Source organism: Oncorhynchus clarkii, chromosome 27 (genome assembly GCF_045791955.1).
Source record: "Oncorhynchus clarkii lewisi isolate Uvic-CL-2024 chromosome 27, UVic_Ocla_1.0, whole genome shotgun sequence".
NCBI lineage: Eukaryota > Metazoa > Chordata > Actinopteri > Salmoniformes > Salmonidae > Oncorhynchus > Oncorhynchus clarkii.
The window spans coordinates 30,445,992-30,590,170 of NC_092173.1; the positions used below are offsets into that span (position 1 = coordinate 30,445,992).

General features: G+C 44.1%; 3 protein-coding genes and 1 pseudogene across 5 annotated transcripts; 2 read left to right on the forward strand and 2 right to left on the reverse strand.

Moving 5' to 3' along the window:
- The first annotated feature begins 6,969 nt into the window (after nucleotides 1–6,969).
- On the forward strand, nucleotides 6,970–86,779 carry LOC139385608 (phosphatidylinositol 4,5-bisphosphate 3-kinase catalytic subunit beta isoform-like). Of its 3 annotated transcripts, XR_011628975.1 has the most exons (26): nucleotides 6,970–7,141; nucleotides 7,250–7,292; nucleotides 28,826–28,905; nucleotides 52,022–52,208; nucleotides 55,097–55,325; nucleotides 56,828–57,066; nucleotides 64,506–64,688; nucleotides 70,198–70,365; nucleotides 73,851–73,940; nucleotides 74,089–74,340; nucleotides 74,753–74,849; nucleotides 76,297–76,427; nucleotides 76,521–76,571; nucleotides 78,776–78,964; nucleotides 79,298–79,419; nucleotides 79,540–79,683; nucleotides 79,860–79,959; nucleotides 80,403–80,599; nucleotides 80,757–80,866; nucleotides 81,065–81,143; nucleotides 81,704–81,871; nucleotides 83,461–83,584; nucleotides 83,688–83,833; nucleotides 83,968–84,100; nucleotides 84,298–86,104; nucleotides 86,149–86,779. XR_011628975.1 is itself a non-coding variant. In XM_071130815.1 (25 exons), exons 4-25 carry the CDS (start codon nucleotides 52,056–52,058, stop codon nucleotides 84,433–84,435), a joined length of 3,243 nt encoding a protein of 1,080 aa, XP_070986916.1. In that variant the 5' UTR covers nucleotides 6,970–7,141; nucleotides 7,250–7,292; nucleotides 28,826–28,905; nucleotides 52,022–52,055; the 3' UTR covers nucleotides 84,436–86,779. The 3 variants fall into 3 exon arrangements, 2 of the variants coding, with proteins under 2 accessions (XP_070986916.1, XP_070986917.1); XM_071130815.1 differs by having other exon boundaries at nucleotides 84,298–86,779; XM_071130816.1 differs by lacking the exons at nucleotides 6,970–7,141; nucleotides 7,250–7,292 and adding an exon at nucleotides 26,517–26,671 and having other exon boundaries at nucleotides 84,298–86,779.
- A 28,099-nt stretch (nucleotides 86,780–114,878) lies between these two features.
- Nucleotides 114,879–123,453, forward strand: LOC139385760 (period circadian protein homolog 2-like; annotated as a pseudogene).
- Nucleotides 123,454–127,054: 3,601 nt separating this feature from the next.
- On the reverse strand, nucleotides 127,055–128,804 carry LOC139385884 (transcription cofactor HES-6-like). The gene is made up of 4 exons (XM_071131169.1): nucleotides 128,519–128,804; nucleotides 128,315–128,401; nucleotides 128,094–128,169; nucleotides 127,055–127,947 (listed from the first exon to the last, which is right to left on the reverse strand). The coding sequence occupies exons 1-4, from the start codon at nucleotides 128,600–128,602 to the stop codon at nucleotides 127,484–127,486; spliced, it is 711 nt and encodes a 236-aa protein (XP_070987270.1). The 5' UTR covers nucleotides 128,603–128,804; the 3' UTR covers nucleotides 127,055–127,483.
- A 3,168-nt stretch (nucleotides 128,805–131,972) lies between these two features.
- On the reverse strand, nucleotides 131,973–133,751 carry LOC139386227 (transcription cofactor HES-6-like). Its single transcript, XM_071131708.1, has 4 exons — nucleotides 133,624–133,751; nucleotides 133,389–133,484; nucleotides 133,194–133,272; nucleotides 131,973–132,666 (listed from the first exon to the last, which is right to left on the reverse strand). The coding sequence occupies exons 1-4, from the start codon at nucleotides 133,684–133,686 to the stop codon at nucleotides 132,284–132,286; spliced, it is 621 nt and encodes a 206-aa protein (XP_070987809.1). The 5' UTR covers nucleotides 133,687–133,751; the 3' UTR covers nucleotides 131,973–132,283.
- Nucleotides 133,752–144,179: the final 10,428 nt, after the last annotated feature.

A 144,179-nucleotide genomic window follows, 5' to 3' on the forward strand; every position in this document is an offset into this window, starting at 1 on the left:
GTCAATCAGTGTTATAGGTCAGATCAGTTTAGTAATGTTATAGGTCAGATCAGTTTAGTAATGTTATAGTCAATCAGTGTTATAGGTCAGATCAGTTTAGTAATGTTATAGTAAATCAGTGTTATAGGATAGACAAGTTTAGTAATGTCATAGTCACAATCAGTGTTATAGGTCAGATCAGTTTAGTAATGTTATAGTCACAGTGTTATAGGTCAGATCAGTTTAGTAATGTTATAGGTCAGATCAGTTTAGTAATGTTATAGTCAGTAAGTGTTATAGGTCAGATGTGGTTAGTAATGTTATAATCAATCAGTGTTATAGGTCAGATCAGTTTAGCAATGTTATGGTCACAATCAGTGTTATAGGTCAGATCAGTTTAGCAATGTTATGGTCACAATCAGTATTATAGATCAGATCAGTTTAGTAATGTTATAGTCAATCAGTGTTATAGATCAGATCAGTTTAGTAATGTTATAGTCACAATCAGTGTTTCAGGTCAGATCAGTTTAGTAATGTTATAGGTCAGATCAGTTTAATAATGTTATATTCAATCAGTGCTATAGGTTAGATCAGTTTAGTTATGTTATAGGTCAGATCAGTTTAGTAATGTTATAGTCAATCCGTGTTATAGGTCAGATCAGTTTAGTAATGTCATAGTCACAATCAGTGTTATAGGTTAGATCAGTTTAGTAATGTCATAGTCACAATCAGTGTTATAGGTCAGATGTGGTTAGTAATGTTATAGTCAATCAGTGTTATAGGTCAGATCAATTTAGTAATGTTATAGTCAATCAGTGTTATAGGTCAGATCAGTTTAGGTCAGATGTGGTTAGTAATGTTATAGTCAAAATCAGTGTTATAGGTCAGATCAGTTTAGTAATGTCATAGTCACAATCAGTGTTATAGGTCAGATGAGTTTAGTAATGTTATAGGCAATCAGTTTTATAGGTCAGATGAGTTTAGTAATGTTATAGGCAATCAGTGTTATAGGTCAGGTGTGGTTAGAAATGTTATAATCAATCAGTGTTATAGGTCAGATCAGTTTAGTAATGTTATCGTCAATCAGTGTTATAGGTCAGATCAGTTTAATGATGTTATAGTCAATCAGTGTTATAGGTCAGATCAGTTTAATGATGTTATAGTCAATCAGTGTTATAGGTCAGATCAGTTTAGTAATGTTATAGGTCAGATCAGTTTAGTAATGTTATCGTCAATCAGTGTTATAGGTCAGATGAGTTTAGTAATGTTATAGTCAATCAGTGTTAGTAATGTTATAGTCAAAATCAGTGTTATAGGTCAGATCAGTTTAGTAATGTAATAGTCAATCAGTATTATAGGTCAGATCAGTTAAGTAATGTTATAGTCAATCAGTGTTATAGGTCAGATCAGTTTAGTAATGTCATAGTCACAATCAGTGTTATAGGTCAGATCAGTTTAGTAATGTCAAAGTCACAATCGGTGTTATAGGTCAGAACAGTTTAGTAATGTTATAGGTCAGATCAGTTTAGTAATGTTATAATCACAATCAGTGTTATAGATCAGATCAGTTTCGTAATGTCACAGTCACAATCAGTGTTTTAGGTCAGATCAGTTTAGTAATGTCATAGTCAATCAGTGTTATAGGTCAGATCAGTTTAGTAATGTTATAGTATCTCAGTGTTATAGGTCAGATCAGTTTAGTAATGTTATAGTCAATCAGTGTTATCAGTGTTAGTAATGTTATAGTCAATCAGTGCTATAGGTCAGATCAGTTTAGTAATGTTATAGTCAATCAGTGTTATAGGTCAGATCAGTTTAATGATGTTATAGTCAATCAGTGTTATAGGTCAGATCAGTTTAATTATGTTATAGTCAATCAGTGTTATAGGTCAGATCAGTTTAGTAATGTTATAGGTCAGATCAGTTTAGTAATGTTATCGTCAATCAGTGTTATAGGTCAGATGAGTTTAGTAATGTTATAGTCAATCAGTGTTAGTAATGTTATAGTCAAAATCAGTGTCATAGGTCAGATCAGTTTAGTAATGTTACAATCACAATCAGTGTTATAGGTCAGATCAGTTTAGTAATGTAATAGTCAATCAGTATTATAGGTCAGATCAGTTAAGTAATGTTATAGTCAATCAGTGTTATAGGTCAGATCAGTTTAGTAATGTCATAGTCACAATCAGTGTTATAGGTCAGATGTGGTTAGTAATGTTATAGTCAATCAGTGTTAGGTTAGATCAGTTTAGTAATGTCATAGTCACAATCAGTGTTATTGGTCAAATCAGTTTAGTAATGTCATAGTCACAATCGGTGTTATAGGTCAGAACAGTTTAGTAATGTTATAGGTCAGATCAGTTTAGTAATGTTATAATCACAATCAGTGTTATAGATCAGATCAGTTTTGTAATGTCATAGTCACAATCAGTGTTTTAGGTCAGATCAGTTTAGTAATGTCATAGTCAATCAGTGTTATAGGTCAGATCAGTTTAGTAATGTTATAGTATATCAGTGTTATAGGTCAGATCAGTTTAGTAATGTTATAGTCAATCAGTGTTATCAGTGTTAGTAATGTTATAGTCAATCAGTGCTATAGGTCAGATCAGTTTAGTAATGTTATAGTCAATCAGTGTTATAGGTCAGATCAGTTTAGTAATGTCATAGTCACAATCAGTGTTATAGGTCAGATGTGGTTAGTAATGTTATAGTCAATCAGTGTTATAGGTCAGATCAGTTTAGTAATGTTATAGTCAATCAGTGTTATAGGTCAGATACGTTTAGTAATGTTATCGTCAATCAGTGTTATAGGTCAGATGTGGTTAGTAATGTTATAGTCAATCAGTGCTATAAGTCAGATCAGTTTAGTAATGTTATTGTCAATCAGTGTTATAGGTCAGATGAGTTTAGTAATGTTATAGTCAATCAGTGTTATCAGTGTTAGTAATGTTATAGTCAATCAGTGCTATAGGTCAGATCAGTTTAGTAATGTAATAGTCAATCAGTGTTATAGGTCAGATGAGTTTAGTAATGTTATAGTCAATCAGTGTTATCAGTGTTAGTAATGTCATAGTCACAATCAGTGTTATAGGTCAGATATGGTTAGTAATGTTATAGGCAATCAGTGTTATAGGTCAGATGAGTTTAGTAATGTTATAGGCAATCAGTGTTATCAGTGTTAGTAATGTCATAGTCACAATCAGTGTTATAGGTCAGATATGGTTAGTAATGTTATAGGCAATCAGTGTTATAGGTCAGGTGTGGTTAGAAATGTTATAATCAATCAGTGTTATAGGTCAGATCAGTTTAGTAATGTTATAGTCACAATCAGTGTTATAGGTCAGATCAGTTTAATGATGTTATAGTCAATCAGTGTTATAGGTCAGATCAGTTTAGTAATGTTATAGGTCAGATCAGTTTAGTAATGTTATCGTCAATCAGTGTTATAGGTCAGATGAGTTTAGTAATGTTATAGTCAATCAGTGTTAGTAATGTTATAGTCAAAATCAGTGTTATAGGTCAGATCAGTTTAGTAATGTTATAATCACAATCAGTGTTATAGGTCAGATCAGTTTAGTAATGTTATAGTCAATCAGTGTTATAGGTCAGATCAGTTTAGTAATGTCATAGTCACAATCAGTGTTTTAGGTCAGATCAGTTTCGTAATGTTATGGTGCTTCTACACCTGCATTGCTTGCTGTTTGGGGTTTTAGGCTGGGTTTCTGTACAGCACTTTGAGATATCAGCTGATGTACGAAGGGCTATATAAATAAATTTGATTTGATTTGATTTGATGGTCAATCAGTGTTATAGGTCAGATCCGTTTAGTAATGTTATAGTCAATCAGTGTTAAAGATGAGATAAGTTTAGTAATGTCATAGTCACAATCAGTGTTTCAGGTCAGATGTGGTTAGTAATGTTATAGTCAATCAGTGCTATAGGTCAGATCAGTTTAGTAATGTTATAGGTCAGATGAGTTTAATAATGTTATAGTCAGTCAGTGCTATAGGTTAGATAAGTTTAGTAATGTTATAGGTCAGATCAGTTTAGTAATGTTATAGTCAATCCGTGTTATAGGTCAGATCAGTTTAGTAATGTCATAGTCACAATCAGTGTTATAGGTTAGATCAGTTTAGTAATGTCATAGTCACAATCAGTGTTATAGGTCAGATGTGGTTAGTAATGTTATAGTCAATCAGTGTTATAGGTCAGATCAGTTTAGTAATGTCATAGTCACAATCAGTGTTATAGGTCAGATGTGGTTAGTAATGTTATAGTCAATCAGTGTTAGGTTAGATCAGTTTAGTAATGTTATAGGTCAGATCAGTTTAGTAATGTTATAATCACAATCAGTGTTATAGATCAGATCAGTTTCGTAATGTCATAGTCACAATCAGTGTTTTAGGTCAGATCAGTTTCGTAATGTTATGGTGCTTCTACACCTGCATTGCTTGCTGTTTGGGGTTTTAGGCTGGGTTTCTGTACAGCACTTTGAGATATCAGCTGATGTACGAAGGGCTATATAAATACATTTGATTTGATTTGATTTGATGGTCAATCAGTGTTATAGGTCAGACCCGTTTAGTAATGTTATAGTCAATCAGTGTTAAAGATGAGATAAGTTTAGTAATGTCATAGTCACAATCAGTGTTTCAGGTCAGATGTGGTTAGTAATGTTATAGTCAATTAGTGCTATAGGTCAGATCAGTTTAGTAATGTTATAGGTCAGATCAGTTTAATAATGTTATAGTCAATCAGTGTTATAGGTTAGATCAGTTTAGTAATGTTATAGTCAATCAGTGTTATAGGTTAGATCAGTTTAGTAATGTCATAGTCACAATCAGTGTTATAGGTCAGATGTGGTTAGTAATGTTATAGTCAATCCGTGTTATAGGTCAGATCAGTTTAGTAATGTTATAGTCAATCAGTGTTATAGGTTAGATCAGTTTAGTAATGTCATAGTCACAATCAGTGTTATAGGTCAGATGTGGTTAGTAATGTTATAGTCAATCAGTGTTATAGGTCAGATCAGTTTAGTAATGTCATAGTCACAATCAGTGTTATAGGTTAGATCAGTTTAGTAATGTCATAGTCACAATCAGTGTTTTAGGTCAGATGAGTTTAGTAATGTTATAGTCAATCAGTGTTATAGGTCAGATCAGTTTAGTAATGTCATAGTCAATCAGTGTTATAGGTCAGATCAGTTTAGTAATGTTATAGGTCAGATCAGTTTAGTAATGTTATAGTCAATCAGTGTTATAGGTCAGATCAGTTTAGTAATGTTATAGTAAATCAGTGTTATAGGATAGACCAGTTTAGTAATGTCATAGTCACAATCAGTGTTATAGGTCAGATCAGTTTAGTAATGTTATAGTCACAGTGTTATAGGTCAGATCAGTTTAGTAATGTTATAGGTCAGATCAGTTTAGTAATGTTATAGTCAGTAAGTGTTATAGGTCAGATGTGGTTAGTAATGTTATAATCAATCAGTGTTATAGGTCAGATCAGGTTAGCAATGTTATGGTCACAATCAGTGTTATAGGTCAGATCAGTTTAGCAATGTTATGGTCACAATCAGTGTTATAGGTCAGATCAGTTTAGTAATGTTATAGTCACAGTGTTATAGGTCTGATCAGTTTAGTAATGTCATAGGTCAGATCAGTTTAGTAATGTTATAGTCAATCAGTGTTATAGATCAGATCAGTTTAGTAATGTTATAGTCAATCAGTGTTATAGATCAGATCAGTTTAGTAATGTTATAGTCAATCAGTGTTATAGGTCAGATCAGTTTAGTAATGTTATAGTCAATCAGTGCCATAGGTCAGATGTGGTTAGTAATGTTGTCATCACCCACACATTTCACCCTATACCCCATACAGTGCACTGGTTTTGGTCATCTCTGGCACACTATTGGTCAGTTCTGAGACAGCCAGTCCATCACCTCCTCCCTGGTTAACCAGAAGTTTCCTAAACTCACTCATGGGGTGTGTTCAGTATGACTGTGTGCAACATTGAAATCAACGAAAAGGAAACTGAACGACCAGTTGAAAATCATTGTGAGGTTGGTGGCCCAGAGGGCGATTACTGTCTGGTGTTTGGTGGTGAGTTTTGCTATTTAAGATGGTCACACCAATATTAAATGAGGCGATACCTCGAAGCAAACGTACCTCAAAGGCTGTTGAAGAACGGTGCATACTTTTTTGGGAAACGTGTTGTTCAGTACAAACTGTCACATAACGTAGCAAACGTTAATTCCAACTGAACTCACAACCGTTCTCTGTCAATGATGTAACATGTCCTCATTTATATAATCAGGTCACCAGGAGGCGACACAGCTCTTTCATTAATGGTTACATTTCTCCCTGCAGAAACAGTGGACTGCTGTATCAGACCAAATACATACTTTTTTGTGCGTTTTGTCACTGTGCTTTTCAAAATGATAAATCAGAGACAACACCACCACTTGACAACAGGTCAACTTGCTGCCCTTTCAATTGATGAGGCAACTGACTTGTGTTGCATGGTGCAGGCATTATAAAATTATTAATAACTAAAATACCTCTGGTTTACTCTATGAGACGGTTTAGATCAAAACCATGATGAACAATGTAGCCTAGTTTAATGTGAACCATTAGCCTCACAGTGGGCTTAGCTATAGATGAATGCACTGCCTTTACTGTTATTGACATACAACATAAGGCATAGTGTACCTATTTGTTTTTAACACCGCCTCACAACCAGGCAGGCACTGACTGTCAGAGAAAACCCAGTTTAATGACCCCCTCACCAAAATAATGCATCGGGGATAATCGACGCGCCTTTGGCAACGTTGGAATGAATGTTTCAACTGGCAAATTCAACTCGCGTTTCTTTCCTTTCATCTCAATTAGTTGGAGAGGTTTCAGAAATGTGTGTTTCCGGGTGAAATCTCGGCCCCGGAGTTTCATGCTGAAGATATGAAGATAGGGGAAGCAAAGCCGGCTGAGTACTAGGCGACTGCAAGAACAGTGTAGGCTACGCAGGGAGGGGGAGAGACCGAACGGGAGGGATAGAAGAAAAAAGCGAACAGCATCCGAACTGTGCGTGGTTCACCTTCTGAAAAACAGGAAGACAACGCCGATCAGCCCACCTGGCCTCATTGTCCTGCGAGGAGAAGACAGAGGTTTCTCACGGCTCATCTTGTCACGCATATTTTAAAGCCTAAATATCGTTATTGTGGATTCAATCGAGAGAAAAAAAATACTTTTAACTATACCTATTTCCTCACTAGGACGGTCGATATTCTCCTATTCCCAACAGGAGTGTAACTCAAGGTAAGTCCCTGGCACACTTCCGTCGCTATCTCGAATTAGTAGGCTAACCTACATGGAGTCAGTGAGTACGTCGACCGAGGTGGACTTGAACTGCTACGTTGTATCTACACCTCACCCAGATGGTTGTTTGAATTTATCGTCTACATTTCCACTTTTGTCGTGTTTTGAAAATATTCGTTTCTTAATTTTGTCAAACAATAGGCAATGTTTCGAAACGAGTTTCATGATTGGTTTGCTCTCAGAGCACCCAAGGGTACATTCTGCCTTATCCCTAAGGGTTATCATCCGTAAGTATCGTCCACAACTATGACCATGTGAACGACAAACCCTCCGAGTTATGTAGACTATGCCAAATATCCTCAGATTGTAGTCGTTTTTAAACATGGGCCTTTGAAAGCAGCGATATGTTTTGGTCTCACAACTATGATGCAATGTATTTAAGATGCGGTTGGGTGTTGTTTTTAGAATTTTATTTGGTGACTTGTCATTTAATAAAATCTCGGGCTTGACGCACTCGTTTACCCCTCTGCACCCGGTGTAGCTTACTCCTAGTGTATTCCGCTGCTGCAGTTCCCCTCATTTTTATCTCAGGCTATACAAAACTCTAGGCTACGGATGACACGATTGGGACATGTTTAAGCTACACTTGGTACCATTGCTATTCTTTGCTGTTGGTTATGTCAGGATTTATTTGGTGTGTTCTCTATGCCAAACTGAAGAGGATGTTGCAGGAACATTGACAGAGTGGTAAAATAGGGCACGTCACATCGACGTTTGCCCCACTGTAGTTTATATTTAAACTCAGACGTGACGTTGTGTAGAACCGGGAAGTTTTTGGAGAGGACGGGTAGAATTGAGTGGTTAACTCGTTTCAGGAAAATTAATGAATAGCACACTGTTTGTCATTTTCGCCAGGCCTATGCTTTTTGCTCCACTTTGTCTGCTTGTAGGCCTGCCTACACTTGAATAGGCTAACTCCGAGCACACTTGGTGACAAACAACATATACCTAGGACAATGATTCCAAAGGGGCTATGTCTTTGAGACGTTGATATAGTTATTGCCAAGCCAATGTGATGGCACACCTTACCTGTCCTTAGATATATTAGTGAATTAAGTGACACAATTTTAGATGTACTTTAAATTATATTTGATACATGCTCAAACTTGCATGAGCATTAGAATGTATCTCTCAGATTCTCTCAAAGCTGCAATATAACTTTTGGGGCAAAGACCAAACTCACAGAATTATAAGTTATAGATCTGTTATTCTCATTGAAAGTAAGTCTAAGAAGTGGTAACTTTGTTATGTGCGCTATGCTTCCCGGTCTTAACTGTAATTTCTGCACTTTCTTTCTTTGGGTTTTGTACAGCTGAAAATACATTATTTTTGGTTATGGAGAATATATTTCAGAGGTTTAGAAGGTACAATGATTCTCTAAGATAAGACCATGGAAATTACACCTGTTAGAACTCAGACATGTTTCTCTCTCTACCATCTCACCCCAACACACACACAATCCCTATTCCTCTATTATTGTCTAAATTATCATTTGATTCAGACGTGTGTGTTTACAGCAGCCTGGCGACACCAAGTCAGTAAGCTTCCCAGCGGGACGAGACGAGGGAGGCATGATGTCAGGGGACCGTCAGAGACACAAACAGGAGTGTGCGTCTAATACAGTATCTGTGGCTATGAGAGCCAATTACACACACAGCCCCCCCGGAGCAATAACACACGGGTCTGGGGGAGAGGTGGTGGTGACTGGAGCCATGAATGGAGCAATTCTCTCAATCATGTGAGAGAGAGCTCTGTGCTTCCGAGGGGACAATTTGTTTGCATAAACACTTAATACACATATTTGACTTATTTACGATACAGTACGCAAACACACGTGGACACGCGCACACACTCATTGACCTCAGCACACTTCCACCACATGAATTCCTAAATGGCAATCATGCATGGTTTATCTATTGCCCTGTCACACAGACAGCTATAGTAGCCATTTGGCGCGTGCGCGAACACACACACTATATTAAGAGTGTGCCCAGACGGTGGCCATGACTGCGGAACTAATTATCGGTCAGAGTATTAATGCACTTCCTGCAAAGAAAGGTCAGAACTGTCTGTCTGACTGATGGTAGTAGACTATTGTAAATGTGTGTTAGTGTCTTTGTGTGCAGCCTCATGATTGCACTGTATTCAATAGTGCAGAAAGTGAGGATCATTAGCAAACGTGTCATGATTAAATTGACATTTGGATCTCTGATTATATAGATAATTATAAGTATTCGCCATTTACTGTAGCTGCTCATTGAAATGAACGGGTACTGATCAAATTAACTTGTATTTAGTTCTCTGTTGAAGGATAATGTTATTTTGAGTTGGTGTGATAGCCCTGTGGGAAACAGAGGATATATTTTTAATCAGGCAGTGGGCCAGGCTGCCCAGTGTTGGGTGGGGCTGTTCTCAAGCGGTAGTGGGGGGGCTGATAACACTGCTGACGTCAGTCTTCAGTCAACTGAACAATGCAGCCTTTTAGACAACCTGCTATTTATTCCACAACCAGGCCTCTCCTAAAAGTTATTATAAAATGACCTGGTCTCTTGGTGAAAAGTGATAGCTAAAAGGACTGGTTCCTACTGTTCCTACCCCTTTAAAATTAGCCAGCCGTACTGGGTGTGTCTCTCTCATCTGGACCCAATCCTCCAATCCAGTGGGGGTGTGATTGACATCCCATCCTCCATCTCAATGACACCTACTGGTGTGCTGCAATCTATCCCCTCTCATCCTTCTCCCCTCTCTTCTTCCTCCTCTCTATTCATTACAACAGATTTACTGTACTGAAACACCCTCCTTCAGGGACATGTACTCCCCACCTGCCTGTTTATACAATACCATTGAGGTCATGTGTGTCTGTACAGTAGTCAGTGTTCTTGTTGAATGAATGAGACATCTTCTAATATTGCTGCCACCCACCATCCTCAACTGTCCTCTTGCTCCTTAATTTTAACTGGATCTCTGACACACACGCAAACACACACTTCCTGCTGTCACAGTCAAATGTAATCACCCCTCACAGCCGTTGATGGCTTGTGTAACATCCTCTCTGAAATCGGAAGTGAAGCCAGGAGTGTGTGTTGTGTGGAGCAGCTGTGTGTGTGTGTGTGTGTGTTTGGAGGGGAGGGGAGGGGAGGGGAGGGGAGGGGAGGGGGGGGGGGAAGGGGGGGGGAAGAGTGTCATGCCCCATCAAACAGTTGTATCCCCTGAGCCAAATACCTTCTGTGGCTTAATAGGCAGAAAGCTCTAGCATGCCCTCAGACGAGGTCACATGCATACCGAGAGATGCACTAGGTAGATTTATAGTAGGTATACAGTAAATAGATTTACACTAGATAGACCTCATATAATATTGAGCATATACAGGACATGCAGACACATAGGAAGTGTGACATGACCAGTGACTGAACCAGAGAGAACAGCAGCCTGATGGAATTCTCCACTTTCTTGCTTCACAAGCCAAGACCTGCAAAGGAATTCAGAGAGGAAGATGGGAGGAGGAGCGAGGAAAATCGGGTGAAAGAAAGGGGCTGAGCAGTTCAGCTACAGTATGCAGGCAATAATAAAGGAGTACAGAAGGGATATATTGAAACAAAAAGAAAGGAAGATGATTTTGCAGTATTAGTTTGCTGTGAAGGAGAGAGAAAATAAGAGTTGAAAAGGTTGAGCGATCGATGGAATGAAAGAAAGACTAAGTAGATGCAGAAAGGTACAGAAAGAATAGATCTAGTTTTGAATGGAGGTTTGCTTGGTATAGAACAGGCCTGGTCAAAGGTCGGCCCTGGGGCCGTATGCGACCCACGACCTGATTCAATACGGCCCGCGGAATCATACTCTGACAGTCTGACACCCACGTCACCGTTACAAATTGTAGCTGGCTAGAAATTGTGCAAAATTAGTTTTTCTAAGAAAAGGAAAGTAGACAATGTAGGGTGTTCCAGTAAGAGTGGACATCCAAATGTTTCTTTATTGAGGTATCAGGGAAGGCTGTGTGCTTAGTGTGCAAAGAGAGCAACTTGTTCCGACACTTCCAGACGAAGCATGCAGAGAAAGATAGGAATATGTCTTCTGAGCAGAGGGCAAGTTCATCAAAAGAGTTGCTGTCTCAGTTGCAAAAGCAGCAAGGACTTTTTACAAAACGGCATTCGGCAAAAGGAGTTGCGAGAGCTAGCTATGTACATGTCCACAAAATTGCTAAACATAGCAAGCCATTCGCTGAGGGCGAATTCATTAAAGAATGTTTAATTGACTGCAGCAATACTTTGCCCCGACAAGAAAGAGCTGTTTGAAAAAGTTTCCCTGTCAAGACGATCAGTAACACGGCGTGTTGAGGACATCACAGAGAATATGGAACAACAGTTGGAAGACGAGGTAAAAGATTTCACCTATTTCTCCTTGGCCCTGGATGAGAGCAGTGATGCACGTGATACAGCACAGTTGTTGATATTCTTACGAGATATAACCCCAGACTTTGAAATGACAGAGAAGCTTCAGTGCAGTCAATGAAGAGCACAACCACAGGGAAAGATTTATTGGAGGTTAATAAGTGTGGCAAAGCATGGACTGAGTTTAAAAGTTATCCAATGTGACCACTGATGGTTGCCCAAACTTGACAGGAAAAAACGTTGGTCTTTTGAAAATGATACAAGATCAAGTAGCTGAGCTGAACCCAGATCAGATTTTATTTTCTCCTGCATTGCATTATTCATCAGGAGGTGCTCTGTAAATGTGTTCTGAAAATGAGCCATGTTGTGAATACAGTCACTAAAGTGATAAACTTCATAAGAGCAAAATCACTGTTGGAAGAGACAGAGTTGGGTCATGCAAATCTCCCCTACCTCACAAATGTGAGATGGCTGAGTTTGGGGAAGGTGCTTAAAAGGGTGTGGGACCTGAAGTCAGAGATTGCCGAGTTTTTGCAAATGAATGTAAAATATGTGGATTTCCCTCAACTACGAGATATAGAATGGTTAGCTGATTTTTGCCTTCACATCATGGCCCTCATAAATGAACTGAATTCCAAACTATAAGGGAAGGGCCATTTTGCACATCAGATGTACAGCCTTGTCATAACCTTCAAGGGAAAATTACTCCTCCTGACCCACCAAGTAGAAGCCAACAATCTCACCCACCTTCCGACACTACTAGTGTGTTCCCTATCAGATGACCAGCGGGAGAAGTATACATCCCTGCTGTGTGCTTCGAACTGAGTTTTCTCATCGTTTTGAGGATTTCAAAGTGTTGGAAAATGTCATGCTGTTGGTTTCCTCTCCTTTCACCTTCAATGTGGATAACGCTCCCACTGACCTGCAACTTGAGCTTATTGATCTTCAGTTTGACGCAGTGATTGTTTTTGAATCGTTCTCTAATGTCACTGACGAGGTTCTATGCATCTCTCAATGAGCAAAACTTTCCAAAGATCAGGAGTCATGCTCAGAAGATGTTTGTACTGTTAGTTTGACCCAATGTATGTGAACAGACATTTTCAGTGATGAAATATAACACGTCATCTCTTACATCTCTCACCTCTCAGCAATCCTGCTCATAGCGACGTCAGAAACGATACCTGACTTCACTGCTCTAGTCAAAGCCCATCAGAGACTTCACTCCTCACACTGATTGAGTAGTTTAAATGTAATGTTGAGCTCTCCCGCTTTCTTGTATTTTTGTGCGTACCCATTATCAAGAGTTCTATCTGTGGTGCTGAATGCATATATCATATCGTATCTGGATGTGATTTACAGTAGATACAGTTGAAGTTTACATACACCTTAGCCAAATGCATTTAAACTCAGTTTCACATTTCCTGACATTTAATCCTAGTAAAAATTCCCTGTCTTAGGTCAGTTAGGATCACTACTTTATTTTAAGAATGTGAAATGTCAGAATAATAGTAGAGTGATTTATTTCAGCTTTTATTTCTTACATAACATTCCCAGTGGCTCAGAAGTTTACACACACTCAATTAGTATTTGGTAGCATTGCCTTTTAAAGCAGCAGCTACTCTTCCTGGGGTCCAGCAAAATTAAGGCAGTTTATACAATTTTTTAAAACATTACAATACATTCAGATTTCACAACAATGTGTGCCCTCAGGTCCCTACTCCACCACTACCACATATCTACAGTACTAAATCCATGTGTATGTATAGTGCGTATGTTATCGCATGTGTCTGTGCCAATGTTTGTTGCTTCACAGTCCTGCTGTTCCAAAATTGTTTTTTTTTCTTCTGTTTTTTAAATCTAATTTTACTGCTTGCATCAGTTACTTGATATGGAATAGAGTTCCATGTAGTCATGGCTCTGGGAAACACACAGTACTACATATAGTCTACTCTGGACTTGGGGACTGTGAAGAGACCTCTTGTGGCATGTCTTGTGGGGTATGCATGAGAGTTCGGGCTGTGTTCCTGTAGTTTAGATAGACAGCTCGGTGCATTCAACATGTCAATACCTTTCATAAATAAATAAGTCCATCTCTCCTCCACTTTCAGCCAGGAGAGATTGACATGCATATTTATTAATATTAGCGCTCTGTGTACATCCAAGGGCCAGCTGTGCTACCCTGTTCTGAGCCAATTGCAATTTTCCTAAGACCTTTTTTGTGGCACTTGACCACATGACTGAACAAAGTGCGACAACTGGGGCCTGTAGGACCTGCCTTGTTGATAGTGCTGTTAAAAAGACAGAGCATCACTTTATTATAGACAGACTTCTCCCCATTTTAGCTACTGCTGCATCGATATGTTTTGACCATGACAGTTTACAATCTAGGGTTACTCCAAGCAGTTTAACCTCTCTAGGGGGCGTGGGACGGTAGCATCCCAACTGGCCAATATCCAGTTAAATTGCAGAGCGCCAAATTCATAAACAGAAATACTCATTATAAAAATTCATAAAATATACAAGTGTTATACATCGGTTTAAAGATGAACTTCTTGTTAATCCAACCACGGTGTCAGATATCAAAAAGGCTTTACGGCGAAAGCGTACCATGTGATTATCTGAGAACGGCGCCCAGCAGACAAATCATTACAAACAGTTACCAGCCAAGTAGAGGAGTTACACAAGTCAGAAATAGCGATAAAATGTATCACTCACTTTTGATCTTCATATGGTTGCACTCACAAGACTCCCATTTACTCAATAAATGTTTGTTTTGTTCGATAAAGTCCCTCTTGATATCCAAAAACCTCAGTTTCGTTCAGTAATCCACAGGCTCAAAGGCAGTCAAAACAGCAGACAAAAAATAAAAAAAATATCAGTAAAGTTCGCAGAAACATGTCAAACAATGTTTATAATCAATCCTCAGGTTGTTTTTAGTCATAATAATCAATGATATTTCAACCGGACAAAAGCTTCATCAATATTAAAGGAAAACAAGAAAGGTGCGCTCTCGGTCGTGTGCATGAATAACCTCTGGGACACTGCAGTGTCCACTCATTCAGACTGGTCTTACTCCGTCATTTTTCAGAATACAAGCCTGAAGCAATTTCTAAAGACGGATGACATCGAGTGGAAGCCATAGAAAGTGCAATTTGAGTCCTAAGTCAATGGAATCTGTATAGGCAGTCAATGGAAAACTACAAACCTAAATAAAATAAATAAATAACTTCCTGGATGAATTTTTCTCCGGTTTTCACCTGCCATATCAGTTCTGTTATACTCACGGACATTTTTTTATCCTATGGAAGTTTGGAAACTTTAGAGAGTTTTCTATCCAAATCTACCAATTATATGCATATCCTAGCTTCTGGACCTGAGTAACAGGCAGTTTACTTTGGGCACGCTTTTCATCCGAAGGTGTAAATTGTGCCTCCTACCCTAATGAAGTTAATCATCTCAACTTGCTCAATTTCCACATTATTTATTTCAAGATTTAGTTGAGGTTTAGGGTTTAGTGAGTGTATTGTTTGAAATACAATGCTTTTAGTTTTAGAAATATTTAGGGCTAACTTATTCCTTGCCACCCATGCTGAAACTAACTGCAGCTCTTTGTTGAGTGTTAGTCATTTCAGTCGCTGTAGTAGCTGACGTGTAGTGTTGAGTCGTCCACATATGTAGATACTCTGGCTTTACTCAGTCAGTGGCATGTCGTTAGTAAAACATGTAAAATGGGCCTAAGCAGCTACCCTGGGGAATTCCTAATTCTAACTGGATTATATTTGAGGCGTCCATTTAAGAACGCCCTCTGTGTTCTGTTAGACAAGTTACTCTTTATCCACATTATAGCAGGGGGTGTAAAGCCATAACACATGTTTTTTCAGCAGCAGACTATGATCGATCATGTCAAAAGCTGTACTGAAGTCTAACATGACAGCCCCACAATCATTTTATCATAAATTTATCTTAGCCAATCATCAGTAATTTGTGTAAGTGCTGTGCTTGTTGAGTGTCCTTCCCTATAAGCATGCTGAAATTCTGTTGTCAATTTGTTTACTGTGAAATAGCATTGTATCTGGTCAAACACTATTTTTTTTCCAGAAGTTGGTAACAGGCTGATTGGTCGGCTATTTGAGCCAGTAAAGGGGGCTTTACTATTCTTGGGTAGCGGAATGACTTTAGGTTCCCTCCAGGCTTGAGGGCACACACTTTCTAGTAGGCTTAAAGTTGAAGTTGTGGCAAATAGGAGTGGCAATATCGTCTGCTATTATCCTCAGTAATTTGCCATCCAGATTGTCAAACCCCGGTGGCTTGTCATTGTTGATAGACAACCATTTTTTCACCTCTTCCACACGGACTTTACGGAATTCAAAAGTACAATTCTTGTCTATCATAATTGGGTCCGATATACTTGGATGTGTAGTGTCAGTGTTTGTTGCTGGCATGTCATCCCTAAGTTTGCTTATCTTGTGGCGAAATCCTGCATGGAGCCTTCACTGTGCGCTGCCACTTTAAGAGCGCTTCAGCAGTAAGGAAGGAGGAGATATAGACAGCTCTTTCAGCTCTCTGGGAGGGAGCTCTTGGTTGGCGCTACAGTTTGATTGTATGTGCTATGCTGCAGAAGTCTTGTTTATTTTCAGCGTGTGTAGTTTGTTTAACTCAATCATCGGTGTGACCGCTCTAGGTCGTGGTTGTTATCGTTTGGGACCGCACCGGTTATGGATCGCATGATTTAGTAGCAACATTGTTGCGAAGCTTTGACATACAAACGATCAGATGGTCACAGTACAACTGCAAGCCTGAAGACCACAGCTAAGATCTCTCTTGTTCTCTTTCTCTTCCCTCTATCGTTCCAGTGCTTTACCCTGCAGCAGACTTTCTATTTTTCAGATGCACTTTCCGTTGATTTTCATTAGAGCCGGACTATTATTGCCCTGCCAGAAGTATTTGGGTTGACATTTTAGTTAAAAGGGAGGTTGCTTGCAAGTTGTGTGTTGTTATTTGAACTGTATTGAGGTGGTGTGTACTACTGACATGTGGCCGATAAGATTGTGGACAGTTTAAGGCCTTTGTTTTGTCTATGAACACCCCACACATTCATACCCTCTCCGAGTTGGCTCTTTTTCCCAAGATTTCATTTAAGGTGCCCCAAAGTTTTTTTTACTGTCCTTCTTTATACGATTTAGCTTTGTTTCCTAGTGTAGCTTATTTTTGTTTGGTCACGTTAGTTCTTAATTTGCAGTACGTTTGCCAATCAGTTGGGCTACCAGACTTCTTTTTCATAACTTTTGCCTCATCCCTCTCAACCATACCATTTTTCAATTCCTCATCAATCCATGGGGATTTAACAGTTTTACAGTCATTTTCTTAATGGGTCCATGCTTATTAGTAACTGGAAAAGTAGTTTCATGAATGCTTCAAGTGCAGTGTCTGGTTGCTCCTCATTACACACCACAGACCAGCAAATATTCTTTACATCATCAACATATGTGTAACGGTTTTCCTGTTGTGAAGGAGAAGCGGACCAAAATGCAGCGTGGTGGTTATTCATGTTCTTTAATTTATAAAGACACTATACATGAAATAACTAATAAAACAATAAATGTGCAAAAACCTAAACAGCCCTATCTGGTGCAAACACAGAGACAGGAACAATCACCCACGAAACACTCAAAGAATATGGCTGCCTAAATATGGTTCCCAATCAGAGACAACGATAAACACCTGCCTCTGATTGAGAACCACTCCAGACAGCCATAGACTATACTAGATACCCCTACTAAGCCACAAACCCAATACCTAACAAAACCCCAAGACAAAACACACCACATACAAAACCCATGTCACACCCTGGCCTGACCAAAATAATAAAGAAAACACAAAATACTAAGACCAGGGTGTGACAATATGAATCAAATCAAACCCAGCCTAAAACCCCAAACGGCAAGCAATGCAGGTGTAGAAGCACGGTGGCTAGGAAAAAATCCCTAGAAAGGCCAAAACCTAGGAAGAAACCTAGAGAGGAACCAGGCTATGTGGGGTGGCCAGTCCTCTTCTGGCTGTGCCGGTTGGAGATTATAACAGAACATGGCCAAGATGTTCAAATGTTCATAAATGACCAGCATGGTCAAATAATAATCACCACAAAACTTCTTGTATGACCTCTTATATATTAGCCCAGCCTTTGGAACTTTGGTTTTCCTAGATATGGCTATTATATTGTGATCACTACATCCTATGGATTTGGATACTGCTTTAAAGCAAATATCTAAAGCGTTAGTAAAAATGTAATCAATACATGTTCATGATTTCATTCCTGTGCTGTTTGTAACTACCCTGGTAGGTTGACTGATAACCTGAACCAGGTTGCAGGCACTGGTTACAGTTTGAAGTTATTTCTTGTGTGGGCAGCTTGATGATAGCCAGTCCATATTTAAATCACCCAGAAAATGTACTTCTCTGTTGAATTCACATACATTATCCAGATACTGACTGTTAGCACTTGGTGGTCTATATCAGCTTCCCACTTGAATGGACTATAGGTGAGGCAGATGAACCTGTAGCCATATTACTTCAACAGTATTTAACATTAGACTGTCTCTAAGCTTTACAGGAATGTGGTTCTTTGTGTTTGCCCATGCCCCTAAGATCATGTACATTTGATACAGCATTATGACGACTCATTGTCACAATGGTAGGGATTAACTGAGCTGGTCTTGGATCATTTACCAGTCATTTGTTTCAATGCGGCCTTGGAATGCGTGGGGTCCAGGAGCCAAGATGATTTGGATGAACTCCGTCATTCCTGTAGTGTGTCTTCTGTTTCTAGAAGGTGTCAAAGTTATCTATAAAAGTGACTCCAGCAGAGTACAGTAGTCTTTTAGCCAGATGTGTAATGCCAGTAGCCTGCTGAATCTTTCACACCCGCGGCCCAACGATGGTACTGGACCTGAAATGAATGGCAGTTTTTTTGAGTCTTTTAATGCTCAAATTAGTTATTTTAAAATCAATTTTCGAATGTTCCGAGTTAGCCCTCCAGATGTTGTTTGACCCCACATGGACTACGACAGTGTCAGCTCCCGGCATCTGTGGTAGAACAGTCGGAAGCAGACTTGTTATGTCCTGTACTTGTGCTCCTCCTATGATGAATGTTTCATGGGCAGGTCTCAGATCTGAACCCCAGGTAGAAGCCACCGGAGAAGGAGACAGAACCGAGGACGAAGACGCAGGTACCTCTGGATCCAATCTTGATTGGGAAGCCACCAAGGACGAAGGCACCGGAACCTCTGGATCCAGGGCGGCAAAGCTGTTTCTGCTCTGTGTCAGTTCCGGGCTCAACATCTCCATGGAAGCCCCCATTGCTAGAGGACACCTTCGACATCCACGGAGAGTGACTTACCTCCATGGCTGGTTGGTTGGGTCTAGAACAGCTCCGTTCTCCAAGGAAGGGGGAGACCCCTTCGGGGATGGAACCCTGCCTAGCGCCGGCCAGTCGGCTGTGGAGAGCCGACTCGGCGGCTAAACTTCCACCAGATCAGAGCGGCGTCCGGCTACATGGGTGAAAAAAAATAAAACTAGGTGGGCGTGGGTTCCCCAGTAGCTTATGTAGTTTTCTACTTGCTTGCTAAGTATATCTACTTCACTCCTGTAGTCCTCCACAAGAAAGCTGTTGCTACATTGAAAGTCAGCACGGTCCACATTGTCCCAGGAACAAAGCAAAGTAAACACAGCTCCTGCAACACTGGAAACGTTCAATAGTGGCCTCCATTTGAGACCGCCGAGCCAGCTAGGCTAGCTGGGCTTTCGCGTCTCTCCCCCTATACGGAATCTGGCAGGATCCCGGGACAGATGGCAGCCCTCACAGCAGTTTAGCCCAACAGAGCCACAGGATTCTAAATAAAATAAAATAATATAAAAACACTGTCAGCTTTTAAACCGAGGTCTTTAGTTCAGGTTTCGGCATTCGACAACAAACATGCTTTGCGCTCTGATGACGTAGTGATTGACATGCGTGTGTGCGTCTATGGATGTGCTTGCCTAGTTAAAGGTTACACACACACCACACTGACCAACAAGTTATTTTATTGCCATTTACGTATGTCCCCATTACCAGTAAAACACAATCAAAACCTATTTCTTTCACTTACTTGCTGTGCTTTTTCTTTGTTCATTTGTTCTGTCGTTTCATTCTCAACCAGGATTTATATAGAACGCCATTTGGGTCTTTGCGTGTCCAAAAAGATACTCGTCAAATAACACTATTTGACGTGTCAAATAAGCTTGTTGACCAATCAGGACCTGAATATGACTGCACGTCAAATAATTTAACACGTTAATAAAAAAAATGTAACGTAGTGTAATCTGTGTAATAACTATCACTCGTATTTCATATGTCACAATGATTTCATCAATACGTATGCTATGATGCTGGTAAAGTTGTCTCGCGCACCTACAGTGCTGGTCATAAAAATAAAAAAGCTAGCTAGCTCATGGATGCAAACAATGTAGTTATTCCCCAAAAACATAGCAAAATATCTGTTTCAGTAGCTATATATCGCTTGGTGTCATCTAAAATAACCCTAATTTATAAGACAGTTCTTATTTGATTAATGGTGGTCGGACCCGTGAAGCGAGCCACGATAAGGATTAGCCATAATAGTGGGCTGTTAGCCTTCAAAATAAAAGTATGGCATAATTATACTATTTGTATTAATTTGCATCGCTGTCAATTATATACTTTTATTTTGATGGCAAACCGCAAATTCCACTATTGGGCCTAATCATTATTGTGTCTAGCTTCACAACACAGTCCGGTTGGGCCTCACTAGCCAGCTAGTTGGCTGCTTATAACGTTAGCTGTGGGCAACAGAGTTAAGTAGCTGGCTAGTTCAATTTCAATAGGCGAACATCAAGTGGCAACCTAGCTAATACTTGCTCACAAGATTTCCTAAATCATTGCTAAGAATAATGAAAATTACTCTAGTTTCTACTGGTCATTGTTTTCAGGCTGGTTGTATTGGTGCTAAAGCTAGTTACCCCAGAAGTTGCAGTTGAACAAATGATGCTTTATAACCAACGCGATATTGTAAATACATTGTTTGTGGCTGGTGTATGCTTGTTTGCAGACTTTTTTTGTACTTTTTTGTACATCGTTGACAGTCATACTGTATATTTTTTTGACACGCAAAGACCCAAATGGCGTTCCATAGTATGTATGTCGTGAAGCTAATAGCAGTGTGTAACTGTGTAACTCTGGGTGGGCAACATCGAAAAATAGCACACTTGATGGTGTCTACCGGTGCTCGGCCAGTCGGCGAAAACCAACATCACCCACGATAGAGAACGGTTGATTGTCAAGGGCAATGAATTCCATTATCTTGGCTTTAATGGATTTCACCTATTAGTTGTCTCGCTGAAATTCTTACTCTTTCAAATGACTGCTGGACTTGTTTGACTGCTCGATCCACACAGCACAGATATTGTGGGCTAGGTTAGGAATGCTGTGTTGCACCTGTAGCGCTATATGTTACGTGGCGTCATTATGTCCTGTACCTACGTTAAATGGGTATGCACGGTAGGTATGCACGGTTTTTTACATCAGCGTTAAACTAGACATCGGGCCCATACCGATGTTGCCGTTTTTAGATAATATTAGCCGATTCCGATATGTTCACCAACTATATCGTGCATCCCTAAGTGAAATGTGTTGTTTTACAGGGTCTGCTGTAGTAAAATGGCACCCCTGGAGCAAATTAGGTTTAAGTACCTTGCTCAAGGGCACATAGACAGATTTTTCACGTTGTCGGCTCTAGTATTCAAACCAGCGACCTTGCAGTTACTGGCCCAACGCTCTAACCGCTCGGCTACCTGCCGCCTACGTACCGGTGTTCATGCATTTCCTCTCCCTTTTCTGCCTGTTGTTTATCATCTGACCTCTGGCTGCTCTTAGCCAAATACTGTATATCACTCCTACAGGTTAGGGGGGGTGTGTGTGACACCTACACAAAAATGTGCAGGTGTGGAACGTAATGTAGACATAAACGTCCAGTATATTGTGGGAGTATTTGCGCCTGGTGAGCAGACATCATGGAAATGTTTTCTTACTATTTGTCTGCTACTCCTCCATCTCACCCTTGTGTGTGTGTGTGTGTGTGTGTGTGTGTGTGTGTGTGTGTGTGTGTGTGTGTGTGTGTGTGTGTGTGTGTGTGTGTGTGTGTGTGTGTGTGTGTGCGCACCATACCCTTGGCTGGGGCAGACCTTTGTTCAGGCAGAAGGTAACTGATTTACAGCATCCAGGGGAGCTATGACAACTATATCAGACTCACACACACACAGCCCCTCCCATCTGGGGGCAGCCTTACATTGGTCCCTAAAATTAGACGGAGAGAAGGATGGAGAAAATTCACAAGCTGTCTCACACAGTCCAGGACACACACACACACACACTGACACTCCTCTCACACCACAACATCGTCACAGTTTTCTTAGATAATTAAAATGTATGGACTTTAAGTGGGTGATTGTGTACTGTGTGTTATTCTGAGTACATCTGTAATACATGAGGGGCAGGGTTCATAGGTGTCCTAGTATGGCTGTGTATTGTGTTTGTGATTGGCAGACCGAGGTATTTTGTTTACTTCCAGGCAGTGATGGCGCAGGGTCTTCTGTAAAGACTTCTTGAGGACCTGTGTGTGTGTGTGTGTGTGTGTGTGTGTGCGCTTGGTGAGAGTGTGTGTGTGTGTGCGCTCTTGATTAGTGTGACTAAAGGAGCCTCTGAGTCGTTGATGAGAGGATGTGAAGGGTACACCTACTGAGAGGGGTCCCTAGCTGGTGGGTCTTCAGATCTAGTTGAGAGAGATGCGTGTCTGTCTTCATGTCATATAGTCAGTGTTCTTTAGACTAGGTGAAGAGGGCTGTTACGTACAGGGCCTATAGAAAGTCTACTCCCCTTGGAATTTTAATGTAGCAAAATGGGAAAAAGGTTCATCTAAATAGGGATTCCATTTGTTTTTTTTCCCTCCAGATCTACACAACCTACTTTACATTTTCAAAGTGAAAAAGTTACACATTTCCTAATTAAGAAAAACTCAAATATCATAATTGGATAAAGGCATCCACATGCTTCCCAGCCGAAGCAATTTGTGCATATATTATGACGACGTTGATGTTTGTTTTGGACATCGACAAGAGTTTTATTTTAATTATTTTTCTCGGCAGTTGGGCTGCACAATCTATTTTCCTGGAGGCAAGCCGAAGTCGGTAACCCCCCCATCAACGATTTGGTCAACAGTAGGGATTCTTCAATGCAGTGCCGGTTGTCATTCAACCACAGATGTCTTGTCTTCATGCAAAGAAAATCACTTGAGAAATACTGCACCAAACATCTGAGTCAGATGCAATGAAGATCTCCTCTGCAAAAACATCCAAATGAATGACAACTCAAATCTATCTTAAATGAATGGACTTTTTTGAGGAAGTGTATGCATGCGTGTGAAGGCTTTGTCTGCGTAAGCATCCACGCTCAGCACAGATGCAGCACCCAGACCTGCACCATCCACCATTGCTTTGTGCATTGTGCTACGTACCGTTAGCATTTTTTGGCTAGCGCCATGAGCCTGTCTGCTAGTTAGCCATTGATTCAGTGAAGAGCCCAGTGTTATATTAGACTGCAAAGCATGCTTGAACAAGGCCCCTTTTTACTGTGGTTCCAGGCAGCTTAGACAGACGCCAGTGACGTTTTACTGAGATGGATCTCTCTAGTCTCATCGCTTGTAGAGGGGTGTGCATCCAGACAGGGATGAATCAATAACTGTCCCTGCTATAAGACTGCTAAATACACTGAACACAAATATAAACGCAACATGCAACAATTTCAAAGATATTTGCTGAGTTACAGTTCATATAAGGAAATCAGTCAATTGAAATAAAAAAATGTAGGCCCTAATTTGTGGATTTCACATGACTGGGAATACAGATATGCATCTGTTGGTCACAAATACCTTAAGTAAGCATTTCACTGTTAGTCTACCCCTGTTGAAGCAAACAAAATTTGTTGCTAGAGGTTTGGTGTGTTGGTTAGCGTTTAGCATCAGAGTTTCCTGGTACAGCCAGACAGACACATGCACACAAAAGCAAACTCGGACAGAGAAATATACAACTGTTGGATGTATAGGGTTATGTGATAATGTGAGAGCTTTGATAAGCCCAGCTCCCTATGAATCCATCCAGTCAGTTAAACATTGACTCTCCAGACTACGACATCTTATCAGTACAGCTACAGCCACACAGTTCTTGGAATGAGCATGAGTCTGCTGCACACACACTGCGGTGTGTGTGTGTCTGCTTGTTTTTGTGACCTATCTTTAGCTGTCCATTTCTATAGCCTATTCTGGAGAAACTCAGAATGGACTGTGTGCTTGATTGTCCGTAATATATTACATTACGCCCAGTTCATCGCTGTCTTTCTGAATTGATCCAGTCCCTTACAGGTGGGTGATATGCTCCATTCTGAGTGACACTGTCATAGTGAACACAGACAGACACACAAACTCTGGTGTTGTTTTCCTGGGCTGCATAGGGTCACACCCTCCTAAACAAGATGAGCCATCTGCCATTGGGAAAAAACAGGAAGTCAGCAGCCTTCCTCCTCGTGTGTGTAGTACGTGTCTGTCTTCAGTATTTGTATATTTGAAGTCGGACTGTGTGTCTGCAGTATGTTTATCTACCATACCACAGAGTTTACGTTTCCTCTGCCGTCATTGAGTGGATATAGCCCTTTGAAGCGCGGGAGCTGGTGTGATACAGGGCCATATGTAAACAGGATAATATTGTGGTACATTATGTCAGTAGGCCTCTACCACGGTATTCTGTGAACCATAGCTCTAAGTACCCTCTTATGAGAAATCTGATGTCTCAGCTATGTTTTGAAAAATCTGATATTCACGTGGACCTTCCCTGGAGAGGGGCGAGAGCTAGGAGGGGAGGGGAGAGCCACAGAAACATCTGAGTTGTATAGTGCTTGCAATATCCTTTGTCTTAAATGGAGAGAAAAGAGGAGCCCCTTTGAGGGAGTGAAATGCCACTTGGGTTGAAGGGCTGTGTGATCTCGTTCTCCGTAGCTGATGTGAGTAAGACCTTTAAACAGGTCAACATTCGCAAGGCTGCGGGGCCAGACAGAATACCAGGATGCGTATTCGGAGCATGCGCTGACCAGCTGGCAAGTGTCTTCACTGACATTTTCAACCTATTCCTAACCCAGTCTGTAATACCAACGTGCTTCAAGCAGACCACCACAGTCCCGTGGCCAAGAACGCCAAGGCAACCTGCCTAAATGGCTATCATCCTGTAACACTCACATCTATAGCCATGAAATGCTCTAAAAGACTGGCTCACATCAGCGCCATCATTGTACCCCACACTGCCCTCACCCACCTGGTCAAAAGGAATACCTATCTATGTAAGAATGCTGTTCATTGACTACAGCTCAGCATTCAACACCATAGTCCCCTCCAAGCTCATCACCAAGTTCAGCACCCTGGGACTGAACTCCTTCCTCAGCAACTGGATCCTGGACTTGCAGGTGGGCTGCCCCCAGGTGGTGAGTGTAGGCAACAACACATCCACCACGCTAACCCTCAACACAGGGGCCCCTCAGGGGTGTGTGTGCTTAGTCCACTCCTGTACTCGCTGGTCACCCATGACTATTGCCACGCACGACTCCAACACCATTAAGTTTGCCGACAATACGAAGGTGATGGGCCTGATCAACAACAATGAAGCAGCCTATAGAGAGGTCAGAGACCTGGCAATTTGGTGCCAGGACAACAACCTCTCCTTCAACATCAGCAAGACAAAGGAGCTGATTGTGGACTACATGAAACTGATCGATAGGGCTGTAGTGCAGGGGGTCTGTGTACACATTACTAAGGAATTAACATGGACCACACCAGAGGTTGGAACTAAAATGATTTCCCAATCATTTTGTTTTGAACAGAACCATTTTTTTTCGTACTGTTCTGACCAGCAAAATAAAATTCTGAACTGGTTCTAATGATGAACAAAAAAGTAACGCTTTATTTCAGTAATTTTTTAAAATCTGAAATCGATGGTGCGGGTAAGATATATATTTTGTATCGGAAATTAGAATTTTGCCGTAATAGCATAGTTTAATCATAATGAAAGACAAGCACACACACACTGTGCTGCCAATCGGTGTAGGATGTGAGGTGTAATAGACATTTTGCGGGTGAGGCGTGAGAGAGGATGGAGGAAGTTTGCTTTGAAGCACTGGGTGTCTTGTTATGACATGCATTATGTGGATTAGGTCCTGAATTATGGAGGAACTTCGAATGTGTTTGACCTTGAATGACTTTAACCTTGAACCAGAGCAAACGTTAGCTACCCAGCTAACAAGATTGTGTGTGCAGAGCAGCACCAGAATTAAAAAAAGGTTTTACCTTTATTGTAGTTAATAAATCCACTGTGAAACGTGATAACTATAGTATCCTTAACTTGCATTAAAAAAAAGTGAATCCATTCTTCTCTGTATAACACCTCTCCCTAATTTCTGAACCACTCTTATGTCTTCAGTAGGCTCTAGTAACCTATGCTTGAGAGATGAAGGGCAGGTAGCCTGCAGGCATTCAGGCATGTGCAAGGCACCCGACCGCAAGGCGCTACAGAGGGTGGGGAGTACAGCCCAATGCATCACTTGGGCCGGGCTCCCTGCCACCCAGGACCTTTATACCAGGCTGTGTCAGAGGAAGGCTCAAAAAAATTGTCAGACTCCAGCCACCAAAGCCATAGACTGTTCTCTCTGCTACCGCACGGCAAGCGGTACCAGTGCTTGAAGCCTAGAACCAACAGGACCCTGAACAGCTTCTACCCCGAGCCATAAGACTGCTAAACAAGACTGCTAAATAGCTAATCAAATGGGTACCCGGACTACTTGAATTGACTTTTTTTGTTGCACTAACTCCCGTGCACTGACTCTATATACTACTGCTGCTGCTGTCTATTATCTATTCTGTTGCCTAGTCACTTCACCCCTACAGTTGAAGTCGGAAGTTTGCATACACCGTAGCCAAATACATTTAAACTCAGTTTTCACAATTCCTGACATTTAATCAGAGTAAAGGTTCCCTGTCTTAGGTCAGTTAGGATAACCACTTTATTTTAATAATGTGAAAAGTCAGAATAATCGTAACGAGAATGATAGATTTATTTCAGCTTATATTTCTTTCATCACATTCCCAGTGGGTCAGAAGTTTACATACACTCAATTAGTATTTGGTAGTGTTGCTTTTAAATTGTGTCGAACTTGGGTCAAACGTTTCGGGTAGCCTTCCACAAGCTTCCCACAATAAGTTGGGTGAATTTTGGCCCCTTCCTCCTGACAGAGCTGGTGTAACTGAGTCAGGTTTGTAGGCCTCCTTGCTCGCACACGCTTTTTCAGTTCTGCCCACACAGTTTCTATAGGATTGAGGTCAGGGCTTTGTGATGGCCACTCCAATACCTTGACTTTGTTGTCCTTAAACCATTTTGCCACAACTTTGTAAGTGTGCTTGGGGTCATTGTCCATTTGGAAGACCCATTTGCGACCAAGATTTAACTTTAACTGCATCACTGATGTCTCGAGATGATGCCATCTATTTTGTGAAGTGCATTAGTCCCTCCTGCAGTAAAGCACCCCCACAACACCCCTGTGCTTCACGGTTGGGATGGTGATCTTTGGCTTGCAAGCCTACCCCATTTTCCTCCAAACATAACGATGATCATTATGGCCAAACAGTTTCATCAGACCAAGGGACATTTCTCCAAAAAGTTTGATATTTGTCCCCATGTCCAGTTGCAAACCGTAGTCTGGCTTTTTTTATGCCGGTTTTGGAGCAGTGGCTTCCTCCTTGCTGAGTGGCCTTTCAGGTTATGTTGATATAGGACTTGTTTTACTGTGGATATAGATACTTTTGTACCTGTTTCCTCCAGCATCTTTACAAGGTCATTTGCTGTTGTACTTCGATGATTTGCACTTTTCGCACCAAAGTAAGTTCATCTCCTTCCTGAGCGTTATGACGGCTGTGTGGTCCCATGGTGTTTATACTTGAGTACTATTGTTTGTACAGATGAACGTGGTACCTTTAGGCTTTTGGAAATTGCTCCCAAGGATGAACAAGACTAGGGTAGCCTAGTGGTTAGAGCATTGGACTAGTAACTGGAAGGTTGCAAGTTCAAACCCCCAAGCTGACAAGGTACAAATCTGTCGTTCTGCCCCTGAACAGGCAGTTAACCCACTGTTCCTAGGCCGTCATTGTAAATAAGAATTTGTTCTTAACTGACTTGCCTAGTTAAATAAAGGTAAAATAAAAAATAAATTAAGACTTGTGGAGGTCTACAATTTTTTTTTGAGGTCGTGGCTGATTTCTTTTGATTTTCCCATGATATCAAGCAAAGAGGCACTGAGTTTGAAGGTAGGCCTTGAAAAGCATACACAGGTAGACCTCCAATTGACTGAAATGATGTCAATTAGCCTATCCGAAGCTTCTAAAGCCATGACATTATTTTCTGGAATTTTCCAACCTGTTTATAGGCACAGTCAACTCAGTGTATGTAAACTTCTGACCCATTGGAATTGCGATACAGTGAATAAGTGAAATAATCTGTAAACAATTGTTGGAAAAATGATTTAAATGAAGTAGATGTCCTAACCGACTTGCCAAAACTATAGTTTGTTAGCAATAAATTTGTGGAGTGGTTGAAAAAACGAGTTTTAATGACTCGTAAACTTTCGACTTCAACTGTACCTATATGTATATAGCTACCTCAATTACCTTGTTCCCCTTTACATCGACTCGGTACTTGTACCTGTTATATAGCCATGCTATTGTTGTTATTCACTGTATTTATTACTCTGTCACTTTGCAGTGTTGGGAAAAGGACCCATAAGTAAACATTTCACTGTTAGTCTACACCTGATATTTATAAAGCATGTGACAACAATGTTATTTGGTACCTCCCGTTGATTCTCTGTAACTGATCTCCTACACACACACACACACACACACACACTGATGTTGTTCCTTCTCCCCCCAGATGCAGTGTCCCTCCACCTCCCCAGATGCCACTAGCATGGAGGAGAGCCACAGGGAATAAGAGCCTCCAGGAGACCGCAGGTAAGACCTGCATGTATTTGTCTTTAGGAAAAGCACCCGGCAAATACAGTGCCTTCAGAAAGTATTCATACCCCTTGACTTATTCCACAATTTTTGGTGTTACAGCCTGAATACAAAATGGATTAAATATATTTTTTTTCTCACCAATCTATACAAAATACCCCTCAATGAAAGTGAAAACATGTTTTTTGAAATTTGAGTAAATTTATTGAAAATGAAATACAGAAATATCTAATTTACACAAGTGTTCACAAGTGTTCACAAGTGTTCACATTTACTGAGTAAATACGTTGTAGAAGCACTTTGACAGTGATTAAAGCTCTGAACCTTTGGGTAAATCTCCAAGAGCTTTACACCGGAGTTGTGCAACATCTGCCCATTTTTATTATTTTCTAAATTATTCAAGCTCTGTCAAATTTGGTTGTTGATCATTTCTAGACAACCATTGCCGTAGATTTAAGTCAAAACTGTAATTCAGCCACTCAGGAACATTCAGTGTCTTCTTGGTAAGCAACTCCAGTGTAGATTTGGCCTTGTGTTTCAGGCAATTTTCCTGCTGAAAGGAGAATTCCTCTCCCAGTGTCTGGTGGCAAACAGACTGAACCAGGTTTCCTCTAGGATTTTGTCTGTGCTTAGCTCCATTCCATAAATGTTTTATCCTGTAAAACTCCCCAGTTCTTAACGACAAGAATACCTCTAGCATGATGCAGCCACCACTATGCTTGAACACATGGAGAGTGGTACTCATATGTTTTGGGCAAATCCAATACTACTAACACTTTGTATTCAGGACAAAAAGTGAATTGCTTTGCCATATTTTTTAGCAGTATTACTTTAGGGCTTTGTTGTAAACAGGATGCATGTTATTAATTTATTTATATATATTTAAAATATTTGTATTCTATACAGGCTTCTTTTCACGTATTGTGGAGTAACTACAATGTTGTTGATCCATCCTCAGTTTTCTCCTATCACAACCATTAAATTCTTAACTGTTTTAAAGTCACCATTGGTCTCATGGTGAAATCACTGAGTGGTTTATTCCTCTCTGGCAACTGAGATAGGAAGGAAGCCTGTATCTTTGTAGTGACTGGGTGCATTGATACATCATCCAAAGTGTAATTAATATCTTATCCATGCTCAAAGGGATATTCCGCTTTGTTTTTAGCCATCTGCCAGTAGGTGCGCTTCTTTGCAGGCATTGGAAAACCTCCCTGGTCTTTGTGGTTGAATCTGTGTTTTTGAAATATACTGCTCGACTGAAGGACCTTACAGATAATTATATGTGTGGTGCACAGAGATGAGGTAGTAATTCCAAAATCATGGACAACATTATTATTGCACATAGTGAGTTCATGCAACTTATGTGACTTGTTAAGCAAATGTTTACTTCTAAACTTTAGGCTTACCATAACAAAGGGGTTGAATACTTATTGACTCAAGACATTTCAGCTTTTCAGTTTTAATTTGAAAAAAAATATGGAAATTCAAAAGGCATAATTCCACTTTGGCATTATGGGGTATTGTATTTAAGACAGTGACAAAAACATCTCAATTTAATCCATTTTAAATTCAGGCTGTAAAACCCCAAAAATGTGGAAAAAGTCAATGGGTGTGAATACTTTCTGAAGGTACTGTATATCTTAGAGAAAAATGTTGGCAAGTTAGAAAGTGCTTTTCCCACCTACATTAGTGTATTCGGAAAGTATTCAGATCCCTTGACTTTTCCACCCTTTGTTACATTACAGCCTAATTCTAAAATTTATTAAAAACAATTTAAATCCCTCATCAATCTACACACAATACCCCATAATGACAAAGCAAAAACAGGTTTTTAGAATTGTTTTCAAAAAATAAAAATACAAAAAGTACAGTACCACACCTACTTGTTCAAGGGTTTTTCTTTATTTTTACTCTTTTTTACGTTGTAGAATAATAGTGAAGACATCAAAACTATGAAATAACACATGGAATCATTTAGTAACCAAAAAAGTGTTAAACAAATCAAAATATATTTGAGATTCTTCAAAGTAGCCACCCTTTGCCTTGATGACAGCTTTGCACACTCTTGGCATTCTTTCAACCAGCTTTACCCGGAGTGCTTTTCCAACAATCTTGAAGGAGTTCCCACATATGCTGAGCACTTGTTGGTTGCTTTTCCTTCATTCTGCGGTCCGACTCATCCCCAACCATCCCAATTGGGTTGAGGTCGGGTGATTGTGGAGGCCAGGTCATCTGATGCAGCACTCCATCAATCTCCTTGGTCAAGTAGCCCTTACACAGCCTGGATGAGTGTTGGGTCATTGTTCTGTTGAAAACAAATGATAGTCCCAATTTGCGTAAATCCAGATGGGATGGCGTATCGCTGTAGAATGCTGTGGTAACCATGCTGGTTAAGTGTGCCTTGAATTCAAAATAAATCTTTGACCGTGTCACCAGCAATGCACCATCACACCGCCTCCTCCATGCTTCACGGTGGGAACCACACATGCAGCATCTGTGAAGCATTTATTTGGGCTGCAATCTGAGGTTCAGTTAATGAACTTGTCCTCTGCAGCAGAGGTAACTCTGGGTCTTCCTTTCTTGTGGCGGTCCTCATGAGAAACAGTTTCATCATATCGCTACATGAAAAGAGACCTACGACGACAACATAGCATGGCAGCAGCACATAACATGGTACAAACAGTATTGGTTACAGACAACAGCACAAAGGGCAAGAAGGTAGAGACGCAAAGCAGCCACAACTGTCATTAAGAGTGTCCATGATTGGCTATTGTGGCTAACACCCTTGTCCAGAAGCAAGCACAAGTTAGCCTCGAGCTAGGCCCTATCCTCCGGCTAGCAAATGAAGTGCACCAACAACAATACCTCTCTTGCCAATTTGGCTGGACCCTTTGTCGACACGGAGCCCCGCCGATCCATCACGACTGGTCTGCTGACGTATTTCGGCCGATGTGCCCTCAACCGGCCTCTGCGTCGTTGATGTCGGTGAGGACCCAGCTACTAGCCCCGACCCGCTAAATCTGAGCGCCGTGTCTCCCGCTCGCCTAGCGTAGTGACGACTGCCGAGCGGCTCCCCGTTTCGTCCATTGCTGCTTATTGGACCCTATGAACACTCAGCCACACAGCTGATGCCTGCTGGACTGTTTATGAACACGGAACTTCATTTTGTTATCTGTCGCCCCAGCCTTGAACTCAGTGTGCTAACTTGCCTATGCCGTTCTGTACCATCACTCATATATCTTTATGTACATATTCTTTATCCCTTTACACTTGTATGTGTATAAGGTAGTAGTTTTGGAATTGTTAGGTTAGATTACTCATTGGTTATTACGGCATTGTCGGAACTAGAAGCACAAGCATTTTGCTACACTCGCATTAACATCTGCTAACCATGTGTATGTGACAAATACATTTGATTTGAACTGACCCTCTCTGCCCATTCATCGCCATTTACCCGTTGTTGTCCTAGCTGTTTACTCATTGTTGTCTTAGCCCTCCCAATCAACACCCGTGATTGCTTTATGCATCCCTCTAATGCCACTATGCCTTGTATACTGTTGTTTAGGGTAGCTCTCATTTGTTTTATTTGTTTAACTGCAGAGCCCCTGGTCCCGCTCTACATGCCCCACCCCCCACACGTGGAGACCGTACCCACTGGCGCTTCCAGAGATGCAGCCTCGCATCGTCACCCAATGCCTAGATTTACCTCCACTGTACTCACACCCTACCATGCCCTTGTCTGTGCATTATGCCCTGAATCTATCCTACCACGCCCAGAATTCTGCTCCTTTTACTCTCTGTTCCGAACGCGTTATTATAGCCTTTAGCCGTACCCTCATCCTACTTCTCCTCTGTTCCTCTGGTGATGTAGAGGTTAACCCAGGCCCTGTGTGTCCCCAGGCGCTCTCATTTGTTGACTTCTGTAACCGGAAAAGCCATGGGTTCATGTATGTTAACATCAGAAGCCTCCTCCCTAAGTTTGCTTTATTCACTGCTCTAGCACACTCCGCCAACCCTGATGTCCTAGCCGTGTCTGAATCCTGGCTTAGGAAGGCCACCAAAAATTCAGAAATTTCCATCCCCAATTACATTTTCCGTCAAGATGGAATTGCTAAAGGGTGCAGAGTTGCAATCTACTGTAGAGAGTCTGCAGAGTTCTGTCATACTATCCAGGTCTATGCCCAAACAGTTCGAGCTACTACTTTTAAAAATCCATCTCTCCAGAAATAAGTCTCACTGTTGCCGCTTGTTATAGACCCCCTCAGCTCCCAGCTGTTCCCTGGACACCATATGTGAATTGATTGCCCCCCATCTATCGTCAGAGTTAGTACTGTTAGGTGACCTAAACTGGGATATGCCCCAGCCGTCCTACAATCTAAGCTAGATGCCCTCAATCTCACACCAATTATCAAGGAACCTACCAGGTACAACCCCAAATCTGTAGACATGGGCACCCTAATAGATATCATCCTGACCAACTTGCCCTCCAAATACACCTCTGCTGTTTTCAACCGGGATCTCAGCGATCACTGCCTCATTGCCTGCATCCGTTATGGGTCTGCGGTCAAACGACCACCCCTCAACACTGTCAAATGCTCCCTAAAACACTTCTGTGAGCAGACCTTTCTAATTGCCCTGGAAGGATATTGACCTCATCCCGTCAGTAGAGGATGCCTGGTTGTTCTTCAAAAGTGCCTACCTCACAATCTTAAATAAGCATGCCCCTTTCAGAAAATGTTGAACTAAAAACAGATATAGCCCTTGGTTCACTCCAGACTTGACTGCCCTTGACCAGCACAAAAACATCCTGTGGCGCTCTGCACTTGCTTCGAATAGTCCCCCCAATATGCAACTTTACAGGGAAGCCAGGAACCAGTATACACAGTCAGTTAGGAAAGCAAAGGCTAGCTTTTTCCAACAGAAATTTGCATCCAGCAGCACTACTTCCAAAAAGTTTGGTACACTAAAGTCCATGGAGAATAAGAGCACCTCCTCTCAGATGCCCACTGCACTGAGGGTAGGAAATACTGTCATTACTGATAAATCCACGATAATCAAGAATTTCAATAAGCATTTCTCTACGGCTGGCCACGCTTTCCACCTGGCTACCGCAGCCAACAGCTCTGCACCCCCCGCAGCAACTGGCCCAAACACCCACCACCCCCGCTTCTCCTTCACCCAAATCCAGACAGCTGATGTCCTGAAAGAGCTACAGAATCTGGACCCCTACAAATCAGCTGGGCTAGACAATCTGGACCCCATCTTCCTAAAATGATCTGCCGCCATTGTTGCAACCTCTATTACTAGTCTGTTCAACCTCTCTCATATCGTCTGAGATTCCTAAAGATTGGAAATCGGCCGCGGTCATCCCCCTCTTCAAAGGGGGAGACACTCTAGACCCAAACTGTTTACAGATCTATATCCATCCTGCCTTTCTAAAGTCTTTGAAAGCCAAGTGAAAAAACAGATCACCGGCCATCTCGAATCCCACCGTACCTTCTCCACTATGCAATCCGGTTTCTGAGCTGGTCACGGGAGCACCTCAGCCACGCTCAAGGTCCTAAACGATATCATAACCACCATTGATAAAAAAACAGTACTGTGCAGCCGTCTTCATCGACCTGGCCAAGGCTTTTGACTCTGTCAATCACCCTATTCTTATCGGTAGACTCAACAGCCTTGGTTTCTCTAATGAGTGCCTTGTCTGGTTTACTAACTACTTCTCCGATAGAGTTCAGTGTGTAAAATCGGAGGGCCTGTTTTCCGGACATCTGGGGGTTCAATTCTCGGGCCGACTCTCTTCTCTTATACATCAATGATGTCGCTCTTGCTGCGGGTGATTCTTTGATCCACCTCTACGCAGATGACACTATTCTGTACACATCTGGCCCTTCTTTGGACACTGTGTTAACTGAGCTTCAATGCCATACAACATTCCTTACGTGGCCTCCAACTGCTCTTAAACGCTAGTTAAACTAAATGCATGCTCTCCAACCGATCCCTGCTCGTGCCCGCCTTGCATCACTACTCTGGACGGTTCTAACTTAGAATACGTGGACAACTATAAATACCTAGGTGTCTATCTAGACTGTAAACTCTCCTTACAGACTCATATTAAGCATCTCCAATCCAAAATTAAATCTGGAATCGGCTTCCTATTTCGCAACAAAGCGTCCTTCACTCATGCTGCCAAACATACCCTAGTAAAACTGCCGATCCTTGACTTCGGCGATGTCATTTACAAAATAGCCTCCAACACTCTACTCAGCAAATTAGATGTAGTCTATCATAGTGCCATATACTAGCCCCAAATACTACCCACGATTGCGACCTGTATGCTCTCATTGGCTGGCCCTCGCTACATATTTGTCGCCAAACTCCCTGGCTGCAGGTCATCAATAAGTCTTTGCTAGGTAAAGCTCCGCCTTATCTCAGCTCACTGGTCACCATAGCAACACCCACCCGTAGCCCGCGCTCCAGCAGGTATATTTCACCGGTCATCCCCAAAACCAACTCCTCCTTTGACTGCCTTTTCCTTCCAGTTCTCTACTGCCAGTGACTGGAACGAATTGCAGAAATCACTGAAGTTGGAGACCTATATCTCCCTCGCTAACTTCAAGCATCAGCTGTCAGAGCAGCTTACCGATCGCTGCATCTGTACACAGCCCATCTGTAAATATTAAAATACAACGCCACTATGGCCTATTTATTGCCTTACCTCATTTGCATCCACTGTATACAGATTTTCTATTGTGTTATTGACTGTACGTTTGTTTATCCCATGTGTAACTCTGTTGTTTTTGTCGCACTGCTTTGCTTTATCTTGGCCAGGTTGCAGTTGTAAATGAGAACTTGTTCTCAACTGGCCTACCTGGTGAAATAAAGGTGAAATAAAAATAAAATAAATAAAACAATTGAGTCTTTGAATGAAGAGATTGAGATAAAACAGTTTTTTTGCAACTTGTTCCAGTCGCTAGCTGCAGCGAACTGAAAAAAGGAGCGACCCAGGGATGTGTGTGCTTTGGGGACCTTTAACAGAATGTGAGTGGCAGAACGGGTGTTTTATGTGGAGGATGAGGGCTGCAGTAGGTTTCTCAGAGGGAGTGAGGCCTAAGAGGGTTTTATAAATAAGCATCAACTAATGGGTATACAGAGATTACCAGTTTACAGAGGAGTATTGAATACACTGTATGGTAAAAGGTCATTGTAAAGGACACGTGCGTGCTGGAATGCATTGCGCTGAGTGCGCTGGAAACTGGGAGGGTAGTGTCCTGACAGGCGGAGAATGTTGGAAATCTGCCAGAACAGTTTGGGAAAAGCTGCTGGGTGAACACTACGTAGCCTAGCCACCATGGGGTTTCACTTTGCTGTCTAATCACAAAACCTGGATTTTTGTCCTAGTTCACTGCTTTAGTAAGTAAGTCACTGCTCAGCTGTTCTCCATCCTTAGTTCTGGCCTGTGTTCAAATGTCTGTTTTGTAAATCCCCAGGACCATGGAGGAAAACTCTAGGTGGCTCTCTTCCAGACTTCTATGATCTACAAATATGACCTTCTGTAGTAACATGGGGCTGTGACTGAGTGTCTGACTATGGCGCTATGGCTCACTCATCATGGTGTGTGTAGGTGTCGTGCTTATGGTGTCGTGTTTATGTGTGAACAGTGTACATAGAGATGTGTGTATACATACCAAAGAAGTGTTCTGTGGTAAAGGGTCATTGCTTCTGGCTCCTAGCCAGATCTGTTGCATCCAATGAACACGATAAGCAATGTTCCGTCTCTGAGAGCTTTGCGTGTGACAGAGAAATATGTAATGTGAAGCCAAATGTGGGCATTAAAGTCCTGTTGGACACATTTACAGTGCATTCGGAAAGTATTCAGACCCCTTGACTTTTTCCACATTTTGTTACGTTGTAGCCTTATTCTACAATTGATGAGGAGGGAGGGTGGGGGGGCAATTTAATCAATCTACACACAATAACCCATAATGACAAAGCAAAATCAAGTTTTTAGATATTTCTTTGAAATATGACATTAACATAAGTATTTGCCCCAGTCGGAGGTCCGCTCGGGAGTAGGTTTTCATCAAGGATATCTCTGTACTTTTCTCCATTCATCTTTCCCTCGATCCTGATTAGTCTCCCAGTCCCTGCTGCTGAAAAACATCCCCACAGTATGATGCTGCCACCACCATGCTTCATCGTAGGGATGGTATCAGGTTTCCTCCAGACGTAACTAGGGCTGTTGCGGTGACCGTATTACTGCCACACCGGCGGTCACGAGTCAGGAAGGCAGTCAAATTCCACGTGGCCTGTAGTCACAGTAATGAATTATTATTCTCCAATACCAAGTTTGACTGTCTAAGCTCTAAAGTGGACTGGCACGGCACTCTCCATTCCTGGAAAGGGAGCTCAAACTTGGTTTTCTTCTGCTTTTTTGTTGTGTGTTTTGATTTATAGTTGGATTCTTTTCACTGTTATGACTTTGGTTAATATGTGAACCCTTCCACATACAATCCCAGGAAACCCTTCTACGGTGTCTATTCTGTTGGTATTATTAACAGTCCTCTACAGTGTGCCACTACCCATTTTACAAGGTTATTGTACTGCATGTGTGACTAGACCGTATAAAGGACCATGGTAGATCTATTACTATACATACAGTATAGTGATAATATAGGAACCTATTGCCGATGCATGTTGTGGTACTCAATTCAATGCATATACAGCAACAGTGCAGATTGCAGCAATTGGTTTTAATGCAAATGTAAAATAACTCCGGGTGAATGAGAGCTGGAGAGTTACAACCTGAACGGACGGACAAACGGAAGGACACTATTGCTTACTAGAGCAGTGTCCCTGGCAACAGTCAGCTCAATAGTGTTGGAGTCTGTGTGTGCTTGCGTGCCTTTTTTTGAGAGTGCGACACACAGGAAGACTTTGTGTGTGTGTGTGTAGATTGTGTTACATTCAAGACAGTTTGGTGTTATCTTTATACGTTTGTTCCTGGTGTTCTCGGTCTGCTAGTTCAGTCTGTCTGATCATTATCGGGAGCAGAGACAGTTTGGGATTTCTTTATAGCTAGTCTGGAGCCAGCGACTGGTTTAAAGACACTCCTAGCATTGTGCTTCGACAGTAACATTACAATACCTCTTCATCAATCAGTGTTGCTTTGAAAGAGGATAGCTCAACTTCCCTGTTTCTGCCACAGCCTAATATTCCCATATAGAAATATAGGTATCAGTCTCTTTGTCAGTTTCTCCTGGTAAAATGGCACGGACATATAGGCTAACGTTTGTACATAGGGGCTTAATCGCCTTAAGGCATCGGTAATATTTCTCTCAACTACCCTGTTTGTCAGATGAGTGAATATTATTAAGAGGAGGAGAGGATGCCTTTAGACTATTGAGGAACTTTGAACTCTCACCCTGCCTCCTCATAGCTCACACACACTTATCAGATGTCCTCTTTGGTTGTCGCATTTGCTCATAGAGGGGTACTTCCTCAATGTTTGTTTTTGTTAAATGAGCTGATTGTGTCAGAGGACAGAGCTGAACCGGTTTTGTTGTGGTTGCGTCGTCACGGCGTCGAAGGTTAAAACAGGAAGGGACATAGCGGCCACATCCTGTCAGTGCGCATCTGCTTGACGCTCATTTGACAGTCAGGGAATGGGGTGTGTCCTAAAATCACGATCACTTAATATTCAGGAGTTGTGGCTCCAGTTTGAGGAAGAGAGAGAGGGTGTCAGTGAGATGGGGAGAAAAGAGAGATGGGAACGTGGTGTCTGAGCTGAGATCTTATTTTCTCTCACTTTGAGGAAGAGGGAGAGGGTGTCAGTGAGATGGGGAGAAAAGAGAGATGGGAACGTGGTGTCTGAGCTGAGATCTTATTTTCTCTCACTTTGAGGAAGAGAGAGAGGGTGTCAGTGAGATGGGGAGAAAAGAGAGATGGGAACGTGGTGTCTGAGCTGAGATCTTATTTTCTCTCACTTTGAGGAAGAGAGAGAGGGTGTCAGTGAGATGGGGAGAAAAGAGATGGGAACGTGGTGTCTGAGCTGAGATCTTATTTTCTCTCACTTTGTTTACAAACCCTGCTTCACAGAATCTGATGGGGCATGACTACTTTGCATATGTGGTTTTTCCCTGGAGTGTGTGTGTGTGGGAGGATGCTTTGAATAATGATCTTTGACTATGATAAAATGAAGAGTTTACGTAGACCTCGTTCTCTCTCATTTGACATGTGAGTGTAGTAGGCGGGTCAGTTGGAGAACTATACGTGTTAAATTAGAAGAACAGATAGCAGTGAGATTCTTTCTAGAGACTAGAATACCATGATTCTTCTCATTGGTTATCTACAGCAGGGTTCGTTTGGTGTGTGACTTTAGTTTGACCGCTGTGGTTATGTCTGGTGTGCTGGACTACATGCAGTATGGGTATCCTGGGTTTGCTATATAAATGCATGTACTTGGGTGTGAGTGTTTGTGTGGCAGCCGGAGAAGAGTTTGACAGCTCCATACCAAAATAGACCACGTACTGTATACACATTACACTAGTCCAGTGTGGGGCCCCAGTTCCATGTGACCTCTGTGGCCCTTGTGTTTTGCTGGGTCGTAATGGCCTGTTGGGCTTTTATGGCCCAACTGTTTTTCCTGCATGGGGAATGCAACGGGTCTGACGAGTTGACGGAGGTGAGGGGTGGGGGCAAGGCTGACACAAGGCCAGTGTTTGTGTGGAGTCGGGCACGGGACTGCCTTCACTGACACTCTGAAAGACACACACACACCACACACACACAGATGGTTGAGATGAGCGGGTACAGAGGACTATTGTAGAGACCCGGCCCAGGCCAGCCCACCCGCCACAGGCAAGCATTGTAACTCAGCCTCCCATCTCTCACTTCCCCTCTCTCTGTTCTCTCTCTCTGTTCTCTCTCACTTCCCCTCTCTCTGTTCTCTCTCTCTCTGTTCTCTCTCTCTCTGTTCTCTCTCTCTGTTCTCTCTCTCTCTCTCTGTTCTCTCTCTCTCTCTGTTCTCTCTCTCTGTTCTCTCTCTCTCTCCCTCCATTGCATGTACCATCTATCCACATTTAACCCTCCTCTCTTATATCCCTCCATCCATAAACAACTCTCTCATCTTCCCTCTATCTCTGATTTCCTGTTGCAACTTGAATCCTGAAATAATATTGCTTAATCAAATGATATTTTATTACCCTACAGTCCTCTTTTACCCTTTCCTTCTGTCTAACTCTGTCTTCCTCCGTCCCTCCCTGTCATTCCCTGAGGGAGGTGTGAAGAGTCTGAAACTCTCTGTAGTGGAGAGCTGCTTGTTATTGGGAGCTTTCCTGTGAGTGTGTGTGTGTGTGTGTGTGTGTGTGTGTGTGTGTGCAGTGTTTCCCCTATATACATTTAGCAGCAGTGGGCAGCAAATCATTGCCGCCACTCCCAAAAATATGATTGAAAAATAAATATACAGTTGAAGTCAGAAGTTTACATACACCCATACACTAGGCTAAGGCATTGGACTTGTAACCAAAAGGTTGCCAGATCGAATCCCCGAGCTGACGAGGTAAACATCTGTTCTGCCCCTGAACAGGCAGTTAACCCACTGTTCCTAGGCCGTCATTGAAAATAAGAATTTGTTCTTAACTGACTTGCCTAGTTAAATAAAAAAAAAACATCTCAATTGGGTGAAGGTCAGGTGATTGTGGAGGCCAGGTCATCTGATGCAGCACTCCATCACTTTCCTTGGTCAAATAGCCCTTACACAGCCTGGAGGGGTGTTGGGTCATTGTCCTGTTGAAAAACAAATGATGGTCCCACTAAGAGCAAACCAGAATGGAAGGTGATTTGCTGCAGAATGTGGTGGTAGCCATGCTGTTTATGTGTGCCTTGAATTCTAAATAAATCCCAGTGTCACCAGCAAAGCATCATCACAACTTCTCCATGCTTCACGGTGGGAACCACATGCGGAGATCATCCGTTCACCTACTCTGTGTCTCACAAAGTCACAGCGGTTGGAACCAAACATCTCAAATTTGGACTCATCAGACCAAAGGACATATTTCCACCGGTCTAATGTCCATTGCTCGTATTTCTTGGCCCAAACAAGTCTCTTCTTCTTATTGGTGTCCTTTACCAATGGTTTCTTTGCAGCAATTTGACCACGAAGGCCTGATATTCATATCTTTGGGCTGCAATTTCTGAGGTGCAGTTAACTCTGATGAATGTACCCTCTGCAGCAGAGGTAACTCTGGGTCTTACTTTCCTGTGGCAGTTCTCATGAGAGCCAGTTTCATCATAGCGCTTGATGGTTTTTGCGACTCCACTTGAAGAAACTTTCAAAGTTTTCCGGGTTGACTGACCATCATATCTTAAAGTAATGATGGACTGTCATTTCTCTTTGCTTATTTGAGCTGTTCTTGCCATAATATGGACTTGGTCTTTTACCAAATAGGGTTATCTTCTATATACCACCCCTACCTTGTCACAACACAACTGATTGGCTCAAACGCATTAAGAAGAAAAGACAGTTCACTAATGGACTTTTAACAAGGCCCAGCTGTGACTACATCATGAATGCCAAGCGTGTGCAAAGCTGTCATGAAGGCAAGGCTGGCTACTTTGAAGATTCTCAGGTATAAAATAGATTTAGATTTGTGTAACACTTTTTTTTGGTTATGTCATGATTCCATATGTGTTATTTCATAGTTTTGATGTCTTCACTATTATTCTACAATGTAGAAATCAAGAGAAACCCTTGAAGGAGTAGGAGTCCAAACCTTTGATTGGTACTGTATATCCATTTATTTGAGATTTTGGGGGGTGGGTGTCTTTTTAGCCATGGTAAAATGTTTTAAGTGTAAACTTAAATGGATAAAACCAGATATAAAGCATGTAGAAAGTATAGAGCTATATATTTTTAAATAAGATCATTGAAATCTAACAATCACAAAAATAAAAATGTACTGTTAGAGGGAATGTAAAATCCCCAGAATGCCATGGCATGGGGCTCCCATTTCATTTTGTCATGTTTGAGTCACTCAGCATAAGAACATGGCAGAAGCCATGTCAAAATGTGTAGAATTACATTCAATTATATTTCAAACTGAAATGTTCTTCTCTCAGTCCCATAACATGTGTAGAGTTTGAGATTGTTTGTTGTTGTTTTAAACCACATTGTGGACCACTGGGTTTTGAGACACCAAACAAAGTCATAGTCAAACATGGTACAGGCATCATCTATAATGCATTACATCATCGATACACATGTATGCATAAACACAGTGCAGTGGATTAAAGGACCATTAGGCACTTTCTTTATAAGGTGGTAGATTTATGTACAACAGTATGAATCATTCTTTGCTTATAGTGTCATTTGAGTAAGAATTTGTTAATTAGCATAACATTTGCTTTTCTCATTACAGCTCCTATGATTTGTAAAATAGGGTTAGCTTGTTTTTAACACCAATGGGCTTTTTGTAACGCGTGTTGATAATCCAAGGTGACTTCCTGCAGCCCCTGTGTCATCCTGCCAGGCTTCAATACGCACTGTGTTTCTGTGTTCTACTCTACACTATGTTTTCCATGTTAACAGACCATTTTCATCCGAGGGATTAGAATTGGGCTTACAAGGTCAGAATTATGGCACAGGCACAGAAGTGGGGCATCCAGTTGAACCCATCTAACACTACAGCCACATAGATAAATGTTAACATGTCTTGCCATCTCTCAATCTTCTTACTCGCTGTTTCCTCTCTCCTCATTCTCTCCCTCCCTCTTTCTTTCCCCATCTCTTTATCAATACTCAGTCTCTCTCCCTCTCCATTATGTTTGGCAGGAGTGAGTTCTCTGCCTCCACCCAAATGTTCTCCCAGAGGCCTCACGTTCAAGTCAAGTGCAGCCACGCTGTACACTGAGTGGATTCCAAAGAAAACAACATGATTAAGAACCGTGTGTGTGAGAGAAAATAGTGTGTGTGTGGGGGGGGGGGTGGTGGTATGTAACAGACTTGTGTCTCAGAGAGGATATGACACACATGAACACTCCACCACTAAACTCCCTGCCTAGTGACGCTGCATTACAGAAATGTCAGTGCCAGAACAGATGAGTGGTTGAGGCATGCTCAGTATCCAGGCGTGTACAGTAATGTGTTGAGCCTAACCCTCATTAACACAGTGGTATGAGCATGTGACATCTGACTTTGGGCTGTGCTGCTCCTTCCAAACATTTATCCTTTACCCCTTCCCTCTACTCCCTTACCCCTTCCCTCTACTCCCTTACCCCTTCCCTCTACTCCCTTACCCCTTCCCTCTACTCCCTTACCCCTTCCAAACATGTATCCTTTCCCCTTCCCTCTACTCCCTTACCCCTTCCAAACATTTATCCTTTCCCCTTCCCTCTACTCCCGTACTCCTTCCAAACATTTATCCCTTCCCTCTACTCCCTTACCCCTACAAACATTTATCCTTTCCCCTTCCCTCTACTCCCTTACCCCTTCCCTCTACTCCCTTACCCCTTCCCTCTACTCCCTTACCCCTTCCAAACATTTATCCTTTCCCCTTCCCTCTACTCCCTTACCCCTTCCAAACATTTATCCTTTCCCCTTCCCTCTACTCCCTTACCCCTTCCCTCTACTCCCTTACCCCTTCCAAACATTTATCCCTTCCCCTTCCCTCTACTCCCTTACCCCTTCCCTCTACTCCCTTACCCCTTCCAAACATTTATCCTTTCCCCTTCCCTCTACTCCCTTACCCCTTCCAAACATTTATCCTTTCCCCTTCCCTCTACTCCCTTACCCCTTCCAAACATTTATCCTTTCCCCTTCCCTCTACTCCCTTACCCCTTCCAAACATTTATCCTTTCCCCTTCCCTCTACTCCCTTACCCCTTCCAAACATTTATCCTTTCCCCTTCCCTCTACTCCCTTACCCCTTCCAAACATTTATCCTTTCCCCTTCCCTCTACTCCCTTCCCTCTACTCCCTTACCCCTTCCCTCTACTCCCTTACCCCTTCCAAACATTTATCCTTTCCCCTTCCCTCTACTCCCTTACCCCTTCCCTCTACTCCCTTACCCCTTCCAAACATTTATTCCTTCCCCTTCCCTCTACTCCCTTACCCCTTCCAAACATTTATCCCTTCCCCTTCCCTCTACTCCCTTACCCCTTCCCTCTACTCCCTTACCCCTTCCAAACATTTATCCCTTCCCCTTCCCTCTACTCCCTTACCCCTTCCAAACATTTATCCCTTCCCCTTCCCTCTACTCCCTTACCCCTTCCCTCTACTCCCTTACCCCTTCCAAACATTTATCCCTTCCCCTTCCCTCTACTCCCTTACCCCTTCCCTCTACTCTCTTACCCCTTCCAAACATTTATCCTTTCCCCTTCCCTCTACTCCCTTACCCCTTCCCTCTACTCCCTTACCCCTTCCAAACATTTATCCCTTCCCCTTCCCTCTACTCCCTTACTCCTTCCCTCTACTCCCTTACCCCTTCCAAACATTTATCCCTTCCCCTTCCCTCTACTCCCTTACCCCTTCCCTCTACTCCCTTACCCCTTCCCTCTACTCCCTTACCCCTTCCAAACATTTATCCCTACCCCTTCCCTCTACTCCCTTACCCCTTCCAAACATGTATCCTTTCCCCTTCCCTCTACTCCCTTACCCCTTCCCTCTACTCCCTTACCCCTTCCAAACATTTATCCTTTCCCCTTCCCTCTACTCCCTTACCCCTTCCCTCTACTCCCTTACCCCTTCCAAACATTTATCCCTTCCCCTTCCCTCTACTCCCTTACCCCTTCCCTCTACTCCCTTACCCCTTCCAAACATTTATCCTTTCCCCTTCCCTCTACTCCCTTACCCCTTCCAAACATTTATCCTTTCCCCTTCCCTCTACTCCCTTACCCCTTCCAAACATTTATCCTTTCCCCTTCCCTCTACTCCCTTACCCCTTCCAAACATTTATCCTTTCCCCTTCCCTCTACTCCCTTACCCCTTCCAAACATGTATCCTTTCCCCTTCCCTCTACTCCCTTACCCCTTCCAAACATTTATCCTTTCCCCTTCCCTCTACTCCCTTACCCCTTCCAAACATTTATCCTTTCCCCTTCCCCCTACTCCCTTACCCCTTCCAAACATTTATCCTTTCCCCTTCCATCTACTCCCTTACCCCTTCCCTCTACTCCCTTACCCCTTCCCTCTACTCCCTTACCCCTTCCAAACATTTATCCCTTCCCCTTCCCTCTACACTGATACAGGGTGGGGAGGAGAGGGACAGACCAGAGAGATAGAAGGTAGAGGGGGGGTTGTAGTTTGAGCGCTAATCCAATATCCTCGGCCACTTTTCCCACCAAATGGACAACTACAAGATATGACATTGATGTTTACCACAGACAGGAACATGTGGAAAACCACAGTGTCTATGTGTTGAATAAATACAATCAGCCTTTCACACACAATATGTTATCTCCACCATCTAGAGTATACAGCCTCATTACCCTGTCCTCTATGGTAGGCCTACTATGTCCAGTTGATTGTTGTTGGACTGTACAGACCAGACCACGACTATGATGTTGCTACAGTAGACCTCACTACAGTAAAGGTTATTTATCCTCTTCAGTTTTTTCTATCACATCCTGTCTCAAGTCCACAGCCACTCTCTAAATCCACAAGTAGGAGTGTCTAGTGATATCTGTCATGTTTGAGCAGCAGTGAGGGTGATTGTTTCTCACGCACACACCCTTCCTAAGCCTCATACACACACCTCACACACACTCCTAATTCGCCTGTTATGTTGGGCCTCACACTGAGACAGAACCTCAGGGTAACTGTGGATGACTAGTTCTACATCAAAATGTGTTCTGTTCACCTAGAAGTGCTACCACTGTGTACCACAACACTTTACAACTCACGCCCTACTGACTAATCTCACTCACACACACACTCAATTCCCCCCCATTCCCAAGGGGAGTTAACATGTTCAGAGAGGGAAGGGGTATGACATGACACCATGTGGGCTGATGTGGATGAATGTGACTGGATGTGGTCAGTACAGTCCCTAAGCCCACCTTCCCCCCTGAACAACAGTCCCTCAGCTACAGAGCTAGTGGAAAAGCTGACTCGGGATGCCCTAGTATAGATTGTGTGTGTGTGAGAGAGCGAGAGAATGTGACCTCATTCACACCGGTACTGTATTTATAGTGGAGCGGGGGTGGGGGTCTTCCTCTTTTGTGAACTCATTGTAGTATTTTTAGAAGTGTCACAGAGTCCTTAATCACTGACCATGACCTCATATCTCCCCCCTCCTCGCACACACTGCCCCATTGTAGACTAGAGTACGAGAGAGAGACCGCAACAGTTTACAAAGAACATAAGGACATACTTGTTAATAATCCTAATCATAATGTATTCGTCAGTCTTTAGGGGAGACCTGTTCAATAGAACAATGGGTTGTTACCATGACAACGGTTCTTTCTTTCTAAACTGACATGGTGGAATAATTTCATTAAGTGTGACAGTGGAATATGTGTGTCATTAATATTGACTAGGCTGTCGTAGTTCTAAAGTGACTCCTCTGCTATCACAGACACCCTATACATTCTCCTATACCCTTTACACTGTCATGATGAAATCACACCTGTATGACTTACACACACACATGAACGCACTAGCCCAGGGGAAATCTTCTCATCAGCTATATACGGGTAACTCGACCTTATGCGCAAATCCTACGTTGAATGTCAATGTGAAATTTGCATATACAGTGGAAGTCCGAAATTTGGAGTCATTAAAACTAGTTTTTCAACCACTCCACAAATTTCTTGTTAACAAACTATAGTTTTGGCAAGTCGGTTAGGACATCTACTTTGCATGACACAAGTCATTTTTCCAACAATTGTTTACAGACAGGTTATTTCACTTATTCACTATATCACAATTCCAGTGGGTCAGAAGTTTACATACACTAAGTTGACTGTGCCTTTAAACAGCTTGGAAAATTCCAGAAAATGATGTCATGGCTTTAGAAGCTTCTGATAGGCTAATTGACATCATTTGAGTCATTTGGAGGTGTACCTAGGGCTGTATTTCAAAGCCTACCTTCAAACTCAGTGCCTCTGACACCATGGGAAAATCAAAAGAAATCAGCCACGACCTCAGGAAAAATATTGTAGACCTCCACAAGTCTGGTTCATCCTTGGGAGCAATTTCCAAATGCCTGAAGGTACCACGTTCATCTGTACAAACAATAGTGCGCAAGTATAAACACTGGTACCACGCAGCCGTCATACCACTCAGGAAGGAGACATGTTCTGTCTCCTAGAGATGAACGTACTTTGGTGCGAAAAGTGCAAATCAATTCCAGAACAACAGCAAAGGACCTTGTGAAGATGCTGGAGGAAACGGGTACAAAAGTATCGATATCCACATTAAAACGAGTCCTATATCGACATAACCTGAAAGGTCGCTCAGCAAGGAAGAAACCACTGCTCCAAAACCGCCATTAAAAAAGCTAGACTACGGTTTGCAACTGCACCTGGGGACAAAGATCGTACTTTTTGGATAAATGTCCTCTGGTCTGATGAAACAAATATAGAACTGTTTGGCCATAATGACCATCGTTATGTTTGGAGGATAAAGGGGGAGGCTTGCAAGCCGAAGAACACCATCCCAACTGTGAAGCACAGGGGTGGCAGCATCATGTTGTGGGGGTGCTTTGCTGCAGGAGGAACTGGTACACTTCACAAAATAGATGGCATCATGATAAGGAAAATTATGTGGATATATTGAAGCAACTTCTCAAGACATCAGTTATAGCTTGGTTGCAAATGGGTCTTCCAAATGGACTATGCCCCAAGCATACTTCCAAAGGAAGGAGCCACAATTCACCCAACTTATTGTAGGAAGCTTGTGGAAGGCTACCCAAAATGTTTGACCCAATTTAAACAATTTAAAGGCAATGCTACCAAATACTAATTGAGTGTATGTAAACTTCTGACCCACTGGGAATGTGTTGAAAGACATAAAAGCTGAAATAAATCATTCTCTCTACTATTATTCTGACATTTCACATTCTTAAAATAAACTGGTGACCCTAACTGGCCTAAAACATAATTTTTACTAGGATTAAATGTCAGGAATTGTGAAAAACTGAGTGTACATGTATTTGGCTAAGGTGTATGTAAACTTCCAACATTTCTTCTTTACAATAACAATAAATATCTCCACCCTATATATATGGCAAAATGTTTAGAATTGCAAAAAAATTGCTTTAAAACTGCATTATTTTCTCTGTGGCCTATGGTGAAGTTTAACTTTAAAGTTTTTTTCTCTCCACTGTGAAGAGGTGGGCCACTAAATGGTTTTGCCCTTGAGGTGGGTGGGCCTGTCATGACAAATAGTGTGATCTTATTAGCTAAACAAAACTTGTTTAAACAGCAAAATCAGCTTTGTTTACGTAGCGAGGATGAAAAGAATGTTATTTTTGCTGTAATCTCCAAAATGCAACGCATTAGGTCATCATACCGTTGCTATAGCAACGGATGCTAATAGTTTATCAAATCCCATTGTGACTCTGGGGGGGATGTTCAGTGTGTCTCCTCATGTTAGTTGTGACTGCGTCAGACAGACACGTTGTGGTGTCACCTTTCCTTTCATGAGTGTAACTGAGCTCCTCTGTGACATCACCCTCTGGTTCCCTGCATTGTTTGTCTGAGACAGGCATTCAACTGCACATTGTTTGTCTGAGACAGGCATTCAACTGTACATTGTTTGTCTGAGACAGGCATTCAACTGCACATTGTTTGTCTGAGACAGGCATTCAACTGTACATTGTTTGTCTGAGACAGGCATTCAACTGTACATTGTTTGTCTGAGACAGGCATTCAACTGCACATTGTTTGTCTGAGACAGGCATTCAACTGTACATTGTTTGTCTGAGACAGGCATTCAACTGCACATTGTTTGTCTGAGACAGGCATTCAACTGTACATTGTTTGTCTGAGACAGGCATTCAACTGTACATTGTTTGTCTGAGACAGGCATTCAACTGTACATTTGACAAAGTGCTTAGAACTGGGCGATATGGACAAAAATCTATTTTGTGATAAATTGCTTGAATTAATGCAATACTGATGAATAAATAGAATGATACATTTCTAACATTGTGCACAAGTTTTTTTGTGTTTTTTTATGATTCTTTACAGTGCATTCGGAAAGTATTCAGACCCCTGGACTTTATCCACATTTTGTTACATTACGCCTTATTCTAAAAGGATTAAGTGTTTTTCCCCTTCATCAATCTATACACAATACCCCATAATGACAAAGCAAAAACAGGTTTTTAGAAATGTTTGCACATTTATAAATAAAGATTGAAATATGACATTTACAAAAGTATTCAGACTTTGTTGACGCATCTTTGGCAGCAATTACGGCCTCATCTTCTTTTGGTATGACGCTTCAAGCTTGGCACACCTTTATTTGGGGAGCTTCTCCCATTCTTCTCTGCAGATCCTCTCAAGCTCTGTCAGGTTGGATGAGGAGCGTCACTGCACAGCTACTTTCAGTTCTCTCCAGAGATGTTCAAGTCCGGGCTCTGGCTGGGCCACTCAAGGACATTCAGAGACTTGTCCCGAAGCCACTCCTCAGTGTCTTTGCTGTGTGCTTAGGATCGTTGTCCTGTTGGAAGGTGAACCTTTGCCCCAGTCTGAGGTCCTTAGCGCTCTGGAGCAGGTTTTTATCAAGGATGATAAAGGGAAAATGATGGACACCGACCATATTGATCAGTTATCATCTCAGGCACTTTGCTGATGTCATTCATTATGATAAGTAGCCTATACTAGAGAAATATCAATGAAATGCGTTTGCTAATTGGAAAATTGATGGCTACAACCATCAAACTAGTGGTAGTAGTTTACAGTGCGTTCAGAAAGTATTCAGACCCCTGGACTTTTTCCAAATGTTAAGTTATGCCTTATTCTAAAATGGATAAATTATGATTTCCCCCTCATCAATCTACACACAATACCCTATAATGATAAAGCAAAAACGTTTTTTTAGAAATGTATGCACATTTATAAATAATTAAAACTGATATATAGTCCTGTTGGAAGGTGAACCTTCGCCCCAATCTGATGTCCTTAGTGCTCTGGAGCAGTTTTTTTTAATCAAGGATCTCTGTACTTTGCTCTGTTCATCTTTCCCTTGATCCTGACTAGTCTCCCAGTCCCTGCCGCTGAAAAGCATCCCCAAAGCATGATGCTGCCACCACCTTCCTTGACCGTAGGGATGGTGCCAGGTTTCCTCCAGATGTGACGCTTGGCATTCAGGCCAAAGAGTTAAATTTTGGTTTCATCAGACCAGATAATCTTGTTTCTCATGGTATGAGAGTCTTTAGGTGCCTTTTGGCAAACCCCAAGCGGGCTGTCATGTGCCTTTTACTGAAGAGTGGCTTCTGTCTGGCCACTCTACCATAAAGGCCTAATTGGTGGAGTGCTACAGAGATTGTTGTCCTTCTGGAAGGTTCTCCCATCTCAACAGAGGAACTATGGAGCTCTGACCAGAGTGACCATCAGGTTCTTGGTCACCTCCCTGACCAAGGCCCTTCTCCCCCAATTGCTCAGTTTGGCCGGGCGGCCAGCTCTAGGAAGAGTCTTGATGGTTCCAAACTTCTTCCATTTCAGAATGATGGAGGCCACTGAGTTCTTGGGGACCTTCAATGCTCCAGAAATGTTTTGGTACCCTTCCCCAGATCTGTGCCTCGACACAATCCTGTCTCAGCGCTCTACGGACAATTTCTTCAACCTCATGCTTGGTTTTGGGAGAATATCTAAAAACCTGTTTTCGCTTTGTTATTGTGTGTCGATTTTTTTCCTCCAATTTAATCCATAAGGCTAACAAAATGTGGAAAAAGTTGAGTTGTCTGAATACTTTCCGGATGCACTGTAAACTATGACTAGTCTGATGGTTGTAGCATTGGCAAACTTATTTCATTGACATTGGTCTAGTATAGGCTACTTATTGTAATGAACGACATCCGCAAAATGCCGGAGATGATAACTGATCAATATGGTTGGTGTCAATCATTTTATCTTTATCATCCCAGCACTAGTGTTTAGTTCCACCACTCACCAATGGTGGCTCAGAAATTGTTCAGTCCCTTTAAGAGAGAATGTTCTAGTTCAGAGTGTTGAATGGCAGTCAGAGCAGTTGTATATGCATAGCTGATCATGTTAAGTGGCCAAGATAGTGGCTCCAAATGGGCCACGATACTGTACTTGCTGCAGAGCCAAAATGGACCCAATCACTTAACACCATTAGAGACAATGGGGCTGCTGCTGGATTTAATGGCCTGGTGATATTGAGCCAAAATGGAGATTGAACTGTGGCCTGCTGGAGCACTTAAAGACATGCTCTTCAGGAATAGGTCATTACAGAAAAGAAACTGTGATGGTGGATGGTCTATTGTGATGAAACACCGAGCCAGAATGGAAACTGGGCAGCATGTGGTTCTTTACCAAAGTTGCTCAAGCATTTACTGTAGTGTGTGTGTGTGTGTGTGTGTGTGTGTGTGTACTTGAACCACCTCCTAAACCCGTAACAAATTTTTTGAAGGGAATTTTGAAAACCTGTCAACTCCAGTCCCACACTAACTACGGTCATTGCACACTCACTGGATGATTTGAAAAATGTCAGCTAAATTTACCTCAACTCCGTTTACTTGATAATTGCCTTGGCAACAGCCTCACGGCCAAGTGAGGGGGGAACCAGAGCAGGTTGTCAGGGGTGAGGGGAAGGGTTGGTGACCTTTTTGTTCCTGTGTTTGCTTAGTGGGCATTCCTCTGAGGGCTGGCGCTCACCCAACCATGGCCAGTCCGTGTTATACAGGGCTCCCCCTGGTGGCAAAGATGGAGTATAACAGTCTCCTCAGCCTGACACCACCCAACTTTCAGTCATCAGTAAAGACTATCAAACTATGTCTGCATTTCAATAGGATAGTAGGAATTGGAAGAACTCTGTGAGGTGTGGTTCAGCCATTCACGGTTACAGTTCTATACTCTCTGCTTGTGGTTGTGGTTCTTCAGCAGTTCATGGTTACTCTCCCTAACGGTCCTCTTTCCTCCTCCCAGGTCCTTATGGTTGAGCTGGGTGTTGGTCCCTGCGATGCCTCCCGCCATGACAGACGACCTGGACTTGTGGGCGGCCCATTCCCAGCTGTGTGGAGAGGACCTGGTCACTGTGGACTTCCTGTTACCCACCGGTATCTACATCCAGATGGACGTCCCCAGAGAGGCCACCATACAACACATCAAACTGGTACGAGAGAGGGGGACTGTGTGTGTGTGTGTGTTTGAAATTTAATTATATGATATTTTGCTGGGTATTCTGCAGTTAACAGGCTTGCCTATAGCCTAATGTTAATAATTTCAGACAGCAGTCGAAACAGTGCAGTTGCAATCTTAGAACAGCATTGGAAAGTATAGCCTAGAGGCCTGTAATAGGCCTACTGTGCATCTCAGTGTTCTTATTGTTATCATGAGGATTCAGTAGGATTATAATGATAGGGATTTCTATCCACGTTATCCAGCACTACAACACCTTCAGCCTTTCAGGTTGTTTTATCTCTTCAGTTAGAATCAACCCACATGGAACACATTACTTTACAATGTATTAGTTTAACATTACGGAGATTGGTTAGGATTGTTTTGATGAATGACTGAGTTGAAGTGGCTGAAGTTCTGGTTCTGAGCCATTGTAAAAGGCCATCATAACAACTAGAACAAGCTGCTGTAGACTGTCGCCTCCTCTCCAGTCCAGACAGACACTGTCTAATGGGTGTTATGACACAGCTGGTGGCTGTTTGTTTGTCTCTGAGCTGCACTCTAACTGCATGCAAATATCCTATGACATCATGCGTGACCCTGCTAGTGGGTAGTGGTGGGGTGAGATGTAAGCCAAAGGTCAGGAATGTAACAATACACTATAGTCTTTACCATCATGGAAGGTTTCATACTTCTGTCACTATGAATGTTTTAAGGATTTTTAGTTTTGACTTTTTAAAGTGTACATTTTTTATTTAATTTTACCTTTATTCAACTAGGCAAGTCAGTTAAGAACAAATTCTTATTTTCAATGACGGCCTAGTGGGTCAACTGCCTGTTCAGGGGCAGAACGACAGATTTGTACCTTGTCAGCTCGGGGGTTTGAACTTGCAACCTTGCGGTTACTAGTCCAACGCTCTAACCACTAGGCTACCCTGCCGTTTTTGTATTTGACCGTGTGGTGAGATCCCTCTCCCTGTGACCCTCTCTCCCTGCCGGTGTTTTCCTCATGTAATGTTTTCCTCCATTCTGAGACACTATTTCTGATGCACACACACACACACCCACATAGAGAGACAGCATATTTTCCTCAGACAGGCTTTGTTGAATAGTTCTTGAACAACAGTGTGTAATGTCTGTTTCTCTGAATCACCCCTGGCTCCAGTGTTCCTAATGAGGAGTGACCTAACACTCCAATTCACAGAAGTGCTTGTTTGTCTGTCTGCTTTTCATATGTCTACAAAATAGAACTAACAGACTCAATGACTTGTGATCTGCTTTACAGTTGTGCAGACAGTTGTGCAGTCTTATCAGTTATGTCCTGGTAGGTAGGCTAGCCGGTAAGCTACAGTCTGGCTACCTGTTGGTGGATTAGGTTCAGGGAGGGCTAGTGAGGGCTTGTTCAGTGGAAATCTATTCCCTGGAGCCAGTAAAGAGGAGATATGGAGGAAAGCTCAGAGAAATTAAAAAGTATCTTAGCGTGACTGCAGAATGAGGGAGAATGTGAGGGAGCAAGGGAGAATGTGAGGGAGCAAGAGAGGGAGAGAGGAAGAAGGAGAGGCTCAGGTAGACCAGCAGCAGATTGATTTATTTCCCCTACTAAAAATGTTTCGGAGGAGAGTAGTCCCCAGACGGAAGGCTTGCCAGCCAGCTAACAACGTTAAACCTCAGATTCTGATTTGTAGACAGCACAGTAGCAGGGTGGAAAATAAAGATGCCTCCCCTGCTCAGATGTAACGTGGGCATGACATTTATCAGGGGTGCAATGACACACCACTCCTCCCTCTCCATTAGAATAGCTCGTCTTTCACTTCTATTCAAATGTGTTCTGATATTCATCCTCGGCTGGCCAACAGCACCACAACTGTTGTGACGTGTACTCAATGAATGTTGGTTTAGAATGTTTTTTAAATGGAGACCTTGCAAGTCCATCCAACATGCATGAAATAAAACAACTAACTGAATGTAAGAGAACATATTCAAGAGATACTCTTGAAGGAAATGGTAAAGTTCAATAAATTGTCTCTTAAGTGAGGCTGTTATCCGGTTACTTCAAGGTGCTTTGCTTTCATTTTAGATCATAACAGTAGTAGTAATATTGTCTCTGGATGGCTACAAATAGCATGCTGGTGAAATGTGACAGATAATTAGATGTCACACAACGGATAATAACAACACATTTGTTAAGTAAAAGCAGTTATTTGTCATGTGAACATGGTACAGCCAAGTAGTAAACTGTAATCCAATCATCGTTTTTTTAACCTTTATTTAACTAGGCAAGTCAGTTAAGAACACATTCTTATTTACAATGATGGCATCTGATGCAGTAAAAGTTGAATTCCGGGAGTATTTTGTTTTCGCCTCTAAAGGTCTATACTTTGAGGGGACTTGGTCTGATGTTATGGTCAGTAAGGTGGTTATGACACAAGACTGTTTGTCTGAAGGGAAGAGAGGTGACATGACTCCTTGTCTACTCTGTCCCCATGTTTGTCTACTTCGTGCCCTTCAGCCTCAAACACACACACACACACACACACACCCTGTGACTGTGCCATGGGACATGATTCATGCCCTGATTGGTCTATTCAGGACCTGTGTCATCATGTTTGTTCCCCTGTCATCATATGACATATGGTTGTTGTTCATCCATTGGTTGTTAACATTTCAGTCACGATGATTCGTAGAACTACTGTTGGCTTTAGAATCTGGATTATTGTGATGTGAGTCATGGCTAATCATTTAGGTTCCACTTGTTGTTGTAGATCATGTATTTTAGAGACTGAGCCTGTGTCTGTGTAGCCTCTGATCATACAGGTAGATTGTGTTAACTTGTCTTGCCATAGTTTTTGTAATAACTGTGGTGTCCCCCTCTTCTCCTCATAGCTCCTATGGAAGCAGGCCCAGTCATACCCCCTGTTTCCGTCTCTGGGGGAGATGGAGGGCCACATGTTTGAGTGTGTGAACCAGGCAGCGGTGCACGAGGAGCTGGAGGATGAGACCAGGCGCCTCTGTGATGTTAGGCCCTTCTGTCCCATGCTCAAACTGGTCACACGCAACTGTGGCCGCGCGGAACGCTTGCTCGACTCCAAGATCGGTGTGCTCATCGGAAAAGGTGACGTGCGCGCACACATGCACACAGTAACAGTAGACCCTTACACTGATGTTTGACCTGTGGTTTGAACAGAGTAGAGATGCTCCTGGACAGTGATCACTCAAACACACACATACTCTTCAGACACACCAGCACCATTTCATCTCTTTCGCCAATATATTGATATCCTCTTTGCCTTGGCTGTCAGATCTGAGTCTTGTCTTCAGAAGTCTCATGTCATCATCCCAGTATCAGCTGAAGTCAGGCCCGTAGAATGGAACACAATCCGCTTAGAATGGACAGGCTCCTGATGTCTGTTATTATCATCCGTCACTCAGTATTATCTGTGATGGTGATAAGGCGCTGTGCTGAGTGGAGGAGGCAAGCCAGACCACCACTGTAATGGTAGAGTGGAAAGGTCAGTCTATTGACACACAAACCCAAATATGCGCACATGCCTACATACACTAAGTCTCCCTTACATTCTCTATCTCATCCACATATACACATAGCGTGTACACATAAGTGTACACACACAGGGTCTTGTTAGTCTGAGGGTGTGTGAGGACAGAGATGGTGGGGCTCTATGGAGGTGCTCCAGGCTGCAGGCCAACCAGGCCTGTTCAGAGAGGGAGTCAGTCAGTCTAATGGAAGGAGACTCATCCCATATTGATATGCTCCCTCCTGCTTCCACTTTTGTCAGATGTGATCTGTAAAAGGCTTTTGTCAGTAAGCGCTACTCAAAACATCCCTCAGGCACTGGCTAGCCACACACACACTGGCTAGCCACACACACACTGGCTAGCCACACACACACTGGCTAGCCACACACACACTGGCTAGCCACACACACACTGGCTAGCCACACACACACTGGCTAGCCACACACACACTGAAAAGCATACACGCGCACACACACGAAGAAGCAGACACACGCACTCGCACAATCTGAGAGCTGAGGGTCATATGAATGTTTAATGGTTTTAAATGTCAACATGTTGTTTTCATCATCCAAAGTGTTCTACTGGCCCAAAATACTGAGCTCTGTTCAACTGATAGATATAGTATAATGAATTTAGGAGCTAGATTTTATACCCAGTGACAGTTGTATTTCAATGAAAACAGTAGGTTAGAGTTCAACACTGTTGAGATTGGATTGTCATTTGTAATCCCTCATAAACAGGAATTGCTACTTGTTACCACGCCAGGTATCAAATGTCAGTCACAGATGTAGTGCATTAAACATGAATGGTGATGCCTTTTAATGCAGTGCTGTTAGACCCACTCGTGCAGAGGTTATACTCTTGTTTTTCACGTGCTTTAGTGTGTGGCTTCTTATGACTGCTCACGGGTGTTCACAAACGGAACACGATCGGCAAATTCATCTTTACTGCAAAATGTTTTATAACCTCTTGTGGCCTTATCATGATATCTTTATCACCTGCGAAGTCGTTGTGCAATGTTTATAAAGTGGTCATGGAGTGGTTATGAAGAGCTTATGAAGCTTCATGAACCATTCACAGGTCTCCACGAGCTGGACGCTCTGCAGGACCAGGAGGTGAAGGACTTCCGCAGTAAGATGTTCCGTATCAGCGAGGAGAAGATGCAGCGGGTACAGCTGATGACCTGGAGCGAGTGGCTGCAGGCCTGCTTCTCTCCGCAGCTGGAGCCAGGGGGAGGAGCCACACCCGTCACAGACGGTGTCAACGACAAACAGGCCGAGGCCAGCCTCAAAGTCACCATGCACTTCGACCAGTCCCAGGTAACTACAGTATCTGTACACACTGTGAGCACAATATTTCCTACCAGAAATACTTACACGCACACATAGCAAAATATGCCCAGCAATGGAGTGAACGAGGCCATTGTCGCTCTCTTTACAATACTATACACCCTCAGCTGTCATCAAGCAGGAGTCACATCTACAATACTATACACCCTCAGCTGTCATCAAGCAGGAGTCACATCTACAATACTATACACCCTCAGCTGTCATCAAGCAGGAGTCACATCTACAATACTATACACCCTCAGCTGTCATCAAGCAGGAGTCACATCTACAATACTATACACCCTCAGCTGTCATCAAGCAGGAGTCACATCTACAATACTATACACCCTCAGCTGTCATCAAGCAGGAGTCACATCTACAATACTATACACCCTCAGCTGTCATCAAGCAGGAGTCACATCTACAATACTATACACCCTCAGCTGTCATCAAGCAGGAGTCACATCTACAATACTATACACCCTCAGCTGTCATCAAGCAGGAGTCACATCTACAATACTATACACCCTCAGCTGTCATCAAGCAGGAGTCACATCTACAATACTATACACCCTCAGCTGTCATCAAGCAGGAGTCACATCTACAATACTATACACCCTCAGCTGTCATCAAGCAGGAGTCACATCTACAATACTATACACCCTCAGCTGTCATCAATTAGGTGCCATCACATATAGACAACAGTATGCAGACAGACACTGATTTTACAAAACATTAGGAACACTTGCTCTTTCCGTGACATAGTTTTCACCTGGTCAGTCTATGATCCCTTATTGATGTCACACAACTGTGGGAAGCATTGGAGTCAACATGGGCCAGCATCCCTGTGGAACGCTTTTAACACCTTGTAGAGTCCATGCCCTGACGAATTGAGGCTGTTCTGAGGGGGAATATCACGAAGGTGTTCCTAATGTTTGTTATACTCAGTAGGCTACAGACGAGTAAACAAACTCTCTCACACAAGAATATACTCCCCTCTCATCTTCTCTGTTGGCTATTCCCTAATAGGACCTGGTCATGTGACAGTTAACGGTCTGTTAATAGTAGAGGTCGACCGAATATGATTTTTCAATACCGATACCGATTATTGGAGGACCAAAAAAAGCCGATACCGATTAATCGGACAATAAAAAAATGTATTTGTAATAATGACAATTACAACAATACTGAATGAACACTTATTTTAACTTAACATAATACATCAATAAAATCAATTTAGCCTCAAATAAATAATGAAACATGTTCAATTTGGTTTAAATAATGCAAAAACAAAGTGTTGGAGAAGAAAGTAAAAGTGCAATATTGTAAGATATGTAAGAAAGCTAACGTTTCAGTTCCTTGCTCAAGAACATGAGAACATATGAAAGCTGGTGGTTCCTTTTACCATGAGTCTTCAATATTCCCAGGTAAGAAGTTTTAGGTTGTAGTTATAGGAATTATAGGACTATTTCTCTCTATACCATTTGTATTTCATATACCTTTGACTGTTAGATGTTCTTATAGGCACTTTAGTATTGCCAGTGTAACAGTATAGCTTCCGTCCCTCTCCTCGCCCCTACCTGGGCTCGAACCAGGAACACATCGACAACAGCCACCCTCAAAGCAGCGTTACCCATGCAGAGCAAGGGGAATAACTACTCCAAGTCTCAGAGCGGGTGACGCTTGAAACGCTATTAGCGCGCACCCCGCTAACTAGCTAGCCATTTCACATTGGTTACACCAGCCTAATCTTGGGAGTTGATGGGCTTGAAGTCATAAACAGGGCTTGAAGCACAGCAAAGAGCTGCTGAATGAATGCTTACTAGCCTGCTGGTGCCTACCATCGCTCAGTCAGACTGCTCTATCAAATCATAGACTTAATTATAACATAATAACACACAGAAATACGAGCCTTAGGTCATTAATATAGTCGAATCCGGAAACTATTATCTCGAAAACAAGACGTTTATTTTTTCAGTGAAATACGGAACCGTTTAAAAAAAAAAATGGTTGTATTTAATCTAACGGGTGGCATCCATAAGTCTAAATGTTCCTGTTACATTGCACAACCTTCAGTGTTATATCATAATTACGTAGAATTCTGGCAGATTAGGCGGCCCGAACTGTTGCATATACACTGACTCTGCGTGCAAGGAACTCAAGAGAAGTAACACAATTTCACCTGGTTAATATTGCCTGCTAACCTGGATTTCTTTTAGCTAAATATGCAGGGTTAAAAATATATACTTCTGTGTATTGATTCTAAGAAAGGCATTGATGTTTATGGTTAGGGACACATTGGAGCAAGGACAGTCCTTTTTCGCGAATACGCATCGATTATATGCAACGCAGAACACGCTAGAAAAACTAGTAATCAACCATGTGTAGTTAACTAGTGATTATGATTGATTGATTGTTTTTTATAAGATAAGTTTAATGCTAGCTAGCAACTTACCTTGGCTTACTGCATTCGCGTAACAGGCAGGCTCCTCGTGGAGTGCAATGAGAGGCAGGTGGTTAGAGCATTGCATTAGTAACTGTAAGGTTGCAAGATTGAATCCCCGAGCTGATAAGGTAAAAATCTGTGGGTCTGCCCCTGAACAAGGCAGTTAACCCACCGTTCCTAGGCCATCATTGAAAATAAGAATGTGTTCTTAACTGACTTGCCTAGTTAAATAAAGGTGTAAAAAAATATATATAAAAAAATACAGATACAGAAAATACAGATACAGACTTGAAATCGGCCCGAATTAATCGGCCATTCCGATTAAATGGTCGACCTCTAGTTAATAGGGCCTGGTCATGTGACAGTTAACGGTCTGTTAATAGGACCTGTTCATGTGACAGTGGACGGTCCCCTAATAGGGCCTGGTTATGGGACAGTGGATGGTCCCCTAATAGGGCCTAGTTATGGGACAGTGGACGGTCCCCTAATAGGGCCTGGTTATGGGACAGTGGATGGTCCCCTAATAGGGCCTGGTTATGGGACAGTGGACGGTCCCCTAATAGGGCCTGGTTATGGGACAGTGGACGGTCCCCTAATAGGGCCTGGTTATGGGACAGTGGACGGTCCCCTAATAGGGCCTGGTCATGGGACAGTGGACGGTCCCCTAATAGGGCCTGGTTATGGGACAGTGGACTGTCCCCTAATAGGGCCTGGTTATGGAACAGTTGACGGTCCCCTAATAGGGCCTGGTCATGGGACAGTGGACGGTCCCCTAATAGGCCCTGGTTATGGGACTGAGCCAATCTCTGGCAGAGTGACGGCTCTAAATGGGTCATTACCACCATCAGTCACAGTCACATCCTCACTGAGACACCGAAGCACGTGACACATTCACACGCACACACGCGCGCCTGCCCAAAGGGCCTCTCCACTAATTAAAAACTTGGAAGAAGAGGACATCTGAGGACGCTGACACCATATCTCTTGCTTGCTCTCTTGCACTCTCCCTCTCTTCCCCTCTTCCCCCTCACCCCTCTCTCTCTCGCTCTCGCTCTATCCCTCTCGCTCTATCCCTCTCGCTCTATCCCTCTCGCTCTATCCCTCTCGCTCTATCCCTCTCTCTCTATCCCTCTCTCTCTATCTCTCTATCTCTCTCGCTCTCTCTCTCGCTCTCTCTCTCACTCACTCCTCACTATCAACCTCTCTACACACTACTGTATGTTCTATCTGAAAAAATATATGCATCGTGCGCTAGGGTCAATAGCTCACTGCACACTACATGGCCTAAACCCTTACTGTCTGTGTTCTTCTGTCCAGGTGGATGGTGGCAGGAAGTCGGTGTGTTTTTTAGGAGTCCAGACACTGTAAGCCACATTAAGCACAGGAAGTGGACCTTTTATTGTCTAGAGTCTTGTTAACTCAATTGGTTGGTTGGCCTGGTTTTCAGTTGCTCTGATATAACAAAGCCTTATTTTACTACCTGTTTACATGATATTTACTTGGACATTACATTGTAAAACTGCAGTCTTTCACTAGAAGGTACAAGGTGCTATAGTTATCATTTTATTTGAAGCAATTACCCAAAAGTACACATATTCTTGGCTGTAATGAAAATGTGAAATAATTTGAATAATTTTTACTGCTCTATTTGGAACTTGACCACTCTGGCCAGTGTCACCATGGTGATATGCAGCAGGTGGTTGTCATGCCCGACCAGGTTGGGCACCAGGCTTCAAGGCAGGTTGGGTAGCGGGGTGTGTGCGTTTCTCTGTCTGAATGATCTTTAAGCCTTCGGTGTCTGGCTGGGATTGTGTGTTAAGCCTTGTCTGCGAGGCAGCAGACACACACTGCAGGACAATCTACACTGCTCAAAAAAATAAAGGGAACACTTAAACAACACAATGTAACTCCAAGTCAATCACACTTCTGTCAAATCAAACTGTCCACTTAGGAAGCAACACTGATTGACAATACATTTCACATGCTGTTGTGCAAATGGAATAGACAACAGGTGGAAATTATAGGCAATTAGCAAGACACCCCCAATAAAGGAGTGGTTCTGCAGGTGGTGACACCAGACCACTTCTCAGTTCCTATGCTTCCTGACTGATGTTTTGGTCACTTTTGAATGCTGGCGGTGCTTTCACTCTAGTGGTAGCATGAGACGGAGTCTACAACCCACACAAGTGGCTCAGGTAGTGCAGTTCATCCAGGATGGCACATCAATGCGAGCTGTGGCAAGAAGGTTTGCTGTGTCTGTCAGCGTAGTGTCCAGAGCATGGAGGCGCTACCAGGAGACAGGCCAGTACATCAGGAGACGTGGAGGAGGCCGTAGGAGGGCAACAACCCAGCAGCAGGACCGCTGCCTCCGCCTTTGTGCAAGGAGGAGCAGGAGGAGCACTGCCAGAGCCCTGTAAAATGACCTCCAGCAGGCCACAAATGTGCATGTGTCTGCTCAAACGGTCAGAAACAGACTCCATGAGGGTGGTGTGAGGGCCCGACGTCCACAGGTGGGGGTTGTGCTTACAGCCCAACACCGTGCAGGACGTTTGGCATTTGCCAGAGAACACCAAGATTGGCAAATTCGCCATTGGCGCCCTGTGCTCTTCACAGATGAAAGCAGGTTTACACTGAGCACATGTGACAGACGTGACAATCTGGAGACGCCGTGGAGAATGTTCTGCTGCCTGCAACATCCTCCAGCATGACCGGTTTGGCGGTGGGTCAGTCATGGTGTGGGGTGGCATTTCTTTGGGAGGCCGCACAGCCCTCCATGTGCTCGACAGAGGTAGCCTGACTGCCATTAGGTACCGAGATGAGATCCTCAGACACCTTGTGAGACCAAATGCTGGTGCGTTGGCCCTGGGTTCCTCCTAATGCAAGACAATGCTAGACCTCATGTGGCTGGAGTGTGTCAGCAGTTCCTGCAAGAGGAAGGCATTGATGCTATGGACTGGCCCACCCATTCCCCAGACCTGAATCCAATTGAGCACGTCTGGGACATCATGTCTCGCTCCATCCACCAACGCCACGTTGCACCACAGACTGTCCAGGAGTTGGCGGATGCTTTAGTCCAGGTCTGGGAGGAGATCCCTCAGGAGACCATCCGCCACCTCATCAGGATATTGCCCAGGTGTTGTAGGGAGGTCATACAGGCACGTGGAGGCCACACACACTACTGAGCCTCATTTTGACTTGTTTTAAGGACATTACATCAAAGTTGGATCAGCCTGTAGTGTGGTTTTCCACTTTAATTTTGAGTGTGACTCCAAATCCAGACCTCCATGGGTTGATAAATTTGATTTCCATTGATCATTTTTGTGTGATTTCAACTATGTAAAGAATTCAGATCTAGGATGTGTTATTTTAGTGTTTCCTTAATTTTTTTGAGCAGTGTATATCCCTTACCCCCCTGTCATTATGTTATTTTAATATCCCCCCTTGTCCTCTCTCCTCGCTTACTTTGAGATGTCACTTTGTAATATAAACTCAGCAAAAAAAGATCTGTCCCTTTTTCAGGATCCTGTCTTTCAAAGATAATTCATAAAAATCCAAATAACTTCACAGATCTTCATTGTAAAGGGTGTTAACACTGTTTCCCATGCTTGTTCAATGAACCATAAACAATTAATGAACATGCACCTTTGGAACGGTCGCTGGACACTATCAGCTTACAGAAGGTAGGCAATTAAAGTCACAATTAGGAAAACTTGGGACACTAAAGAGGCCTTTCTACTGACTCTGAAAACACCAAAAGAAACATGACCAGGGTCCCTGTTCATCTGCGTGAACGTGCCTTAGGCATGCAGCAAGGAGGCACGAGGACTGCAGATGTGGCCAGGGCAATACATTGCAATGTCCATACTGTGAGAAGCCTAAAACAGCGCTACAGGGAGACAGGACAGACAGCTGATCATCCTCGCAGTGGCAGACCACGTGTAACAAGTACAGGATGGCAACAACAACTGCCTGAGTTACTCCAGGAACACACAATCCCTCCATCAGTGCTCAGACTGTCCGCAATAGGCTGAGAGAGGCTGGACTGAGGGCTTGTATGCCTGTTGTAAGGCAGGTCCTCACCAGACATCACCGGCAACAACGTCGCCTATGGGCACAAACCCACCGTCGCTGGACCAGACAGGACTGGCAAAAAGTGCTCTTCACTGACAAGTTGCGGTTGTGTCTCACCAGGGGTGATGGTCAGATATGCGTTTATCGTAGAAGGAATGAGCATTATACCGAGGCCTGTATTCTGGAGCGGGATTGACTTGGAGGTGGAGGGTCCGTCATACTGAGCTTGTTGTCATTGCAGGAAATCTCAACGATGTACGTTACAGGGAAGAGATCCTCCTCCCTCATGTGGTACCCTTCCTGCAGGCTCATCCTGACATGACCCTCCAGCATGACAATGCCACCAGCCATACTGCTCGTTCTGTGCGTGATTTCCTGCAAGACAGGAATATCAGTGTTCCATGGCCAGGCAAGAACCCGGATCACAATCTCATTGAGCACGTCTGGGACCTGTTGGATCAGAGGGTGAGGGCTAGGGCCGTTCCCCCCAGAAATGTTTGGGAACTTGCAGGTGCCTTGGTGGAAGGGTGGGGTAACATCTCACAGCAAGAACTGGAAAATCTGGTGCAGTCCGTGAGGAGATGTTGTACTGCAGTACTTAATGCAGCTGGTGGCCACACCAGATACTGACTGTTACTTTTGATTTTGACCCCCCCCCCCCCTCCCCCTTTATTTCAGGGACACATTATTAAATTTTTGTTAGTCACATGTCTGTGGAACTTGTTCAGTTTGTTGTTGAATCTTATGTTCATACAAATGTTTACACACGTTTGCTGAAAATATACACAGTTGACCGTGAGAGGACGTTTCTTGCTTAGTTTAGAACATTAAGTGCACCACGCCATCTCTTTCTCTTCTCTTCTCTGCCTCTCTTTGTGTTTGTTGTGTTGATGATGATGTTCTCTCCCTCCAGGACACAGCCAGTCTGAAGGTGTGGCCCAGCACCAGTCCCAGTGAGCTGATGGAACAGGCGTTGAGGAAATGGCTAACGACCCACGGCCCCGAGGAGGAGGGACGCCAGGCCGAGCAGTATGTTCTGAGGGTCAGCGATAAGCTGGAGTTCCTCTGTGGAGACCACCCCCTCATACAGTACAAGGTGACCCCTTACTCGTAGGCTAAACTTCAGTGCATACAGTGCAAAGGGACCCTAATGTTGCCCAATGAACCCTTCACCTTTAACCCCTAAACCCTCTGTAGAGTGCTTTCTTACCATCAAATTGCTCCCTTTCTCAATCTCTTAACCTCAAGTTTCTGTGCTGTGCTGACCTCAACCATTCCTTAATGATTAATATCATAATTAGTAAACTCTCTTCGACCGTAACGGTTCATGTTCCAGTCTCAATGTTCCAACGTCAGAGAGTGTGTAGTGAGCTGTCAGGTTAAGGTTGAGGAATGTCTTTAGATTACGACCGTAACCCCGGTTCTCTGATTGTAAGAGTGAGGTATTTTACTTATGGGATACGCCCCCAGCGTATTCGTCAGAAGCCTTTATTACACTAAGCCAACCATGATTGGCTGGATGTTGAGACGTGTGCGTCGGGGAAGGGTGTCCCTCCTACCCTATAAAAGGTCCAACGCAGAATCTTTCAAAAATAAGCAACTCCTCTTCCTCGCTACTACAAGGAGGATGGTCTGGTGAAATACCTCACTCATACTATCAGAGAACTGAGGTTACGACTGTAACCCAACGTTCTCTTTCAAGAATTCATTTCGGTATTTCACTAATGGGATAATCTGATTCCCGTATTGCCAGACAAGCTTATCCTGACGATCTACTGCACTGTGCTGTATATCACACACATTGGCTTCGCCCCTCAGAAGATCCTACACGGGAAGTGGTATGCGCCAGGGTCAGTGCAGTGACCTTTAAAACGTTGCAAATGTATGAGGCGAAGCCCAACTTGCTGCTGAGCAAATATCTTAGATATACCCAGGATGTAGCCATTCCTCCAGTGGAATGAGCCCATAGGCCAGCAGGAGACTGAAGACCCTTACTTGTGTATGCCAAAGTGATAGCCTCCACTATCCAGTGGGAGAGGCGTTGTTTAGTGAGCGCTTTATCTGTGAGGTTTCGCCCAGGAAACAAACTGCTGATCACATTTTTTAAACCCCTTGGTCTTGTCCATGTAGATGTGCAGAGCGCGTACTGGACACAACATATGAAGCCATTGATGTTCCTGGAGAGGGAAACGGTGGGGGGTAAAAATCTTCCAGCTCAAGGGGAAGACGCATCAAAGATGGATTCATAATCTTAGGGATAAAGGCGCGGTTAGGCCACAATCATACCCTATTGTTACCGGTGCAAATTGTGCGCATGACGAGTGCAATGAGGGTGCGTGAATGTCAATCACACTCTTGTCGGAGGCCAATGCAAGTAATAGCCTGGTCTTAAATGAAAGCATCTTCAGTTCCACCTGATCCAGGGGCTCAAAAGGCTGTTGGCATAGAGCATCCAAAACAACTGATAAATCCCATGACGGGGCAAACTGTTTGGACACTGGACACACACGATGTGCACACTTCATAAAACGGGTGACGAGGGGATGTTTCCCCACTGTCGTGCTCCCAAAACCTACATGACAAGCCGAAATGGCTGCTAGATATACCTTAATAGAAACAGCATTTCCTTTTTCTAATAATTCATTTTATAAACAACAGAATTACCAGGACAGAGCACTGGAATGGCACTGTCTGTGATTTAGTGCACCATTCCTCAAATACAAGCCATTTACAATCATAAAGGGACCTGGTGGATGAGGCTCTAGCACTCTGAATAGTCTAAATGACATTTTAGGGAAGCCCGGCAGTGTTCAAGTTGCACCATCAACGGGCCAGGCCCAGAGTGCCAACCGTTCCGGGTGAGGGTGGACAATCTCCCCTCCTGCCTGGCACTGTAGGTCCCGATGCAAGGGAAGGGGCCACGGGTGGCCGCATAGTAGTTGAGTGATCTCCACTAGCCAGTGTTTCTCTGTCCAATGTGGCACTATTAGTATGAGAGAGAGGGTAGGGGAAATCAGGGCCAGTGGGTAGCTCTCAGTGACTGGAGATGCACACTGCTCCACATAATCAGTCTGTGTGTAAGTGAGGGGATTGCAGTCTCCCTTGCCTGTTTATGTAAGCCACAACAGTGGTATTGTCTGTTCTGACTAGAACATGACGACCCTCCAGAAATGGGAGGAACAACTTTAATGGTAAGGACGCTAAGGACTTCCAGTCAGTTTATCTGAGTAGAACGGAGATGGGGTCTCCATACCCCGTTGACTGTTCTGCCATCGTGGGACGCACCCCAACCCGAGAGAGATGCGTTGTGACTACTTTTCTGGATAAAAATAAAACTCTGGTATCTTCAGGAGTGCAGTGCTACCATTAAATCTATGGAGATCTGTACACGGTGATGTTTGTAATGTATTGGGCTCAGAACTAGAGAGGCGACCCAGCATTGAAACCCTTTCATATTCAAATGTCCTAATGGGATGACTACTAAAGCCTAGCTGCCTCAGGCATGTTTTCAAAGGCACCAGGTTCCTGCCTAGCACTGTTTCGCAATCTTGGAATGTTCTTATACGTTCCACTGAAAGGCAAGCTTTGAATGACACTGAATCTAGGATTAAACCTAGGAAAGAGTCTGCATGGGAATCAGAATGCTCTTTACTGTGTTTATTCTGAAACCTAGAAATGTCAGGTGTTCCAAAAGTAGCTGACTGTGTTCTAAGACCTCTTGTCTCGATTGCGCGCACAGCAGCCAATCGTCTATGTACATCATCAACCGAATGCCCCTCTCTGAGTGGGGCTATGGCTGCCTTGGTACACTTTGTAAAAACACAAGGTGACAGTTAGGCCGAAGGAGTACTAGAAATTCATAGATTACACCTTGAAAAGCGAATCTGAGAAATTTCCTGTGTCCTTCAGGTCCTTCAGGTCAACGGATACGAACCAATTGCCTGGGCGCACAGAACGTATACTTTCCCATGTGCCTGTTAAGAGCACATAGATCTAGGATCGGGTGTATAGGTCCTTGGTGCCATGGGTGGGACGGGAGGCTTCTTAGACCAGGGGATCCAAGGTTCTCTGCTGCCCTGAGCGTCTGGAGATTTTAAAGGTTGAGGGGGGTCGACCTGCTGCAGCCTGGGTGAAGGTGTGGCGAGGCACTGTGCTGTGTCTTCCTGGGCAGACAGCTGAAGGGCTTCACCCTCCCTCTTTTTCCTCCACTCACCGTTTCTGCATCATCTCGACGGTGTGGTAACACAGATCTCATCCCACAGACTCGGCTCCGGTGTGATCATTAGTGCCTCTTGTAGCTCAGCTTGGTATGCCGAGAGCCCTCACCGCTGTGGCGACCAACCTGTAGACCTTCTCTGTTGCAGAGGACTGGAAGTGCTCGTACTTGGTTGGTAAGGTGGGGCCAGTTGAGGTCATGGAGGACTTCTGGCTGGGGTGTAGATGGGAAGCCACCAGGGGTTCAATGATGGGCATGTGGGCAAGCCCAATCCCTGCCATGTCAACACAGTCCAACACCGACCCACCTTGGACAGAGTTCTTGGTGTACTCCAGTACAGGTAACCTCCTCCAGGCATTCTGGGAAGACTAGTAGTAATTGCCTGGCTGCCCGTTTGGGTAGCCTCTTACCCTCGTAGCTGGATGTGGTGGTCTCTGCTACTGCATTGGGACAGGGAATCACCAGTTTATTAGCAGCGTGTTTGCACACGTTCTGCAGGTCCACATCGAGTTCCAGTGTTGATGGCTCCCCGCCTGCGTGCCCTGTTTCGGATTCCCCGGCAGGAGGCTTCGTGGCCTGGCCTGAGGGGGATGAAGGAGTCTTCGTTTCCATCCGATTCCGAAAGGAGTTATCGCCTCTAATCAGGAAGCCCGGCAGGGAGGCGTCAAGGTGGTTGTAGGAGTCCTCTAACAGCGGGACAATGGCGTCGAGCTGGTGGCCCCAGCTAGCACTAGCCGCCATGTTTTCACGTGGGGATATCCATCGCCTCTGGTGAGTCGCCGGCTCCCATGTCAGGGTCCTGTTGACTCAGGCTAGCTTGGCGTGCTAGCCTGCGACGGAGGCTCTTCACAGTGAAGAGGGCACAGTGTGGACAGGAGACAGGGGAGGATAAGGCAAGCGGAGCACACAGAGTGGGTGTCTTTGGCCGATATCTTGTTTCCACAGGAGCAGATTCATGCCGGGAGCTTCTCCTCGTTTGGGGAGGGAGATGTTTTGTCACCATAGCTTAGATCCTATGTTTTTAGCTGTCAGAAAAAAACTAGCGTGGTAGGCTAGTCCGATAGCTAGTGATTTAGTGGGTTATCTCTGACGCTGGCACTCGTGATGTCCGGATACTGTTTCTGAAACAACAGGTTACAAAAGATAGCTTGGTGTCGGTAGTAAAAACTTTTGTTGTCGAAGTAAAACCACAGACGCTAGCTAGTGAATAATTGTATGTAATAATCATTTTCCTCTAACTATGGTGAAGGAAAAGGAAAATTGTCACCACCGCTCAGTCCTGAGAATAGAGCCTGGCGAGCGAATTGTAAGCTCACATCGGTGGACAGTTTAGCTAGTTCTGGAAAATGCAGTTGTGTCGAGGTAAACTTTCTGATGAAAAGCGAGAAGATGTGTTTGAATGGCTCAGACGCTGCTCAATCATGGCTGGGGTAGTGTTGTAAAGGCTTCTGACGAATACGCTGGGGACGAATACGCTGGGGACGAATACGCTGGGGACGAATACGCTGGGGACGAATACGCTGGGGACGTATACGCTGGGGACGTATTCCATAAGTGGAATACCGAAACGAAAACTTGAAAGAGAACTCCTTGTGTTTAGCCATAAACAAGACTCAGTGATCCAGAAACAGTAATTTGACTGATGTCCTAATAACGCCTCATTAATAACACTGTGTTCCTCGAACACATTACTGTTACTCTCAAACCTGGTAGGTGTGTATGACTGAATCCATATGTGTATGAGTGTGTGTGCATGTGTGTGTGTGCATGTGATGAAGCAGACTCTGACCATTACGCCCTGCAGAAATGGGTCCGGACCCATTTACTCTCGTTCACTGAAAAGTGTTTAGAACCAGGAACCATCTGATCTACATAGGTCATGTCTATACATTAGATGTGGGTTACCTTCCATCTGTCTGATTTCCTCTCTTTGACCTCTCATCCCTCAGTGTGTGTACTCTCCCTCTTCTGTCCTCTCCTCAGAACATATGGACTTGTGTGATGTCTCTCTGTGTGGGTGTGGTGTTTGGGTGTGTGGGTTTGGTTGTGTGGTGTGTGGGTGTGTGGTGTTTGGGTTTGGGTGTGTGGTGTTTGGGTGTGTGGGTTTGGTTGTGTGGTGTGTGGTGTTTGGGTGTGTGGTGTTTGGGTGTGTGGTGTTTGGGTGTGTGGGTGTGTGGTGTTTGGGTGTGAGCGCCATTCACATTTGTAAGAGGTGGCAGGTAGCCTAGCGGTTAAGAGCGTTGGGCCAGTAACCGAAAGGTTTCTGGTTCCAATTCCCCGAGCCGACTAGGTCAAAATCTAGCAAGGCACTCAACCCTAAAATGTACATTTGGATACAGACGGCATAAAGAATGGTACTCTGTATTAACTCCTCTCTTCTCTGTCCCAGTACATCAAAGCTTGTCTTCAGGCTAAGGAGTGTCCCCACCTGACCCTGGTCCAGGTCAGCACAGTCCAGGCCATGTTCGAGAAGGAGATCTCGGCCATCGGAGCTGTAGTCAACCGAAAGAGCTCCAACCCCCCCTTACCCCTGCCCCCCAAGAGGAGGGGACCCTCGGTCAGTTCCACTCTTTCTCTGTGTCGTGTGTGCGTGTGCGTGCGTGTGTGTGTGTGTGCGTGCGTTTCGCCTGGTCCTAAAGGTCAGGTGCAGTTGAATTGCTCATTAGGGCTTAATTGCACAGTACCATGACGACTACGTCCCACGGTGACAGGTGACATCTAACAGTAAATGACACACCTGACAATCATTAGCACTTCAAATGTCAATCATCACAACTAAATGTCAACATCAACAAGACTGCATATGCACTGATCTGAAAAGAAGAAAGATGGCGGTCAAACAGTGATGTCTTGTGGTAGTTGGTCGCTTGACAGAAGGAGAAGTGAGTAGGGCTTCAAGCACAACAAGCCTGTTTACCCAGCAGCTCTCCAGTAGAGCTTTGTTCTAGGTAGTGAGGAGAGGTTGAGAGAAGGACAGGCTGTTCTTGTGGTGGTGTACTGTATATACATGCACTCCTCTGTCACATAGACACTGACCTAAATGCACAAACACTGACATACAGTACACATTTTTGCATTCAAAAACGCACTCGTTTACACTTACAAAAACAAAATGTTCTTTACACACACACACACACACACAGAGAGAGAGAGAGAGCTAGTGGACAGCAGGAAGTGTGCTGCTTATTCATGTTTGTGGGCTGTAGCTGAGGGCCAGTCATGTGGAGTGTTTTTCCTGCTGTGCTGACCCTCGTAAATCTACTCTGCTTGACAACAGTTTGACTCGCCCAACCTTCAGTGTGTGTGTTATTCCTACAGTAAATTATGTTCTCCTTGCGTACTCATGAAAATATTTCTCTCCTCGCTCTTCCCTCCTCCCCCTCTGTTCCTCTCTTCTTCCCTCTGTTCCCCTCCTCTTCCCTCTGTTCCTCTCCTCTTCCCTCTGTTCCTCTCCTCTTCCCTCTGTTCCTCTCCTCTTCCCTCTGTTCCTCTCCTCTTCCCTCTGTCCCTCTCCTCTTCCCTCTGTTCCTCTCCTCTGTCCTCTGTTCCTCTTCTCTGTCCTCTCCTTCTCTGTACCTCTCCTTCTCTGTTCCTCTCCTTCTCTGTACCTCTCCTTCTCTGTTCCTCTCCTTCTCTGTTCCTCTCCTTCTCTGTACCTCTCCTTCTCTGTTCCTCTCCTTCTCTGTCCTCTGTTCCTCTCCTTCTCTGTCCTCTGTTCCTCTCCTTCTCTTCCCTCTGTTCCTCTCCTTCTCTGTCCTCTGTTCATTTTATTCTCTGTCCTCTGTTCCTCTTCCCTCTGTTCCTCTTCTCTGTCCTCTGTTCCTCTTCTCTGTCCTCTGTTCCTTTTCTTCTCTGTCCTCTGTTCCTCTCCTTCTCTGTCCTCTGTTCCTCTCCTCCTCTTCCCTCTGTTCCTCTCCTTCCCTTTCCTCTGTTCCTCTTCCCTCTGTTCCTCTTCCCTCTGTTCCTCTCCTTCCCTTCCCTCTGTTCCTCTCCTTCCCTTCCCTCTGTTCCTCTCCCCTTCCCTCTGTTCCTCTCCCCTTCCCTCTGTTCTTCTCCTCTTCCCTCTGTTCCTCTCCCCTTCCCTCTGTTCCTCTCCTCTTCCCTCTGTTCCTCTCCCCTTCCCTCTGTTCCTCTCCCCTTCCCTCTGTTCTTCTCCCCTTCCCTCTGTTCTTCTCCCCTTCCCTCTGTTCTTCTCCCCTTCCCTCTGTTCTTCTCCCCTTCCCTCTGTTCTTCTCCCCTTCCCTCTGTTCTTCTCCCCTTCCCTCTGTTCTTCTCCCCTTCCCTCTGTTCTTCTCCTTTTCCCTCTGTTCCTCTCCTCTTCCCTCTGTTCCTCTTCCCTCTGTTCCTCTTCCCTCTGTTCCTCTCCTTCTCTTTCCTCTGTTCCTCCTCTTCCCTCTGCTCTGTTCCTCTTCCCTCTGTTCCTCTTCCCTCTCTTCCTCTCCTTCTCTTTCCTCTGTTCCTCTTTCCTCTGTTCCTCTTCCCTCTGTTCCTCTCCTTCTCTTTCCTCTGTTCCTCTTTCCTCTGTCCTCTCCTTATCTTTCCTCTGTTCCTCTCCTTATCTTTCCTCTGTTCCTCTCCCCTTCCCTCTGTTCTTCTCCCCTTCCCTCTGTTCTTCTCCCCTTCCCTCTGTTCTTCTCCCCTTCCCTCTGTTCTTCTCCCCTTCCCTCTGTTCTTCTCCTCTTCCCTCTGTTCCTCTCCTCTTCTCTCTGTTCCTCTCCTTCTCTTCCCTCTGTTCCTCTTCCCTCTGTTCCTCTCCTTCTCTTCCCTCTGTTCCTCCTCTTCCCTCTGTTCCTCTCCTCCTCTTCCCTCTGTTCCTCTCCTCCTCTTCCCTCTGTTCCTCTCCTTCTCTTCCCTCTGTTCCTCTTCCCTCTGTTCCTCTGTTCCTCTTTCCTCTGTTCCTCTTTCCTCTGTTCCTCTTCCCTCTGTTCCTCTCCTTCTCTTTCCTCTGTTCCTCTTTCCTCTGTCCTCTCCTTATCTTTCCTCTGTTCCTCTCCCCTTCCCTCTGTTCTTCTCCCCTTCCCTCTGTTCTTCTCCCCTTCCCTCTGTTCTTCTCCCCTTCCCTCTGTTCTTCTCCTCTTCCCTCTGTTCCTCTCCTCTTCTCTCTGTTCCTCTCCTTCTCTTCCCTCTGTTCCTCTTCCCTCTGTTCCTCTCCTTCTCTTCCCTCTGTTCCTCCTCTTCCCTCTGTTCCTCTCCTCCTCTTCCCTCTGTTCCTCTCCTTCTCTTCCCTCTGTTCCTCTTCCCTCTGTTCCTCTGTTCCTCTTTCCTCTGTTCCTCTTTCCTCTGTTCCTCTTCCCTCTGTTCCTCTCCTTCTCTTTCCTCTGTTCCTCTTTCCTCTGTCCTCTCCTTATCTTTCCTCTGTTCCTCTCCTTATCTTTCCTCTGTTCCTCTCCTTCTCTTCTCTTCCCTCTGTTCCTCTCCTTCTCTTTCCTCTGTTCCTCTTTCCTCTGTTCCTCTTTCCTCTGTTCCTCTTCCCTCTGTTCCTCTCCTTCTCTTTCCTCTGTTCCTCTTTCCTCTGTTCCTCTTTCCTCTGTTCCTCTTTCCTCTGTTCCTCTTCCCTCTGTTCCTCTCCTTCTCTTTCCTCTGTTCCTCTTTCCTCTGTCCTCTCCTTATCTTTCCTCTGTTCCTCTCCTTATCTTTCCTCTGTTCCTCTCCTTATCTTTCCTCTGTTCCTCTCCTTCTCTTCTCTTCCCTCTGTTCCTCTCCTTCTCTTCTCTTCCCTCTGTTCCTCTCCTTCTCTTTCCTCTGTTCCTCTTTCCTCTGTTCCTCTTTCCTCTGTTCCTCTTCCCTCTGTTCCTCTCCTTCTCTTTCCTCTGTTCCTCTTTCCTCTCCTTATCTTTCCTCTGTTCCTCTCCTTCTCTTTCCTCTGTTCCTCTCCTTCTCTTCTCTTTCCTCGTCCATCTATTCCTCTCCTTCTTTCCTCCCCCTCTGTTCCTTCTCTGCTCTTTCCTCTGTTCCTCTTCTCTTTCCTCTGTTCCTCTTCTTCTCTTTCCTCTGTTCCTCTTCTTCTCTTTCCTCTGTTCCTCTTCTCTTCTCTCTTTGTAGCAAGTGAATACGTGTGTATGGGAGGTGTCCAGCCCGTTTAAGATTGTCCTAATCAAAGGCAGCAAGGTGAACGCTGAGGAGACCGCCAAGGTAACCACTGATGATGTGAACTTGCAAACCTGGAATTTTTGTTGCATCTTTGGTGTTTGCACTAGGATGTATTTATACCCATATTCAGTAGAACACTGTTATCTCTCACGATCACCGTATTATGGTGAACCCCTTGTCGCCCCCCCAGGTCCAGGTGCGTGCAGGCTTGTTCCACGGCACAGAGTTGTTATGCAAGCCGGCGGTGAGCAGCGAGAGCAGTGGACGCTCGGAACACGTGTGGAACCGCACGCTAGAGTTCGACATCACTGTGAGCGACCTGCCGCGCATGGCCCGCCTCTGCTTCGCCGTCTATGCCGTCATGGACAAGGTTAAGAAGCAGAAGTCCACCAAGAACGCCCACATCAACAAGTACCAGACCATCCGCAAAGCTGGCAAAGTGGTATGTCACACACAAAGCACAGGCATACTCACACACACACACACACACAGAGACATTTAATATGCATCTCTGTCCCCTCTCTCGTGCTTGCTGTCTCTCTCTCTCTCGGTCTCTCTCGCTCTGTCTCTCTCGCTCTGTCTCGCTCTCTGTCTCTCTCTGTCTCTCTCTCTCTCTCTGTCTCTCTCTGTCTCTGTCTCTCTCTCTCTCTCTGTCTCTCTCTGTCTCTGTCTCTCTCTGTCTCTCTCTGTGTCTCTCTGTGTCTCTGTCTCTCTCTCTCTCTGTCTCTGTCTCTGTCTCTCTCTCTCTCTCTCTCTGTCTCTGTCTCTGTCTCTCTCTGTCTCTCTGTGTCTCTGTCTCTCTATCTCTCTCTCTCTCTGTCTCTCTGTGTCTCTCTCTCTCTGTCTCTCTGCAGCACTACCCTGTAGCCTGGGTGAACACCATGGTGTTTGACTATAAAGGACAGCTGAAGACTGGAGATATCATCCTTCACAGCTGGTCTTCCTTTCCTGGTGAACACACACACACACACACACACACACACACACCTTCATGCACTTTACAAACACTTTAATTAACCTATACACACACCTTCATGTGCTTTACAAACACTTTAATGAACCTATACACACACCTTCATGTACTTTACAAACACTTTAATGAACCTATACACACACCTTCATGTACTTTACAAACACTTTAATGAACCTATACACACACCTTCATGTACTTTACAAACACTTTAATGAACCTATACACACACCTTCATGTACTTTACAAACACTTTAATGAACCTATACACACACCTTCATGTACTTTACAAACACTTTAATGAACCTATACACACACCTTCATGTACTTTACAAACACTTTAATGAACCTATACACACACCTTCATGTACTTTACAAACACTTTAATGAACCTATACACACACCTTCATGTACTTTACAAACACTTTAATGAACCTATACACACACCTTCATGTACTTTACAAACACTTTAATGAACCTATACACACACCTTCATGTACTTTACAAACACTTTAATGAACCTATACACACACCTTCATGTACTTTACAAACACTTTAATTAACCTATACACACACCTTCATGTACTTTACAAACACTTTAATGAACCTATACACACACCTTCATGTACTTTACAAACACTTTAATGAACCTATACACACACCTTCATGTACTTTACAAACACTTTAATGAACCTATACACACACCTTCATGTACTTTACAAACACTTTAATGAACCTATACACACACCTTCATGTACTTTACAAACACTTTAATTAACCTATACACACACCTTCATGTACTTTACAAACACTTGAATTAACCTATACACACACCTTCATGTACTTTACAAACACTTTAATTAACCTATACACACACCTTCATGTACTTTACAAACACTTTAATTAACCTATACACACACCTTCATGTACTTTACAAACACTTTAATTAACCTATACACACACCTTCATGTACTTTACAAACACTTTAATTAACCTATACACACACCTTCATGTACTTTACAAACACTTTAATTAACCTATACACACACCTTCATGTACTTTACAAACACTTTAATTAACCTATACACACACCTTCATGTGCTTAACAAACACTTTAATTAACCTATACACACACCTTCATGTGCTTAACAAACACTTTAATTAACCTATACACACACCTTCATGTACTTTACAAACACTTTAATTAACCTATACACACACCTTCATGTACTTTACAAACACTTTAATTAACCTATACACACACCTTCATGTACTTTACAAACACTTTAATTAACCTATACACACACCTTCATGTACTTTACAAACACTTTAATTAACCTATACACGCTCACACCTACACACACACAACTCACCTACATACTTATACACAAAATATTAGCTTTTGAGTGATTTTTCTGTGTCCCCCAGATGAACTTGAAGAGATGCTGAACCCCATAGGAACCATCCAGACCAACCCGTACACTGAGAATTCTACAGCACTCCACATCCACCTCCCTGACTACAACCCTCACCCCATCCTATTCCCCCCCTTCGACAAGGTGAGGACACGCACACATTGCTGTATTCAAACATGGTTGTAGTTATGAAGTATTTCTACCACTGATATGGATGTGTGTGATCTACTCCTGCAGATTCTGGAGAAAGCTGCAGAAATCGCTGGGTCAAGCGATTGCTCGACCATGGTACTGTCGTGAGTTCCAACCACTCAAACACACACAAACACTCTTAAACATCTACGCATTCCTTCCATCACACACAAGCACTCCTTCTAATCCAGAGCAGCAGGCATTTCTAGGACAGAAATACAGACACCAAATGTGTCAGAGGGGAGGGAGGATATTGCTGTGACTGGTTTCCAGGGCAACCCAGTCAGTCCTGATTCTGATCCAGGATGATATTGGCAGGATGGTGCACTGCCACAATGCGTCTCTCCGAGGCTAAGATCAGCCCTGCTGTTACACACACACACACACACACACATACATACATACACACATACATACACACATATAGAACCAGTCAGAAGTTTGGACACACCTACTCATTCAATAGTTTTTCTTTGATTTTACTATTTTCTACATTGTAGAATCATAGTGAAGACCTCAAACTATGAAATAGCACATATAGAATCATGTAGCAACCAAAAAAGTGTGAAAAACTATATTTATATTTGACATTCTTCAAAGTAGCCAGCCTTTGCCTTGATGACAGCTTTGTAAACTCTTGCCATTTTCTCAACCAGCTTCATGAGGTAGTCACATGGAATGCATTTCAATTAACAAGTGTGCCTTGTTAAAAGTTAATTTGGGGAATGTCTCTCCTTGTTAATGCGCTTCAGCCAATAAGTTGTGTTGTGACAAGATATGGGTGGTATATTTGGTAATACACCAAGTCCATATTATGGCAAGAACAGCTCAAATAAGCAAAGAGAAACAGTCCATCATTACTTTAAGACATGAAGGTCAGTCTATCTGGAAAATGTCAAGCACTTTGAATGATTTTTCAAGTGCAGTCGCAAATACTATCATGCTATGATGAAACTAGTTCTCATGAGGACCGCCACAGGAAAGGAAGACCCAGAGTTACCCCCAAATAAATGCTTCAGAGTTCAAGTAACAGACACGTCTCAACATCAACTATTCAGAGGAGACTGTGTGAATCAGGCCTTCATGGTCAAATTGCTGCAAAGAAACCACTACTAAGGACACCAATAAGAAGAAGAGACTTGCTTGGGCCAAGAAACATGAGCAATGGACATTAGACCAGTGGAAGTCTGATGAGTCCAAATTTGAGATTTCTGGTTCCAACCGCCGTGTCTTTGTGAGGCAGAGTAGATAAACGAATGATCTCCACATGTGTGGTTCCCACCGTGACTCATGGAGGTGAGGGTGCTTTGCCGGTGACACTGTCTGTGATTTATTTAGAATTCAAGGCACACTTAATCAGCATGGCTACCACAGCATTCTACAGCCTTCCCATCTGATTTGCGCTTAGTGGGACTATCATTTGTTTTTCAACAGAGCAATGACCCAACACACCTCCAGGCTGTGTAAGGGCTATTTGATCAAGGAGAGTGATGGAGTGCTGCATCAGATAACCTAGCCTCCACAATCACCTGACCTCAACCCAATTGAGATGGTTTGGGATGAGTTGGACGGCAGAGTGAAGGGAAAGCAGCCAACAAGTGCTCAGCATGTGTGGGAACTCCTTCAAGACTGTTGGAAAAGTATTCCAGGTGAAGCTGGTTGAGAGAATGCCAAAAGTGTGCAAATCTGTCATCAAGTCAAAGGGTGGCTACTTTGAAGAATCTCAAATACATTTGGATTTTTTTCAACTTTTTTGGTTACTGAATGATTCCAAATTTTATTTCATAGTTTGATGTCTTCACTATTATTCTACAATGTAGAAAATAGTCTAAATAAAGAAAAAACAATGAGTAGGTGTGTCCAAACTTTTGACTGGTACTGTGTATACACACACACACACACACACACACACACATCAACCCTCATAAAGACCCTGTGGGACAGGACACAGATGGTTATGTAACACTATGTGAAGCAGGGGGCTTGCCAAAACATGCCCATTGCAAGGGGGTAGGGGGTGTATGATGGAGGTTGGAGGTTTTCTTGCTGTCTCAAGCTTCAAGCTCTTATTCTGTGTGTTGGATAACAATGTTTCTTGTGGATCCATAAAGCAATCAAACGTGTGTGCAAGTACAGATCTATTTTTATCCCTCTAATGGGGATTACTTGCAGTGTTCTCTGATTACATTTTAACTTCTACCTTTAGCGCACACCCCTTGCTACTCCTCTTTACATAGTGTGATTTCTTACCCTTTGCTGCCACCTAGTGGCGACTGACCACCACTGCTGTTTCCCCTCAGGGCCGAGGCGGTAAGAAGTTCCACATTGAGCTGAAGGAGATCATGGAGAGGGACCCTCTGTCCCAGCTGTGTGAGAACGAAAAGGACCTCATCTGGACACTACGCTACGACTGCATGGAGAACTTCCCCCAGTCACTGCCCAAACTGCTGCTCTCCGTCAAATGGAGCAAACATGAGGACATGGCCCAGGTACATACATTTATTTACATGTTGTCATTTAGCAGAACTCTTATCCAGAGCAACTTACAGTAGTGAGTGCATACCTTTTCATACTGTGCCAGATGAACCTAGCCTGTGTATTGACAGTGTTTTTTAACACAATCAATTCCTTCTCAATTGCAAGAACTATTCTATTCATTCCAGTCTGATGAAAATGTTGTCTGAGTGTGCCTCAATGGTCAGATCCTAAATGGACCCCTAGCGCATACCACTATTTCCCTCATCAGTCCCCTTCAAAGATCTGCTGTGCTCCTGTATTGGTTATAAAGCATAGTGAAGGATCTCTATATCTCTCTCTCCCAGCTCCAGGCCTTGCTGCAGATCTGGCCCAAGCTGAGTCCCAGGGACGCTCTGGAGCTGCTCGACTTTAACTATCCAGACCAGTACGTCAGAGAGTACGCTGTGGGCTGCCTGAGGGATATGAGGTACTCCACACACACTCGCACATACGTATTCCTAGTTCACTTACTGTTGTAATGACTTACTCACTACCTCTCTCCCTCCTCTCCCCCTCTTCCTACTTCATATTCCTCCCCCCCCCCCAGTGATGAGGAGTTGTCTCAGTACCTGCTCCAGCTGGTCCAGGTGTTACGTTATGAACCCTACTATGACTGTGCGCTCACCCGATTCCTGTTGAACAGAGCTCAGTGCAACCGCAACATAGGACACTTCCTCTTCTGGCATCTCAGGTGAGCGAGAGAGACTTGTGTACATGAAAAAGCAAGAGAGGGCATGTGTGCAAAGAACAAAAATGCATTTTCAGAGATATAGGCTGTATTTCTTTCATGGTATAACTTCAGTGAGGTGAAGTATGTTGACCAACCCCAGGTATGAGTAACTAGGGTGACTTTGCTGCCCCCTGCAGGTCAGAGATGCACATGCCAGCCGTCTCTGTCCAGTTCTCTCTCATCCTCGAGGCCTACTGTCGCGGCAGCATCCCTCACATTGAGGTCCTGAAGAAACAGGTAGGACCCCAACACACACGTCCTGACTCCAACCTTAAGTCATGAGTTAATCACTACAGTACATCTATTTCTGTCACCACCTATAATTCTATAGTTTCCTCTGTCAGTTCAGAATGGGGTTATTTATAAAGAAGTCAGATGACAGCAGCCTGACCTCTAACCTCTGACCTCTACTGTATTAGCCCAGACATCCGCACTGTTGGCAGCTTCCTCCCACTTCCTGTCCATCACTGTCCATCCCCATCTCCTTCCTGTTTTGGAGTTAGCTACCACACTGTGGGATGTTTCGGGAAGACCATGCTGTCATGCGTAGCATCCTTGTCATATTTGGAAGGCAATTGCATTATAGTGCATAAATACCGCATACATCCGTGGTATAATTGAATCATTATTTCATTATTACATCACGTTGTAACAACATTACACCCCCTCTCTCCATCTAGGTGGAGGCTCTCAGCAAGCTGAAGTCTGTGAACGAGCTGATCAAGCTGGGCACCATCAAGAACGCACGCAGTAAGACCAAGGAGGCCATGCTCACCAAAGAGGCCATGATGACTTGTCTGAGACAGAGTGGCTACACAGAGACCCTCTCTGACCTGCACTCCCCTCTCAACCCCAGTGTCCTGCTCTCTGGAATCAAGTAAGGGTCAGGGGGGAGAGGTTAGAGGGGAGTGGAGAGGGTGATCTGGGAGTGGATGTGGTTGGATGACTGATTCGATTCATTTTTTATTTTTCTTGTTCTTCTCTTTTCATTTGTCTCGCCCCTCCCTGCTCTTTCCCCTCCTCCCCCTTGCCAGTGTGGAGAAGTGTCGGTACATGGACTCGAAGATGAAGCCTCTGTGGATCGTCTACAACAACAAGCTTCTGGGGGGAGACACCCTGGGAATCATCTTCAAGAACGGAGACGGTACGAGGGCTGAGGGAGGGAGGTGGCTCTAACAGAGGAAAAGTAAGATCACTAAAGTTCAGGGGGAGAGAGGGAGTGGAGGAGAGTGAGAGGGAAGAATAGTGAGGTCAAGATGGAGGGATGTGTAATATGGAAGGTGAAAGAAGATGGAAGGATGAATGAAAGACTGTAATTGTGTTTCTCTCTACCTCGGTCCAGACCTGAGACAAGACATGTTGACACTGCAGATCTTGAGGTTGATGGACCTGCTATGGAAGGAGGCCAATCTGGACCTCAGGTGTGTATATTAATATGATAAGAGATGTGTGTGTGTGTGTGTGTGTGTGTGTGTTTCCTCAGGCGGACTCTGTCAGTCAGGCTTGTTTGTTCCTGCTCTCTGTGGGGAAGAGGAAGCTGTGTTGGGGGGGGACCCTAAATCACCCCCTGCTAGCCTGACCTCTAACCCCCCACATCCATATCCCCAGCATCACACACACACTACCCTGCTTCTCATCCTAATCAAATCCACACACACTAGCGCTCGCTCTCATACTCTAACACACACAGACACACACATCTGGAGCCGAGCAGTGTGTGGGATTGTTTTGACAGTTGAGCTTGGGGGCAGGCCTTTAGGTTACAGGGACAAGGGTTCAGAGAGGAGAGGAGAGGGAGGGAGTTCTGCAGAGAGGATGATAATGGTGAGGATAATGAAACCGCTGTGATGTGGTGTTTGGAGCGTAATCATGCGTACATTCTGGTCGTGTGTCAAGACAGAGCAGGGGGGAATTATAGGATGCATCTCAATGGTGTTTATGATGATTAATTGGAACAAAATGTTTCCTCGTGTCTGTGCAGAATTGTACCTTACGGTTGCCTAGCAACTGGGGACCGGTCAGGGCTGATCGAGGTGGTGTCGTCGGCGGATACCATCGCCAACATCCAGCTGACCAGCAGCAACGTGGCGGCCGCCGCAGCCTTCAACAAGGATGCGCTACTTAACTGGCTCAAAGAGAAGAACTCTGGGTAAGACCACACTTTTTTTTAATATAAAAATGTGTATTACTGACATATTTCATAGATACAGTGCCTTCGGAAAGTATTCAGACCCCTCAACTTTTTCCATGTTACGTCTTATTCTAAAATGATTTTAAAATATATATATTCTCATCAATCTACACACAATACCCCATAATGATAAAGCAAATACAGTTTTTTAGAAATTTTAGCAAATGTATTAAAAACAGAAATACCTTATTTACATAAGTATTCAGACCCTTTGCTATGAGACTTGAAATTGAGCTCACGTGCATCCTGTTTCCATTGATCATCCTTGAGATATTTCTACAACTTAATTGGGGTCCACCAGTGGTAAATTAAGTTGATTGGACATTATTTGGAAAGGCACACACCTGTCTATATAAGGTGCCACAGTTGTCAGAGTAAAAACCAAGTCATGAGGTCGAAGGAATTGTACGTAGCCCCCCGAGACAGGATTGTGTCGAGTCACAGATCTGGGGAAGGGTACCAAAAAATGTCTGCAGCATTGAAGGTCCCCAAGAACACAGTGGCCTCCATCATTCCTAAATGGAAGAAGTTTGGAACCATCAAGACTTCCTAGAGCTGGCCGCTCGGCCAAACTGAGCGATCGGGAGAAGGGTCTTGGTCAGGGAGGTGACCAAGAACCCGATGGTCACCCTGGTCAGAGCTCCAGAGTTTATCTGTGGAGATGGAAGAACCTTCTAGAAGGACAACCATCTCTGCAGCACTCGACAAATCAGGCCTTTATGGTAGAGTGGCCAGACAGAAGCCACTCCTCAGTAAAAGGCACATGACAGCCCGCTTGGAGTTTGCCAAAAGGCAACTAAAGGACTCCGACCATGAGAAATGAGGTTATCTGGTCTGATGAAACCAAGATTGAACTCTTTGGCCTTAATGCCAAGCGTCTTGTCTGGAGGAAACCTGGCACCATCCCTACGGTGAAGCATGGTGGTGGCAGCATCATGTTGTGGGGATGTTTTTCAGCAGCAGGGACTGAGAGACTAGTCAGGATTGAGGCTCCAGAGATCTCAGGACCTCAGACTGGGGGCGATGGTTCACCTTCCAACAGGACAACCCTAAGCACACAGCCAAGACAACACAAGAGTGGCTTCGGGACAAGTCTCTGAATGTCCTTGAGTGGCTCAGCCAAAGGCAGGACTTAAACCTGATCAAACATCTCTGGAGAGACCTGAAAATAGCTGTGCAGCGACGCTCCACATCCAACCTGAGGGCTTGAGAGGATCTGCAGAGAAGAATGGGAGAAACTCCACAAATACTGTACATGTGTGCCAAGATTGTAGCGTCATACCTTTCTAAAAACCTGTTTTTGCTTTGTCATTATGGGGTATTGTATGTAGATTGATGTAAAAAAAAATTTTTTAAAGAATCTACATTTTAGAATAAAGCTGTAACCTAACAAAATGTTGAATAAGTCAAGGGGTCTGAATTCTTTCCGAAGGCACTGTATGTATATAACAGGCAACATGTTAGTGAGCTGCTATGCTTTGGCAGTGCAAACCCAGTGAAGTCTCCCACTTGGCCAACACTTTGTTTTGTGTTTGTGTACTATGCAGAGATGCTCTGGAGAAGGCGATCGAGGAGTTCACCCTGTCATGTGCAGGCTACTGCGTGGCCACCTACGTCCTGGGGATAGGTGACCGCCACAGTGACAATATCATGGTTCGCAGCACTGGACAGGTGGGTAGAGGTGCTCCCCTCTACAACAGGCTAAATCACAGAGGTTCATTTATGGTATTTTAATGGAGCTCAGAATCAAGTTCTTAAATCCTGTGTCTCTCAGCTCTTCCACATAGACTTTGGGCATATCCTGGGGAACTTCAAGTCCAAGTTTGGCATCAAGAGGGAACGCGTCCCTTTCATCCTGACCCATGACTTCATCCACGTCATCCAACAGGGAAAGACGGGCAACACTGAGAAGTTTGGCAGGTGAGCTTCTGTCCCCTTTCACTACTCAGGTGATCCAGGCCGGGAATACTATCTATTGCCTTATTTTTTTAATCATTTGTCTATGTGCTAGTTGAGTGAGTGTATAGTGAACAGAATGTGTGTGTTGTGCCTAGTTTCCGTAATTACTGTGAACAAGCCTACCTGATTCTGAGGCGGAATGGGAACCTCTTCATCACCCTGTTTGCCCTCATGCTGACTGCTGGACTGCCCGAGCTCACCTCCGTCAAGGATATACAGTACCTAAAGGTAAGACGTACGCACACACACATACACACACACACACACACACACACACACACACGCAGTACATAGTTGGCAGCTTCACATGGGCTACAGTTTACATGTGCTACAGAAATTTAGTGTCCAAAATAATGTATTTATGCTGCAATAAGAGTAGTTGTTAAGGCTGTCCCCCCCCCCCCCCCCCCCTTCTCCACCTGTAGGACTCTCTGGCCCTGGGGAAGACCGACGACGAGGCACTGAAACAGTTCCGCCAAAAGTTTGACGAGGCGCTGAGAGAGAGCTGGACCACCAAAGTCAACTGGATGGCCCACAACGTGGTCAAAGACAACCGCTCCTAGAACAGACAGTCGCACATCCTGGAGCTGGAGGGTGAAATGTTAAAGGTCAGGAGGGTCTGAGGTCTATCCAGTGCTGGGACAACAGTGACAATGGGGGGATAGGTGTTGCTAAGGGGTGAAGACCAGACAGGACTGGGCTGCAAAGAAGGGAATCTAGAAGGCTATCTTAAACACACACGCTCTTACAGGCTTAAATCCCCCTCCCTTTGCCTTTCCTCTGGCTTTTGAAGCTGCTGTGTGCCTCCAGCCAGTCCAGCAGTCCCATTGCCTCTCCCTGATCATGTGACATATTTGTGGGTAATGTGGTTGCGAATATTGCACTGCTCGGTGAGAGTCAGATCCTCCCGTCTGAGTTGTGAATGGACTGCCCCCTTGGAGACTGGACTAGACTGAACCAATGAGGAAGGAAGGGGAAGGGGGTGGTTTCACCCACCTATTAGCAAGACTTCTGATCTGCCTTGTGTTGAACTAAAGGGAGAGGTCAGGGTTGACCACACCCACTCAAGGCCTCACACCGTATCTTAAAACGACACCAAAACGTGCACATAGCCAGAGGAAGTGCGTCTTATTGGACTTTTCCTCGCAAGGCCTCCAGTTCATCTCGAACGTGTGCCTAAAAACTGCGAGAAGATTGTATTTATTTAGTTTTTTAAACGTTTTTTTTTTATTTCCATTTTAAGATGTTATTAAGATGCTATAGGACATGTATATGTGCCAGACTACTTTTTATTTATATGTGTGTGTGTGTGTGTGTGTGTGTGTGTGTGTGTACACAGACAGAGACACGCTGCATGGCCAAATTTTTCTGGATGTCTCTTGCCGATAGCTAAACAACAACTTTCCACACTCCGCTTATGCTGTCCCCTCCTAGTAGCTAGCTATTTCCCTCACTAACGTTAGCACAACTTATGCTGTCCCCTCCTAGTAGCTAGCTATTTCCCTCACTAACGTTAGCACAACTTATGCTGTCCCCTCCTAGTAGCTAGCTATTTCCCTCACTAACGTTAGCACAACTTATGCTGTCCCCTCCTAGTAGCTAGCTATTTCCCTCACTAAAGTTAGCACAACTTATGCTGTCCCCTCCTAGTAGCTAGCTATTTCCCTCACTAACGTTAGCACAACTTTGGAAAAGCAGTGCTCAGCAAGCTGGGGCAAAGGACACTGTGTCCCGGTGTTGGGAAACACAGATTTGCCTTGCATGCTCTCCACACTGAATAGACTATCCCAGTGATATCCAGATGGTTACCAATATTATAGTATTTCTCATGAAGGCTGTTATCCTACTTGGAGTAAAAAAAACTGTAGCAAAACATTTGAGTTAATTAACATTGGAGTTAACATTGATTTGGTGGTTTAGCTCTAGAGGACAGGTGTCCAGTGGGGGCAGTTCAATTCGGTCACGCAACTTCAGCCATTGAGAAATGGGGTGAATTAGACCATCAAATACTGGAACCATTTGAAATACAAGGAAGAGAGAGCTTAAAATGTTTCTACAACTTAATTTTGTGTTCCTGCTTTGGAATGTGGATGTAGAATTCCTGTGTTCCATTTAATCAAGTTATGGTTGTTGTTGGACAAACAGAACAGGCACAATGGGTGAGTCAACACCACACTACCCCATGGAGGCATTATCACGGCCCCGTGGAGGCATTATCACGACCCCGTGGAGGCATTATCCCGGCCCCGTGGAGGCATTATCCCGGCCCCGTGGAGGCATTATCCCGGCCCCGTGGAGGCATTATCCCGGCCCCGTGGAGGCATTATCGCGGCTCCGTGGAGGCTTTATCGCGGCCCCATGGAGGCATTATCACATGACAACAACCACAATGAATAAACAAAGCATGTTACTAAAATGCCTTTTAGGACCAAAACAAAGAAAACCTTCAGTTGATTTAGGTTTGTTTTGACTGTGTTTTAAAGAATCTGTTCAGAAATGGAATGTTTGTGTGCAAAATGTGTCGCTTTCTTCTTCAGTGTATTTGTTTTTTAGATCAGCCAAATTGGGCGGAGTTTAAGACCTATGGAAGGGGTTTGCCAGCAGAGGGCGTAACACTGCGATTCAAAGCTACTTCCTGGTTTTGTCATGAGGTGCTCTCTGTTTTGATTTTGTGCAATATCCGTATAGGAGTCTACATGTATATTATGTAAATGAACCCTTGGGCCCTAATGCCTGAGGCTATAATGGTTGTCACTGTGGGTTCATGTGTATTGCTGCTGTATTTCTCACCGCTGGCCTTCTTAAGTCTCTCAGACACTGAATATTGTCAAATGTACAGGCTTTTATGGTTTTGCTGTTTTTTGTTTTCATAAGAGTTTTATTAAAGTTATTTTCCATCTAACTGGATTTTCCTTTTGTAATACATTTTTGTGTGTGTGCCTGTTCAATCACTGCAGTGCCAGTGTGTCTGTGAATAAGATGTAGTATATTTCCTGAACAACTTTGCAGGGCACAATGACGAGCACAGATTTGGTCCCTGTGCCTGGGATACTGTGATGAATGCAGATTGATTCCAGGCCAAGATATCCTCCATTCTTTCCACTGTGGTTGTGTGAGGGAGGGAGGGAGGCCCACTGCAGGGCCCATCTCTGCTGGAGGGGACCAACGTGCCTCTTTGCTGATGTCATGTGGTGGTGGTGATGCCGTACATGGTGGAGTAGCCAATGACCCTTATTGCCAGAATATGAATCCTGAATAGAACTTGGTTGTGGGTTAAATTTGGAGATGGCAGGTAGGTCACGGTGCTATGTAGCTGTTAATACCTGCAAATATCATGATTGATAGGTTGTTGTTTGTCTGCAAGCATTTATGCAATGATTACCGTTTTATAATTTCCCCAGCAATCTAGCTTGGGTAATAGTTGTTTACTTCAAGAAGTCTGAATTTAAACGGGGAATTGACCCTTCCTCCCCTATTCAATTTACATCCCACAAGAAGTCTGAATTTAAACGGGGAATTGACCCTTCCTCCCCTATTCAATTTACATCCCACAAGAAGTCTGAATTTAAACGGGGAATTGACCCTTCCTCCCCTATTCAATTTACATCCCACAAGAAGTCTGAATTTAAACGGGGAATTGACCCTTCCTCCCCTATTCAATTTACATCCCACAAGAAGTCTGAATTTAAACGGGGAATTGACCCTTCCTCCCCTATTCAATTTACATCCCACAAGAAGTCTGAATTTAAACGGGGAATTGACCCTTCCTCCCCTATTCAATTTACATCCCACAAGAAGTCTGAATTTAAACAGGGAATTGACCCTTCCTCCCCTATTCAATTTACATCCCACAAGAAGTCTGAATTTAAACGGGGAATTGACCCTTCCTCCCCTATTTAATTTACATCCCACACAACCAGTATTTTGTTTGTCCCCTATTCTCTGTCTGCAGTTGAAATAACGTGTCTTTTCTCTTGTTCTTTGTGTTTCCAGTGGCAATGATGACAAAGACCCCAGTTGAACCCATTCGCTCTGTTTGAATCTTCCTCAGTGCTGTATTCACCGTCAAATCACAGCTGTAGGTCACTCTTGACATCAGTGAAGGCCAAACAAGTTGTTGACGGCCCTAAGTCCTGTATAAGACCATTTTCCACATCACACAGATGTCTTCAGAGGGCCTGCCTACCTTTCTCATATGTATCCTTCCCTTGTTCAAAGTTGACAATCAGGTGAAGGAATTCATTAGTCTGAGCAGACCGTGTTGATGTCTGGGAATACCAAACCAGGTCAATGACAGCCTTAAACCCTAACATTAGTGACAAGCCAGAGTAGCAGATCCTGGGTGTCTAATAATCACAAGCCATGAGATGTGTATTTGTGGTGTTTGGCCAGTGACTCCCGCTTGACACCAATTTCCTTTTCAATGTCCACCACCATTGAATGGTAATGTGGTTAGAGCCCTCGATCTTGGTCTCCTGGGTACGTAGGAGGCCTGTGTGATATTGAGGGGTTTCCTGCCTTCTGTAAATCTGTGTGCAATGTGTCTGTTATGGTCTATGATAACCTATAGGGAGGAGGTCAGAGACCTGGCAGTGTGGTGCCTGGACAACAACCTCTTCGCTCATTGTCATCAAGACGAAGGAGCTGATTGTGGACTACAGGAAACCAAGGGGCGAGCACGCCCCCATCCACATGGGGCTCTAGTGGAGCGGTTTGAGAGCTTAAAGTTCCTTGGTGTCCACATCACTGAGGAACTAACATGGTCCATACACACCCACACAGTTGTGAAGAGGACACGACAGCGCCTCTTCCCCCTCAGGCAGCTGCAAAGAATTGCCATGGGCTCTCAGATCCTCAAAAGGTTCTACAGCTGCACCATTTAAAGCATCTTCACAGGCTGCATCACCGTTTGGTACTGCAAGGCATCCGACCGCAAGACACTACAGAGGGTGGTGAGTATGGCCCAGTATGTCCCTGTGGCCGAGCTCCCTGCCATCCAAGACCTCTATACCAGGCAGTCAGAGGAAGGTCCAAACAATTGTCAAAGACTCCAGCCGCCCAAGCAATAGACTGTTCTCTCTGCTACCGCACGGCATGCGGTGCCAGCGCACCAAGTCTAGAACCAACAGGACCCTGAACATCAAAAAGAAAGGAGGACCAAGGCCCTGAACAGCTTCAAACCCCAAGCTAAATGGCTACCCGGACTACCTGCATTGACCCTTTTCTTGCACTGACTATGCACATACACTGGATGTGCATACTTACACTGACACCCCAACACAGACACACTACATACGCCCACCCACACACTCACACAACACTCGTGCATTCTGATGTCACGCACACTTTCACACTCACCCCATAAGCTACTGCTACTGTCTTATCTGTCCTGTTCCCTAGTAACTTTACCCCCACCTATTTTATGGATTTATACATCCATGTCCCGTTCTGTCCCAGTCCCGTTCTGTCCTGTTCCCTAGTAACTTTACCCCTACCTATTTTATGGATTTATACATCCATGTCCCAGTCCCGTTCTGTCCCAGTCCCGTTCTGTCCTGTTCCCTAGTAACTTTACCCCTACCTATTTTATGGATTTATACATCCATGTCCCGTTCTGTCCCAGTCCCGTTCTGTCCTGTTCCCTAGTAACTTTACCCCCACCTATTTTATGGATTTATACATCCATGTCCCGTTCTGTCCCAGTCCCGTTCAGTCCTGTTCCCTAGTAACTTTACCCCCACCTATTTTATGGATTTATACATCCATGTCCCGTTCTGTCCCAGTCCCGTTCTGTCCTGTTCCCTAGTAACTTTACCCCTACCTATTTTATGGATTTATACATCCATGTCCCGTTCTGTCCCAGTCCCGTTCTGTCCTGTTCCCTAGTAACTTTACCCCTACCTATTTTATGGATTTATACATCCATGTCCCAGTCCCGTTCTGTCCTGTTCCCTAGTAACTTTACCCCTACCTATTTTATGGATTTATACATCCATGTCCCGTTCTGTCCCAGTCCCGTTCTGTCCTGTTCCCTAGTAACTTTACCCCTACCTATTTTATGGATTTATACATCCATGTCCCGTTCTGTCCCGTTCTGTCCCAGTCCCGTTCTGTCCTGTTCCCTAGTAACTTTACCCCCACCTATTTTATGGATTTATACATCCATGTCCCGTTCTGTCCCAGTCCCGTTCTGTCCTGTTCCCTAGTAACTTTACCCCTACCTATTTTATGGATTTATACATCCATGTCCCGTTCTGTCCCAGTCCCGTTCTGTCCTGTTCCCTAGTAACTTTACCCCTACCTATTTTATGGATTTATACATCCATGCCCGTTCTGTCCCAGTCCCGTTCTGTCCTGTTCCCTAGTAACTTTACCCCTACCTATTTTATGGATTTATACATCCATGTCCCGTTCTGTCCTGTTCCCTAGTAACTTTACCCCTACCTATTTTATGGATTTATACATCCATGTCCCAGTCCCGTTCTGTCCCAGTCCCGTTCTGTCCTGTTCCCTAGTAACTTTACCCCTACCTATTTTATGGATTTATACATCCATGTCCCGTTCTGTCCCAGTTCCGTTCTGTCCTGTTCCCTAGTAACTTTACCCCTACCTATTTTATGGATTTATACATCCATGTCCCGTTCTGTCCCAGTCCCGTTCTGTCCTGTTCCCTAGTAACTTTACCCCTACCTATTTTATGGATTTATACATCCATGTCCCGTTCTGTCCCAGTCCCGTTCTGTCCTGTTCCCTAGTAACTTTACCCCTACCTATTTTATGGATTTATACATCCATGTCCCAGTCCCGTTCAGTCCTGTTCCCTAGTAACTTTACCCCCACCTATTTTATGGATTTATACATCCATGTCCCGTTCTGTCCCAGTCCCGTTCTGTCCTGTTCCCTAGTAACTTTACCCCTACCTATTTTATGGATTTATACATCCATGTCCCGTTCTGTCCCAGTCCCGTTCTGTCCTGTTCCCTAGTAACTTTACCCCTACCTATTTTATGGATTTATACATCCATGTCCCGTTCTGTCCCAGTCCCGTTCTGTCCTGTTCCCTAGTAACTTTACCCCTACCTATTTTATGGATTTATACATCCATGTCCCAGTCCCGTTCAGTCCTGTTCCCTAGTAACTTTACCCCCACCTATTTTATGGATTTATACATCCATGTCCCGTTCTGTCCCAGTCCCGTTCTGTCCTGTTCCCTAGTAACTTTACCCCTACCTATTTTATGGATTTATACATCCATGTCCCGTTCTGTCCCAGTCCCGTTCTGTTCCCTAGTAACTTTACCCCTACCTATTTTATGGATTTATACATCCATGTCCCAGTCCCGTTCTATCCCAGTCCCGTTCTGTCCTGTTCCCTAGTAACTTTACCCCCACCTATTTTATGGATTTATACATCCATGTCCCGTTCTGTCCCAGTCCCGTTCAGTCCTGTTCCCTAGTAACTTTACCCCCACCTATTTTATGGATTTATACATCCATGTCCCGTTCTGTCCCAGTCCCGTTCTGTCCTGTTCCCTAGTAACTTTACCCCTACCTATTTTATGGATTTATACATCCATGTCCCGTTCTGTCCCAGTCCCGTTCTGTCCTGTTCCCTAGTAACTTTACCCCTACCTATTTTATGGATTTATACATCCATGTCCCAGTCCCGTTCTGTCCTGTTCCCTAGTAACTTTACCCCTACCTATTTTATGGATTTATACATCCATGTCCCGTTCTGTCCCAGTCCCGTTCTGTCCTGTTCCCTAGTAACTTTACCCCTACCTATTTTATGGATTTATACATCCATGTCCCAGTCCCGTTCTGTCCCAGTCCCGTTCTGTCCTGTTCCCTAGTAACTTTACCCCCACCTATTTTATGGATTTATACATCCATGTCCCATTCTGTCCCAGTCCCGTTCTGTCCTGTTCCCTAGTAACTTTACCCCTACCTATTTTATGGATTTATACATCCATGTCCCGTTCTGTCCCAGTCCCGTTCTGTCCTGTTCCCTAGTAACTTTACCCCTACCTATTTTATGGATTTATACATCCATGCCCGTTCTGTCCCAGTCCCGTTCTGTCCTGTTCCCTAGTAACTTTACCCCTACCTATTTTATGGATTTATACATCCATGTCCCGTTCTGTCCCAGTCCCGTTCTGTCCTGTTCCCTAGTAACTTTACCCCTACCTATTTTATGGATTTATACATCCATGTCCCAGTCCCGTTCTGTCCCAGTCCCGTTCTGTCCTGTTCCCTAGTAACTTTACCCCTACCTATTTTATGGATTTATACATCCATGTCCCGTTCTGTCCCAGTTCCGTTCTGTCCTGTTCCCTAGTAACTTTACCCCTACCTATTTTATGGATTTATACATCCATGTCCCGTTCTGTCCCAGTCCCGTTCTGTCCTGTTCCCTAGTAACTTTACCCCTACCTATTTTATGGATTTATACATCCATGTCCCGTTCTGTCCCAGTCCCGTTCTGTCCTGTTCCCTAGTAACTTTACCCCTACCTATTTTATGGATTTATACATCCATGTCCCAGTCCCGTTCAGTCCTGTTCCCTAGTAACTTTACCCCCACCTATTTTATGGATTTATACATCCATGTCCCGTTCTGTCCCAGTCCCGTTCTGTCCTGTTCCCTAGTAACTTTACCCCTACCTATTTTATGGATTTATACATCCATGTCCCGTTCTGTCCCAGTCCCGTTCTGTCCTGTTCCCTAGTAACTTTACCCCTACCTATTTTATGGATTTATACATCCATGTCCCGTTCTGTCCCAGACCCGTTCTGTCCTGTTCCCTAGTAACTTTACCCCTACCTATTTTATGGATTTATACATCCATGTCCCAGTCCCGTTCAGTCCTGTTCCCTAGTAACTTTACCCCCACCTATTTTATGGATTTATACATCCATGTCCCGTTCTGTCCCAGTCCCGTTCTGTCCTGTTCCCTAGTAACTTTACCCCTACCTATTTTATGGATTTATACATCCATGTCCCGTTCTGTCCCAGTCCCGTTCTGTTCCCTAGTAACTTTACCCCTACCTATTTTATGGATTTATACATCCATGTCCCAGTCCCGTTCTATCCCAGACCCGTTCTGTCCTGTTCCCTAGTAACTTTACCCCTACCTATTTTATGGATTTATACATCCATGTCCCGTTCTGTCCCAGTCCCGTTCTGTCCTGTTCCCTAGTAACTTTACCCCTACCTATTTTATGGATTTATACATCCATGTCCCAGTCCCGTTCTGTCCCAGTCCCGTTCTGTCCTGTTCCCTAGTAACTTTACCCCTACCTATTTTATGGATTTATACATCCATGTCCCGTTCTGTCCCAGTCCCGTTCTGTCCTGTTCCCTAGTAACTTTACCCCTACCTATTTTATGGATTTATACATCCATGTCCCGTTCTTCCCCAGTCCCGTTCCCTAGTAACTTTACCCCTACCTATTTTATGGATTTATACATCCATGTCCCAGTCCCGTTCATTCCTGTTCCCTAGTAACTTTACCCCTACCTATTTTATGGATTTATACATCCATGTCCCAGTCCCGTTCAGTCCTGTTCCCTAGTAACTTTACCCCCACCTATTTTATGGATTTATACATCCATGTCCCAGTCCCGTTCAGTCCTGTTCCCTAGTAACTTTACCCCTACCTATTTTATGGATTTATACATCCATGTCCCAGCCCCGTTCTGTCCTGTTCCCTAGTAACTTTACCCCTACCTATTTTATGGATTTATACATCCATGTCCCGTTCTGTCCCAGTCCCGTTCTGTCCTGTTCCCTAGTAACTTTACCCCTACCTATTTTATGGATTTATACATCCATGTCCCAGTCCCGTTCAGTCCTGTTCCCTAGTAACTTTACCCCCACCTATTTTATGGATTTATACATCCATGTCCCAGTCCCGTTCAGTCCTGTTCCCTAGTAACTTTACCCCCACCTATTTTATGGATTTATACATCCATGTCCCAGTCCCGTTCAGTCCTGTTCCCTAGTAACTTTACCCCTACCTATTTTATGGATTTATACATCCATGTCCCAGTCCCGTTCTGTCCCAGTCCCGTTCTGTCCTGTTCCCTAGTAACTTTACCCCTACCTGTTTTATGGATTTATACATCCATGCCCGTTCTGTCCCAGTCCCTTCTGTCCTGTTCCCTAGTAACTTTACCCCTACCTATTTTATGGATTTATACATCCATGTCCCAGTCCCGTTCTGTCCCAGTCCCGTTCTGTCCTGTTCCCTAGTAACTTTACCCCTACCTATTTTATGGATTTATACATCCATGTCCCGTTCTGTCCCAGTCCCGTTCTGTCCTGTTCCCTAGTAACTTTACCCCTACCTATTTTATGGATTTATACATCCATGTCCCAGTCCCGTTCAGTCCTGTTCCCTAGTAACTTTACCCCCACCTATTTTATGGATTTATACATCCATGTCCCGTTCTGTCCCAGACCCGTTCTGTCCTGTTCCCTAGTAACTTTACCCCTACCTATTTTATGGATTTATACATCCATGTCCCGTTCTGTCCCAGTCCCGTTCTGTTCCCTAGTAACTTTACCCCTACCTATTTTATGGATTTATACATCCATGTCCCAGTCCCGTTCTATCCCAGTCCCGTTCTGTCCTGTTCCCTAGTAACTTTACCCCTACCTATTTTATGGATTTATACATCCATGACCCGTTCTGTCCCAGTCCCGTTCTGTCCTGTTCCCTAGTAACTTTACCCCTACCTATTTTATGGATTTATATATCCATGTCCCAGTCCCGTTCTGTCCCAGTCCCGTTCTGTCCTGTTCCCTAGTAACTTTACCCCTACCTATTTTATGGATTTATACATCCATGTCCCGTTCTGTCCCAGTCCCGTTCTGTCCTGTTCCCTAGTAACTTTACCCCTACCTATTTTATGGATTTATACATCCATGTCCCGTTCTGTCCCAGTCCCGTTCAGTCCTGTTCCCTAGTAACTTTACCCCTACCTATTTTATGGATTTATACATCCATGTCCCAGTCCCGTTCAGTCCTGTTCCCTAGTAACTTTACCCCTACCTATTTTATGGATTTATACATCCATGTCCCAGTCCCGTTCAGTCCTGTTCCCTAGTAACTTTACCCCCACCTATTTTATGGATTTATACATCCATGTCCCAGTCCCGTTCAGTCCTGTTCCCTAGTAACTTTACCCCTACCTATTTTATGGATTTATACATCCATGTCCCAGTCCCGTTCTGTCCTGTTCCCTAGTAACTTTACCCCTACCTATTTTATGGATTTATACATCCATGTCCCGTTCTGTCCCAGTCCCGTTCTGTCCTGTTCCCTAGTAACTTTACCCCTACCTATTTTATGGATTTATACATCCATGTCCCAGTCCCGTTCAGTCCTGTTCCCTAGTAACTTTACCCCCACCTATTTTATGGATTTATACATCCATGTCCCAGTCCCGTTCAGTCCTGTTCCCTAGTAACTTTACCCCCACCTATTTTATGGATTTATACATCCATGTCCCAGTCCCGTTCAGTCCTGTTCCCTAGTAACTTTACCCCTACCTATTTTATGGATTTATACATCCATGTCCTAGTCCCGTTCTGTCCCAGTCCCGTTCTGTCCTGTTCCCTAGTAACTTTACCCCTACCTATTTTATGGATTTATACATCCATGCCCGTTCTGTCCCAGTCCCGTTCTGTCCTGTTCCCTAGTAACTTTACCCCTACCTATTTTATGGATTTATACATCCATGTCCCAGTCCCGTTCTGTCCCAGTCCCGTGCTGTCCTGTTCCCTAGTAACTTTACCCCTACCTATTTTATGGATTTATACATCCATGTCCCGTTCTGTCCCAGTCCCGTTCTGTCCTGTTCCCTAGTAACTTTACCCCTACCTATTTTATGGATTTATACATCCATGTCCCAGTCCCGTTCAGTCCTGTTCCCTAGTAACTTTACCCCCACCTATTTTATGGATTTATACATCCATGTCCCGTTCTGTCCCAGTCCCGTTCTGTCCTGTTCCCTAGTAACTTTACCCCTACCTATTTTATGGATTTATACATCCATGTCCCGTTCTGTCCCAGTCCCGTTCTGTTCCCTAGTAACTTTACCCCTACCTATTTTATGGATTTATACATCCATGTCCCAGTCCCGTTCTATCCCAGTCCCGTTCTGTCCTGTTCCCTAGTAACTTTACCCCTACCTATTTTATGGATTTATACATCCATGTCCCGTTCTGTCCCAGTCCCGTTCTGTCCTGTTCCCTAGTAACTTTACCCCTACCTATTTTATGGATTTATACATCCATGTCCCAGTCCCGTTCTGTCCCAGTCCCGTTCTGTCCTGTTCCCTAGTAACTTTACCCCTACCTATTTTATGGATTTATACATCCATGTCCCGTTCTGTCCCAGTCCCGTTCTGTCCTGTTCCCTAGTAACTTTACCCCTACCTATTTTATGGATTTATACATCCATGTCCCGTTCTGTCCCAGTCCCGTTCAGTCCTGTTCCCTAGTAACTTTACCCCTACCTATTTTATGGATTTATACATCCATGTCCCAGTCCCGTTCAGTCCTGTTCCCTAGTAACTTTACCCCTACCTATTTTATGGATTTATACATCCATGTCCCAGTCCCGTTCAGTCCTGTTCCCTAGTAACTGTACCCCTACCTATTTTATGGATTTATACATCCATGTCCCGTTCTGTCCCAGTCCCGTTCTGTCCTGTTCCCTAGTAACTTTACCCCTACCTATTTTATGGATTTATACATCCATGTCCCAGTCCCGTTCAGTCCTGTTCCCTAGTAACTTTACCCCCACCTATTTTATGGATTTATACATCCATGTCCCAGTCCCGTTCAGTCCTTTTCCCTATTAACTTTACCCCCACCTATTTTATGGATTTATACATCCATGTCCCAGTCCCGTTCAGTCCTGTTCCCTAGTAACTTTACCCCTACCTATTTTATGGATTTATACATCCATGTCCCAGTCCCGTTCTGTCCCAGTCCCGTTCTGTCCTGTTCCCTAGTAACTTTACCCCTACCTGTTTTATGGATTTATACATCCATGCCCGTTCTGTCCCAGTCCCGTTCTGTCCTGTTCCCTAGTAACTTTACCCCTACCTATTTTATGGATTTATACATCCATGTCCCAGTCCCGTTCTGTCCCAGTCCCGTTCTGTCCTGTTCCCTAGTAACTTTACCCCTACCTATTTTATGGATTTATACATCCATGTCCCGTTCTGTCCCAGTCCCGTTCTGTCCTGTTCCCTAGTAACTTTACCCCTACCTATTTTATGGATTTATACATCCATGTCCCAGTCCCGTTCAGTCCTGTTCCCTAGTAACTTTACCCCCACCTATTTTATGGATTTATACATCCATGTCCCGTTCTGTCCCAGACCCGTTCTGTCCTGTTCCCTAGTAACTTTACCCCTACCTATTTTATGGATTTATACATCCATGTCCCGTTCTGTCCCAGTCCCGTTCTGTTCCCTAGTAACTTTACCCCTACCTATTTTATGGATTTATACATCCATGTCCCAGTCCCGTTCTATCCCAGTCCCGTTCTGTCCTGTTCCCTAGTAACTTTACCCCTACCTATTTTATGGATTTATACATCCATGTCCCGTTCTGTCCCAGTCCCGTTCTGTCCTGTTCCCTAGTAACTTTACCCCTACCTATTTTATGGATTTATACATCCATGTCCCAGTCCCGTTCTGTCCCAGTCCCGTTCTGTCCTGTTCCCTAGTAACTTTACCCCTACCTATTTTATGGATTTATACATCCATGTCCCGTTCTGTCCCAGTCCCGTTCTGTCCTGTTCCCTAGTAACTTTACCCCTACCTATTTTATGGATTTATACATCCATGTCCCGTTCTGTCCCAGTCCCGTTCAGTCCTGTTCCCTAGTAACTTTACCCCTACCTATTTTATGGATTTATACATCCATGTCCCAGTCCCGTTCAGTCCTGTTCCCTAGTAACTTTACCCCTACCTATTTTATGGATTTATACATCCATGTCCCAGTCCCGTTCAGTCCTGTTCCCTAGTAACTTTACCCCCACCTATTTTATGGATTTATACATCCATGTCCCAGTCCCGTTCAGTCCTGTTCCCTAGTAACTTTACCCCCACCTATTTTATGGATTTATACATCCATGTCCCAGTCCCGTTCAGTCCTGTTCCCTAGTAACTTTACCCCTACCTATTTTATGGATTTATACATCCATGTCCCAGTCCCGTTCTGTCCCAGTCCCGTTCTGTCCTGTTCCCTAGTAACTTTACCCCTACCTATTTTATGGATTTATACATCCATGTCCCGTTCTGTCCCAGTCCCGTTCTGTCCTGTTCCCTAGTAACTTTACCCCTACCTATTTTATGGATTTATACATCCATGTCCCAGTCCCGTTCAGTCCTGTTCCCTAGTAACTTTACCCCCACCTATTTTATGGATTTATACATCCATGTCCCAGTCCCGTTCAGTCCTGTTCCCTAGTAACTTTACCCCCACCTATTTTATGGATTTATACATCCATGTCCCAGTCCCGTTCAGTCCTGTTCCCTAGTAACTTTACCCCTACCTATTTTATGGATTTATACATCCATGTCCCAGTCCCGTTCTGTCCCAGTCCCGTTCTGTCCTGTTCCCTAGTAACTTTACCCCTACCTATTTTATGGATTTATACATCCATGCCCGTTCTGTCCCAGTCCCGTTCTGTCCTGTTCCCTAGTAACTTTACCCCTACCTATTTTATGGATTTATACATCCATGTCCCAGTCCCGTTCTGTCCCAGTCCCGTTCTGTCCTGTTCCCTAGTAACTTTACCCCTACCTATTTTATGGATTTATACATCCATGTCCCGTTCTGTTCCCTAGTAACTTTACCCCTACCTATTTTATGGATTTATACATCCATGTCCCAGTCCCGTTCTATCCCAGTCCCGTTCTGTCCTGTTCCCTAGTAACTTTACCCCTACCTATTTTATGGATTTATACATCCATGTCCCGTTCTGTCCCAGTCCCGTTCTGTCCTGTTCCCTAGTAACTTTACCCCTACCTATTTTATGGATTTATACATCCATGTCCCAGTCCCGTTCTGTCCCAGTCCCGTTCTGTCCTGTTCCCTAGTAACTTTACCCCTACCTATTTTATGGATTTATACATCCATGTCCCGTTCTGTCCCAGTCCCGTTCTGTCCTGTTCCCTAGTAACTTTACCCCTACCTATTTTATGGATTTATACATCCATGTCCCGTTCTGTCCCAGTCCCGTTCAGTCCTGTTCCCTAGTAACTTTACCCCTACCTATTTTATGGATTTATACATCCATGTCCCAGTCCCGTTCAGTCCTGTTCCCTAGTAACTTTACCCCTACCTATTTTATGGATTTATACATCCATGTCCCAGTCCCGTTCAGTCCTGTTCCCTAGTAACTTTACCCCTACCTATTTTATGGATTTATACATCCATGTCCCGTTCTGTCCCAGTCCCGTTCTGTCCTGTTCCCTAGTAACTTTACCCCTACCTATTTTATGGATTTATACATCCTTGTCCCAGTCCCGTTCAGTCCTGTTCCCTAGTAACTTTACCCCCACCTATTTTATGGATTTATACATCCATGTCCCAGTCCCGTTCAGTCCTTTTCCCTATTAACTTTACCCCCACCTATTTTATGGATTTATACATCCATGTCCCAGTCCCGTTCAGTCCTGTTCCCTAGTAACTTTACCCCTACCTATTTTATGGATTTATACATCCATGTCCCGTTCTGTCCCAGTCCCGTTCTGTCCTGTTCCCTAGTAACTTTACCCCTACCTATTTTATGGATTTATACATCCATGCCCGTTCTGTCCCAGTCCCGTTCTGTCCTGTTCCCTAGTAACTTTACCCCTACCTATTTTATGGATTTATACATCCATGTCCCAGTCCCGTTCTGTCCCAGTCCCGTTCTGTCCTGTTCCCTAGTAACTTTACCCCTACCTATTTTATGGATTTATACATCCATGTCCCGTTCTGTCCCAGACCCGTTCTGTCCTGTTCCCTAGTAACTTTACCCCTACCTATTTTATGGATTTATACATCCATGTCCCAGTCCCATTCTGTCCCAGTCCCGTTCTGTCCCAGTCCCGTTCTGTCCTGTTCCCTAGTAACTTTACCCCTACCTATTTTATGGATTTATACATCCATGTCCCAGCCCCATTCTGTCCCAGTCCCGTTCTGTCCTGTTCCCTAGTAACTTTACCCCTACCTATTTTATGGATTTATACATCCATGTCCCGTTCTGTCCCAGTCCCGTTCTGTCCTGTTCCCTAGTAACTTTACCCCCACCTATTTTATGGATTTATACATCCATGTCCCGTTCTGTCCCAGTCCCGTTCTGTCCTGTTCCCTAGTAACTTTACCCCCACCTATTTTATGGATTTATACATCCATGTCCCGTTCTGTCCCAGTCCCGTTCTGTCCTGTTCCCTAGTAACTTTACCCCTACCTATTTTATGGATTTATACATCCATGTCCCAGTCCCGTTCTGTCCCAGTCCCGTTCTGTCCTGTTCCCTAGTAACTTTACCCCTACCTATTTTATGGATTTATACATCCATGTCCCAGTCCCGTTCTGTCCTGTTCCCTAGTAACTTTACCCCTACCTATTTTATGGATTTATACATCCATGTCCCGTTCTGTCCCAGTCCCGTTCTGTCCTGTTCCCTAGTAACTTTACCCCTACCTATTTTATGGATTTATACATCCATGTCCCAGTCCCGTTCTGTCCTGTTCCCTAGTAACTTTACCCCTACCTATTTCATGGATTTATACATCCATGTCCCGTTCTGTCCCAGTCCCGTTCTGTCCTGTTCCCTAGTAACTTTACCCCTACCTATTTTATGGATTTATACATCCATGTCCCAGTCCCGTTCTGTCCTGTTCCCTAGTAACTTTACCCCCACCTATTTTATGGATTTATACATCCATGTCCCAGTCCCGTTCAGTCCTGTTCCCTAGTAACTTTACCCCTACCTATTTTATGGATTTATACATCCATGTCCCAGTCCCGTTCTGTCCCAGTCCCGTTCTGAATTCTTATACAAACACTAGCGACTATAACTTTCCAGGCAAAACATACAAATAGTTTAATTACAATCAAAAACTCTGATTTTAGTCAAATAATTTACCGGGAACTGAACCAGGGCCTCCCGCGTTGCAGGCAAGAATTGTACCATTGAACCACAAATGCAGTTTGGATACCCAAGACTCTCCGCAAAATAAACCCACTTTACATTTGTCTGTATTCGTAACTCCAACATCGAGACTACAAAAATAGCCCTAACTTAAAAGGTACAAGCCTTATTCCAGCTATTATTCTCCCATTCCAAATGAATTAGATTAGCAGTCAAACAATAAAATCGACATTTATAGACTAGGAAACAGATCTTGTGCCTTTTAATAAAAGTAGATTATGTTTACTCATGCAACGTATTTCTAAAACTTTACTACATCACATTCATCACACACTGATAACTAGTTTGATGGAAAACCTTAGGCTTTGTACAAAATGATAAATTACGTCTAGATTTCCTCTTCCTTTTACAGCCGCTCAATCCTTTTTCCTGTCCCAGTCCCGTTCTCTCTGTTTCCTCTTCCTGCTGCTCTGTCCTCCAGCATCTCTTATACAGATCCTCTCTTTCTACACTGTCATTTTCCCCTTTATAATACTGGAATTCTCTCCTAGGCCTCGGTCTATTTTTCTCCTTCCATGTGTGTGTTCTCACTTTCTACCGCTCTCACAATCTATGTGTATGTATTTCTATGATCTATGTATGTGCTGTTTACCATTACCTAGTTACAATCTATGTGTATGTATTTCTATGATCTATGTATGTGGTGTTTACCGTTACCTAGTTACAATCTATGTGTATGTATTTCTATGATCTATGTATGTGGTGTTTACCGTCACCTAGTTACAATCTATGTGTATGGATTTATATGATTTATCTTCCCTGGAAACGTTATCAAAAGCGTTGCCTATCGATCGGACATTAGATCTCACTTCCAAATCTATCAGTTATTACCCAGGGGACATACATCCCTGGTTAAACTCAGGTAGTATTTATCCAATCTCACTCCGCTATTTTAAGTTTCCCTCCCACTTTTTTGGATATTATTTCTTTCAGTATTGAATAGGTTCAGTTATTCCGTTCGCCTAGGATTACCTTGCCTTCTCACCAAGCCTAATTTATCCTCACCTGTTTTAATATATCTACCGCTACTTTTTATAGTCAGACTACTTCCCATATACAGATAGACTACTTAGGTTAAAACTTTATGTAGGTATGTCTTTTGAATTAATGGCTATCCTATTTGTACAAAACGACAGTCCTATCTAACAAAACGTACTATATCCCACCATTAATAACCCTTCGGCTAGCAAAGCCAGGATCTATTAAGTTCTATTTTTTTATGGTAGTGCACCTACCACAGGTCATTTCAGACCTGTCACACACAATCCTTGTATATTGGTCATACAGGTAACCCAACACATCTGTTTGGAATAGCGAAGCTCCTATTGTTGATCAATTCTAAAAAAAAATAGAACATCAAATCAAAGAACGTTCATCATTCCTCCCAAATTCCAGAATAAAGACTATTTACCGTCGTCTTGTAGACTGGGAAAAGCAATGCCGGTTCGATTCCGTCACTGTCTATGTTGACCTTAGATAACATATCTGTTCGTTAAACTCAATTCAGAGGCCAGGTCTTTAAATAACGGGACTAGACCCGCACGTGCACGGTTTTCGGCGTAACCTTCTGACGACAGAGGCAGGTCTTGGATATCGGCTCAAAGGACCAATTGTTCATGTAATTTCATAATTCCAATACGTTTTCATTAATTGAATTCACTCAGTCTATATTATGAGAATTTGTAAGATTCTTATTTGCATAAAATAGACAGAGACCCGTCTAATCAAAATTAGATAATAGTATTTATTCTCGGAGCGCGCTGCCATGTAACCGCGAACAACAGTTTATATACAAAATATGACGTCATAGGAGGAATGACGTTTTATAACCTATCGACCAGGACCAGAACGGGTTCAATAGTTTATTCCAACCCACTAGCTCGCTCACTCCAGACACACACTTATCTAGATTAACTTCTGGAATCTTCACCTTCATCCATCACTATTTAGAAGACAGTTCCAGATAATGGAAAACCCAGGAAAACACTCTCTGCCTTATCTAAACATCCCAGAGCTAAGTTGAGTCGCTTCAACCATAGGTTAACGACCCTTTTTTCTTATTTAAAAACCAGTCTTCTCCAACCTGGCTGGAATGGTATTTATTTGATTTAATTACCCCCTGTTTCATGACCACAATCTCTTCCTTATGAATTAATGTTATTAATCAGATATAATAAAACAGAGTTTAAGTTTCATTCGTTATAGTTCTATTTAAAATGTAGATATTGTTTAGTCATTATTCATAAAATTCCTAACAGCTGCACATTGACTGGTTATTTTCTTACACTTTGTTATTCGCGTCACTACTTACATTTACTACATATTTTGTCTTTAACTCTGCATTGTTGGAAAAGGACACGCAAGTAAGCATTTCACTGTTAATGGGGAAGCAGGTAGCCTAGTGGTTAGAGCTTTGGGCCAGTAACCGAAAGGTTGCTAGATCGAATCCCAGAGCTGACGAGGTAAAATCCTGTCATTCTAACCACTAGGCTACCTGCTCTAACCACAAGGCAGATAAGCCACTGTAGCCGTCATTGTAAATACGAATTTGTTCTTAACTGACTTGTCTAGTTAAATAAAGAACTGTTGTTTATAAAGCATGTGACAAATAGGATTTGACCTGTTACTTGCTTTTATTTGGAATATCTGTCAGAGCTTTGATCTAGTGTTCAAAAATAGCCCTACATTCAATTTGTTGTTGATACATGTGTAAGTTGAGGTATTATAAAATGAAGGGTACAGGAATAGAAGTGCATCCCCCGACCCACCCCTGTCTGTCTCTATGCTGCCGGGGGGCTAGGGTCAGTCTGTTATATCTGGTGTCCTGTGTGAATGCAAGTATGCTCCCTCAAATTTATTGGGTGGCAGGTAGAAGCTTTGGGCCAGCAACCGGGAAGGTTGCTGAAATGAGTCCCTGAGCCGCCAAGATCAAAATCTGTCGTTCTGACCTTGAGCAAGGCAGTTAACCCCTAACAACAAATGCTCCCCAGGCACGGATGACGTGGATGTCAATTAAGGCAGCTCCCTCACCTTCTTGATTCATAGGAGGTTTGCTAAATGCAGTAGACACATTTCGGTTGAAAGTAGTCAGTTGTGATTGGGAGTCCCATAGGGCGCGCACAATTGGTTTGGCCGGGGTATACCGTCAATGTAAATAATTGACTTGCCTAGTTATAAATGTTCAATAAAATGTATTACAAAATATTGTTATGACTTCCAGGAATGACCAGCAGAGGGAGCCATGGTACTTATTTAGGCCTCTCCCAGTAACAGAATAGACAAGACTAGCTCATTTTTCAGACAGCAATTCACATCATGGCAAATCCTATATGCACATCCATACGCATGTTAAAAACATGCCAACATGTTCACCTGATTAATGCTCTCTTCACTGTGACCTTTATACCTGGGCATGGCTGACACCTGCGGCTCCAGTCATGGACTAATCAATCAGAAGTCCATTAATCAATGATACCTCGGAAGCCTGCAGTTATGCAGAATAGGAGCTATTGTGCAACCACACTGAACAAAATATAAACGCAAAATGTAAAGGGATGGTTTCATGAGCTGAAATAAGTTACCAGAAATGTTACATACATAAAAAAATGTACGTTCCTGTTAATGAGCATTTCTCCTTTGCCAAGGTAATCCATCCACCTGACAGGTGTGGTATATCAAGAAGCTGATTAAAAAGCACAATCATTACACAGGTGCAACTTGTGCTGGGGGCAATAAAAGGCCACTATGTGCCTTTTTTTTTGTCACATAACACAATGCCACAGATGTTTCAAGTTTTCAGGGAGCGTGCCATGGGACCACGCAGCCGTCATACCACTCAGGAAGGAGACGCGTTCTGTCTCCTAGAGATGAGAACAACAGCAAAGGACCTTGTGAAGATGAAACAGGTACAAAGTATCTATATCCACAGTAAAGCGAGGCCTATATCGACAACCTAAAAGGCCGCTCAGCAAGGAAGAAGCCACTGCTCCCAAACCGCCATAAAAACGCCAGACTACGGTTTGCAACTTCACACGTTGACAAAGATCATACTTTTTGGAGAAATGTCCTCTGGTCTCATGAAACAAAATAGGACTGTTTGGCCATAATGACCATTGTTATGTTTGGAGGAAAAAGGGGGAGGCTTTCAAGCTGAAGAACACCATCCCAACTGTGCTGCATGGGGGTAGCAGCATCATGTTGTGGGGGTGGGGGTGCCTTGCTGCAGGAGGGACTGGTGCACTTCACAAAAGAGATGGCATCATGAGGGAGGAAAATTATGTGGATATATTGAAGCAACATCATGACATCAGTGAGGAAGTTAAAGCTTGGTCACAAATGGGTCTTCCAAATGGACAATGATCCCAAGCATACTTCCAAAATGGCAGCAAAATGGCAACAAAGTCAAGCTATTGGAGTGGCCATCACAAAGCCCTGACCTCAATCCTATAGAACATTTGTGGGCAGAACTGAAAAACGTGTGCGAGCAAGGAGGCCTACAAAGCTGACTCCGTTACACCAGCTCTGTCAGTAGGAATAGGCCAAAATTCACCCAACTTATTGTGGGAAGCTTGTGGAAGGCTACTGAAATGTTTGACCCAAGTTTAATAATTTTAAAGGTAATGCTACCAAATACTAATTGAGTGTGTAAACTTCTGACCCACTGGGAATGTGATTAAAGAAATCTCTATTCTGACATTTCACATTCTTAAAATAAATTGGTGATCCTAACTAACCTAAAACAGGTTATATTTACTAGGATTAAATGTCAGGAATTGTGAAAAACAGTTTAAATGTATTTGGCTAAGGTGTATGTAAACTTCAACTGTACATGTCAGATGTCAGTACATCCAGTCACCCAAGTCAGACTGTTCTCTCTGCTATCGCATGGCGAGCGGTACTGGAGCTCCAAGTCTAGGACTAAAAGGCTCCTTACCAGCTCCTACCCCGAAGCCACAATGTATCAAATGGCCACCGGACTATTTACATTAACACCCCCCCCCCCATTTGTTTTGTACACTGCTACTGCTCGCTGTTAATCTATCCATAGTCACTTCACCCCTACCTACTCTGGCAGACCACAGGGTTTGGTCAAGACGGTTACACAGATCAGACATGGACAGAGTAGGATTAGTTCAGTTTCAAGGGTGTTCACTTACATAACAAATGAAAAAGAAAAGGATAGGTCTCCCCCATGAGACCCTTTCCAGGATACCGTCTTCTGGGCTCCGGGTCTTGCTGTATCATGTCGGGCACAAAAACTGAACCGTCCCCAACTATACGGGAGTCCTTTCTTCCCCCCACTCTCTCCCTGTGTGCTGCCCTTCTGACAGCTTTATGGGCCTTGCACAGCTGGTTAGCAATCAGCCCTTGATTACTCACCAACTCCCAATCAGCCCCAATAAGGCCAGAGAGCCCGTCGAGACCTGGCACGTCCAACAGATGGAGCCATCGTCTCATGATGTATACTCCGTCTGTCACCAGGCCTTGACGAGTCTCCCCCTGGTGGCTGACCTGCTGTATTCCACACTACATGTACAAATTACCTCATCTAACCTGTACCCCCGAACACCGACTCGGTAACGGTACCCCCTGTATATAGCCTCGTTATTGTTATGTTGTTGTGTTACTTTTTTATTATTTTTTACTTCAATTTATTTGGTAAATATTTTCTTAACTCTTCTTGAACTGCACTGTTGGTAAAGGGCTTGTAAGTAAGCATATAAGGTCTACACTTGTTGTATTCGGCGCATGTGACAAATAGTTTGATTTGATACGTACAACAAGTAGATCACGTGGGCAAGCGGTGCTGATGTCAACATTGTGAACAGTGCATCATGGTGGGGTTATGGTATGGGCAGGCATAAACTACGGACAACTAAAACAATTGCACAATGGCAATTTGAATGCACAGAGATACCATGACGAGATCCTGAGGCCCATTGCCATGCCTTTTATCCGCCGCCATCACCTCATGTTTCAGCAAGGATCTGTACACAATTCCTGGGAGATGAAAATGTCCCAGTTTTTCCATGGCCTGCATAATCACCAGACATGTTACCCAATGAGCTGCTTGGACGGCTCTGGATCGACATGTACAACATCGTGTTTCAGTTCCTGTCGATATCCAGCAACTTCAGAAAGCCATTGGATAGGCAAAGAAATGCGGTCCTAATAAATGGACATTTTGGATATACTGTATATGGATGGAATTAATCAAACAAAAGGACCATTTGTGATGTTTATGGGACATTTTGGATATACTGTATATGGACGGAATTAATCAAACAAAAGGACCATTTGTGATGTTTATGGGACATTTTGGATATACTGTATATGGACGGAATTTATCAAACAAAAGGACCATTTGTGATGTTTATGGGACATTTTGGATATACTGTATATGGACGGAATTAATCAAACAAAAGGACCATTTGTGATGTTTATGGGACATTTTGGATATACTGTATATGGACGGAATTAATCAAACAAAAGGACCATTTGTGATGTTTATGGGACATTTTGGATATACTGTATATGGACGGAATTAATCAAACAAAAGGACCATTTGTGATGTTTATGGGACATATTGGAGTGCAAACAGAAGAAGCTTGTCAAAGGTAAGGCATGAATTATATCTTTATTTCTGCGTTTTGTGTCGCGCCTGCAGGGTTGAAATGTATTCTCTCTTTTGTTTACTATGGTGCTATCCTCAGATAATAGCATTGTTTGCTTTCGCCGAAAAGCCTTTTTGAAATCTGACATGTTGGCTGGATTCACAACACGTGTAGCTTTAATTTGGTATCTTACATGTGTGATTTCATGAAAGTTTGATTTTTATAGGAATTTATTTGAATTTGGCGCTCTGCATTTTCTCTGGCTTTTGGCCAAGTGGGACGCTACCGTCCCAGAGACGTTTTTAACCTCATTGAGCATTCTGCACTGTGCTCTTAGTCATCTTTGCAGGACGCCTACTCCAAGGGAGAGTAGCAACAGTGTTGAATTTTCTTCATTTATAGACCATTTGTCTTACCATGGACTGATGAACATCAAGCCTTTTAGAGGTACTTTTGTAACCCTTTCCAGCTTTATGCAAGTCAACAATTCTTAATCCTAGGTCTTCTGAGATCTCTTTTGTTCGAGACATGGGTCACATCAGGCAATGCTTCTTGTGAATAGCAAACTCAAATTTTGCGAGTGTTTTTTATAGATCAAGGCAGCTCTAACCATCATCTCCAATTTTGTCTCATTGATTGGACTCCAGGTTAGCTGACTCCTGACTCCAATCAGCTTTTGGAGAAGTCATTAGCCTAGGGGTTCACATACTTTTTCCAACCTACACTGTGAATGTTTAAATTATGTATTCAAAATAGACAAGCAAAATAAAATAATTTGTGTCTTATTAGTTCAAGCACACTATGTTTGTCTATTGTTGTAACTTAGATGAAGATCAGATCAAATTTGATGACCAATTTATGCAGAAATCCAGGTAATTCCAAAGGGTTCACATACTTTTTCTTTCCACTGTGTAATTTAACCACTGATTTTATATAACATATTGCATGGACTGCATTGCTTAATCATATCTTTCCATAAATGTTCCTATGGTTAGATGCTCCCAGATCTACGATAAATAGAATACATTGTACAGTAATATTGGGGTGTGCTTTAAATGGAGAGGATTTCTGGTTAAATAAATCTGTTCTGTCACTAAGTACTGCTGGTAAGAGATACACAACCACCACCAGTTGTTCTGCTGCAGTGACTCACTTCTCAGCCTGCTTTTGGAATCCCACCTATCCCACTGGGCTCTAGGTCCACTCGGTCTCTGGGTACAGGACACTCGAAAAGGATGTGTCATAGTGTGAGTGTGTATTGTGTGACATAAACAGTGAATTTTTTTCATTAAGAACTCAGTCTGGGTCTCAACTTACTGTTGACAGTTAGAATAGTAGAATACACAAGGTGCAATTTGATTGTGCATCAGCAGTTTTTCTCTTGTTATATCCAGTCACTGACAGTCACTTAATTAGCCCATGTCAGCTAACATTTTTTAAATTGGTAAGTTAGTCTAGCCAGCTATCTAAACGTATCTAATCATGGTTGAATTATCGACCGGCTTCGAAAGGCAAGTACCCAGGGGCCCTGACCTCTAGGGGGGCCCCATTGATTTTGTTAGTCACTCTCACTCAGATATCATATTAACATGGCAAAAGTCATGCAAAATGTGTAGAATTGCAGGAAATTAGCTTAAAAACTGCAAAAGATTTATCTCGACTCTATGACAAGTAATGCAGAATTGCAGGAAATTGCCTGTAAAACTGCAAATGTTTCTCTCCGCCGCATGGAAAAATGTGTAGATTTACATCAAACTTGCTTTATAACTGCAACATTTTCTCTTCACAGTAAAGATGGGGACTAATAAAATGTTTTACCCTCGAGGTGGGGGGCCTCCAAACCAAATCTCACTTCGGCCCCCAAGAAGCTAGGGCCGGCCCTGTATGTAGGCTCATTTAGGTTCATTTAGAAACTTCAAAGTAAGCCCTTTTTTCTACTGTTTTCATTGTAGGCTGGATTGTAGCACTTCTGTTAAATAAAACTAACTATAGACCACTAAAGCACAATGTAATCTGAGTTATCACTTATTGTAGTTTGATCAAAACCTTAGTGACAATTTACACTTTTTTTCAATTTGTAATTTAATAATTTGTATGTCTAAAGATAATGATTAAATAATTCCACTCTGAAGCCATATAATTGTATGAAATGTATTAGAATCATACATTTATAATCTGATGTGTGTAGTTTTAGTCAGAATTAGAACAAGGACCTTTTGTTTCTTTTTAGAATGTAAGCAGAGTGCAAGTGTGAAACAAATGATAAGAGGAGCTATCGACAGACATGCTGGACTACTGTGTTCCTTACAGGACATTCTGTCTCCACCCGTGGAGGGGAGAAGCTGTTAGGCTTGCAGAAAATGATGAAACATGTTGCAGATGAAACAATGTATCTGTATAGTGGAAAAACACAGACTGTCTGAGCAGGGCGTAGTTGAAGATTTGAACTTGTACTGTATGTATGTGCGTAGGATATCTGCTGTTTGTGTGAAGGTATGTGCGTAAGGAGCCAGTATAAAATGGATGTTTTTGTACAATGGACTAGAACGTTCTCGTGAATAAACACTTTGATTTTTGTAGGCTGGGACTCTTGTCTGCTTCATTCAACCAGCATCTTACAAACTCTGGGTTGCAGACTGAGTAGATTAATTGAAGTTTATGAACATTGATAACAAAATTCACATAACAGTAATTTCACCACTGACTGTTGTTTTGGACCATCTTCATTTATAGCTAGTAGATTGTAACGGGCTAATATGATGCTCCATTAGCCGTTACAGGCAATGGCGACCCGTCATTTTGAGCCCCACATTTTTATGGGGGGGGGGGGGGGGCTTTCCTGTTTTGCATGTTATTTTGGCATTAATACGTGTCACATATCAGTTTGCAAACAATGTAAAAAAAATATATATGAATCATTGAGTTAATAAAGCCACATACAAACATGGTCTCTTTTTTGCTTTAAGTAAGGCAGCTCCAAAATGCAGGTGTTTCAGCCTAGCTCAGTGTTTTCTGCAGTGGTGGGACAAGCCAGCAGATTGTGTTATTGTGTTTTGGAAGATGTTTTCTGTTTTTCTGTTTTGTAATGTTTCAAAGGTCTATTGTTATTGTCTATTGTTACGTATGCTCATGTCTAGCTGGTTAATGTATGTAATGTAAGGTTGGGTTAAATTAACTGAATGTCAGACCAGTCTGACATGCAGCTAGCTATGTCATATTTTACATTCAAATGAAGTCTCGGAAAGGTCTGTGTTAGTGTGTAAATAAAATACAATTTTATTTGTCACATACACATGGTTATGTAACGGCTGTCGTGGGTGGAGGAAGGTGAGGACCAAAGCGCAGCGTGGTAAGTGTTCATGATTATTTAATAGAACAGAACACTGAATGACAAAAACAACAAGAGAACAAAATGAAAACGAAACAGTCCTGTCTGGTGCAGACACAAAACAGAAAACAACTATCCACACCCAGAGTGGGAAAACAGGCTGCCTAAGTATGGTTCTCAATCAGAGACAACGATAACCAGCTGCCTCTGATTGGGAAACATACCAGGCTAAACACAGAAATATAAAACAGAATGCCCACCCCAACTCACGCCCTGACCAAACTAAAACAGAGACATAAAAAAGGAACTAAGGTCAGGACGTGACAGGTTAGCAGATGTTAATGCGAGTGTAGCGAAATGCTTGTGCTTCTAGTTCCGATAATGCAGTAATATCCAACGAGGAATCTAAAGTAACAATTTCACAACAATTACCTTATACACACAAGTGTAAAGGAATGAATAAGAATATGTACATAAAAATATATATGAATGAGTGATGGTATAGAACGGCATAGGCAAGATGCAGTGGATGGTATAGAGTACAGTAAGATACAGTATATGAGATGAGTAATGTAAGGTATGTAAACATTATATTAAGTGGCATTGTTTAAAGTAGCTAGTGATACATTTATTACATCAATTTTCCCATTATTAAAGTGGCTGGAGTTGAGTCTGTTGTATGTTGGCAGCAGACACTCAATGTTAGTGATTGCTGTTTATCAGTCTGATGGCCTTGAGATAGAAGCTGTTTTTCAGTCTCTCGGTCCCTGCTTTGATGCACCTGTACTGACCTCGCCTTCTGGATGATAGTGGAGTGAACAGGCAGTGGCTCGGGTGGTTGTTGTCCTTGATGATCTTTATGGCCTTCCTGTGACATCGGGTGGTGTAGGTGTCCTGGAGGGCAGGTAGTTTGTCCCCGGTGATGCGTTGTGCAGACCTCACTACCCTCTGGAGAGCCTTACGGTTGTGGGCGGAGCAGTTGCCGTACCAGGCGGTGATACAGCCCGACAGGATGCTCTCGATTGTGCATCTGTAGAAGTTTGTGAGTGCTTTTGGTGACAAGCCAAATTTCTTCAGCCTCCTGAGGTTGAAGAGGCACTGCTGCGCCTTCTTCACCACGCTGTCTGTGTGGGTGGACCATTTCAGTTTGTCCGTGATGTGTAAGCCGAGGAACTTACATTTCTACCCTTTCCACTACTGTCCCATCGATGTGGATAGGGGGGTGCTCCCTCTTCTGTTTCCTGAAGTCCACGATCATCTCCTTTGTTTTGTTGACGTTGAGGATGAGGTTATTTTCCTGACACCACACTCCGAGGGCCCTCACCTCCTCCCTGTAGGCCGTCTCATCGACACTGTAGTGTCGTCTGCAAACTTGATGATTGAGTTGGAGGCGTGCATGGCCACGCAGTCATGGGTGAACAGGGAGTACAGGAGAGGGCTGAGAACGCACCCTTGTGGGGCCCCAGTGATGAGGATCAGCGGGGTGGAGATGTTGTTACTTACCCTCACCACCTGAGGGCGGCCCGTCAGGAAGTCCAAGACCCAGTTGCACAGGGTGGGGTCGAGACCCAGGGTCTCGAGCTTGATGACGAGTTTGGAGGGTACTATGGTGTTAAATGCTGAGCTGTAATCGATGAACAGCATTCTCACATAGGTATTCCTCTTGTCCAGATGGGTTAGGGCAGTGTGCAGTGTGATTGTGTCCTATTGGGGCGGTAAGCAAATTGGAGTGGGTCTAGTGTGTCAGGTAGGGTGGAGGTGATATGGTCCTTGACTAGTCTCTCAAAGCACTTCATGATGACGGAAGTGAGTGCTACAGGGCGATAGTCATTTAGCTCAGTTACCTTAGCTTTCTTTGGAACAGGAACAATGGTGGCCCTCTTGAAGCATGTGGGAACAACAGACTGGGATAAGGATTGATTGAATATGTCCGTCAACACACCAGCCAGCTGATCTGCGCATGCTCTGAGGACGCGGCTGGGGATGCCATCTGGGCCTGCAGCCTGGTGGGGGTAGACACGTTTAAATGTTTTATTCACGTCGGCTGCAGTGCAGGAGAGCCCGCAGGTTTTGGTAGCGGGCCGTGTCAGTGGCACTGTATTGTCCTCAAAGCGAGCAAAGAAGTTGTTTAGTCTGTCTGGGAGCAAGACATCCTGATCCGCAATGGGCTGGTATTCCTTTTGTAGTCCGTGATTGACTGTAGTCTCTGCCACATACCTCTCGTGTCTGAGCCGTTGAATTGCGACTCTACTTTGTCTCTATACTGACGCTTAGCTTGTTTGATTGCCTTGCGGAGGGAATAGCTACACTGTTTGTATTCGGTCATATTTCCGGTCACCTTGCTGTCTCGTTCTGACCTTAGTTCCTTTGTTATGTCTTTGTTTTAGTATGGTCAGGGCGTGAGTTGGGTGGGTTGTCTATGTTCCGTTTTCTATTTTGTGTTTTGCGTTTGGCCTGGTATGGTTCTCAATCAGAGGCAGGTGTCATTAGTTGTCTCTGATTGAGAATCATACTTAGGTAGCCTTTTCCCACTTGTGTTTCGTGGGTGTTTATTTTCTGTGTCTGTGTGTTCCACACGAAACTGTTTCGGTTGGTTATTTATTTTCTGTGTGTGTTCCACGCGGAACTGTTTCGGTTGGTTATTTATTTTCTGTGTCTGTGTGTTCCACACGGAACTGTTTCGGTTGGTTATTTATTTTCTGTGTCTGTGTGTTCCACATGGAACTGTTTCGGTTGGTTATTTCACGTGTTGTTTATTGTTTTGTTTCAGTGTTCGATTGTTTTAATAAAGAGCATGAACACGTACCACGCTGCGCATTGGTCCTCTGATCCTTACTACTCCTCCTTGTCAGGAAGAGAGCCGTTACACTTGCCCTGATTAAAAGCAGTGGTTTGCACTTTCAGTATTGCACGAATGCTGCCATCAATCCACGGTTTCTGGTTCGGGAATGTTTTAATAGACGCTGTGGGTACGACATCGCCGATGCACTTGTTAATAAACCCGCTCACCAAATCAGCGTATTCATCAATGTTGTTGTTTGACGCAGTGCAGAATATATGCCAGTCCACGTGATCAAAGCAATCTTGAAATGTGGAATCCGATTGGTCGGACCAGCATTGGGCAGACCTGAGCTTGGGAGCTTCCTGTTTTAGTTTCTGTCTATAGGCAGGGAGCAACAAAATGGAGTCGTGGTCAGCTTTTCCGAAGGGAGGGCAGGGGAGGGCCTTATATGCGTCGCAGAACTTAGAATAGCAATGATCTAGGGTTTTGCCAGCCCTGGTTGCGCAATCGATATTCTGATAGAATTTATGGAGCCTTGTTTTCAGATTAGCCTTGTTAAAACCCCCAGCTACAATAAATGCAGCCTCAGGATATGTGGTTTTCAGTTTACATAGAGTAAAATGAAGTTCTTTCAGGGCCTTCGATGTATCTGCTTGGGGGGGAATATACAAGACTGTGATTATGATCGAAGAGAATTCTCTAGGTAGATAATGCGGTCGTCATTTGATTGTGAGGAATTCTAAGCCTGGTGAACAGAAGGACTTGAGTTCCTGTATGTTGTTATGATCACACCACGTCTCATTAATCATAAGGCATACACCCCCACCCTTCTTCTTACCAGAGAGATGCTTGTTTATGTCGGCGCGATGCGTGAAGAAACCAGGTGGCTGTACCGACTCAGATAGCGTGTCTCCAGTGAGCCATGTTTCCGTGAAACAAAGAATGTTACAGTCTCGGATGTCTCTCTGGAATGTTACCCTTGCTCTGATTTCGTCTACCTTGTTGTCAAGAGACTGGATATTGGCGAGTAGTATGCTCGGGAGCGGTGCGCGATGTGCCTGTCTACGGAGCCTGACCAGAAGACCCCTCTACGGCATCGTTGTTTTGGGTTGCAGGTGGGATCCGGTCCATTGTCCTGGGTGGTGGGAAAAACAGAGGATCCGCTCCGGGAAAGTCGTATTCCTGGTCGTAATGTTGGTGAGTTGACGTTGCTCTTATATACAATAGTTCCTCCCGACTGTATGTAATAAAACCTAAGATTACCTGGGTAACAATGTCAGAAATAACACATAAAAAACTAAATACTGCATAGTTTCCTAGGAACACGAAGAGAGGGTGTCGAAAATTCCCCGACAGTGTCACTCTCGCTATCCTCAAACTCCCTGTCATAAATCAACCAAGGCGCAGAGTGCATGTAGTTCCACATCTTTTAATGGAAGTGAAATAACCAAAAAACAAACAGGTAAACAGCAAAGAACGGAATGCAACCGAGGTGCACACAAACACACAGAAAAATAATTACCCACAAAACACAGGTGGGAAAAGGCTACCTAAGTATGGTTCTCAATCAGAGACAACGATTGACAGCTGCCTCTGATTGGGAACCATACCAGGCCAAACACATAGAAATAGAAAACATATAAAAAACACAGAATGCCCACCCCAACTCATGCCCTGACCAAACCAAAATAGAGACATAAAAAAGGAACTAAGGTCAGAACGTGACACAGAGATGAATGTAACAGGATAGCTGTTGTCTCACCTTTAGGACCTCTCTTTAGAAATGGTTGAATGGGATTGAACTGGTATGAGACTTAGTCTGGTTGGAAAGGGTAGGGAATGGTAAAAAATAATAATAATAATTGAATAAGTATACATTACGTCATCTGTTCCTATACTATAAAGACCAGGGCACTTAGACTTCAATGGCCTGGCCTTAAAGGGTAGACTGAGGCTTTGACTGTGTGTGTATTGAGGCGGCAGGTAGCCTAGTGGTTAGAGTGTTGGGCCAGTTACTGAAAGGTTGCTGGCTTGAATCCGCGAGCTGGCAAGATAAAAATCTGCCTCTGAACAAGGCAGTTAACCCACTGTTCCCCTGAACAAGGCAGTTAACCCACTGTTCCCCTGAACAAGGCAGTTAACCCACTGTTCCCCGGTAGGCCATCATTGTAAATAAGAATTTGTTCTTAACTGACTTGCGTAGTTAAATAATAATGAGTTTTCCTGATCAGGGCCATTTTAATACCTTTCTGACTGACTCTCTCCTGATGACAGCTCTGGTTTTCCTGATCAGGGCCATTTTAATACCTTTCTGACTGACTCTCTCCTGATGACAGCTCTGGTTTTCCTGATCAGGGCCATTTTAATACCTTTCTGACTGACTCTCTCCTGATGACAGCTCTGGTTTTCCTGATCAGGGCCATTTTAATACCTTTCTGACTGACTCTCTCCTGATGACAGCTCTGGTTTTCCTGATCAGGGCCATTTTAATACCTTTCTGACTGACTCTCTCCTGATGACAGCTCTGGTTTTCCTGATCAGGGCCATTTTAATACCTTTCTGACTGACTCTCTCCTGATGACAGCTCTGGTTTTCCTGATCAGGGCCATTTTAATACCTTTCTCACGGATTCTCCTTTAATAGGTTTTTGTTTTGTCCAATAGGATATTTTTGCTGTGGCTGTCTCTCTCATCACAGGGAAGATAGTGTACAATGCTAAGTTTGTAGAGTTCCTGACCCCTCAGGATGTCAGTGTGTTCTATAGCTTCACCACACCCTAGCACCTGCCCTCCTGGAGTATGAGCAGTGGAACAGGTACCTATGACCCTTCTACTCATGCAGACGTATCTCTTCCCTTCTACGCACTCAGCGATACAAGCTGTACAGTAAATCAATTCAAATGTATTTATAAAGCCCTTCTTACATCAGCTGATGTCACAAAGTGCTGTACAGAAACCCAGCCTAAAACCCCAAACAGCAAGCAATGCAGGTGTAGAAGCACAGTGGCTAGGACAAACTCCCTAGAAAGGCCAAAACCTAGGAAGAAACCTTGAGAGGAACCAGGCTATGACGGGTGGTCAGTCCTCTTCTGGCTGTGCCGGGTGGAGATTATAACAGAACATGGTCAAGATGTTCAAATGTTCATAGATGACCAGCAAGGTTAAATAATAATAATCAGTGGTTGCCGAGGGTGCAACAGGTCAGCACCTCAGGAGTAAATGTCAGTTGGCTTTTCATAGCCGATCATTAGGAGTATCTATACCGCTCCTGCTGTCTCTAGAGAGTTGAAAACAGCAGGTCTGGGACAGGTAGCACGTCCAGTGAACAGGTCAGGGTTCCATAGCCGCAGGCAGAACAGTTGAAACTGGAGCAGCAGCACGGCCAGGTGGACAGCAAGGAGTCATCAGGCTAGGTAGTCCTGAGGCATGGACACATGCATATGCATGAGGAAGCACATCTACACTCATATCCTGTGGATATTGATGAGCAGCAGGTAGGCTGTTGGAAATAGACTCAACTGGATTCTTCTGGCTGCTTAGATATATATTCATCCTCTCTCTCACTCTCTCACGGAATCGTCTCCTACAGAGTGCATGCAGGTGAAATCCTTCTTCTGCTGCGAGGTCGAGATGGGAGATAGAGCAGGAAACTATCGATCATAGTTCTAACAGTCTGACTCAGAGGAGTGAGAAGGGGGAATTAGAGTGGTAGGGAGAGTTGACGGATGTGAAGGGGGATGAGGGAGTCAGTTTTGTTATTTTATCCCCACCTACTGGTCAGGGACTGAAGCGATCTGTATGCTGTAAAGAAGCAATTTAGTCTTGTACAGGGGGAGGTAGCATTGGTGTGTGTATATATATACAGTGCCTTTGGAAAGTATTCAGACCCCTTGACTTTTTCCACATTTTGTTATGTTACAGCCTTCTAAAATGGATACACACAAGACCCCATAATGACAAGCGAAAACAGGGTTCTGCACCTTTCATAAAAATAAAAAACAGAAATACCTTATTTACATAAGTATTCAGACCCTTTGCTATGAGACTGGAAATTGAGCTCCAGTGCATCCTGTTTTCATTGATCATCCTTGAAATGTTTCTACAACTTGATTGGAGTCCAAATGTGGTAAATTAAATGTATTGGACATGACTTGGAAGGGCACACACCTGTCTATATAAGGTCCAACAGTTGACAGTGCATGTCAGAGCAAGGAGTAAGGAATTGTCCATAGACCTCCAAGACAGGATTGTGTTGAGGCACAGATCTGGGGAAGGGTACCAAAACATTTCTGAAGCATTGAAGGTTCCAAAGAACACAGTGGCCTTCATCATTCTTAAATGGAAGAAGTTTGGAACCACCAAGACTCTTCCTAGAGCTGGACGCTTGGCCAAACTGAGCAATCGGGGGAGAAGGGCCTTGGTCAGGGAGGTGACCAAGAACCTGATGGTCACTCTGACAGAGCTCTAGAGTTCCTCTGTGGAGATGGGATAACCTTCCAGAGGGACAACCATCTTCGCAGCACTCCACCAATCATGTCTTTATGGAGTGAAGACGGCCACTCCTCAGTAAAAGGCACATGACAGCCCGCTTGGAGTTTGCCAAAAGGCACCTAAATACTCTCAGACCATTAAAAACAAGATTCTCTGGTCTGATGAAACCAAGATAGAACTCTTTAGCCTGAATGCCAAATGTCACGTATGGAGGAAACCGGGCTCCATCCCTACGGTGAAGCATGGCGGTGATGTGGGGATGTTTTTCAGGGACTGGGAAACTAGTCAGGATCGAGGCAAAGATGAACGGAGCAAAGTACAGAGAGGTTCTTAATGAAAACCTCCTCCTCGAGCGCTCAGGATCTCAGACTGTGGCGATGGTTCACCTTCCAACAGGACAATGACCCTAAGCACACAGCCAAGACAATGCAGCAGTAGCTTTGGGACAAGTCTCTGAATGTCCTTGAGTGGCCCAGCCAGAGCCCGGACTTGAACCCGGGCTTGAACATCTCTGGAGAGACCTGAAAATAGCTGTGCAGCAATGCTCCCCATCTAACCTGACAGAGCTTGAGAGGATCTGCAGAGAAGAATAAGAGAAACTCCACAAATACAGGCGTGCCAAGCTTGTAGCGTCATACCCAAGAAGACTCGAGGCTGTAATCACTGCCAAAAGTGCTTCAACAAAGTACTGAGTAAAGGGTCTGAATACTTGTGTAAATGTGATATTTCAGTTTATTTTTTATAAATTAGAAAACATTTCTAAAAACTTATTTTTCCCTTGTCATTATGCGCTATTGTGTGTAAATTGATGAGAATATATATATATATCTAATCCATTTCAGAATAAGGCTGTAACCTAACAAAATGTGAAAAAAGTCAAGGGGTCTGAATACTTTCCGAAGGCACTGTATGTATGTGTGATTTATTGTTCTGGCTGAGGAACAGTCCTGCTGCCTGCTACTGGCTGAGAGGGTATACTCCGGCTATGATGGTAAGACACATACAGACCCTCTCTGTGATCTCTGTGTCTCTCTCAGCACAGTCGTATTGCAGTGAGTCTCATACACATACTAGAATACACATACATTCCATCCTAATGCCCATTCATACCCTAACACACACACACTGTCACGCCCTGACCTTAGAGAGCCTTTTTATGTCTCTATTTGGTTTGGTCAGGGTGTGATTTGGGGTGGGCATTCTATGTTTTGTTTTCTATGATTTTGTGTTTCTATGTTTTGGTTCTCAATCAGGGACAGCTGTCTATTGTTGTCTCTGATTGGGAACCATACTTAGGTAGCCCTTTTTCCCTCCTTCCATTGTGGGTAGTGGCACTTAGCCCTGTAAGCTTCACGGTTGTTTTTCATTTCTTGTTTTGTTGGCGACATTTTAAATAAAAAGAGAAATGTACGCTCACCACGCTGCACTTTGGTCCACTTCTTCCAACGACACCTGTGACAGAACTACCCACCACAAACGGACCAAGCAGCGTGGTCAGGAGGAGAGGACATGACGGAAACTTGAGAGGCAGCCCCAAAATATTTTTTTGGGGGGTGCAGATGACGTGGGCGTCGGTGCTGAGGGGTGAGTCCGAGACCAAGGAGGAATTCTTGGACCGTTTGAGCGTGGAGAGGTTTGCAGTGGAGAGGGATGAAAGAGTTTGGAGGGGTTGGAGTCTGGAGCAAGACAGTCGCTTTGAGGAGTGTGTGACCCTTCAGGCACCATGCTTTGCGGTTACACGTACTGTGTCACCGGTACGCATCCACAGCCCAGTGCGTCCTGTGCCAGCGCCCCACAGTTGCCGGGCTAGGGTGAGCATCCAGCCAGGATTGGTTGTGCCAGCTCTGCGCTCCAGACCTCAGGTGCATCTCCACGGCCCGGTAAGCCCTGTGCCAGCTCTACACACCAGGCCTCCAGTGCGTCTCTCCAGCTCGGTGCGTACTGTGCCAGCTCTACGCACCTGGCCTCCAGTGATGATCCATGGCAGGAAGACTCCAGTGATGATCCATGGCAAGAAGCCTCCAGTGAGGAGTCATGGCACGAAGCCTCCAGTGAGGAGTCATGGCACGAAGCCTCCAGCGACGGTCCACCGTCCGGAGCCCCCCAGCGACGGTCCCCAGTCCGGAGCCCCCCAGCGACGGTCCCCAGTCCGGAGCCCCCCAGCGAAGGTCCCCAGTCCGGAGCCCCCCAGCGACGGTCCCCAAATAAAAAGAGAAATGTACGCTTACCACGCTGCACTCTGGTCCACTTCTTCCAACGACACTCGTGACACACACTCTACACAGCCTTTCATTTTCACATCATTCCTGTTTTCCTCCCCAGCCCCCAGGATCCCTTATGACAAGCGCATCTTCACCACAACACACACACAGCTGTCTGTTCCAGGACATGGATGAGAAGTGATGTCATAAACAATCATACACAACACCTCATCTGTTTGAGTGCAAGGCTGATGTGCATTTTTAACTTCTAGTGTCCCTGTCTGCAATAATGTGTAGGGGTGTTGTTTGTGTAATCGTAACCTCTGGTGTGTCCCTCAGGGCTGTTCCATTATTGGGGTACCTCCCCCAGGACCTGTTTGGAACCCGTGTTCTGCTGCACCTGCACCCCAGTGACCGGCCAATCATGCTGGCCATCCACCGCAAGAGTGAGACTCTCTTTGATTCAGACCGATCTGATTGGTTGATTTAGTATTACTTTCAAAACAGACCCTATATAACTAAAGTAAGTTTAGACTCAATGTGTGAATGGGGGTGTTTTAGTTGGTACTTTTTATCCCTTTTTATCCCCAATTTTGTGATCTCTAATTGGAAGTTACAGTCTTGTCCCATCGCTGCAACTCCCTTACAGACTCGGGAGAGTCTCCGAAACAAGACCGTGCCAAGCTGTACTGCTTCTTGACACACTACTCGCTTAACACCGGAAGCCAGCGGCACAAATGTGTCGGAGGAAACTCAGTACACCTGGCGACCGTGTCAGCGTACATGTGCCCAGCCTGCAACAAAAGTCGCTAGAGCACGATGGGACAAGGACATCCCAGCCTGCCAAACCCTCCCCTAATCCGGACAACGCTGGGCCAATTGCGTACAGCCTCATGTGTCTCCCGGTCGCGTCCGGCTGCGACACAGCCCTGGATCAAACCCACATCTGTAGTGACGCCTCTAACCTCCCTCCAGACCTGAATACAGGAAAACCACAGACAGTAAGTGGTGTGTGTGTGTTGGAGAATATTGACGGTTTTGAGCTTGTAAATGCGTGCGTGTGTATATGCACATGTCTGTGAGAGTGTGTCTTTGCTAACAGATGTGTGTCTCCAGCTGGAGCTTAGCAGCTGAAGAGTCATGTGATGTTTCTGAAGGACTCAGCAGTGCCCCCTCTGCTGGTCAAGGACATTACTGCTACAGCTGCTGCCAGTGTGGAGTAGGTCACCTATAGTGACCAGACTGTCTACTCCTACCAGCATATCAGCTGTCTGGACAGTGTCTGCAGGTCTCACAAGGTATATACAGTATCTCCATCACACTGCTAAACGTCCCATAGAAACAATCACTCTAAAGCTTGATGTGTGAGCATAACTAATAGTAGTGTCTTCTTCACCCTCTTGTCCTTCAGATCCAGGCCTGTCTATGAAGGCCCCTAAGAAGCTTTCCTCTGGTGCCGCCCCAGTGTTGGGAGGGAGGGAGGGCCCCTGGCTCTGCCCAGCAAGGCTGAGAGCGTGGTGTCAATCACTAGCCATTGTAGCTATAGCAGCACCATTGTCCATGTAGGAGACAGAAAACGCCAGACAGAATATAGTGAGCATACACACAGGTTTCGTTCTAATTGGCTGTTTCCTGTGATTGACCTCTCCAGAGATTGCTGAGAGTCCCGCCCCTCCACTGCTGCTAGTCAGTGTGGGATCCCCGCCCACCCAGGAGAAGGAGGCCTTTAAAAGGCTGAGGCTGACCAAGCAGGTGTTGTCAGTGCACACACCAGGAGGAGGAAGCCTTTCTCACCCGCTGTAAGGAACTCCGCAACTCCAGAAACTTCCAGAAAGACTGCTCCACGTACCTGCACAGACCGAGAGGTCTGACCAACACCCAGGGTAAGCAAAATGCATAGTTACATACACACAGCATTGTGGAAATTTGGCTTTGGGAACATCTGAGATAGACGATAAGATCCATCTCATAGATATTCTTGACTGACTGTGTTGTGTGTCTTCTCTCCTCAGAAGCCACAGGTAGTGGGGACGTTGCTAAACAGAGCACGGGCAGGCCCCGCTGCAGCCAAAATGGGCAGTCGAAATAAGAAATCCAAGAAGCCCAGTGTGAAGTGTCCTGACTCCACTGTAAACCCTGCCATCCCCGGCAGGGCCTGAAATGGACGCCCTGGTCCCCATTTGAAGTCTCCCAGTTCCAGGCCTTCTCTGTGCCCTACCCTGCCATGGTGCCAGGCTACCCCTGTCAGGCTACCCTGCTGCCCCTACCACCCCCACCCCTGCCCAGATCACTCGCCCTGACCCCACTGTCTCCATTGGCTTTGGGGAGGGCCAGAGCAGCCAGGCTCCACCCACTGCTACACCATACCCTGCCCCTATCGTCACCCCCCTGATCACCCCCCTATCGTCACCCCCCTTGTGCCCAACTACCTATTCCCTCAGATGGGACAAATGGGACAAATATGACAGATAGGACAGATTGGTCAAATAGCCGCAGCACCTTCCTTCTTTCCTGACCAGCCCGCCTGCAAGCCCCAACCCACCCACCTTTCCCAGGACAGATGGCCTAAACAACCCAACAGGCCTTCCCGTGCCAGCCCTCCTTCCCACTGCAGGCTCAGTTTGTCCCCCAGGATTCCTACCCCACCGAAAGCCCCGGCCATGGATACCAGAGAGGGGGCAGTGTCCCGCTGCTCCATCCCTTCCTCCACTGGCCGGGAGCCGGCTGCGTCTCCCCCACTGTTTGAGTGTCGCTGCAGCTCTCCCCTGCAGCTCAACCTGCTGCAGCTAGAGGAGAGCATGGCACCCCATAGTGGGGCTCCAGGGAGCAGTATAGCAGCAGAGAAGTGTCTGGCAGCTCAGCCTGAGGAGGACCCTACAGCAGGCGAGACACCTGTTGTAGAAGAGGAGAGGATGTGTTATAAATTTAAGCAATAAGGCCCAAGGGGGTGTGGTATATGGCCAACATACCACGGCTAAGGGCAGCCATGCGGCGTGCCTGGAAACAGCCAATAGCCATGGTACAGTGCCTTGCGAAAGTATTCGGCCCCCTTGAACTTTGCGACCTTTTGCCACATTTCAGGCTTCAAACATAAAGATATAAAACTGTATTTTTTTGTGAAGAATCAACAACAAGTGGGACACAATCATGAAGTGGAACGACATTTATTGGATATTTCAAACTTTTTTAACAAATCAAAAACGCGCATCCTTGAATTTTATCAGGATGTTTGTACTGTGAAGACTTGGCCTCAGCCCCTATTGAGGAGGACTTTCCTGATATGGAGGAAGAGGAGGGGGACTCACAGGAAAAAATGGTCTGCGTGTCAGAAAAGGCCAGGGCCGATTTGTCGTCCCAGTCCGCCCCTGGCAGTCAGACTTGAACAAAACAGGGAAATTCAGACACATACAGTGCATTCAGGATGTATTCAGACCCCTTTACTTTTTCCATATTTTGTTACGTTATAGCCTTATTCTAAAATAGATTGAATAGTTTTTTTTGTGCCTGGCAAAATCAGTCTGCCTGGCAACCGGCCGTGATCGGGAGTCCCATAGGGCGGTGCACAATTGGCCCAGCGTTGTCCTGGTTAGGGTTTGGCCAGGGTAGGCCGTCATTGTAAATAAGAATTTGTTCTTAACTGACTTGCGTGGTTAAATAAATAAACAAATTAAAACTACCATACCCCTTTAAAAGGTACTTAAATATTTTGTCTTTCCCATTCATCCTCTGAATGGCACACACACTCGAGGCTTAAAAATCAGTCTTTGCCCTGTCTTCTCCCCTTTATCTACACTGATTGAAGTGGATTTAACAGGTGACATCAATAAGGAATCATAGCATTCACCTTGATTCACCTGGTCAGTCTATGTCATGGAAGGAGCAGGTGTTCTTAATGTTTTGGACACTCAGTGTATATTTGTCTCACTGTTACTTTGAGAAGCTGATATTTTAGCACAGTCCATTGCTATTTTGTAGGCGCTTTCCCCCTAGTGTTAATTAATCTGGACAGGTAAGGGTTTGTTTTGTTGTGATGGTGATCCATGGGGTTTTCACTCTATATTTTACTTGAATGTGGGCTATAATAACATTTTAAGGCTGGAACCTGATGAAGAAGGCCAAAACTCAGATGGTAAGATTGTGTGACTATTGTTCAAAAGCAGCAGGCAATTTCGAATATCGACAGATCGGCTCCTCTGACTCAAATCAGTGTAGTCAATGGGAGGATTATCTGTTTATGAGTGTTGTGCTTGTGAAAACATCAAACAGATCAGGGAAAGCGCACAATAAACTGTCAGAGCGGATGAAGGGCTAGGCTGAGGCGTTCTGTTGTTAGATCAGTTATCGTTCTTCAGAGTCAGACAGTTGATAGGAGAGACGCATCCAAGGATGGAATGGGAGCCCCAGGGGATCCGTATCAACGCCATATGCTCTCATTCACGTTTGAAATCCTCATGCCAACTGACACCGGCCACTAACCTTTAACCCCGGAATTCAAATTCACCGTCTCGAACCCTCAGCTGATGCGTTTGGATGCTGTGCAATTGTTATTTTGCCCTTGTCATTCACGGATCGCTAAAACGAATTTTGTAATGTCGTCGACATGTCATATGTGATTTTAGATGAATGGTGATGGTGCGCCATTAGGATAATGATGGGAAACAGGCCCGGGGTCCCTGTTTTGATGCAAAAGATTGCTTTATGCACATTTGGGACTATGGGTTTACCAAGCAACAACGGGCTTTGGGAAACTAATGGGGAAACTGGCTCATGATACATTACAAATGTCTTTGAATTGGTGTTATAATAAACTATCTATATAATAATTTTGTTATAGCCTAAGTTCTTTGTTTTGTCATTCTTTCGGCCCACACTTATTTAAAAATGTCCTTTGACAGGTGCAAAGGTGAACCAAAGATATAGGCTACTGTGTCTGTGTCAGTATCTTTCAACTCCCCGACTTTGTCGCCATTCTGTCAAATGGTAGCATGCCGATCCAAAGCTTTGATCAGTGTATCCTCCTCTGCTTCCATGCCCGCTGTTCACACCTCGTCAAATTCGTGGCACAGGTGTGAGAACAGCCTCAAGCCCCCTGCGGCTGCTCAGCGCTAATCCGACTTGTCAGCCATTCCTTCATCAAAAGCTGACAACAGTCTGTAAATCTATTAATGTGGATTTGACAAGAAATTAACATCCGTAATGAATGTATTTTTCAGTAAACGTTTTTCATTTATGTAAGAAACGCCAAAAGTGCCCGTTGTTGCAAAATCACCCAGCCACCCATCAATGGTTTTTCCAGTGCTGTGATCTTCTTTATTGGTGGCACTCATTAGTGCCCAGTCGGTTTATTGTACTTGTGATTGAAACTTGTCTGTCTAAGCAAATCGATGAACAAAAGATGTTGAACTTGTGTTCATATTCCACGGTGAGCTATGCATGATAGCCTAGTCTATCTAGCCCATAGGCAGGCCTGTCATGTTCCTATCCGTAGTCGATACGCAGGTAACCCGATTGCGGTTTCATGGTCAACGGGCCAAGTAGGCTAATGGCTTTGGAAAGCTGCACGCAATTATTATGGTTTAGCGTTAATATTCAATAGGAGGCATTGGAAATGGAAGCGCGCAGCACTTTGTAGGCTACTTTGGGCACACGTTATTTCAAGTCAAGATTTGGGTATATGGTGATTAGAATCGTACATCAATGTGCCTTTTAAAATTATGTCAAGTAACTGTAGTGGTGGTGCCGGTTTATACAACCGGCCGTGGACAGGATCTAACGTTGCTCTGTAGAATATGGCAACCATTGTATGTACGTGTTACCAGTGACACTTGGTGTGGCAGGGACATCAGAGGTGCGACTTTAACCAGGTATTGGCGTTGCTTTCCACTGCACTAGCGGAACCTTTCATGTGCGCACAGGACGCGAAGCGCGCCTTTGTACTCTAGGAGAGGACGCCTGTGGGGGAGAGGACGCCTGTGGGGGAGAGATTTAGAAATTGAACGTGGCTGAACTGGACGCGACACAGACCTTATAATTTATTCGACTGAAATGAGATGATTATGGAATCGCTCGATCATGTTTTATTACATGTTCTAAATGACAGGCCTATCACAAATGTATCTTTCAATATTGACTTCTGCCTTATTTATGGACTGTTTCCATGTGCTTTAAAAAAATAATGAATGAATAAAATGCCTCGAACACAGGATTTTGATTATGGGAGTGTGGCACTGGCCTCTTTTCATAGGCTTATCATTTTGTTTCACTGCGTTTTTAGCAATTGGATAATAACCTGACTAGCAAGAGGCCTGTAAGTGTTGTTAGTTTATGTTTCAGGCTGCAGTTCCTCTTAATTGCTTTAATGTTTGTCAATTGGACGATTCAATTACCATGTGATATTAGGTACTCTACCAATTGTTTAAAATGTTGTGCAAACAGACGTCAAGTCATTCTAGCCTGAAATTCCTTTTAACTGGTTTACTTTGAGTCGTTCTGTAAGATGGTGTAAACAAAAACAATCACAATTTATACACGAAGATAGTCATTTTCATTAAATTATTTTATTAATCACATTGACATTTTTTGGGACAAAACATTCTACACATTGTTACAGCGTCAAGTGGTTGGGGGGAAATATAAGCGTTTCTCTTGAAGGTTAAATGGCGAAAAAACTATAGGCTACACGCCCAATGGCCTTTTTTCTTCACTGGAAAAAAAAGATTTATAGCCTATTTAAGTCATTGCCGAAGTATTTCGGTCTCTAAAAGAGCTTTTATTATGCAAATCCTCTATACATAATGAGATATTTACAAAAACAAATATGAGCAGTTCTTAATTGCGTAATAGCAGGAAGTGAATTTCCGGCGATATGCGCTTTCCAGGTAACAGACGATGTCACAGCCTGGGGCCAGGTAGACTCCAAACTATTCTATTAAATCCCAAAGGCAGACAGTTGACCAGTACGGGCCACTACCAGGGCCTCCACATTGATTTGGAGTAGGTGATGGTGGGCATGTTCTGGGCTTCTTGGTTCTCCAGTGCGTCGGTAGCGCGCTGGTTGTGCTCGCTGTCTGTCTCGTACAGGTCAGAGCACAGGTCCTCACTGGAGGTGTTGGAGGCGGCGGGGGAGAGGGCCGAGGAAGAGCCGCTGGCTATACTTCTGCATCCGGGTGAGGCTAGGGCCACGCTCACTGCCTCGCCGGCTGGCCAAGTGCTGCCGTTGTTGCTGGAAGTGTCCGATATTATATCCATAACCATGTCCTGGAAGTGGTCCTCGTTCAAGGGCATACACTCCAGCAGGTGGTTCAGTAGCTCGGCCGCCACCGTCGCGTCTATCCCGGGACAGTTGGACACAAACATATGGACCTCATGCATGCACTGGATGTAGCCTGCTGCAAACCTCTCGCTGGCCTCCCGGTTCATGATGTCAGTCTCTGAGGAAGAAATTAAATTAGACCTACTGAAATTCAATTGCACTCCAACAGTGGGCGTTATGTTAAGCCGCACCTGATATGGGCCTAAATGCACTTTGATGAGTGGAGGAAAGGGTCAATGGTCTGTACCATGGCTCACTGCTTACCTTGGGGACGATCCTTGAGAATGTGCTCCACTTTTTTCACCGTCATCTCCAGAACCTCTGCATTCTCCACCTTTGACTGAAGCCGAGGGGAGACGAAGTGAAAAATATTAGATTTAATTCGCTTCTATTGTATGACCGGTATTATTGCAGAGGCTACGCTCAAGCCAATAAGCGCTGCCGCGCCAGGTGAGTCTATAGCGGGGTAGGTGCGCCAAACTCACGTCGGTGTCAGCGAGCAAGGTCCGAAGCTCCTGCAAACTCTCATTGATACGAGCACGCCTCTTCTTCTCCACCAAAGGTTTTCTAGCCTGTAACAATGACACATAGGCCAGTTAGTACGTTGTACCAATGTAATAACTGCATTACTAGGGTAGGCTACTCTATAGAATGAGATCAGCGACACAACAACCACAGATGCCCCGTACCTTTCTATCCCCTTTATTAATCCCGTAGTAGTCATCCTCATCCATGCCAAATCCGTTCTTGATGTGCAGAGCCGAGGGGGCCATGTTGGTTTTGAGCCCGAGCCGTGCAGTCAGTCTGAGATCCCAGTTTGTATTCCACTGCTATTTTCCCGATCCGTGAAAGAGAGCAGCTGGCAAACGGAACCGGTCAGAGAGAATTTATACACGACAGGCGAGACGCCCTATGATTATTGTACAATCTTCGCGAGACGTACTGCTGGCACTATAGAACTGTTGTAGGTATTTATAAGGACTCATTTGCATATGAATGTGTGGTTTGTCTGCACTCTAGCCAGGGGACAACAGAGCACACACCGCGAGAGCCAATCAAAGCCCTCTCCTTTGTCTTCCGCCAGCCCTTTCTGCGCGGTGAGAATCAGTAGTGGTCACAAGTAATCTTTTGGGTTTGCGTATCTGGCGACAGTGTTTTTTGTTGTTGTTGATCAACCGTAGGCTATTCACTTAGGCTACTGTTTAAGAAATAATGACAATTTTGGAGAAAAAAAGTAGCCTACAAGTGCATTGCATGGTAATAACAACGTATGTAACTTATAACATGTTTATTAGACAGCTATTGGCATCTTCCATCTTGTCATCTGTTTGTGTCCTCCATAACTGCACATTATAGCCTACATTCTGTGAAAGGAAATAGGATGGGGTGCAGGCTGCTATCACAAATTATATACCCATTCAGTGGGTCATCAAAGCTCCAATGTGTCCAATGTATTTCACTAGGTAGACCAATAGGACTATTTATGGCATAACACAGAGAGATATTATGCAGATGTGTCAAAAAAATAATAATAATGACATTTTAGTGGCGTGGAGTATTTGTAATATATTTTTCATTACAAATCCTGACAATCTGCTGATTATCTCAAGACTGTCATTTTTCTCTCTTTATTTTCTTGCCCTACCCAGTACCATTTTTCGTATGTCCCTGTGCAATGCTCAGAAGATTTTCCCAGTGCGGGTTCTCGGATGTAACGCGATGCCTTCAGTTGGCAGCTGCTGGCGGAGGCCCCTTGGCCTAAACTGAATCAGACTGGGAATTAAAGGCCCTTCCCCAAAGAAAGCGACAGGTGTTAGCCTGCCCCTCATTTGTTCTCTCACTTCTTTGGTGACTTCTGGTTTGGGTGCAACTGCACTCTCAGATGCCCCATTCCCTTAAAACGCACAGAAGAAATAAGTACAAAAAAAAAATACTAAATAGACCCTAGTTTTAAATGTTCATCTTTAGAGTTCATGCATGTTTGTATTTGCTCATCCCTTACAGTTAACAAAATAACTACAGGCTTATTTTCAAGAACATTTGGATTATTATGGTTGAGTTTACAGAGGCAGCCCAATTCTGATCTTTTGCACCATTATTGGCAAAAGAGCTGATCTGGTTGGCCAAAAGACGTACGAGTGTAAAAAGATCAGAATTGGGCTGCCAATGTAAAAACAGCCTATGTTATGTCTAGAAATGGACTTATATCCATTAGCCAAATGTCGTTGTGGGTGTGTGCACTATTCTTTTATGCACAATTGTCTATTTGTTTACGTCTGATAGAAGTGTTCAACCTTCTGGTCTCGTTGCATGTATTGTGTATTGTCATGCAAATTACCAATACACAATAGCGCATTTGTGTCTATCTAAACCAGCACCAAAATGTGTCATGTCACTAAATTCTCCAGGTAAACAACATGATACCATTACGAGTGAGTTTTATGCACAAGATTTTCGCTACAGCAATTAGGCATCAGTAAAATATCTACAACCTAAATGAAGGCCGTGTCCAGAGGCTTTGAAGTGGAGGGGTTTGGCACCTCGCCACCCCACGCTCCGCTCCAGATCTCCTCTTAATGGTCTGGACTGGGGAGAGAGCAGCTGTCTCGGTCCGCTTTTGTTCGAGAACCCGCAAAGGGACCGGGCGCCCCTCTCCATCTTCTCTCTTCTCTCCCTTCTCTGCCACCACCCGGCGGCTTCATTAGCTCTGTGGCCAATTATTATGGGTTTATAGTCAGGGGGAGATAGGCCATTTACTACAGCAACGTTTTCAATTTTCGAATTCAATCATTTAAAAAAATGCCTGTGGATAAGGTTCATTTGTCAGGATTTTTAAAATTCACAATTGAATGAGTGGCGCAGCGGTCTAAGGCACTGTATCTCAGTGCAAGAGGCGTCACTGCAGTACCTGGTTCGAATCTAGGCTGCATCACATCCGGCCGTGATTGAGAGTCCCATAGGGCGGTGCACAATTGGCACAGCGTCGTCTGGGTTTCGCCGGGGTATTCCGTCATTGTAAATAAGAATTTGTTCTTAACTGACTTGCCTAGTTAAATAAAGGTTACATTTATAAAAACATGTTTTTAATTGTAAACAAATAATGGTTTGCCTATACTGTACTTGAAAATAATTATAAACGTGTTTCCTTCTACTTCAAGTCCAGTAGGGTGTACACAAATATTGCCAGCGATCAACCCCCTGTCATCTAACCACAGCCCAATTCTGATCTTTTTCACTAATTGGTCTTCTGACCAATCAGATCACCTCTGAAAAAGATCTGACGTGATTGTTCAGAAGAGCAATTAGTGGAAAAAAGTTCAAAATTGGGCTGCAGGTGTAAACACTAGAAACCACCGACCTAATTTCCTCACCACACCAACAACATTATTAGGGCGATGGGCCAACACGGGCGGCCAGAACAGATTCAATGTGCCTTGACATAGATTATACAAGTGTTTGGAACTCTATTGGAGGCATGCAACACCATTATTCAACGATAAATTCCGTAAGTTTGTGTTTTGTGCTGCTCCAGAATCTCCCATAAATTGGGTTGAGCTCTGGTGACTGACACACACCCGTTAAACCTGCTATGCTCCTTTGAGACCCCTTCTTCAAAGTCACTGAGATCTCTTCTAGCCATGGTAGCCAAAATAATAGGCAACTGGACATTTTTATACATGACCCTAAGCATGATGGGATGTTAATTGCGTAATTAACTCCGGAACCACACCTGTGTGGAAGCACCTGCTTTCAATATACTTTGTATCCCTCATTTTACTCAAGGCTTTCCTTCATTTTGGAAGTTCTGTCCTACTGGACTAGGTAATTTATTTAATATTACTGAAACCATTTTCTTATATTCCTTCACATTGCAAGCAAGAGTATAATATGAAATATTATACCGTTTTTAATTGTTTATAAATGCACAATAATACTGTAGCAGCTGTAGGCCTCAGCATCATTCATATCTTTTAACATGGGTTTATCTCATCATGTTGATAGGATCAAAACCTTTCTATATAAGAGAGAAAGTGTGTGTTTTTGTGCGTGTGCACGAGCACAGGTGTGTACAAATAAAATTGATAACATCTACAGAAATTCCATACACATTTTTATTAATATTGGTTAGTAATATACAACAAAGGGAGCAGTACAAAAGCTATTTGTGACTAGAGCTAAGAAGCTAAATGTTTTATCTTATTATTCAATAAATAAAGATGTTAATACAATAAATACAAGAAAAAGATTAATAAGAGCCTTCTACAATGCAGGCTACGGAAAGTAGACTTCGGAGAGGAAGTACTGAGAGGTCTGTTTTATATACCACACCTAGATCAGAAACGCAACCGCCCCACAATCCAAAACAATGTCTTCTGAGTAGCATATCTATAAGATACATAACAGAGGAGGGTCTAACATAGGGATCCAGCACGCACCCAGAGGGCCGGTTTAGTTTACCAGGGCCTCCACATCTCCAGCATGCCCAGGTGGGGGCTCCCAGGCAGGAGCAGGGGCTTGTCCTGGGGCCCCACCACATGGCACAGTGGCCCCTCCATCTGGCCCTGCCTCCCAGACCTGGGGTCCCCTCTGATGGGTGTAGTGGGGGCTCCTGGTCCCTGGCTGGGTGGGGGGGCGTTGGGCCTGAGGTTGGGGTTGGCCTGAGAGGGGGGCTCTTCGCTTGAGCGGGGCAGGGATTTGAGAAGGTGGTTGAGCAGGCGGGAGCCCAATGTTTTGTCCATCCACTCGCAGCTGAGCAGCATGTTGTGGACCTCGTGCATGCACTGGATGTAGCCTGTGCTGTACTTCTGCTGTGCTTCCAGGCCTAAGGTGGGGTCTGCTGTGGAGGGGAGGAGACACTGGGTCAAACATGGGTCATAGCACAATCTGTTGGTGGCAGGATGTATTGCACCCAGACTGGCCTATTAACCAAAATAAATTTGTATAATGCATTTCTTAATCCTGAAAGGGGAGCACATTTTTGTTTTTGCCTTAACACCACACACCTGATCCCACTAATCAAATGTTTAAATGAGTTGATTAGTGGAATCTCTTTGGGTCCCCATGACCAGGATTAAGAAACACTTGACTAATCAATTGTTTTATGTTGAAACCAAGAGAAAATATGGAGAAAACCATAATTAAATCATACAACTATGAGTACTAATACTCAAAAAGTATTATTCTTATCAGGCAACATAGGACTGTTATTCAATAACTGATGAAAATACTCCCACCAGTCTCCGTATCTACTTTCTAACGTGCAGATTAGGCCCCCAACTGCTTACATATATTATTGGACGCAGGCACAACTTTGAAAACTCACTTGTATGTTTCTTCCGTCAAGTCACTTCATTGGACACTTACCACTGAATTTATGGGTCTGAACATTCTGCAGGTGTTTCACTGTCATCTCTAGAATGTCCGCCTTTTCAAGTTTCGATTGCTGTTGGGGAAAATGGAAAGTTAGTGTCAAGAAATAACTTACATTGCGTCTTTCACTCTCCATATAATTGAGCATTTATAACAATTAAAATACAGTGTGTATATAGGCCTACTCACGTCAAGACTGAACGCCCCGACGACCGTTTCTTTCAGCTGATCCAAGCAGTTATTAATCCTCTCCCGTCTTTTCCTCTCAATAAGCGGCTTGCGCAACTAGAGATGGAAAGCGATAGGTTAATGGCGACCAGATACAGACACAAACTGGACCAGATGATCACTAAGCGTGAGCATCTCCGAAGAAAGACACATGTTGATGTTTAAGTTTATCTATCGACGGGGACGAAGGCAATACCTTTCTCTCCTCCTTGGCACTCGAGTGTCTCCCCACGTTGTGCGCCATGGCGCTGGTTGTCATCTCTCCTTTACGCTCGGTATAGTTGTATATGGAGTATAGCTCTCCTCTCCCGGCTGAGTCTAGGATCTGTCTGTAAGGCCCTCCGCGCGGCGCACCCCTCTTATTTATAGGGAATAATTAGCATGTGAATGCTCAAGCTCTTTGGCTGAGGTATTTTCCCACACACGGTGTCGCTCCCATCAGTCAGGGATGACAGGTCACTCACTGCCTCTTTTCAATAGCCGAGGTACCAGCCCTGCAAAAAAATACAAACGACAGATGTCCAGCCTGAAACCATGCACCCCCCATCGACTCCGCTCTCCGCTCCCCCCTCTGCTCTCTCTCTCTCGTGAAGCAAAGCGCACGGGTCCCCTCAGGATTGTCATTCCCAGGGCCGAACAAGAGTGTGTAATTACCGTGGTTACACCAGGGACCCCCTTGGCCATTCATGCCAATGAGTTGGGAAAGCATTAGGCCTACCCGAGAAAAGGCGAAACCTATCCCCTGAAGTTTCACACAGAAAAATACCCACAACGCCTAGTGGCCCTGTGGTCATTGTTATCAGTCTGTATCGGTGTCGATACTAACAAGTGCTCAGGGAAGTGTTGATGCTGAGAAACTAGTGATTAAATCCCGAGTGAAGAGTAGGACTAAACTAATTGCTCTGAGAATTTAAGCCACAAGCCTACAGTATAACGAAAAGTGTTCATATTTTAAATTGAATGTAGCCTATGTTTCTCCTGAGATATAGCCGAAATTATGTTCGCGCAATGGCAAGGGATATATACTGTATGCTCATGACTGGAAAACCTATTGGCAATTACACTCAAACTTAAAAGCTTATTTCAAACTATTTTCAACTCTGCACTGGTTTAGTAAATTAAGTAGGTCTAGGCTACTCAACGAATTATCAACAGGTGGTCAGGTTTCATTCGAATTAATTGATTAAAATTCAATACATCGATTGCAGGTGTTGTTTTATGTTCTGAATTTCGTTGAAATAAAATGAAATCCCTTCACCTAATGGTTTTGGGGGATATGGGTGGGGGTAAATGGGCCTAATTACACATGAATTCCGATGCTCTTTGGGTTGTCTAATATCGACAAGGACAAATTACTTCAATATCCTTTTGGATATTGATCATGGCTTATTATTAATCAATATACCTTTTTTTTTTTTTTATGTATAACTTTTGTTAACTTAAGCCAGATACAGGAAGCGTTTTAAAACTGTACCCTAAACATATATTGTCAACTTTTTCTAACTCATTGAGTCAGGGAGAGCAGATGTCAGTTTGACCACGCAGACAGATGTCACACCCGCGCGCTGGCCCTTGGCGTAAGAGATTCATGGCGGGGGCTCTGTGTTTGACTTGAGCCACGCGACTGTCAGGCGAATGCTCGAACGTGGGAAACTCCGCCGAACAATAGGCGGTATTCAGCCGAACCTAATCACCATGAAGAGAGTAATAACCCTGTGGAAGAAGAAGTGGACGGTCCAGCCCGGGAGAAGGCTCTCTCTCAGTGAGCCCCGGAGCAGGAGGTGACTAATGGGAAGTTAAGGCAGGTGCGCCCTGACCCCTGGTTTTCGGGCAGGTGTGTGATCATCACAATGAAGCGTCAGTATAAGCAATAGCCTATGTGTGGTCCTTGACCACACAATACATTTTGATATCACATTGTTATGCATGAGACTAACATATGGGCCTATTTGTGAATGCAACAGGTATAACGCTTGTTGAATTTGTCAACATGAAACAGTGTAGCCTAATGTGGTCAATTCGAATTGAAGGCAGTCAATTCAATAAGTAATTTGAATTTATAATACAAATCTTTGGAAAATGAATAGCTTCTACTTTTCAGTTTATTGAGAAACCATTGAAAATAAATAAGACATTTTCAATAATTGAATTGAAATTTCAGTTTACTTCCAATTGTCTGAATGACTGTCATCAATTAGAATTGACCCAAACCCTGAATGGTAGCCTATTAACAATACAAGAGATGTCCAAACAGGTTAACTAGTTTTTGCATAGGCATTGGATGATATTGTTGTTTTTTATTGGAAGGATTACTGTAGGCTAAAAGGAGTGTGATCCTCGGAGCCTTAATAATTAACTAACCTTCAGTGGGTAGTTGGCAATGACAGGCGGACAAGTGTGCATCAGCGAAGCTTTGAATAAGTGTACCGATTTGAGTCCATTTTCTAAACCACAAATCCAATCTATAGGCCTATAGAGTCACAATGGGTGGCCTGTGGCTGATGAATACAGTGAGTGGTGGGGTTTCTTTTGAAACTCCAGAAAACTTGGGCGACTTTTGGGGAGGCCTATAACCATACAAAGGGCAATGGCACATCTAGCCACGCGACCCCCAGTCAGCCTCCTGTCGCTTATCACTAGGAAACGTCCTTCAGAGGGTCACACATAAAGACCCCACGGTCGCAGAGCATGCATTCTCTTCCAGAGAGCAGCAAAGTCTCACCAAAAGAAAAACTTGCTACATGCGCAGGACTATATAGCCTAACAAGGCAATTAGATTTTAGTGGGTCAAATTTTTATATAGGCCTATGTAACAGTATAACTTTAGACCGTCCCCTCGCCCATACCCGGGCGCGAACCAGGGACCCTCTGCACACATCAACAACAGTCACCCACAAAAGCCGCGGCCCTTGCAGAGCAAGGGGAACTACTACTTCAAGGTCTCAGAGGAAGTGACGTCACCGATTGAAACGCACCACCGCTAACTAAGCTAGTTGTTTCACATCCGTTACACTTACCTAATTGATCCAATAGCCTATCCTAACCTACATTAGTCTATTCAATGTTGGAGTGTCAATTTCGAGTTGTGACATTTTTGTGGAGGCTCTATAATAGGAACTTCTAGAAAGTTCCATTTGTTATGGCACAGAACGGCCAAAAATCAATGAATCCGGCAAAATCGTTGAGGCAGCAAGGGGGAGAAACTATCAGAGAGACCGAATTAAAAGGCCAACTTGTGAAGAGGTGCTTGCGCCCTTTCACGCCCTCTCTCCCTTACCATCTGGCCACGCGTCCCCATGATCAGAATTAGCGTGGGATGACAATGCCACAATAGCTCCCAGGCTCAGACGCCCTAAGCGGCCCAGTGGCCCACTCGTCTTGGCTGCTAAATTATGAGGAACACAATCATTCCTGTTGGGCCAGTGTGCCCGTGGTCTACATCCGCTTTTTTAAGGTGACTTATTCCGGATCTAGACGCATATACTGTATCTGAGGCGCTTCACATTTGCAACATCAGATTTAGTGAAATGCGCATTGGGAATGCATATACTGTAGAGGTACACTGTCTGCTACATCAGCGACATTTTGCTATTTTTTTATGTATTGTATTAGCCTTTAATACTGGCCAAATTGGTCTCTATCCCTCCATCCATCCTTCCAATGAAATGATCTATTTTCCATATTTATTTGTCACTATTTTCTCGAACACCTGCATATCTATTAATTGAAACAAAAACAATATATCCTTCTAAAAGTAAATATACATGATGTGAGACTTTTTTTTAACTTTAGTGATGCATTATTATGCTGTTATTACATTTATTTATAGGTAATTTTGGGTATAATCAACAGTAGAATACTGTGAAACGTTTTACTGCATCATACTGTAAATGATGGTGCATTATGTGAAAAAATTGTAGGCTGGGAAATAATTGCTGTATTTCGAAGGCTACTGTAATTCCATCCCACAACAACCTTGGCCCTCCAGTGGGGTGCATGGTAGGTTGGCTCATTAACATATTTTGAGGGTGCCTTGTAAAAGGCTATCATTTTTTTGCACCTGTTGGTGAGAGTGCTTTAGGCCTACCAATGTCACCAGTATATGGTAGTAGTGCCCCATCATTTAAAAATGTATAGGGGACAGATTGGAGTAGCAGCAAGCCTTAAACCTTTGATGATTGAGCATTTGTCCATGTTTTTTTGGTCTGTTTTGACCTGTAGTCACTGCCAGTTTGGAAGCCTTTGATAAGGACTCTTGGAAGTGAAACACCAAATATTAATATATATGCTGTAATGTGTAAACACATTATCTAGCAGATGACCTGCTTGCACCAATTCCATGTAATTACAGTAAAATGCTGTGACTTAGAAACCCCAAATCCCATCCATGAATTTCATTCATCCATCCAGCCAGCCATCCATTCATTCATTCATTAATTCATTAAGATAGCGGTAGCACGTACTTTATTAAACAAGTATAATACAGTCAATTCTACGGTATTGTACTGTGTGTCATTACACAGTACTTGCTTTGATACTGCATTTAGATTTCAGCAGGTGTACTGCAATATGAAATACAGCAACTTAAGCTACTTGCCACTTTCCTGCATGTAGTTACTGCCAAAATCACCACAACCCCTTTACAGTGTTGCTGCCTGTAGTTACTGCCAAAATCACCACAACCCCTTTACAGTGTTGCTGCCTGTAGTTACTGTCAAATTCACCACAAACCCCTTTACAGTGTTGCTGCCTGTAGTTACTGTCAAATTCACCACGACCCCTTTACAGTGTTGCTGCCTGTAGTTACTGTCAAATTCATCACGACCCCTTTACAGTGTTGCTGCCTGCAGTTACTGTCAAATTCACCACGACCCCTTTACAGTGTTGCTGCCTGTAGTTACTGTCAAATTCACCACGACCCCTTTACAGTGTTGCTGCCTGCAGTTACTGTCAAATTCACCACGACCCCTTTACAGTGTTGCTGCCTGCAGTTACTGTCAAATTCACCACGATCCCTTTACAGTGTTGCTGCCTGTAGTTACTGTCAAATTCACCACGACCCCTTTACAGTTTTGCTGCCTGTAGTTACTGTCAAATTCACCACAACCCCTTTACAGTGTTGCTGCCTGTAGTTACTGTCAAATTCACTACAACCCCTTTACAGTGTTGCTGCCTGTAGTTACTGTCAAATTCACCACAACCCCTTTACAGTGTTGCTGCCTGTAGTTACTGTCAAATTCATCACAACCCCTTTACAGTGTTGCTGCCTGTAGTTACTGTCAAATTCACCACAACCCCTTTACAGTGTTGCTGCCTGTAGTTACTGTCAAATTCACCACAAACCCCTTTACAGTGTTGCTGCCTGTAGTTACTGTCAAATTCACCACGACCCCTTTACAGTGTTGCTGCCTGTAGTTACTGTCAAATTCACTACAACCCCTTTACAGTGTTGCTGCCTGTAGTTACTGTCAAATTCACCACAACCCCTTTACAGTGTTGCTGCCTGTAGTTACTGTCAAATTCACTACAACCCCTTTACAGTGTTGCTGCCTGTAGTTACTGTCAAATTCACCACGACCCCTTTACAGTGTTGCTGCCTGTAGTTACTGTCAAATTCACCACAACCCCTTTACAGTGTTGCTGCCTGTAGTTCTTCAACTTTTTAAGATGGGTGATGGAATCATGGCAGAGGTTTTGGGATGTTGTTTTCTTTCGGGAAGATTTGGTGCAGTCAGTGTGTAGGCCTAAACCTACTTCAGTAGCCTAAATTTTATGTTGAAACTTTAGACTATTTTGCAAAATATTAGTTTTACAGACAGCCCTTGTTTTAACGGAATAATATTGGGCTAAACCAGTTATAAATTAGTCTAATAATTGGTCTTAATTGATAGGCTAGCCTTACCTTGGCATATATGCCTAAAGTTGTAACACATGTAGGCTAGCTACTTTATAGACATTTTCTTGTTGGTCCCATATGTTTTAAGGGCCTAGTCATGTTCTTGTTGGTCCCATATGTTTTAAGGGCCTAGTCATGTTCTTGTTGGTCCCATATGTTTTAAGGGCCTAGTCATGTTCTTGTTGGTCCCTTATGTTTTAAGGGCCTAGTCATGTTCTTGTTGGTCCCATATGTTTCAACCTCTTAAAGCTCCCCTGAATTATTTCAACATTTTGATAAAAATCGCGCAACATTTCAACGTCCTGCTACTCATGCCAGGAATATAGTATATGCATATGATTAGTATGTGTGGATAGAAAACACTCTGAAGTTTCTAAAACTGGTTAAATAATGTCTGTGACTATAACAGAACATGAACAGCAAGCGAAATCCCAAGAAAAACCTGGTCACAAAAAACACAGAAAAGTATTAATCCGCCAGTCTCTAAATTGTTAAAAAAATATATAGCCGGGAGCTTGCAGTTCCTACAACTTCCACACGATGCCGCTAATAACGTCATTTTCGTTGACAAAAATCCTTTGTGTAATGACAAATAGATCCTTCATTTCGTCCAGCATACAGGAAGAGACTTTTGGAAGAGAGAGAAAGGACAACGTTTTCTTGAGTAGCTGCTATTGAATACAGATCGCCCAGTGATCAATTTGATCGATTATTAACGTTTACAAATACCTACAGTTGGGTTACAAAAGTAGTTAAGTGTTTTGTCAAAGAATATAGGCAACTTATTTAATTTTAAAAAATGACGTTGCGTTTTGGAACGGAGCTTTTTCCTGAACCAGACAGGCTATACAAATGGATATTTTGGGCATACATGGACGGATTTAAATCGGGAAAAAGACCCAATTGTGATGTTTATGGAACATATAGGAGTGCCAACAAAGAATATCAAAGGTAATGAATGTTTTATATTTTATTTCTGCGTTTTGTGTAGCGCCGGCTACGCTAATTCTTTTGTTTACGTCCCCTTCAGGTATTTTGGGGTGTTGCATGCTATCAGATAATAGCTTCTCATGATTTTGCCTAAAAGCATTTTAAAAATCTGACATGTTGGCTAGATTCACAACGAGTGTAGCTTTAAATTGGTACCCTGCATGTGTGTTTTAATGAAAGTTTGAGTTTTATCGAATACTATTAACATTTGGCATTGCGCACTTCCATTTCCTGTTGCCTAGGTGGGACGCTAGCGTCTCACATGTCTTAAAGGCCCTGGTCATTTTCAATCGGTGCTTGAAATCTCGACACTTTAGCGCACAACCCAAGGCTCGCCCTGACTGCATAACATCAGTTATTCATTGTGCTATTTTCTGCATTGAACTCCCAAAGATATTTCATTCCTGTACCTATTGTATATGGTATCTTTTTTATTGATTCCATAAATACACACTTCTAAATAGCCTGCACATTAATTTATGTTGTAATATCTAGGGCAGACCCAGTAAACTTGAATTTAGGCTTACGTCATTTGTCCATTAGCCTATCAGTGTCACGTTCATCGTAAGGATCGGACCAAGGCTCAGCGTGAGTAGAGTTCCACATCATTTGAATAAATCGAAACTCACTGAGTAAAACAACAACCGAACGAACCGTGACCCTACTGCTGTGCACAAAGACATAGACAAGATCCCACAACACAAATGAGGAAAATGGCTACCTAAATATGATCCCCAATCAGAGACAACGATAAACAGCTGTCTCTGATTGGGAACCATATCAGGCCAACATAGACATACAAAAACGCCTACAAATACAAAAACCCTAGACATACAAAAACTAGAGTACCCACCCTAGTCACACCCTGACCTAACCAAAATATATAGAAAAACAGAGATATCTAAGGTCAGGGCGTGACAATCAGAGTCAGCTGTGATACGTTGTTGCATTGTTACGGTGCGTGAATGAGGACCCAAAAGCGAATTAACTTAAACAGAGCTTCTTTAATTACCAAACATAGGTAGGCTCAGACGGACCGGCAGATTCCGACAGGACAAGACAAGGTTACAGCAAACATGACGACAGTCTGGTTCAGGCATGAAACACAACAAACAAGAATCCGACAAGGACAGGAACAAAAACAGAGAGAGATATAGGGACCTAATCAGAGGGAAAAAGGGAACAGGTGGGAAACGGGGTGACGAGGTGGTTAGGAGGAGACAAGGCACAGCTGGTGGAAATTGGGGGAGAAAAGGTAACCTAACAACGACCAGCAGAGGGAGACAGGGTGAAGGGAAAGGACAGAGACAAGACACAACATGACAGTACATGACAGTACCCCCCCACTCACCGAGCGCCTCCTGGCGCACTCGAGGAGGAAACCTGGCGGCAACGGAGGAAATCCTCGATCAGCGCACGGTCCAGCACGTCCCGAGAGGGAACCCAACTCCTCTCCTCAGGACCGTACCCCTCCCAATCTACGAGGTACTGGTGACCACGGCCCCGAGGACGCATGTCCAAAATTCTACGGACCCTGTAGATGGGTGCGCCCTCGACAAGGATGGGGGGGGGGGGGGGAAGACGAGCGGGGGCGCGAAGGACGGGCTTGATGCAGGAGACATGGAAGACCGGGTGGACGCGACGAAGGTATCGCGGAAGAAGAAGTCGAACTGCGACAGGATTAATGACCCGAGAAATACGGAACGGACCAATGAACCGCGGGGTCAACTTGCGAGAAGCCGTCTTAAGGGGAAGGTTCTGAGTGGAGAGCCAAACTCTCTGACCGCGACAATATCTAGGACTCTTAGTTCTACGCTTATTAGCAGCCCTCACAGTCTGCGTCCTATAACGGCAAAGTGCAGACCTGACCCTCTTCCAGGTGCGCTCGCAACGTTGGACAAAAGCCTGAGCGGAGGGGACGCTGGACTCGGCGAACTGAGATGAGAACAGCGGAGGCTGGTACCCGAGGCTACTCTGAAAAGGAGATAGCCCGGTCGCAGACGAAGGAAGCGAGTTGTGGGCGTATTCTGCCCAGGGGAGCTGTTCTGACCAAGACGCAGGGTTGCGAAAAGAAAGACTGCGTAAGATGCGACCAATAGTCTGATTGGCCCGTTCTGCTTGACCGTTAGACTGGGGGTGAAAGCCGGAAGAGAGACTGACGGAAGCCCCAATCAAACGGCAAAACTCCCTCCAAAATTGAGACGTGAATTGCGGACCTCTGTCCGAAACGACGTCTGACGGAAGGCCATGAATTCTGAAAACATTCTCGATGATGATTTGTGCCGTCTCTTTAGCAGAAGGAAGCTTAGCAAGGGGAATGAAATGAGCCGCCTTAGAGAACCTATCGACAACCGTAAGAATAACAGTCTTCCCCGCTGACGAAGGCAGTCCGGTGACAAAATCTAAGGCGATGTGAGACCACGGTCGAGAGGGAATAGGAAGCGGCCTGAGACGGCCGGCAGGAGGAGAGTTACCGGACTTAGTCTGCGCGCAGACCGAACAAGCAGCCACGAAACGACGCGTGTCATGCTCCCGGGTGGGCCACCAAAAACGCTGGCGAATGGAAGCAAGCGTACCCCGAACGCCAGGGTGGCCGGCTAACTTGGCAGAGTGAGCCCACTGAAGAACGGCCAGACGAGTAGGAACGGGAACGAAAAGAAGGTTCCTAGGACAAGCGCGCGGCGACGGAGTGTGAGTGAGCGCTTGTTTTACCTGCCTCTCAATTCCCCAGACAGTCAACCCGACAACACGCCCCTCAGGGAGAATCCCCTCGGGGTCAGTGGAGGCTACTGAAGAACTGAAGAGACGAGACAAAGCATCAGGCTTGGTGTTCTTAGAGCCCGGACGATAAGAAATCACGAACTCGAAACGAGCGAAAAACAGCGCCCAACGCGCCTGACGCGCATTAAGTCGTTTGGCAGAACGGATGTACTCAAGGTTCCTATGGTCAGTCCAAACGACAAAAGGAACGGTCGCCCCCTCCAACCACTGTCGCCATTCGCCTAGGGCTAACCGGATGGCGAGCAGTTCGCGGTTACCCACATCATAGTTACGTTCCGACGGCGACAGGCGATGAGAAAAATACGCGCATGGGTGGACCTTGTCGTCAGAGAGGGAGCGCTGAGAAAGAATGGCTCCCACGCCCACCTCTGACGCGTCAACCTCGACAACGAACTGTCTAGAGACGTCAGGTGTAACAAGGATAGGAGCGGATGTAAAACGATTCTTGAGGAGATCAAAAGCTCCCTGGGCGGAAACGGACCACTCAAAGCACGTCTTGACAGAAGTAAGGGCTGTGAGAGGAGCTGCCACCTGACCGAAATTACGGATGAAACGACGATAGAAGTTCGCGAAGCCGAGAAAGCGCTGCAGCTCGACGCGTGACTTAGGGACGGGCCAATCAATGACAGCTTGGACTTTAGCGGGATCCATCTTAATGCCTTCAGCGGAAATAACAGAACCGAGAAATGTGACGGAGGAGGCATGAAAAGTGCACTTCTCAGCCTTCACAAAAAGACAATTCTCTAAAAGGCGCTGGAGGACACGTCGAACGTGCTGAACATGAATCTGGAGTGACGGTGAAAAAAATCAGGATATCGTCAAGGTAAACGAAAACAAAGATGTTCAGCATGTCTCTCAGGACATCATTGACTAATGCCTGAAAGACAGCTGGAGCGTTAGCGAGGCCGAAAGGAAGAACCCGGTATTCAAAGTGCCCTAACGGAGTGTTAAACGCCGTCTTCCACTCGTCCCCCTCCCTGATGCGCACGAGATGGTAAGCGTTACGAAGGTCCAACTTAGTGAAAAACCTGGCTCCCTGCAGGATCTCGAAGGCTGAAGACATAAGAGGAAGCGGATAACGATTC

Excerpts from the sequence above, each read along its gene's own strand:
- LOC139385608 (XM_071130815.1), top strand. The coding sequence starts at position 52,056 with ATGCCTCCCGCCATGACAGACGACCTGGACTTGTGGGCGGCCCATTCC. Across the intron at positions 74,341-74,752 it reads TCCGCAAAGCTGGCAAAGTG|CACTACCCTGTAGCCTGGGT; the intron begins GTATGTCACACA and ends GTCTCTCTGCAG. Across the intron at positions 80,867-81,064 it reads CATCTTCAAGAACGGAGACG|ACCTGAGACAAGACATGTTG; the intron begins GTACGAGGGCTG and ends ACCTCGGTCCAG.
- LOC139385884 (XM_071131169.1), bottom strand. The coding sequence starts at position 128,602 with ATGGCCCCCTCGGCTCTGCACATCAAGAACGGATTTGGCATGGATGAG. Across the intron at positions 128,402-128,518 it reads TTAATAAAGGGGATAGAAAG|GCTAGAAAACCTTTGGTGGA; the intron begins GTACGGGGCATC and ends TCATTGTTACAG. Across the intron at positions 127,948-128,093 it reads TCTCAAGGATCGTCCCCAAG|AGACTGACATCATGAACCGG; the intron begins GTAAGCAGTGAG and ends TTTCTTCCTCAG.
- LOC139386227 (XM_071131708.1), bottom strand. The coding sequence starts at position 133,686 with ATGACAACCAGCGCCATGGCGCACAACGTGGGGAGACACTCGAGTGCC. Across the intron at positions 133,273-133,388 it reads TCGGGGCGTTCAGTCTTGAC|CAATCGAAACTTGAAAAGGC; the intron begins GTGAGTAGGCCT and ends TTTCCCCAACAG. Across the intron at positions 132,667-133,193 it reads TCAGACCCATAAATTCAGTG|CAGACCCCACCTTAGGCCTG; the intron begins GTAAGTGTCCAA and ends TCCCCTCCACAG.